This window comes from Phyllostomus discolor, chromosome 4, assembly GCF_004126475.2.
Source record: "Phyllostomus discolor isolate MPI-MPIP mPhyDis1 chromosome 4, mPhyDis1.pri.v3, whole genome shotgun sequence".
Taxonomy (NCBI): Eukaryota; Metazoa; Chordata; class Mammalia; order Chiroptera; family Phyllostomidae; genus Phyllostomus; species Phyllostomus discolor.
The window spans coordinates 83,124,755-83,268,933 of NC_040906.2; positions in this window are offsets into that span (position 1 = coordinate 83,124,755).

Genomic DNA, 144,179 nt, shown 5'->3' on the forward strand with positions numbered 1-144,179 from the left:
ACCTCCCACAAGCTCATTGATTTCTAGATCCAATTCACAATCCATCCACCCAACTAACAAGAGTCTTATCTTCTTTCCATACTTTGTAAAAAGTGGCTAGTTGGGTGAAATATCACAGTTAACATTATACATATCCAAAGGACCTCATATTTCCTCTCTATGGGATGGTGCATTAAATATCATAGAATAGGCTCCTGCTGTCTTAAACCATTTTGCTTTTCCCCTCCAAATGATCATAGAAAAGAGTAGGTGGAAGCTGTGAGCACCAGAATACCTGCTGGAAGAGGAAACACAACAACAAAGGAATCACCAATAGATAACAACAGAAGAAGGTGAAAGGGAGAGTGGAAGCCACACTAACTTAACCCAGGACCAATCTGGAAATACAACTAAATAGTGGATAAATTACTCAGAACAAGCAACTGCACAAGAGCAAGAGAAAATCCTCAAAACTTTATATACATAAAAGAATAATCTTCAACACAACCTGGCCACACCTGCACAACAGAATACAAGATGTGGTAGATGGAGTGACACTCACTTAACCAGTGGAGGGAAGGACTCACCAAAGAAAGGCCCAACAACAATCAAAGCCCACCTGGCTGGCATAGCTCAGTGGATTGAGCGCGGGCTGGGAACCAAAGTGTCCCAGGTTCGATTCCCAGCCAGGGTACATTCCTGGGTTGCAGGCCATAACCCTCAGCAACCGCACATTGATGTTTCTCTCTCTCTTTCTATCTCCCTCCCTTTCCTCTCTAAAAAATAAATAAATAAAAATAAAATCTTAAAAGAAAAAAAAAAACAAAAACAATCAAAGCCCAAATACATCCAGTGATCCAACATAAATGACAACTCAAGAAGAGTGATCTCAGCAGGTCAAGGAGACTTCCCCACTGAATCTCACAGGTCTTCTACCATAGAAGTTCACACCATAAACCCAGGGAGTAAGAAAAGATCAATTTAAAAAGAAGAAGCTATCAAGAAGAGTCTCACAAACAATGGGAAGACAAAGAAACAATCTCCAAATGAAAAGAAAGGAGGAAACCTCAGAAAGGATGCTAAATGAAATAGAGGCAAGTCAACTATCAGATATTGAGTTCAAAGCAATGGTTTTCAGGAAGCTCAATGAGCTCACACAGAATTACTAGAAACTACATTGAAACTACAATGAACTCACTGCAAACTATACCAACATGAAAAAGGAAATATAAACTATCAACAAGGGCCAAAAGTAAATGAATAATACAATTTATGAACTGAAGAACACAGTAGAAGGAATCAAAATCAGTCTTGATGAAGCAGAGGATCAGATCAGTGAGCTGGAGGACAAGGTAGAAAAAAAAACCCAGAATGAGCAAGAAATGGAAAAGAGGATCAGAAAGAATGAAGAGGAGTTGAGGGAAATGCAGGACAACATGAAATGTAATAACATCTGTACAACAGACATACCAGAGGCAGAAGAGAAGCAAAGAATAAAAAAAACTTTTTTTGAAAAAGTAATGAAAGAAAACTTCCCTAATTTGATGAGAGAAATAGTCATACAAATTCAGGAAACATACAGAGTCCCAATCAAGAAGAACCCAAAGAGGTCCACTTCAAAACACATCATAATTAAAATGGCAAAATTCCAATATAAAGAGAGAATCTTAAATGTAGCAAGGGAAAAACAAGAAGTAATATACAAGAAAGCTACGATAAGACTAGCAGCTGACTTCTCAATGGAAATGCTCCAAGCCAGAAGGGAATGGCAAGAAATATTCCAAGTAATGAGAACCAGAGGCCTCCAACTAAGACTACTCTATCCAGCGAGGCTCTCAATAAAATTGAAGGTCAATTAATGAGGTTCCTGGACAAAAGAAGCCTCAAAGATTATACTGCCTCCAAACCAGCTCAGTAAGAAAAGCTAAAGGGTTTGCTTTAAGAACAGGAATAAAAACAATGAGAGAGAGAAACACAGGTTCATAAAAATGGCAATCAATAAGTACCTATCAGTAATAACCTGAAATGTAAATGGATTAAATGCCCAGATCAAAAGACAAAAAAAATAGCACAATGGATAAGAAAACATGACCCACACGTATGCTTCCTACAGGAGACACACCTTAGAACAAGATACCTACACAGACTGAAAGTGAAGGGCTGGAAACAAATATTCCAATCAACTGGACAGGTAAAAAAGCAGGAATAGCAGTACTCATATTAGACAAAATAGATTTCAAAAAAAGAGCCATAAAAAAAAAAGACCCAGAAGGACACTTCATAATACTCAAGGGAAGAACCCATCAAGAAGACATAACCATTGTAAATATATATGCACCCAACATAGGAGTACCCAAATGCATACAGAAAATCTTGGAGAACTTCAAGAAAGATATTGACAGCCACACAATTATAGTAGGGGATTTTAATACCCCACTGTCAAAAATGGACACATCTTCCAAACAAAATATCAACAAAGATATTGTGGCATTAAACAGCACCTTAGATTAAGTGGACTTAACTGATATATATAGAGCCCTTCATCCCAAAGAAGCAAATTACACATTCTTTTCAAATGCACATGGAACATTTTCAAAGATAGACAACATGATAGGACACAAAACAAGCCTCCACAAAGTCAAGAAAATTGAAATCATATCAAGCATTTTATCTGACCATAAGGGACTAAAACTAGGCACCAACCTCAAGGGAAATCCCAAAACAATCAAACTCATGGAGATTAAATAGCATGCTATTTAGCAATGAATAGGTCAAGAATGGGATAAGGGAAGAAATCAAAAAGTTCCTGGAAACAAACGAAAATGAACCCACAACAACCCCAAACTTATGGGACACAGCTAAGTCAGTACTGAGATGGAAGTTCATAGCAATGCAGGCCTATCTAAAAAAGATAGAATCATTTCAAATAAACAACCTAACCCTATGCCTACAAGAATTCCAGGAACAACAACAAAGACAGCCCAGAGCAAGCAAAAGGAAGGAAATAACCAAGATCAGAGCAGAATTAAATGACAAAGAGACTAAAAATACAGTTCTAAGGATCAATGTATCCAGGAGTTGGTTCTTTGAAAAGATAAACAAAATTAACAAGCTTTTAAGCAGGTTTACCAAGACAAATGGAGAGAACCCAAATAAACAGAATCAGAAATGAAAGACAAGAGATTACAACTGATACCACATAAATACAAAGGATTGTAAGAAATTATTATGAGGAACTGTATGCCAAGAAATTTGAAAACCTAGATGAAATGGAAAAATTTCTAGAAAAATATAATCTTCCAAAACTCAATGAAGAACTAGCAAAAAGCATGAACAGACCAAGAACAGCTGATGAAATTGAAACAGTAATCAAAAAGCATCCAACACACAAAATCCCTGGACCAGATGGTTTCACAGGAAATTTACAAAGCATTTAAGGGAGAGCTAACCCTCATCCTCCAAAGATTATTCCAAAAAATTAAAGAAGATGGAAGATTTCCAAATTCTTTTTATGATGCCAGCATCAGCCTAATCCCAAAACCAGATAAAGATATAACAAACAAATAAATCTTCAGGCCATTATCACTGGTGAACATAGATGCTAAACTCCTCAACAAAATATTGGCAAACCATTCCAGCAATACGTTAAAAAGATCATAAACCTTGATTAAGTAGAATTTATCGTAGGGTTACAAGGATGGTACAATGTTCACAAATCAATAAACATAACACATGACATAAACAAAATGAAAAATGAACTTACATTATAATACCAATAGATGAGGAAAAGCATTTCGTAATGTACAGCACCCATTTGTTGTAAAAACAGTCAGCAAAATGGGAATAGAGGGAGCATTCCTCAACATAATAAAGGCCATATATGAGAGACCTATAGCAAATATACTCAAAGAACAACAACTTAGAGCTTTTCCACTCAGATCAGAATGAGTGCTTTCACCACTTCTATTTAACATAGTATTGGAAGTCCTAGCCACATCAGTCATACATGAACAAGAAATAAAAGGCATCTAAATTGGAAGGGAAGAAAGAAAGTGTCACTGTTTACAGATGACATGATAGTCTACATAGAAAATCCTATAGACTCCGCCAAAAAACTTCTCTACCTAATAAATGAATTTGGCAAGACAACCAGTTACAAAGTCAATATCTAAAAATCAAAGGCATTTTTGTACACCAGCAATGAATCAACAGAAACAGAAATCAGGGGAAAAAATCCCATTGTATATAGCATTTAGAAAATTAAAGCCCTGGCTGGTGTGGCTCAGTGGATTGAGCGCGGGCTGGGAACCAAAGTGTCCCAGGTTCGATTCCCAGCCAGGGCACATTCCTGGATTGCAGGCCATAACCCCCAGCAACCGCACATTGATGTTCCTCTCTCTCTCTCCCTCTCTCTCTCTCTCTCTCTCTCTCTCTCTCTCTCTCTCTCCCTTCCCTCCCTAAAAATAAATAAATAAAATCTTAAAAAAAAAGAAAATTTACTAGGAATAACCCTAACCAAAGAAGTAAAAGACTGGTACTCAGAAAACTATACAACACTGAAGAGAGAAATTAAGGAAGATGCAAACAAGAGGAAGCATATACCATGCTCATGGATTGAAAGAATGAACGTCATAAAAATGGCCATACTACCCAAAGTGATTTATAGATTTAGGGCAATTCTTATTAAAGTACCAATGACATATTTCACAGATATAGAACAAACATTTCAGAAATTTATATGGAACAATAAATGACCCCAAATAGCTGAAGCAATTTTGAGAAAGAACAAAGAAGGAGGGATCACAATACCTGATATCAAATTGTATTACAAGGCCACTGTAATCAAAACAGGCTAATACTGGCATAAAAACAAGTACATTGACTAATGGAACAAAAGAGAGCCCAGAAATAAACCCAAGTCTCTGTGGTCAATTAATATTTAACAAAGGGTGAAAAAGCATAAAATGGAGTAAAAACAGCCTCTTCAATAAATGGTGTTGGGAGAGCTGGACAGCTATATGTGAAAAAGTAAGATTCAATCACCAACTTACACCATACAGAAAAATAAATTCAAGGTGGTTAAAAGACTTAAATATTAGTCATGACACCATAGAAGTCCTAGAGGAAAACATTGGCAGAAAAATCCCACATATTCCATGCAGCATCTTCACTGATATGTCCCCTAAAACAAGGGGCATAAAGAAAAGAATAAATAAATGGAACCTCATCAAATTAAGAAGCTTCTTCATGGATAAAGAAAACAGCATTAAAATGAAAAGAGAACCAACTATATGGGAAAACATATTTGTCAATGAAACCTTGAACAAGGGTTTGATCTCCAAAATGTATAAAGAACTCTCAGTACTCCACTCCAGGAAGACAAAAAAAAAACAATTAAAAAATGGGTAAAAGGCTTGAACAAACACTGCTCCAAGTATGACATACAGAAGGCCCAGAGACACATGAAAAGATTCTCAGCATCACTAGCCATCAGACATATGCAAATTAAAACCACAATGAGATACTGCCTCACAGCAGTCAGGATGGCCATCATAAAAAAATCAACAAACAACAAGTGTTGGAAAGGATGTGGAGGAAAGGGAATCTTAGTACACTGTTGGTGGGAATGCAGACTGGTGTAACCAGTGTGGAAAACAGTATGGAATTTCCTCAGAAAACTAAACATGGAACTGCCTTTTGACCCAGCAATTTCACTGCTAGGATTATATCCTAAGAACCCTGAAACACCAATCCAAAAGCACCTATGCACTCCAATGTTCATAGCAGCACAATTTACAATAGCCAAATGCTGGAAGAAACCAAAGTGCCTATCAGCAAATGAGTGGATGAAAAATCTATGATACATTTACACAATGGAATACTATGCAGCAGAGAGAAAGAAGGAGCTTCTACCCTTTGTGACAGCATGGATGGAACAGGAGAGCATTATGCTAAGTGAAATAAGTCAGGTGATGAGGGACAAATACCATATGATGTCACCTTTAACTGGAACATAATCAACAAAAGAAAAAAAGCAAACAAATATAACCAGAGACGTTGAAATTAAGAACAATCTAACAATAGCCAGAGGGGAGGGGGGAAAGAACAGTGGGAAGGAGGGTTTTCAGGAGCTACTATAATAGATACATGGATAAAACCAAGGGGGAGGAGGGTGGAAGCAAGGGAGGAAGGTGGGTTTGGCTGGGGTGGGGGGGGTTGGTGGGGAGAAAATGCAGACAACCATAGCTGAACAACAATACAGTAATTTAAAAAAAAATCAAAACAAGCAAAGAATGGAAAACAAATCTATTCAGTGCAAAACAGCTGAATTGTAATACAGCATACATGTGAAAATAACATGACTGTGTCTTGGCTGTGAGACCAGACCTTTCTCCAGCTAGACAACTTTGCTCTTCTCCATCCTGACCTGCCTTGTGCTGTGCTGAGCTTCCCTGCTTTATTGTTTGGTTTCCACTTAGACATCTTCAGTGTTTCAGCTCAGCCAGGGAGATGCAGTTTTCAGTTTTCTGTGGATAGTGAAAGTGTGTTCTAGAGACAGAGGGAAGCTGACTTATATAGACAGAAGTCTTGATGACTGGCCTCTGGCCCCTGATCAATCCATTCTCATGCAGGTGTGAACTCAAAATCCTCGCAGCTTTATTGGTCTAAAAGGCATTGTTACGATTGGTCAGAATAGAGTAACTCTGGTTGGTGGGAGTTGCATAGCTCTAATTGGATGATGGAAGCCTCAGTTCTATTGGTTGAAATAGGATCCGAAGAATTCCTTTTTTAAAATGATATTATTTATATTTATTTATTTTTTATTGTTGTTCAATTATAGTTGTCTACATTTTCCCTCCAGCTCTTGCTCCCATCCCACACACCCCCACCTCCTACCCTCAATCCTACCCCTCTTTGGTTTTGTCATAGGTCCTTTACACATGGCAGGAACTCCTTTATAGGAGCTGGCTCAGATGGAAGAAACAAAGGGCAGACATGCAGTTCAGTGCAGAGGCAGGAGGTCAGTGTAGGCTTTTCCTTGATATGCAGTTTTCATGATAGACCCCTGTATAGAAATACCTAAGTTTTTTTTTTTTTAATTGAATCCCAGGTAGCCACCAGGAGCCCCTCTTAATAACTGTTTTGCTTCTGAGGGTTTGCATGATGACACCAGTATTTTTTATAACCAATAATGAAAGAATAATTATATAAAGAACAATATTTTGACTTACTAAGTTAAAAAGCAGAATATCGTGGTGGTAACAATACCTACACAGTCTTTAGACTTAAATAACCTTAATTTGAGGGTTCCTCCATTACTGTCAAATGAATTTAAGCATATAACTTATAATATCAGTATTTCATCTGAAGACTCAATATGCTGAATGATGGAAATGTAAAAGGACTTTTCTGAAAATTAATTAGGTAATATAGTTACTACATTTAATACTTACTATATGGCATGTAAATTATATACTGGCCATATAGTTATGTTCATGAAGTATAAAATAAAATATTCAAATTTTAGCAGTAATTAAAACTATTAACACTCAAGCTTATAGTACAATACTGTCTTTTTAAAAGAAGTTTATAACATATTTGAGAAGATGGGACATACATATTAAAATTAACACCTTTTATTTTAAAATTCACATAAGCAATATGTTAATTCATCACATTTTTGTGGCTATTGGTCTCATTGTGGTAGAGCACAGTATTTTGAGGAGGAAATAATAGGTAATAGGTTTCCATACATCACTAATAAATTTACTATCAAATGACCTATTGTGTTTGTAGTTTATGAAACTCTGGATGGAGAATTGACTTACCTGTGTGGAATAAATTAGAATCCAAGATTCTGTTTCCTAATAGGAAATATGACCTTGACTTAGGTTTTATTAGACTATAACTGAGTCTGAAAAAGAGAGAATTTACAAGTTGAAATAGGTTCTCCTGGCATATGGTCTTACAGAAATGTGGTGGCCAGAAGAGGTTGACTGGTTGGGAACCAAGGCACCCTGACCCCATTGTGAAATCTACCACCTTCAGGCCCAGAGTCCAATGGGTTCTGGAACTCAGATTTGTCAGCACTTCTTTTTGATAGGATTTGGAGATATGAGTTCATGCTAATACACCTCATGTGAAGAATGCTTAAGAACTGTGGTACATTTACACAATGGAATATTATGCAGCAGAAAGAAAGAACGAACACTTACTTTTTGATACAGCATGGATGGAACTGGAGAGTATCATGCTAAGTGAAATAAGCCAGGCAGGGAAAGACAAATACCATATAATCTCATCTATAAGAGGAACCTAATGAACAAAACGGATGAGCAAAATAGAACCAGAAGCATGGAAATAAGGAACAGACTGATAGCAACCAGAAGGAAGTGGGGAGAGGAAAAAGGAGGTACAGAAGGGGAAGGGTATAATCAAGAAACAGGTATAAATTACTCATGGAAATTGACAACAGGGCAGGGATTAACTGTGGGATTTGGGGTGCATGGTTCAGGGAAGAGCAAGGTGGGAGGAAATTTGGACAACTGTAATAGATTAACAATTTTTTAAAAAGCCTAAAGTTCTAACTGAATTTTTCATGGTAAAAGAAAACAACTACAAATTATGGTGAGCCCTTGCATGGGAGAGACCAAAACGTTCTCTTCCTAGTGGCAGATAATATTGATGGTAAAACTAATGACATTTGATATTTCAATATAAATTTCCCCTACTTCCCTATATACTCAGTTCCATCTGGGCATACAACCATTCAACTAAAGACTATACAGCTAGGGTTGGCCATGAATTCAATATCTTACCAATACTCATATGGCTGGACTTTATGAGTACCTCCTAAAGTAGGAGTTGTTCCATGCAATGTTAGCTGGCCTGAACATGTTGTGTGAAGATCCAGAAAGCCCTCTTTACTTCAAAAGATGCCATATACCTAGGTTGACAGAGCAACACATTTGGAGAATTCTGAAATTCTAACACATGGGGTCTCCATGTTAACCCTTTACTCTTTATGTTTGGACTACTTTGACAAAGAAACAGACATGCCTAACCTTTAAGTTCTTGATAGTTTACACTTTGTTACAAATAACCACATAAGTTCTCTAATTAATAACGACAATGATACAACTCCATGTTGTTGAGGTAAAAATGTCTTGTCAAACCCATGTAGTATCTACACTAATTTAAGTGCAATGAAAGTCAGAAGTTTGCAGCCAATGAGTTTTAGAAATATCAGAGGGTTATACATATCGGGATTTGGCAAAATACGGCCATGCTGAGCAGAGGCCAAAGAAGAAATGAATGTGGCATATAGAAAGAACAGTGTGATGCTTATTATATCTCAAATAATAAGGTTAATTTTGAAAATAAATCAAATAAATGAGGAAGAAACACTAATTATTGCATAGATGACTTGATTAACTTAAGTATTGTTTTTTTTATTTACATTTTTATAATTGTGAGACATTTCCAGGGAGAATACACAATAAAGAAATTGAGAAATCCATTACATATTCTGCATATTCTTATGACATATTTTGCCTCTTTTTTAAAAAAGATTTTTATTTATTTATTTTTCGAGAGGGAAGGGAGGGAGATAGAGAGAGAGAGAGAGAAACATCAATGTGCAGTTGCTGGGGGGTCATGGCCTGCAACCCAGGCATGTACCCTGACTGGGAATCAAACCTGCAACACTTTGGTTCACAGCCCGCACTCAATCCACTGAGCTATGCCAGCCGGGGCTATATTTTGCCTCTTTGCTATTCATTTTAACTACTTTGATATTTCTAAGAAATAGACCCAGAGAGAGCATCCAGAATCACAAGGGACAATGACAGAGGTATAGAATATAGCTGTTCAGTCCTTTTAAGCTCCTAAGAGGAGAACTGTTATGTAAATCCAACAACAACAACAACAAAACACCCCAAGAACAAAAACAAAATAAAAAATAATGGAAATATGAGTGATGTGCTCCAAATTTGGGAATGATTCAGAATTTCAGATAGTTTCAGCAAACTCATTGTATAAAATAAAATCATGTTTTCCCAGGAATGATTATTTGTATGAAAAAATAGGAGAGCTTAAAGTAATGGATAATAATAGTAGGAGAAAATGAAAAATGACCAGTACAGTGAAGTCATCATTGTTCACACAAAAATTCAAGAAGCCACTGCTACAACAGCATTAGAAATATGAGGGGGGAAACGGAAATCCTTGTTAATAGCTTGCAGAATAAAATATTAAAAAAATAAAATGTTAAAAACAATAAGAAAAAATAATTGATATTAAAAAGCAAATATATCAATTCAACATTTTCCCTAAAATGGAAGAATAAAAAAAAAACAGAACTATTTTATGTATAGTAAAATAAAACTTTTTGAAAAAAATACATGTATCTATAGATAGAAAGTATGTATCATATCTAGAAAAAATGATAAAAGACAAGTAGATATATAGCCCTTTCTTTTTCTAGTTAGTCTCTATATTCCCTTCACCCAGCAATCGCCACATTGTTGTTCATGCCCATGAGTCCTTTTACCTTTTTGCTTGATCCCTCCACCACATAACTCCCCCAACTACTATCATCTGCTCTTTATGAGTCTCTCTCTGCTTTGCTTGTTAGTTCAATTAGTTCATTAGGTTACAGATATGAGTGAAACCATATGGCATTTATCTTCTTTGACTGACTTATTTCACTTAGCATAATATTTTCCAGGTCATATTTTTTTTCTTTTTTTACTGCTGAGTAGGACTCCATCATGTAAATGTCCTAAAGTTATATTATCCACACATTTATTGATGGACATTTGGGCTGCTTCCATATCTTGGAGGTTGTAAGTAAAATCGCAATGGATGTAGGGGTGCTTATGTTCTCTTGAATTAGTGTTTTGAGTTCTTCAGATATAGCCCTTTGAAGTTAAAAAAATATGATAAAAAGTAGACATTACTTCTCAATCCAGGCTAAAAATACATACATCAAATAACTTAGAAGATGGAACAACTCAGGTTAGCTAAAGACTCTCCAGCAACAATAGAAAACATGGTAGAAAACAGTAAAAGAAAGTCCACAAAATAGTCACGTGATGCAAGTGTGAGCCAAAAATTTGATACTTACAACTTTTGTTGTTCAAATGTAAAATCAAAAAGAGCATTGTCTATATGTTCAAGAATTGTTTAAAATGCAAAAATGGAAGATACACAGCATGCATGATTTTTTAAAATGCCTGTTCATGAAATCTAGGTAATTATGTTTTATCTAAAACAGTGTGTTGAAACTTTTATAAATTTACATATATAATTAAAGTACAATAAAAAGCTGTGGGAAATATGCTGGGAAAAAACATTTTTTTGTAAATGTTAGTCAAACTAAGAAGTAGAAAAAAGACAAAAGATGGGTTTCGTATAAGTTTGTGTATTTCCTCATTTTTTATCCCAATGTCAGTAAATTCTACTTACAAATAAGTCAAGAAAGATATGCTTAAGTGTTTAATACTTTAAATAAAATAATCAACTAAAAATAAAAGAAATAGATTGTAAATATTCCAAGTATAAAAATATAGCAAAGTGCTAAATGAAAAATTAGATAAATTATAAACAAAAATATTTAAAATATAAGAGAAAATAAGATAATTATGAAAATAACATACAAATATGTCTTTTGACTCAAGTGCAGTGTTGGGCAATTGTTATACATGCCATATGTTCCAAAAAACCTAAAATATTTACTGTCTGGAAGTTTACAGAACATGTTAACCAATGCTTTAATCCAGCAAATTGTATCAATTAAATATATAAATTCCAGGAATTTTATTCTCCATATATCATTGCATGAAAATATGTAAATTCAAAACACCAATAAATCAAAGGAAAAATAACCAAAAAAGTAGCTCTGCAATGCGTAATTAGCCTGCTTATCAAACTTCGTTTTGTATCAAGTAGCAAAGCATAAGTAAACATAAGTAACATAACTAACAACATAAATTAAACTGGCCAAACTAGAAGATATGAATACAGATGCATCATATATTGTCAGCTAATGTAAGTATAGACTCAGTGGAAAGCATTCTATTTCTTTTATGTTCTGCAAAAACTTGTGTACAAGAATATCTTTTGAAGCATTATTCATAACAAGAAATAAACAAACAAAAATTCAAGAAACAAAACTAGAAACAAACAAAAGTAGAACTAACCTTTTCTGAGCTGGGTAGCTCAGTTGGTCAGAGTGTCATGTGATACACCAAGAGGGCACATACAAGAATCAACCAATGAATGCATAAATAATTGGAACAATGAATATCTCTCTCTCTCTCTCTCTCTCTCTCTCTCTGTCTCTCTCTTTCTCTCCCTCTTCTTGCCCTCTCTTCCCCTCTCTCCCTAAAATACAAATATTTTAATTAAAAAAACTAGAAATAGTTAACCAAGAGAAGGGTAGCTAATACGTAAACTTGATGATAGATAACATGCAGCCATTCAAAACAATGAGAATTTATTTTCTTCCAAGAAATACTAAGTGAAAATATAAGCAAGTATAATAATAAAATTATCAGCAAACATATATATAAAATATATGTATATATACATATATATGTACTTGTGTAGAAAATTGAAGAAATTAAATTAAAATATTAAATGAGTTTATCTTTGAGGATTAAATTTATGGATGAGGGTAGAGGGGGAATGGTTTTATTTTTTCATTATACATTGGCAATAGTTTTATAATAATAAAATATTTATTTCACATTGTAAACAGCATATGGCCCAATTAAGTGATTGCAGAATTGCAATGGATTTTCATTTTAAGATAAATGTAGAATTTATTAGAATCAAGAAAATGGCTGAGGTTTTTTCTAGGCTTTGACACACTTAAACTTGGATATCATCTTCTCTCCTCAGTTTCTCTACGTCCTGGAATGCATGAACATTACTGTCAATGAAATTAATCATCTGCTTCTCCTAGAGAAGTTATTTGAATATAGCACAGTGCTTTGATTTCTTGCTTTGCTCCTGGGATATAATGGAAAAGAATCAGAATGACTTTCTTCTATAATTTTGTGATATCCAAGCAATTCACATCCAGAGAAAGTGCGCTGCAGGCCTTCATTTTCCTTCATTTCCCTTTAGTGAGATATCCAATTTGGATGTTTCATTTCACACTTGTTTTGCCTCACTGCAAGTGATGTAGTTGGTGATTATCACATACTTTGTTCCCTAAATGTAAACACATTGATACCTACTGGTTATTCTTATAAAATATTATCTGAGTACTGTTTTTTAATAAGAAGGTTTTTTTAATGTCTTTTACAATTTCTCTTCTTTTTCCTTGGGTTATCCCAAGTTTGGTGGTTCAGTTTTCTACTTTTTGATTGTTTTTTTATCTTAAGAAAACCTATCCTTAGGAGAATGAAACCTGTACTTTAAAACTTAAAAAAGAAATGTTTTAGTTCACATTAAAAAGCAAAATGACATTTGAATGTTACATTTTGACATATATTGAAAGTCAATATTTAGAAATTATAATTTTGGTATGTTTCTTGTATACCAAACTTCCAGTACTAAAATTCCAGTAGTTGACAGGTAAAATGTCTTCTGTCATATATGAGGCCTGTCTGGAAAGAGTCCAGTCATTGTTAATATAATAAATGTTTGTGTGACATCAGTGTAGCCTGGCAGCCAAGCGGAATAGACTGGAATGTAGGCCCTGGCTGGCGTAGCTCAGTGGATTGAGCGTGGGCTGTGAACCAAAGCATTGCAGGTTTGATTCCCAGTCAGGGCACATGCCTGGTTTGCAGGCCACGGCCCCCAGCAACCGCACATTAATGTTTCTCTCTCTCTCTTTTTCTCCCTCCCTTCCCTCTCTAAAAATAAATAAATAAAATATTTTTAAAAATTAAAAAAAAGAATAGACTGGAATGTGCACATGTGAACAATGATGACTTCACTGAACTAGTCAGTGGGAGCAGTAGATGTCACAGAGTGAGCATGTGTACTGTGTGGCTATTGCATTAAAAATGACTGAGTGGAGAAACAATTCTTCATCAAATTTTGTGCTAAGCTTGAACATTCCTCTGCAGAAACTATTTGGATGATCCAGAAGGCTTTCAAGGACAGTGCAATGAGAGCAGCACAAATGTGTCACAAATGCATGAAAGATGGTCTAGAATCTGTTGAAAGTGATTCATGCTCTAGAAGACTTGCAACAAACAGAACATCTGAGGACACTAAAAGTGTATGGGCTGAAATCAACAACGATTGGTAACTGACAGTGTAAGAACTTCACAGAAGCTGATCTGGAGAGTCCTAAAACTTTTGTGTCCAAGATTTTGATGGAGGATCTTGGCATGAAATGTGTCATGGCAAAATGTATTCCATGGCTTCTGTTACCAGAGCAGAAGGAATAGCGTGCTGCAGTTGCTAATGACTTGATTCAAACTGCTACCAGTGAACTAGAATTCCTCAAGAAGGTCATGATCAGAGATGAATCATGGGTCTATGGCTATGATCCAGAAACAAAGGCCCAGTCATCCCCATGGAGGTTGCCTGGTTCTCCATGTACAAAGAAGACATGGCAAAGTTCCAGTGAGATCAAGACCATGTTAACTGTGTTCTTTGATTAGTAAGGTGTTGTCCATCATGAGTATGTGCCTCAAGGCCAAATAATTAATAGGAGTACTATCTCAATGTTCCTCATCAGTTGAGAGATGCAATATGATGAAAATGGACACAGCTATAAGCAACTGGTGATTGGCAGCTTTATCACAACAACATGCCTGCTTATGCACCATGTCTTCTGCAAAGTATTTTGTGAAACACCAGAACACCCAGGTAACTCAGCCCCTTTACAGCCCATATTTGGTGCCCTGTGACTGCTGTTTTTTCTTTTTTGTTTTTTGAAAGCTAAAATTCTTTTTGCAAGGAAAAATATTTCAGACCATTGATGAAATTCAGGAAAATGCAAAGGGGCAGGTGATATAGATTCCAACAAAGGATTTTGCAGAGTGTTTTGAAGAAAGAAACAATTTAGAACTGTATGAGGTCCCAAGGTGCCTACTTTGAAATGGACTGAGGCATCATTGTCTCATATACAATGTTTCTTGTATCTTGTATTTTCTTCAATAAACGTCTCTTTTTCATACCACTGGCTGGATAGTTTCTGGACAGACCTTCCATGGGAGATATGTCCTTGTTGAAGAGTCCTTGCTGTACAACTTCCCACCCATTTGGCAGAAGGTGAGCTGGTATGGTCCAATTTCCTTTCACATATTTTGGGTTTTATTTGCCACCTAGGTTCAAGTTTCTCTAACAAAGTATGAGCTTCCAGAAGAATGACATTTCATGACTCAACAACTCCCAAAATCAGAATGGGCTTCTGAGTTAATTACACCTAATGATATTTTATATTTGGAACACTTGAAATTGGTATATTGAGGTTTTGGGTCAGTAAGTTGTTGGTTTGAATCAGTAAGATACTAAATCTCTGGAACTGTGAAGCCCATTTTCTAACATGTGCATGAAAGAGCCCATATGCTAGTCTACAGAGAGAAATGAAGGAAGTGGGTATGCAGAAAGAAAGACAGATAGTGTATCCTAGGAGAAGCAGAGAAGGATTCTTCATGATTTCCTATTCTAATCCTGATTGCCTCTAAATTATTTATAAATGCAAAAAAATAACTAGAACTTTTTTTGGCCAAAACAGAAATTCTTATTTATGGTATTAAAATGTCACTGAAAATTTCAATTAAGGTTTGATCTAGAACCCAAATATTTTTAACATCTAATTTTTTTTTCATTTCTTGACTTTACATCTTGTTTCTTCTGAGACAATCTTTTCCCATATAGTGTCAAAATGGTTGCAAGTGTTTCTTGTTGTCAAATACATGTTACAAAACAGAGAGAAAGGGAGAAAATATATTATTTTCCAGAAGACCATTGAAATTCTTATGTTCTCCCAGCTCAAACTGAGTCCTTGAACACAAAGTCTGCATCAAAATTGTTAATGGACTTCTGTTTCCCCAAATTAGTATGTTGAAGCCCTAACCCCAAATGTGACTGTATTTGGATGCATGGCCTTTAGGGAGTTAAAGTTTATATGTACTCTTGTTCTGTGTCTTTCTCTTCCACTTCCTCCCACCCCCACACAGAAGAAAGGGCACATGAGGACACGGCCATATACAAGCTATGAGATATGAAACCAACCCTGGTGGCACTTTAATTTTGTACTTCTAGCCTTCAGAATTACGAAGAGGAAATGGATTTTTGTTGTTTAAGACACCAGACTGTGATTTTTATGGCTGCCCAAGCAGACTAAGACAAGGGTTTTATGATGTTCTTTCTTATTGAAATAAAAAAGTAGGGGATTTATCTGCCTGCTTCCACAAAAGCCAAACCCATAAAGCAGTTACTAATTAAAGAGGAAATAGGTTTTATTTAGATGCTGCACAATCTGGGAGAATGGCGAATTCCCCGTCTCAAAGCCCATCTTTTACACAAGGCCAAGACAAAGTTCAACCATCCTCAGCAAAACCAAAACAAAAGTCAGTGCCCAGAGTTTCTGCTCCATTTTAAAGTACTGTGGTTTGGAGCTTGCAGGTGGCTGTTGAGCGGTCATCCCTGTAGTTTAGCTTGCTCCTGGCTGCTGTCTGTTTCAGGTTCCTTCTCAGAGGCCATGGGCTATGAGGCTGCTAGAGACACAAAGCCATGTGCTCACAGTAAAGAGTGTGAATGCATCAGCAAATGCATCACTATGTGGGTGAGTGAGCAAGAGATGCTCCCTCCTGGAGGCCATGGGCCATGTGGCTGTTAAGGCACATGGCCCACAGAGAGAACAGGTAAGTCTACCGTCTAAGTGTAGGTTATGATCCAGCGATCCACAATCAAGGCAGCATGCCTTTCTTTCCCTGTGTTTATATTAGCCTGATGTGGGATGGACCAGATACTCTCTCAAAATTAGCCATTAATTACCAGAAATTTTGTACTCTTTGTGTGGGTCCACCTCCCAAGCAATCCCTTCTTCCCTCAGGCTAAATTGGCAGGTCTCATTGATCTAGCACCTTCCCTGCTGCTATTTTGACTTCTATGCTGCACGTGCCTGCCTGCCTCTAGTCCCACCCCAATCTGGCACTGGTGGGGAATGGGGGAAGGTCTTTTCATGTGCTCAGTGTAAAAACCTCCCTCTGCTGCCATCTTGAGCAGGGGGAGATTCCCTAGGCTTTAACCAACTGTCCACCTATAATAACACTCTGAGAGAACTATGTTGGGTTTGTGTGTTTCACTGTCCACCTATGGTAACAATCTGAAAGAACTATGTCTGGTTTGTGTGTTTCAAAAAGTATCATTGGATAAGTTTCAGCATTTCATGAACTCATCAGGTCATTTCATGACCTGAGTATTATATGTAAATTGTTTATTTCCTAAAGTATCTGACCATGTCTATAATTAAGGAGCATGGCTTTGATAAAAGAGTCAAAATATCTGTGACCCCAAAACAAAATTTGTATCAGTTCTCACATTTCAGTGTGTATTAGAATCACCTGTAGGCTGATTAAAGCACAGTTGCTGAGCTTCACTCAGAATCTCTGATGCAGTTTTTCTAGGCTGGGGACAGTAACCCAAGGGCTACTGCTGCTGTTTCAAGCTCCAAGCTCCACGTCATGAGAGCCACTGGTTTATATATAATTGTATGTATAATTACTCTCCCTGAATAAATAGATATATTCTAATGATCTCTGACTTACCAAACACTCAAGATTCTCAAATATAGCTCACCCATCAGCTCCTTATTCTTAGAAGCAAATCAGGCTTCTAAATAATTCTACATAGATACCCTAAAGGAAACACAAGTATTTTATATCCACAATTGAAATAATCATTTCTCAAAAAAATTTCCTTTTTCATTCATATACGCTCCTCCTTTATGTCGTCCTTTCCATGCATCTCTCAAAACTGCAATCAGGAAAACATCCTTGAGATTTATCTGAGGTTAAATCATCTTATCTCATTAATATGTTTTGATTCAATTGAATTTTTTATCTTTTCTGATACTCTTTAAGTTCAGACATTTACCTATTTCACATGTAAGACTGTAACACTGTGAAAACTACTCTCAAGAACACCATTAGGATGTCAGACATCTGACTTTGTCATTTTTCTACTGAATACTTATCTATGATTTTATGTTGCTAAATTTGGTAAAATGCAGATTCCTAAAAGTGCTATCTTATTTCTTCATGATAGAGCCTCTAATGGCCTTGTGTGTTCTACTTACTTCATGTCCTATGCTCTACAAAACTGAGTGTGTCCTTCAATTCAGGCCCATTCTTCAGAATTGATTTCAAGTGTAACCTTTTTTCTGGAGGCTTCCTCAACTGTACTTCCCCACAAATTTAGCAACATAAAATCATAGACTGTATTTGGAAACTTAGGCCTCTGCAATCTGTGCAAGTCTGAGTGATGTTACATATCTTACTGCATCAACGTTGTCTTTGCCTTATTTCTCTCTCCTACTGAATCCACAGTACCAGAGGCCACAGATCATTTAGTTGCTGCTGCTTTTGGGAGTATTTTACCTTTTTTGGTATCAATCCTTAGTATCCAGTATAGTAAGTGAACAAGAGGGAGGCTCAGTAAGAAGAGCTTCTTCCTTGTGTCCTCAGCCTGTGATAGGGAGTGAGAGCCATGTCTGGGAGAGATTTGCTGTTATTGACTGATGCCCTACAGCCTCACATTCAGGAGAACACATGTCCTAGTATAGAGGTATGCATTCCCCATTGGTTAATCTCTCTATAGTTTAGTTTCAGAAATGTCAAAGTAACAACATGTGACACATTAAATGTCTTCATGAAGTTCAGACACAAATTTTGAAGAGAATTGACCTGAATGCTCTTCTGAAGAACTTGTAATGTAAAGATATAGAATGTTTTGCAACATGTGCAAACTGATAACTTCCAAAGGTGAAGCAATAAACTGAATTTATGCATACATAGTTCAATTACAGCAGCTTATTACTGAGACCACTTTAGGAGGAAAGATAATCATCTGTAGAAAAATGCAATTTTGCAAAAAATAATCTTTAGATTAAAGAATTAAGACTGACAATAATTATACATATAATTATTGTATTTATCTCCTTGGTTAGAGAGAAAAAGATGTGTGTAATGATGGTTAAATTAACCAGTATATATTTAGGTTGTTTTAGAGATCTCTTTTCTCACATCCTTGAGGAATACCAGCTGGTTTGAAATATTAGAGATTGATAAATGCTCTCTAATAAAAAGTTCATGGGATTTATTATTTTTTTCTTTTCTAAGAGCATAAATGACTAAAGTAATCTCTGTAATGCCATTATGTCACATTTCTGCAGAGGGATAGTTTTCTTTCAATGCTCTCTGTTTCTCTTTCTTCTCTGAGAATATATATTCCAACCAAAGGAGACATCTGGTGTTAACTGTCTGAATTGTTTTTTTGCCTGTCGATTTTTGTTTGATGTCTCTGACACTTTGTAATATATCGACTTGTTGGTATATCTTAATCATTCTAAAATCACATAATTATGTGGGTAAAAGTTAAATCTCTCTCTCTGAAACTGTTTATGTTGATGTGACAGAGTAGAAAGGGACTGAATTAATACAGAGAAAGGCTTGCTTTGCTTTTGTGATGCCATTGGTAACTCCCAAAGTTCCTAGTAGCTAAGCTTCCTCATTAGCCAAAAAAGCATAAAAATATCTTCCATTGCTTTCCATGGCAAATTATAAACTTTGGAAATATAAGACATTACATGGAGCATTTTATTTTTTTTCTTTCTGAGAACTTGCAACAATTACAACTTTTATATTTATTTTGTGAGTATTTTCTGTAAATCTGTTCCTCTTTTTGGCTCTGAATTCTATGACAGTACACGTACATCTTCTTTATGCTATAGCTTCACCACATTGCAGAATGCCTGGTACATGATGGTAGTTCAGCAAATATGTGTTTGTTGAATAGTTAAGGGAAAATTACAGTTTTAATTAGTAGCCATAGACTGATATTTTTGCTTCATCAGTGGATGGAAAAATTATCCTTAATATTTGCTGAGTATAAAAATAGAAGAAACTAAGGTTTAGGATGTGTTCCGCCTTCAATTGGTGTGATACAAAAACATATCAGAATATCCACAGTGGAAACTAGTCATCATTTATCTTTGAAGCTCATTGAAATAATATTTACATTCAGGAAACTCCTTGAGTTAAAACTACTAGGAAATGTTGGAACCAGTACTTACTTACATTTAGATTGTCCTACATTATTTTCTCTGCAATACTGGAATGTCAGACTGTTTTTTAATAAATTGAACTTGAGAAGTTATGTAAATTGTTTCCTTTCAGAGATATTGGGTACCTGAAGTCTAAATACATAGAGAAACTTGCCTGTCACAGTATGTCTTTGGTTAGTGGCCACACAATATAATATACAGATCATGTATTGTATCTCTATTTTTGAATTAGTATTTCAGCTTTCTTCAGATAAATTTCCATAAGCAGAATTTCTGGGTTTAAGGGAGTTTTATTTTTAATTTTTTAAAGTAATTCCATACTGCTTTCCACAGTGGCTACACCAATCTGCATTCCTAAGAACAGTACAGAAGGGTTTCCCTTTCTCCACATCCTCACCAGCACTTGCTATTTTTTGATTTATTGATAATAGCTGTCCTGACAGGTGTGAGGTGGTATTTCACTGTGGTTTTAATTTTCACTTCTCTGATGATTAGTAATGTTGACCATCTTTTCATATGGCTATTGGCCATCTGTATGCCCTCTTTAGATAAGGGTCAATTCAGGTCTTTTACCCATTTTTTAAATCAGATATTTTGCTTTTTTGATGTTGAGTTTCATAAGTTCTTTATAAATTTTGGATATTAATCCCTTATCAGATGTATCATTGGCTGGGATGTTTTCCCTTTCTGTGAGTTGTCTTTTCACTTTGTTGATGAGTCTTTTGTTGTGCAAAAACATTTTAGTTTGACATAGTCCCATTTGTTTATTTTTTTCCTTTGTTTCTCTTTCCTGAGGAGATACATCAGAAAAAAAATATTGCTATGAGAAATGTCTGAGGTTTTACTGCCTATGATGTCTTCTATAACTGTTCATACTATCTCAAAGAGTAAGATCTCTTCCTTTTTACAACTGAGTAGTATTCCACTGTGTAAATGTACCATAGCTTTTTTTAATTCACCCATGTACTGATGAACACTTGGGCTGCTTCCAAAACTTGGTTGCTATCAATAATGCTAATGAATACAAGGGTATGTATATTCTTTCAAATTAGTGGGTAGACCTAAAGAGCATTATGCTAAGTGAAATAAGCCAGTCAGAGACCCAAAACTACCATTTGATTTCACTCATATGTGGAATCTAATGAATAAACTGAACTAACAAGCAAAATAGAGACAGACCCATAGATAGAGAGCAAGCTGACAGATGTCAGGGGCAGAGAGTTGGTTGACTGGGCCAGGGGATGGAGAAATCAACCACTCATGAACAGTGTGGTTAATCCTGTGAGGAAGAGGATATCTGGGAAGGTGGGGGAGGGTATGAGGTAATAAATGGTGATGGATGGAGGCTTGGAGTGATGAACACGCACTGTCATGTACAGTTCGTGTGTTACAGAATTGTGCGCTTAAAACCCATTCAATGTTGTTAACCAGTGTCACCTCAATATATTAAATAAAAGGTAATAATCTATACTTGAAACCTATATAATATTATTAACCTATGTCACCCTAATAAATGTAATATAAAAATATCTCTGGCTGGTGTGGCTCAATTCATTGAGTGCTGACCTGTGAACCAAAGGGTCACTTGTTCGATACCCAGTCAAGGTACATGCCTGGGTTTTGGCCAGGTCTCCAGTAGGAGGATCCATGAGAGGCAACGACAAATTGAAGTTTCTCTCCCTCTCTTTCTCCCTCCTTCTCCCTCTCTTTAAAAACAAATAAATGAAATATTCAAATAAATAAATAAAAATCCATCCCTGGCTGGTGGCTCAGTGGATTTTGTGAACCATTAGTTTGTCGATTAGATTCCCTATTGGGGCACATGCCTGGGTTGTGATCCAAGTCCCTTTCTTTCTCCCTCCCTTCTCCTTTCTCTGAAAATAAATAAAGTATTTTTGAAAATAAAAGATAAAACAAAAATCCTTAGTTAAAAAATGAAGATGTCACTGAAGCTGGTGTTGGTCATTTTAAGAGCTACATGTCTCTAACAATTGCTCTTCCTGAAAGCATCAGGCAGTTTAAAGTAATGTTTAAAGTAAATGAAATACTGGGTCTGCAGAACTGATGTCTGCTTGAGTGTGGTTGGTAGGGTAATAATATGGGTGTAATAATTTATAGTTTTAATTTGAACATTTCACCAAAAATGTCATATGGTGTTCCTGAGTGTGATAATGTTATGTTACAGAATTACATGCTTATGGTTTTGTAATAAAAGATTTTGTGATAAAAATACAGGTATTATTTGTGCCATACCCTATATATTAGAATGAGTTGTACAAACTAGTAAAATAATTTACATAGATAACATTTGAAAGGTGAAAGAAAGGTGTTAACTTCTTTCATAATATGGCTTTAAATGTGACACCTTAACTTGAAATACTGAGCAATTTTCCCCCTCCTCCACTTAAAATAAAAATTAAGAGAGTCTAGTCAGCTCCACAGCCATTTATGCAAACCTCTAATCCATGACCTAGCATGTAATTTTGATATTTGTGTTTGGATGTTTATTCATCCCAACATCTTTTATTAAAAGGCTCCATAACCCCTTTGACACCTTTCTCAAAGCCAAGTGATTGTATTTGCTCATGACTTTCTTCAATTTTTTGTTTATTTTCATTAATGTGTATTTCTGTCTCTTCACAAATAAACCTTACATTGATTGTTGTAGTCTTTTAGGAAGCTTTAAATGATGTGCTATAACTGTGCCAGTTCTTTTTCAAAATTGGTTTAGCTATTTTTTGCCTTTCTGCATAAAGTGTAGAAACAGCTTGTCTATATCTATAACAATTTTTCTGAGATTTTGGTTAGAATTGGGTTAAGTCTACAGAAAATTTGGGCAAAATTAACATCTTTTAAATATTGAGTCTTTCAGTATATGAAAATGATATGTCTTCTAAATATTTAGGTTTTGTTTGAAGTTTTCCTTAGCCCGTTGTTTTTATCATAAGAATCTGAATATTTTCTTAGATCTATATAGCTAGATATAGATTTTAGGGGATATTAAAAATAATTTTCTTCTATTAAAATAGCATCATTTCTTATTTATTTCAAATTGATTATTTTCTAATAAATATAAATACAGTAGATTTTTGTCTATTGACTTTGACTATTGTCAAGAATTTTTCTTGGAAGTTGCATGAGGTATCTTTTATTTACAACTTGTTACTTATTAGTAGAAGCAGTTATTTTAATTATTGTTGCAATCTATGCATAACTTATTTTATTGCTTTATTGCACTGCTGAGGACCTATAATATGATGTTGAATAGGATTAATAAGAGTGAACAAATTAGCCTTGTTTTGTATCATGATGTAGACGGAAGACACTAGGTCTTTACATTCTCTGTCCACATGTGTGTCAGATCCAAAATCTTTTTATATTATTTTCTACCATGACAAACTTGACTGAGTGCCTTGAAATTTTCAATGACTTTCTCTGCCTTCCCCACCTTCCTGGGGCCAAGCCTATGTCCACGCAACTCTGCTAACTCAATCCCTCTTCCTTTGGATTTGTTACAATAGCTTCTCTGAGTCATTCTTTGTTGAAGGAATGAAATAGGCTGGTTGTGCATTAATGCAACAACAAGGAAAGACAGAGATCTATTTCAAAGATCTTTTTTCCTTGATTGTTCTAGAAACTCCTTTGCTAGGTGCTAATGTATGGTAATGGAGGTGGGGAAAGCATCAATCCAGAGTCATTTTGAGATAAAACTGTGTAGAACATGGTAGATGACAGGCAAATGCAATCAACAACCAATAGCCATTGTTTTTATCTCCAGTTTTCTAATTTGAACTGCTTCACCTCCTTCCTTTCTTCAGCTTATTTTAGCTTCCTGCCTCTAATTTCAGAGAATTCATTCCTCTCTTTAACCAGCTCAATATGGTTTCCTATAAATCAGTCTCCTTATGAATAAATCAGTAGATAATTACTGAGTAGCCACTCAACCCTGGCTGCACACAGGACTCTGGAATTACTTGTGATCACTGAACCTCATTGTACAGATTATGATTTAATTTTTATAGAAGTGTCCTAGACATTGGTATATGCTAGGTCTTTTCCAGGTGAATTTAATATATAGGCAAGGTTGAAGAATAGCTCTATATCATGTCATGCACAGTATAGGGCTGAATGAGCATAGGTTGGAAACCTGCCTGCAGCCTCTAATAGCCCACTTCAGGAATGCTAACAATTCTGTGGTTTCATAGACACCACATGGAATGCTTGCTAGACATCTAGTATAGTGTTCAGGCCCTATAAAAATGTCTGGAATTGGTGGAAAATGTTGTTGATACATGAATGAACCATGTTAGTAGCAGGGCTGAATTTATATAACCATATTCTCTTCGAATAAGATTTTCAAATATATATATATATATATATATGAACTATAAATATAGTTCAGAATACATAATCTATAAATAAATACCTGTAATAAATAAATACAATACACATTTATATATTTATCATATTTAATAAGTAAATATACAAATATTATATATATATTTACAATAAGCTCCAGGTGATTCCTCTGATCTGACCAACACTTAACTTGCGAACCACTGATAACTAACAAGGTGATACATTATAAAATATAAACTAATGAGTCCAAGATGTGCAAGAGGGCTGGGGACCTAGGTCATGAGGGAAGATTTGTTGAAACACCTGGGACTAAACTAAGACTGGGAATTCAGGTAGGTATCTGAGAGGCAGGAAAGACTAGGTTTGCATGTACCAGACATATTCCAGAAAAAATGATATAAAACTACTTTTTACCCTCAGGTTCTAGAAAGCTCAGATTGATCTATAAGAAAGGCATTTCTGCTAATCTAACAGCATGCCTGGAAGTTACAAAGAGCAACAAAAAATTCTTCATTTAGAAAGACAACACAAAACAAAAACAAAGACCCATAAATGGGTTTGTGAAAATGATAATCCTTATACAATGATGAGAATGCATGTCCTGTTTACTTTGTAACATGCACTGCTCCAGAATCCCCAACAGAGTATCGCATTTTACCTTAATAGAAATCTAGTGAGCTAGATATTAATGTCTACTTCTTAGAGTATCAACTGGTTTTGAGCTTCTTGGTGAAAAGGAGATGGAAGAGATACTCAGAAGTTTGAAAATATTTGGGTATAAAAAAGTTCGTTGGGGAACAATGAACCAAAAACCAAATATGCCACCATTTCACCCTCCTGCATCTCTCCAACAGAGAACAGAGCACAGCTTTGTCTTCATCCCCATCTCCACCTCCCACCAAGACTTGGAAGCTTTGAGGGGATCTAGCAACTTATTCTTAACACAAACATTGATGGGCTTTCTCTATGAGGGCACTGCCAGCAGCCTAAGGAGCCAAGCAGGAGCCAAGCAAGAGGTGCAGAGCAGGGCAGTCAGCATGGTCAGAGGCTGCTGGTGGGAAGGGTAGGCTGCACTGTGGGCCTCCCTAATCTTGTGGGGCTTGAGGGCTCTGGTCCTCACTCTACTCAGGTAATATTTCTAAAGCCAGTGGATATGTGGGGCCTGGTATCTCTTTCAGGATTATATTATTAATTGGAAAACTGAAGGTGGTCTTCCCAGGTCCTTTTGCATTATAACTTAGTTTCATGTGTACTAGGATTGAAATTGATGGTAGCACTTATCCTGCAGTTACAAGGAACAAAAGCCCCAAAATTATCTCTAGGAGTAGTAAAAAGACTTAAAACCCTGGGCTCTGCAATCAGCTCAGAAAGCTGAGGAATAAACAACTATAAAAACAGTGCTTTCTACCAGGATGTGTACCATCTCCATCAGCAGTCTGGACCCCAGAGGGGCTGACAATGAGTCAGGAATAGAAAGAATGCCAGCATAGAAATCTAGCTACTTAACCAAGATTTTGACAAGATAGCTGATAATTTTCTCTGCCAAAAAGATCATCTGTTTTTGGCTCTCACACACACACACTCAGAGGTAAACATATCTACACCAACAGTAAGATCTACACCAACAGTAAGATCTACACAAAGAATGTACTCCTGAGATCAATTCAAATGTTTTATTTTTAGTAAACTGCCTTGGACTTTGCATGCATTGTCAGTGAAGAGCTTACACTATGAGTTGAATATAAATTGTCAAATTTAATCTCCAACTTGGCCTAGTACATTATTATTATCACTGCTTTTCAGAGGAGGAAACCAAGTCCACAAAGTCAAAATGATTTACCCAGAGTCATTCTTAGATTTGCTTTTGGGTATTTTCAGTGATTTCTTGCATAACTCACATGTTCACAACTGCAAGTCTCCTGCAGAGACATTGAAATTAAGAACAAACTGACAATAACCAGAAGTGAGGTGGGAGGGGATAACAGGGGATAGGTGGGAAGGTTTTTCAGCAACATCTATAAAGGACACATGGCAGATATGTCTCCTGACATTGCTGCTAAAGTAAATGATTAAATGTTGCCATCACATGCCACTTCTGCTTCACAGAAAGCATTTCAGTGGTTTTGAATATTCCAACATATTTATAAGATAGTCCTGTCATTTGAAATTTTAAAAAGGGATCGGAAAGTTGACAGCAAGGTAGGTGAGAGTGGAGCCCAGTTCTACCTACGCCCAGCTTGAACACCTAGATGCTCTTCTGAGAAATAGAGTGAACAGCCAATGGAATCCCACCTTATATGAACCTTGGAGGCAAAAAATTACAGAGGATATTGAAAAACAGATAGTGAGGATATTACACTGGGATGGTAAGGTCCCTGGAATCTCCACAGGGAGCAAGGCTGCTGCATCCTTCAGCCTAGTGCTTGCCACAGGATACGGTGAGGAGAGTTATAGCAACAGCTCCCTCCCCTACCAGGAGGGTAGCCTGGCACAGGAGGGACCTGGGTGCTAGAATTCGCTGGGGGGAAGAGACGAAGTGGGAGACACACAGAGGTGGTACACATCTACTGGGACTGTGAATGCCGGCACCAAAGAAATTGGGGTGCTGGGTAACACCTGGAGAGAGGAGGAGTTGGGCTGTGGCAGACCCTGACTCGGGTAGGGTCTGGACTGGATGGAAAGTTGCACTGTGTGAAAAGCTCTGTGCTTGATGAGAATGGAGGACAGCTGCTATGTAAGGAACTCTTGAGCAGCACTGGCTGTCCCCAAGGGTGATTTCAGCTGTTTGTGTTCAGAGTGAGTGGCTGAGCAGAACTGGGAGCCCCATTTGTCTCACACTACATGCCCAGAGACAGTAGCGGACCAGAACTCTGTGCTCCTCTTGTCTCAGACTTTGTGTTGGAGTCTGATGCATGCTGTGAGCAGCTGCATGGCTAATTAGAGCCTGGCAGCTCATGGAAGACCTGGGCCTGAGGAGAGGAAACCATGAATATTGTGACCCAGACTATGTCCCCATCCTCTCAAAACCATAGGAAGGGAGAAAAGTGAAACCCAGCCCCACTTTTCCTGTGGCATCTAGGAAGATGACCAGAATTTACTGAACAAGTTTAAAGTCACCAGGAGGGTTATTATTATCTTTTTTTTTTCTTTTGGATCCTCTTTTTTTCCCTCTTTTTTTCTTCCCTGAAGTAAGATAATAAGATATGGAGTTACAAGGTGTCCAGGGGCAGAAAGAAAGGGGAAGTGCAAGATTAACCCCCAAAACTGAGAAACTGAGGCAAAGGAAATTTTGCTATCCCATAGAGCTGGCATTTTATTGTGTATGTCTATCAATATTACCTTGCCATTATTTTTACTTTTATTTCCTTATGTTTAGTTTTCCTCCTTGTATTTCCCTGTTTAGTGTCATTGTTTGATTGTTTTTTTATACTCTCTCCTTCATGTATTTTAATTTCCCTTCTTTTACTTCAACTGTATTCCAATAACACACCCATATTGATTGGGTACTTTCTATTCTAATTATCCAAATCATGTATTTAATGTCATATTATTGTTGTTACAGCACTATTGTAAATAATTGTTGTTCCATACAATTGTATATACTACACAACAACCCCCCACGATCTTTTCTCACTTCACTTTAATCCTGAGTATTACTATTGTTGTGGTTAATAGTAATTCTCACACTACTCCTATTTTCTATCCATTAACCTCACTATATCTCATCCTCTAACCCTGCACAAGTGCTTTGTTTTCTGGATTCAGCTCATGATCATCTTCCCCTCTAACAAGAGTCTATTCTCTCTTTCAACTTTTATAAAAAGCAGCTAGTTGGGTGAAATATCACAGTTAATGATATACTTATCCAAAGAATCACCTATAATATACCTAATATTTTTGCTACATGATGGTATTTTAAATTCCATAAAATACTCTCTTGCTGTCTTAATCCATTTTGCCTGCCCTCTGCCACTGATCGCATACAAGAATAGGTGGGAGCTGTGAACATCAGTACACTTGCTAGAGGAGAAAAAAATACAAACAAAGGAACCATCAAAAGGTAAAAACACAAGTACCTTAAGAGAACCCACACAGACAGAAGAACGAGCAAACCTAGAGCATCCAGACAAGGAGATCAAAGAGACCACACCACTGAACCTCATAGAATTCCTACCCTTGAAAGTTCACCCTACAAAGAAAAGTAGCAAAGCAAAACATTAGGAAGCACAGAAACAAACAAAAAGAGTCACCTAAAATGGGGACACAAAAAATAATATGCAATCAAAAGAATGGAAGAGTCCTCAGTGAAAGAGCTAAATGAAATGGAGGTAACCAAATTACCAGATATAGAATTAAAATTAATAGTTATAAAGATGCTCAAGGAACTCACAGACAACTACAAAGAACTGAGAACTATATCATCAACAAAAAGGAAATAGCAACTACAAACAAAAAACTAGGAAGAAATGAACAATAAGAACTTGGAAATAAAAACATACTAGAAGGAATTACAAGTAGGATGGAAAAAGCAGAGGACTGAATCAACAAGTTAGAGGACAAGGTAGAAAAAATACCAAGAAAGAGCAAGAAAAGGAAAAGAGACTGAAAGTACAAAGACTTGGTAAGGGAGCTACAAGGCAACATGAAATGTAACAATATTCATATAAGAGGGATACCAGAAGTGAAAGAAGAAAGGAAAGAGATAGAAAACCTGTTTGCAAAAGTAATGATGGAAAATTTCCCAAACTACATGAGAAAAAAGTCACACAAAGCCAGGAAAAACATAAAGTCCCAATCAAGAGGAACCCAAAGAGAAGCTACTTCAAGAAACATCCTAATTAAAATGGAAAAATTCCAGGGCAAAGACAGAATTTTAAAGGCAACAAGGGAGAAAAAGGAAGTGACATGCAAGGGTGCCCTACTAAGGCTAGCAGCTCACTTCTCAATGGAAACACTCCAAGCAAGAAGAGAATGGTAAGACATATTCCAAATAATGAAAATGAGAGGCCTGCAACCAAGACTACTATACCCTGCAAGGACCTAAATTAAAATGGCAGGCCAAATAAGGAGCTTCCCAGAAAAAAAAGAGGTCTAAAAGAATATGTCTCCACCAAACCAGCTCTTCCAGATATGCTAAAGGGACAGCTTTAAGAAAATAAAGGAAAAGAGTGAGAGAGAGCGGAATACAGGTATGAAAAAATGGAAATGAATAATACCTATCAATAATACCTTAAACATAAATGGATTAAATGTACCAATCAAAAGACATAGAATAGCTAAATGGATGAGAAAGCATGACAAATACATATGCTGCCTACAAGAGACCCACCTCAGAGAAAGACCTACACAGACTGAAAGTGAGGGGCTAGAAACAAATTTTACAAGGAAATGGAAAGGAAAAAGCAGCTGGGGTGGCAATACTCCTATCTGACAAAATAGACTTCAAAAGAGGGTCATAAAAAGAGACCCAGAAGGTCACTTCATAATACTGTAGGGAAGAATCAATCAAGAAGACATAAAGATTGCAAATATATATGCAGCCAACAAAGGGGCACCCAAATACATAAAGAAAATCTTGGAAGACTTCAAGAAAGATATTGACAGTGACACAATTATAGTAGAAGATTTAGTTACCCCACTGTCAAAAATGGATAGATCTTACAAAGCAATATCAACAAAGATATTGAGGAATTGAACAGTGTCTTAGATCAAATGAACTTGACTATATGTATAGAGCCCTTCAACCCAAAGAAGCAAAATACACATTCATTTCAAATGCACATGGAATATTTTCAAAGATAGAGCACATGATAGGACACAAAACAAGCTTCAACAAATTCAAGAATTGAAATCATATCATATCAGAATTAAATGACACAGAGACTAAAAGAACAATTCTAAGATCAATAAATTCAAGAGCTGGTTCTTTGAAAGGACTTACAAACTTGACAAGCCTTTAAGCAAACTCAAGAAGAAAAAAAGAGACAGGACCCAAATAAACACAATCAGAAATGAAAGAGGATAGATTACAACTGATACTACATAAATACAAAGGATTATAAGGAATGACTAGGAAGAACTATATGCCAAGAAATTTGAAAACCTAGGTGAAATGGACAATTTTTTAGAAAAATATAATCTTCCAAAGGTTGTACGCTAATCCCCGCTTTTGGCAGCTGCACTCCTCCCCCTCCTCCTTCTGCCTGTGTAACAAACATATAAGGAAACTCCAGCTTAAGCTCAATGCCCAGAATTTGGATTTTATATCCTCTGGGTCTGCATGCATGAATAAACCCCACTTGGAAAACTCCAAGGCCATCTGAGTTGTCTTTTCCATAACATTATATGCCAAGAAATTTGAAAATCTAGGTGAAATGGACAAGTTTCTAGAAAAATATAATCTTCCAAAACTTAACAAGGAAGCAGAAAGCCTGAACAGACGAATAACAACTAGTGAAATTGAAGCAATAATCAAGAATCTCCCAACACAGCAAAGCACTGGGCCAGATAGTTTCACAGGAGAATTCTACAAAGCATTAAGAAGAACTAACTCCTATACTTCACAGACTATCTAAAAATTCCAAGAAAATGGAAGAGTTCCAAACTCTTTTTATGAAGCCAGCATCATCCTAATCCCCAAAACCACATAAAAACACAACAAAAACAGAAAACTTCGGGTCAATACGGCTGATGAACATAGACGCTTAAATCCTCTACAAAATATTGGCAAACCACATCCAGCAATACATTAAAATAATCATACACCATGACCAAGTGGGATTCATCCCAGAGATGCAAGGATAATATAATATTTGCATATCAATAAATGTAGTATGTCACATAAACAAAAACAAAGACGAAAATCACATGATCATGTCAATTCTTGGGGGAAAAGCATTTGATAAGGTACAGCACCGATTTATGATTAAAACACTCAGCAAAGTGGGAATAGAGGGAGCATTCCTCAACATAATAAAGGCCATATATGAGAGACCTACAGCCAACATCATACAGAACAACACCAACAACATACAGAGACCTCAATGGCCAAAAGCTAAAAGTTTTCCTGCTCAGATCAGGAACAAGACAAGGTCGTCCACTTTGACCACTTCTATTCAACAAAGTATTGGAAGTCCTACCCACAGCAATCAGACAAGAAAAAGAAATGAAAGGAATTCAAATCAGAAAAGAGGGAACAAAACTGTCATTGTTTGAAGATGACATGATAGTGTACATAGAAAGTCCTATAGAGCCCACCAAAAAAACCCATCGACCTAATAAATGAATTTGGCAAAACAGTGGGATAAAAAATCAACATCCAGAAATCAAAGGAATTTTGTATATCAACAATGAAACATCAGAAATGGAAATCAGGGAAAAAATCCACTTGATATAGCAACAAGAACAATAAAATACCTAGGTATAAACCTAACCAAGGAGGTAAAAGACCTGTACTCAGAAAATTACACAACATTGAAGAAAGAAATTAAGACACAAATAAATCGAAACATATACTGTGTTCATGGGTCAGAAGAATTAACATCATCAAAATGTCCATACTACACAAAACAATTTACAGATTCAACATAATTTACAGATTCATGGGTATTAAAGTACCAATGGCATTTGTCAGATATAGAACAAACTCTTCAAAAATTTATATGGAGCCAAAATTACCCCAAATAGCTCCTACAATTTTGAGAAAAAAGAGCAAAGTAGGAGGAATCACAATATCTGATATTAAACTCTATTACAAGGCCATTATAATCAAAACACCCTGGTACCAGCATAAGAAGAGAGACCTGGACAAATGGAATAGTATAGAGAGCCCTGAAGTAAACCCAAGTCTCAACAGTCAATTGATATTCAACAAACTGGACAGCGACATAAGATGGAGTAAAAACAGTCTCTTCAACAAATGATGTTGGGAGAGCTGAACAGCCACATGCAAAAAAACTAAACTCAACCACCAACTTACACCCTATAGAAAAATAAATTCAAAGTGGATAAAAGACTTAAATATAAATCATGGTGCCATTAAAGTTCTAGAGGAGAACATAAGCAGGAAAATCTCAGATATTCCACACAGCAATATTTTTACTGATATGTCCTGTAGAGCAAGGGACATAAAGGAAAGAATAAACAAATGGGATCTCAGCAAAATAAAAATCTTCTGCATGGCTAAAGAAAGCAGCATTAAAATTAAAAGAGAACCAATTTATGGGAAAACAGATTTGCCAAAGATACCTTAGACAGGGTTTAATTTCCTGTCTAAGGAAATTTCCAAAATATATAAAGAATGCACACCACTTCACTCTGAGAAGATAAGCAACTCAATTAAAAAATGAGCAAAAGACTTCTACAGACACTTCTCCAAGGAGGACATAGAAAGGGTCCAGAGACATAGGAAAAGATGCTCAATATTGTTAGCCATCAAAGAGATGCAAATTAAAACAACTATGAGATACCACTTTGCACTGGTGAAAATTGCCATCATAAACAAAGCAACAAACAACTAGTGTTGGATAGGTTGTGGAGAAAAAGGAACGCTAGTGCACTGTTGGTGGGATTGCAGACTGGTGTAATTGATTTGGAAATCAGTGTGGAATTTCCTCAGAAAACTAAAAATGGAACTGCTTTTTGACCTGGCAAATACGTTGCTAGGATTATATTGTAAGAACCCTGAAACACCAATTCCAAAGACCCTATGCACCACAATGTTCATAGCAGCACAGTTTACAATAGCCAGTTGCTGGAAGCAACCCAAGTGCCCATCAGTAAATGAATAGATCAAAAACTATTACACAGTGGAATTCTATGCAGCAGAAAGAAAGAAGGGGCTCCTACTCTTTGCAACAGCATGGATGGAACTGGAGAGCATTATGCTAAGTGAAATAAGCCATGTGGTGAAAGACTAATACCACATGATCTCACCATTAACAGGAACCTAATTAACAAAATGTATACAAGCAACAAAGTATAGCCAATGACATTGAAATTGAGAACAGGATGATAGTGAACAGAGGGAGAGGGGAGGGGCTAATGGGGGACAAGTGTGAAGGGTTTGCAAGAACAATTATAAAAACACATGGACCATGTTAAGGGGGAGTGGAAACAGGGGAGGTAGGTAGGGAGGGCTGGAGTGGTGGGGGGAGGTAAGGGAGAAATTCAGAAAACTGTACTTGAACAATAAAAATATTAAAATAAAAAATAAGTTCTTCCCTTTGAGCAAGTCACAGATCTAAATTAGGATGAGCGATTTTGCCTTTAAGACTATATTGCCATTGTGTTTTTAACCATAGCATTAATTCTGATGCTTCAAAGAATGTAAGCATATGTTGGCATACTCACCAAAAGTTGAACTTTGTATGTCTAGAGATTCCCCACCCCCTCCAAGTGGGTCTCCTGCAGTTATGGGAGGTGCTTTCATTTTGTCTTGAGCCTCATCTTTTTTTTTTTTGTCCCAGTGAACTTTCTGAACTCTCTGTTTCATCAAAAAAAACCCCAATTATCAGAATGATTATTTAAATAAATATGATAACATTATTTAGGCCTATGACTTTAGGAAAATCTCTTTGCAGAGCAGCCTTGGACAGGGTGTTGTCACTGATGGCATTGGTGGCAGGCTGACAATTTTAGAACAGGGCTTCTCCATCATTTTAAATTCAAAGTGAAGCAACTTTTTCATTATTATGCATTAATCTCTTAAGTTAACTTTAATGTCCTCAATATGTAAATCCTTTACAACTTAGAGATGAACTGATATAAATTATTCATTAGTTCTGAAAAGAAATGGACAATTGCAGCTCTGTCCTACACGTTTTTGCAAAGGGAGGGTAGTTTAGACACTAGTCTGAGTTGATGGCTTAAATTTATATCATGCATATTTAGAAATTGTATTTTCATCCCTGTTTCTGTGGGAACATTTATTATTGGTTACAATAGCTTGCAGTTAACAAATCAATCCTAAATTGTACTTTACTAGGCTCTTTGAATCAGTTAAAATGTTAATCTGGATGAGGTCTTTCAGTTTGCAAGAGGTTTCATATTAAAAGCCCTTTATTTGAATTGAACTGAATACACTGAGTCACTGTTCTTTTTTTTTTGTCACAGCATGGACCAGGAATAATAATTTTTCCAATATAAATATATATACACACACACATATATGTATGTGTGTGTGTGTGTGTGTGTATAATTATTTAAGATATGCAATTTACCTTATTTAGGGCAAGAAATCTCTGAAGTAGTGAAATCCTTAAATCATCTTACTCCACTTAAAGTATTATTTTGCATATATTATCATAATTATCCCCAAATGCTTCTATAAATTATTGCTGTGATTATGTTACAAAGATGAATGTAATGCTCTGGCTCTTATGTGCTTAATGTAGAAACACACAGCTATAGCTTCATTAAATATCTCATTTCCCCAAACTGATCTTTTTCCACTGCATTTCATAAAAGAGAACCTGCCTTTCAGGTGAGTATGTGCCAGTAACACAACTCATAAAGCAAGTGTGGTGAATTCACTTACTCTTCTCTCCTGAATAAAGCTATTCAGTTGCTAAAGACATGTCATTTTTAAGCAGACATCTCCGAGAGACACTTGGAGCAAACATTTTTTGTTTTGTTTGCTTGTTTTTACCACTGACTCCTGTCTATAGCACAACTCTTTAAGACACAGCCTTATGCTCCATGGAGGTATGAAAAACTTCTAATGAGCTTAAAAACAAGAAAACATGATTTTCAAAAATTTGGGGTGTTTTTCAAGATTTACATTTTATTTTTTAAAGAACATACTCTTGGGGAATTTTGAGTGAAGACATTGTCTCAATATTTAGAAAGAAAATAACTGCCCAAATTAGTTTTAAGGTTCTGTGAGTATTACACAATCATTGTCAACATTCCCCCAATATTATGATGAAATATTGAAAATTAGTTGATCTAAACACTATTTCATTTTTTTAGATTTTTATCTATTTGTTTTTAGAGGGAGAGGAAAGGAAGGAGAAAGAGAGGAAGAGAAACATCAATGTGTGGTTGCTTCTCATGAACCCCCCACTGGGGATCTGGCCCACAACCTAGGCATTTGCCCTGACTGGGAATCAAACCAGTGACTTTTTGATTTGCAGGCCTGTGCTCAGTCCACTGAGCTATACCTGCCAGGGCTAAACATTTTAAGAAATGAGCTAAACTCATTATATATTGTTTTTTTCCATATAATAACAAATAATTCACTTGATTAATTGATTATTTACAACTTGTTTGTCTTCTCTTTTGTCATTAAGTCTAATAACTCAACCAACCTTAAACTAAGGCTTTGCTTTTTTATATCTCACAAAATCTGTCTTGCTGAAAGTGACAGAACTTAAGCTATTATTCTTAGGAAATACCCAAAGCCTGTTTCAATGGTCAGTATGTTTTAAAATAAAGAAAGTAAAAAAAAAAGATGATGACCAAAATAATATGAGGATAGACTTCAAAGAACACAAAAATAAGATCTAACGATCTTTTGGAACCGATTTCCTAATCTTAAAATGAATATTTTCTCAATTACTTCCAGGATATTGCCCTCTAAATCATGATCGCCCTTTGGCACTAGAACTCTTCAGCTGTCATGTGGTGTTCTCATTATTATAACTTGCCTCAAGCTGTTATGGTAAGAACCAGATACATGCAGAAATTGAATGGAATATGAATGTTAATGGGTAGTTTCTCCACAGCTATTGCTAGGTCATAATAAACATGTTAATTCTTTCAATTTTACTTCATAAACTCAATCCTCCTAACTTCCACTCAATCTTTTTTGATATGATTGATCATCATAGCCATTAAATCCAAAGGCACTTACTAGATGTATGCATGTGAAAGCAATTTGTTATTCAGAACAAATTATCCAGCCCAGAGTCATCCACCTTGAATTCTAAAGTTAGGAGAGGCTACGTGCTGGAAAGTGCATCTTCCAGCCATCCTTACCTGTGAAAGGAAGAACTGTGAAGTAGTGCTACAAGTTAAGATGATGGATGTGTGTCTCATCTTCTGGCCTTTAGATTTGTAGCTGAGGGAATACAAAGTTGTACAAGCAATTTTTTAAATTTTATACAGGGGCTGAAATAGTTAATTAAATTATTTAGATATTTATTCATTTAGTTTATAATTTAGAACTGTAGCTATATTGCAAATAGCCAAAAGATACATCTAGTGCTTTTAAATTATGTTCCCTCTTTGTTGTCTCTATGCTGATGATAATTCAAGATGGTAAATTAAAAAGTCCTTAAAGGAGTAGAACAGAATACACAAATTATATTGAAAGTCAAAAAGGCAGAAATCACCAAAGGATAGTAGAGACAAGCAGAAGAGATGGAACTGGAGAAGTACTGAAGAATTAGGGCTTAGAATGAGCCATTTGGAGAGAAGAGGATTCCAGGTTAATCACACAGCCCACACAAGTACACTTAATAAGAATGAAGATCACCTTTAACAGGAATCTAAACAACAAAACAAAAAAACTAGCAAAATATAACCAAAGACACTGAAATAGGGGATAGTCTGACAGTGACCAGAGGGGAGAGAAGAGGGAATTTCAGGGGGGAATGGGTAGGGTTTACAGGAACAAATTTGGAGGACACATAGACAAAAACTAGGGGTGGGGGGTAATGGGGGGGAGGGGGGAGGGTTGGGTGGGTGGGCTGGAATGGGAGTAGAGGGAGAAAACTGTACTTGAACAATGATTAAAATAAAAAAAAATGAAAAAAAAAGAATGAAGAAGCCCTTATAAAAAGGGTGTGTGTTCTTAATCTATTCTGTTTCAAGAAAAATGTTAGTGATGAAGAAATACAATTTTTTGCCAATTAAAGATAAACCCTTGAACATTTATCCTTTTTATAACTTGAGACTGTATGCTGTTTCTTTCTTTCTTGCTGAACAGAAAAAAAAAAAGGTGCTGGGATTTCATGTCTCTTAAATTGGTTTATTTATTTATTTTTAAAATTATTTTTATTGATTATGCTATTACAGTTTTCCCAATTTCCTCACTTTATCCCTCCTCCACCCTGCACTCCCAACCCTCCAGCATCCTCCCCACCCTTTAGTTCAGGTCCATGGGTTGTACATGTAAGTTCTTTGAGTTCTCTGTCTCCTATACCATTTTTATCTCTCCCTGTCTATTTTATGCCTACTAATTATGCTTCTTCTTCCCTGTACCTTTCTCCCTTATTCCTCCCCTCCCCGTTCCCAGTGAAATCCCTCCATGTGATGTCTATTGCCCTGATTCTGTTTATGTTCTAGTTATTTGCTTAGTTTCTATTTTCATTGTTTTTCTTTTCTTTTAGATTAATTTGTTGATAGTTGTGAGTTTGTTGTCATTTTATTGTTCATATTTTTTATCTTCTTTTTCTTTGATAACTCCCGTTAACATTTCATTTAATAATGGCTTGATGATGATGAACTCCTTTAACTTGACCTTACCTGGGAAGCACTTTCTCTGTCCTTCCATTCTAAATGATAGCTTTTCTGGATAGAGTAATCTTGGATGTAGGTCCTTGCCTTTCATGACTTGGAATACTTCTTTCCAGCCCCTTCTTGCCTGCAAGGTGTCTTTTGAGGAATCAGCTGATAGCCTTATGGGAACTGCTTTGTAGGTAACTGTCTCCTTTTCTGTTGCTGCTTTTAAGTTTCTCTCCTTATATTCAATCTTGGGTAATTTAATGATGGTGTGCTCTGGTGTATTCCTCTTTGGGTCCAACTTCTTTGGGACTCTCTGAGCTTCCTGAATTTCCTGGAAGTCTATTTTCTTCACCAGATAGGGGAAGTTTTCCTTCATTATCTGTTCAAATAAGTTTTCATTTTCTTGCTGTTGTTCTTCTTATGGCACCCCTATAATTTGGATGTTGGAATGTTTCAGGTTGTCCCAGAGGTTCATAAGTAGCTCTTCACTTTTTCGAACTCTTGTTTCTTCATTCTATTCCAGTTGGATGTTTATTTTTCCTTTTTGTTCCAAATTGTTGCTTTGAGTCCCGGTTTTCTTCCTGTCTCTGCTGGTTTCCTGAATATTTTGCTTTATTTCATTTTGTATATCTTTCATTTTTTTTTTTTTCATTTTTGACCAAGCTCAATCAGTTCTGTGAGCATTTTGATTACCAGAGCTTTAAATTCTCCATCAGATAGGTTGGCTATCTCCTCATCACTTAGCTCTCTTTCCGAAGTTTTGCTGTTCTTTCATTTGGGCTATACTTTTTTGTCTTTGGCACACCTGAGAAGTTGTAAAAGGGTGGGGCTTTAGCTACTCACCAAGGCAGGGAAACCCTTTTTGCTGTGCTGTAATGCTGCCTGTGTGGGAGGGGACAAAGAGGGAACATTGCAGCTTGTCTTCTCATCTCTAGTGCACTTTCCAACAAACTCTCCTGTGAGACGGGGAGTTTCTCCCATGGTGGCAACCACCATAGTCTACAGTCAACTCTGAGTATCAGTTTCACCTTCAGCCAGCCCCACCTATGTGGTCTGCCATTTCTTGGCAAGTTCTTATTGGTCTGGTTGTTCTGGTTGACTTTTTCTTTAATTCCTTGGTTATTGGAGTTCCATGAAGTTTGATTTTCTGGTGCTTCTAGTTATTTATTGATTTTAGATTGGTTATTATCCTCCTTTACACTTTATTACACTCCTGAGTGTGAGTAGAAGTAGAGTTGGAAGCCTAAATGTTACTTTAAAGATCAGGTGAAGAAAATAAAAGTGATGCTCTGAGCAGATTTCAGACAATGAAAAAGATGAAGAAAATCTTGTCCTTATTTAGCCTTGAAAGGCTAAATCCTGTCCTACAACATCAGTTTCTACCTTTCATTACAAAGAGCTAAAATCTTGTCCTTATTTAGCCTTGAAAGGCTAAATCCTGTCCTACAACATCAGTTTCTACCTTTCATTACAAAGAGCTAAAATCTTGTCCTTATTTCATCCTTGAAAGGCTAAACCTGTCCTACTGCCCAGTTTCTGCCTTTCATTACAAAGAGACTGTCAGTATGTGAGTTCTTTTTAACAGTTTGTTAGTACATCTTTTTTTTTTAACTAACTGTGTTGAGGTTCTAATTAAGACATTAATCTTTTTTTAAAGTGTTTTTTTTAAGATTTTATTTATTCATTTTAGAGAGGGATGGGAGGGAGATAGAGATGAGAGAGAGGGAGAGAGGGAGAGAAACATCAATGTGCGGTTGCTGGGGGTTATGGCCTGCAACCCAGGAATGTACCCTGGCTGGGAATCGAACCTGGGACACTTTGGTTCCCAGCCCATGCTCAATCCACTGAGCTACGCCAGCCAGGGCTTGTTAGTACATCTTATTCTAATTCTATTTCATGGTAAGTCAAAGCAGTACAAAGTATTTATTCACTGTTACAATATAATTTAACTAACCTTTGCCTCTCTTTAGCTAGTAAATTACCAGTAGTCCCAAAGACTGATGGCTCATGGTAGCATGATAACAACAGAAACAGGTTCTGTTCTCTGACGTCAGTGCTCAATACAGTGCCACTCAGTGGCCTCTCATAACATGGAGACTTGAATCCATGGATTGATGGGTTATCAGTCCTTCTTACTCATCTGCTCCTTTCTGTCTTCTTTACTTGACTGATTTTCAGGTAGCAAAATGTAATTTAGGATTGCTGGATAAGGAGTGTGCACCCCACACTCTGCCCCAGACCAGCTAAGTATTACTCTTCTTTTCTTTTACTCACAAGTCCTCTGGGCCCTCAGGTTCCTCCTGTGCAAAATTTTTTAAGGTCAATTCAGTTGTGTGATCTTGTGAAATAAAACTTTAGGTCTTGACCAACTGGATGGAATTCAAATGTCTAGAGATAAAATATTTATTCATTTAGTATCTTTCATATTAAAATTGTTATATTAAGCTCAGATATTTCTTGATTCCCAACTAATCATTTTCTCTGTCAAAATGTCAAATAACAGAAACATTTGACAAATCTGAATAATATCTTATTTTTTTTTTACTTTCCCTGGTCTAAAGATTTTGAAAAACTTCTAGGATACCAAATAGCCAGTTTGAAAAGAAAGAGATCAAGAGATAGGGAAACAGCTACCCATATGTGATCCCCTCCTATGTTCCAGGTGTTTGAACATGTTGTCAACATATTCTGCAAGATAGCTAGGATTATCCCTAATTTTTTAATAACGTGTTATAAGGTGGAAATCTTATCTTATTGAATTTGGAGAGCTAGCGCTCTAATTCTGGCATATGTTGGTGCTCATTTGTTTTAAAAAAAGGGAAACAATAGAGTACACAGTCAGACAGGCATGAGCATAGCAGGAACAATAGGTGGAAAGTTCCAGGTGCCAAGCATTGTCCAAAGCTAGGAAAACAAGCTGGATGTTGACCCTACATCAACATTTTTTCCACTGGTATGTCACTAATCATGCTATTTAGACCCCCTTAGAGGAGGAAGAAGGCATCAGAGAAAAGCCTCATATGATTCTCTTTCAAAGACAGGAGATGATGGAACAGGCCCTGACAGGTCAGGCTAAAGAAGAAAGTAGTTAGTCACTCCCAGCTAAAATGGGTCCTGTACAACACCCCAGGTCAGCTCTTTGAGCTACCTAACCACTCCCTCAGTTCTTTCTTTCTGGTATACTTTTGCTGAACTCAAGAACTGAGGCCTAACTCCACATTCCCTGTTAACAGAAGGAAGGAGAAGAATGAGATATTACCTTTCTCAGAGTCCTAGGCTAATAAGGAAGCATAGTAAGGATAGATCATCGAAAGCACTCACCTTTTAATCATAGCTTTCCCTTTTTTAATAGGTTATTTTTATGGTATTTTTCCATTACCATTTACCCCATTTATACCCCCTTCCACCTTAACCCACCTCCTCCTCCATGCAATTATCACACTGTTGTCCATGTCCATGAGTCATTTTCTCTTTTCTGAACTCTTCCACTCATCTACCCACAAGAGCTGTTAGCCTGCTCTCTATCCATGAATCTGTCTCTATTTTGCTTGTTAGTTGATTTTGTTCATTAGATTCCACATAGGAATGAAATCATATGGTATTTTCTTACTCTGACTGGCTTATTTCACTTAGCATGATGTTCTCCATGTCCATCCATGCTGTCACAAAGGGTACATTTACACAACGGAATACTACTGGGCTGTAAGAAAAACAAACTTTTACTTGTTGTAACAACCGTAGCCTTCTAAACATAGGTTTTGTTGCCATATCTTTAGTCTAAGCTAGTCAAGTAAAACTAAACATCATTCCTAAGCAAAGAAAACAAACTTCAGTGTTTTAAACGTTGAATGTACACCATATACAAACATTCTATTTACTAAAATATAGCTATTTTTGCCAACAGTAGATCAAGTGAGATCTGAAGTACTTACAACCAATTCCTATTGTTTCTGCTCTATGTAGTGACAGTAATTTCTTTTTTTTCCATGAATTCCACTGAAATTAGAACTCAATTGTGTAAAACAGACTGTATTTAAACAATGGCTTATTCTAGACATTATTTGGGGACACAAATGACCTCCTGGGTCATGGCAATGGTCTGAGTAGCATAATCTCATTAACACCAGCTGACCATCCTTTAAAAATATTTTCAATAAGATGGTTATCATTAACATGAACTACTTTTTAAAAATATAAGCACACCAATGACTCACGTATTTTCTGGCATATATTTTGGGAACTCAGAGCAGGCACCATGTGATGGGCCCACTGTAAAGTTTGGCACTTAACATTGTGCATATGACTGAGAATCCTGCAGACCCTGCAGCAGTTGCCCAACAGGAGCAAACATTTTGCTTCTCTCCACATTTCCTTACAACCAAGGACAGAATCAAAGTGTTTTCCTTATAGCACACTCATTTATGTACTCAGTCTCTCACTCACTAATTTATTCATTCTTTTGCTTTCATGTTTCCCCTCAAAAATGAACATTTTTCAAGACTGCTACCTATTTTAAAAAAACTTAGAGATTCAAAAATGAGAAAGGCGTAATTATTTTTTCTGAAGGCTAAATATGTACAAAAAAGTGATTAAAGAAAAAAAAACATGGTCATTGTGGTAAATTCACTGACAGAGATTACAAATAAGATCATAAAGACTCATAGAATAAGAACAGCACAATGAACTCAGCTGGGTTTCTGTGTGTGAGCATATGTGTGTGTGTGCATGTGTGGCTGGGCAGCAGTGGAAAGAATGGTTGAATGCCAAGGTTATCTGTTGGGGAAGCCTTATGGGAGGTATTGGTATCTGAAGGAACGTTAAAATTGGTACTGAAGTGAAGTGGGCAAAGATAAAATGAAGGGCAGGACTGGCAGTCTAAATAAATCAAATGAAGTGACTAAAGCTATGGTATGTCCTTGGAAATATAAGGAGTATCTCATGTAAAGGAGTTCCTTGTTTCTAGAAAATAACATTAAGACAAGAATTGGTCAAATATAATTCTGCCTCAGTAATATAGAATCACATCACAGGTAATCTTTTGCACCATTTTAGGAGTTTTGATATTTATTATCTAGTATATGGGCAGCAACGTAAGTAGTGGAAGCAGGAGATTGGCATGGTCACATTAGGTTTATAGAAACACAGATCTACAATAGCTTCCCTATTTGCGATACAAAATCAAAATACTATTTTTAAAAATAAAAATAAAAAACTTTTTGCAAACTTATTTTATGATAAAACATCACCCAAAATAATGCAAGCTACTTATAGTTCTTATTTATCCCACATAGAGTATACATTTGTTTTACTGAAGAAATATTAACAAGTTCTAATATAAGATGTACCCAGATCTTATTGGCTTGTCAAAAAATAGCTAAAATATAGCTATTTTTGCCGACAGTAGATCAAGTGAGATCTGACATCTGAAGTACTTACAATTTTTAGTAGGTTATGCAATGCTAACCTACTAAAAATACTGATTTCTGAAATTACCTGACCCACAAATATTGGATATAGGAAGTGTATATCTGGGTTACCCTAGAAGCTGTGTAGTTGGAGGGAGACAAAGTAATCAGCATTTAGCACTATCTAAGAAGATTTTTCTGTCAAAACAGATTCAGAAAATTATGCACCAAATATTACGGAATATTAAATAAGTACCAAAAGAGGAATTGGTCCTGAGAAGTCTGTGGAGTATTTTTGGAGTGGGGCATTTTTATTTAAAATGATACAGCCCTCATTATGTAGTGGGGACATCCAGGAAGGGGTGGTCCATGGAGACCATCTTGTAATTCTTCCTGTCCAAATTCCAGGCCTTACTGACTTGACAATCTTATTAAATAAATGTCCATACTTATAAAGGCCCTAATGTCTCTCAGGTTCACATTTTTAAACTGCCTAATTATTAAAGTTTGCTCAAGCTGACCAGACAAAGGGCTTCACTTTCTTACATTTATTGTACCTTTCTGAAAACTGAGTATGAGTATGTGGCAAATACCTGGAAAACAAAGGCCTTCAAACATGGTCCGCACTGTTTTATCCATTTTTCTTGTCAGCATCCAAATTGAAGATGGTTCCAGATTATTTATACTGTCCCATACTAGACTTTCTGCCTTCATTATTATCTCTCTCAAAATATTGTTTTAATTATTGCCAGGTTTTATAATGCAATGTTGTGTGTATTATACCTTGACTTATTGTGTAATTTATGTTTTGGTTATTTTTGTGGTATTTTTTTTAATTTCTCTTTTTTTTCAGTGTCTTTACATGGATGGATGCTGATACACATCTGTTTATTATACCTCTTTGGAGCCTTTTGTGCCTTATTCATTTGATAACAGTTAGTAGATGAGGGAGACTAAAGGAATGACCTGAGCCAGGACTGTGGATTTTCTTCCATTCTCCCTGAATTCTTGTCATTGAGCCTAAATCCTGAGAGCTTCCCTCTTCTCTGGACCAGCAGGGTATTAGTTGGGCTGAAATGATGCTTTATATGTCACAAGTCCTTTATGAAACCATTTTAAATTTATTTCTCATTAGCAAAATGAGATACTTAAGACATGATTTTTATCCTTCATCCTGCAACTTTTTCTTGGAAAAAATAGTACTTACCTGTTTGTTTGTTTGTTTTTAATCCAGATGCACCTTTTCTGCTACTCTGCAGTATTGAGAAAGAGAGAGAGAGATAGAGAGAGAGGTGGGGGGAGGGAGAGAGCTGTGAGAGCTGTGGAATGCTCTGGAATTTTTTCCATTCACCAATATTCTGTTGATCTTAATAATAGACCCCTAATAAGCAAATAATCTTTGGAGTTCTTTGTTGTCATTGCTTCTGTGGCTGAAATTGGTTGTCAGTTTCCTTACTTGACCAATTTTCACTAAAGTTAGCAAAACTTTATAGATTACAGTTTAAAATTGGATAGGTTTTCAGAGTTCATACAAATCACATTTTCTTTTTTTAATATTTTATTTTTATGCAATTACATTTGTCCCACCCTATTCCCTTTCACCTCTGTCCACCCAGCCCATCTCCCACTTCCATAGTCAGTCCCCTCACTGCTCTCCATGTCCATGTGTCCTTCATATATGTTCTTTGACTAATCCCATCACCTTCTTGATAGATAACATTTTCTGTTTCTCATTCTTTATGTTTGCATCTGAATTCATAGAGAAAAGGACTAATTTAGCTAACTCTTACTTAAAGATTAGATTGACCCTTCTAAAACAAAATCTTGATTATTTTGTTTACAAGCATTTGGTGACCTTGCTCTCTCAGAGTATGTCTAAAACCCTTCAGTTGACTTTCAATGTCTTTCCTAATCTAATGCCTGCCAACTTTTCAGTTTCACTGGTTACGATTCTCTTTTCATATTCTAGGCTCAACACATCCTATATCATAATTATTCACTATTATTTGCACAGGTCTATATCCTCTTCATTTTAGGCCATTGTCATCTGTCTGGAATACCCTTTAGGTGGGACAAAAAGATTTTAAGCTGCTCATTCCTAGAACACCTAGATAATTATTTTATTTTTTAGACATTTTTATTGTTGTTCAAGTACAGTTTTCTGCCTTTCCCCTTCACCCTTCCTCACCACCTTAGCCCTTCCCCCCTCCCTCCCCTGTTTCCACCCCCCTTGTTATTGTTCATGTGTCCTTTATAATTGCTCCTACAAAACTTTCACCCTTTTCCCCTACAATCCCCTTCCATTTCCCTTCTGGTCACTGTCAGACTGTGCTCAATTTCAGTGTCTTTGGTTATATTTTGCTTTCTTGTTCATTTTGTTGATTAGGTTCCTGTTAAAGGTGAGATCATATGGTATTTGACTTTAACCTCTTGGTTTGTTTCACTTAGCATAATACTCTCCAGTTCCATCTCTGCTGTTGAAAAGAATAGGAGCCCTTTCTTTCTCGTGTAGTATGGACATTTTGATGATGTTAATTCTTCTCATCCATGGACAAAGCATATGTATCCATTTGTTTGTGTCTTCCTTAATTTATTTCTTCAGTGGTGTGTAGTTTTCTGAGTGGGTCTTTTATCTCCTTTCTTAGATTTATTCCCAGGTATTGTATTGTTCTTGTTGATATATCAAATGGGATTTTTTCCTGATTTCTGTTTCTTATGTTTCATTTTTGGTATATTACTTTTGATTTCTGGATACTGACTTTGTATCCTACTATTTTGCCAAATCTATTTATTAGGTTGAGCAGTTTTTGGGAGTCTATAGGATTTTCTATGTACACTAGCATGTTATCTCCAAACAATGACAGTTTTTTTTTTTTTTTACCTCTGCTCCAATTTGGATGCCTTTTACTTCCTTTTCTTGTCTGATTGCTGTGGCTAGGACTTCCAATACTATGTTGACTGGTAGTGAAAGTGGACAACCTTGTCTTGTTCCTGATCTGAGTAGGAAAGCTTTTAGTTTTCGCCCATTGAGTAGGATGTTGTCTGTAGGTCTCTCATATATAGCCTTTATTATGTTGAGGAATGCTCCCTCTATTCCCACATTGCTCAGTGTTTTTTATCATAAAAGGGTGTTGTACCTTATCAAATTTTTTTCTGAACCTGTTGATATGATCATGTGATTTTTGTCTTTGCTTTTTTATGTGATGTATAATGTTTACTGATTTGCAAATATTGTACCATCCTTGCATCCCTGGGATGAATCCCACTTGTTCATGGTATATGATCTTTTTAATGTATTGTTGGATGCAGTTTGCCAATATTTCATTGAGGATTTTAGTGTATATGTTCATCAGCAATATTGGCCTGAGATTTTCTTTCTTTGTTGTGTCTTTATCTGGGTTTAGGATAAGGATGATGCTGGCATCATAAAAAAATTTGGGGAGTCTTACATCTTCCTGTTGTTTTTTGAATAGTCTGTGAAGGGCAGGGGTTAGTTCTCCCTTAAATGCTTTGTAGAATTCTCCTGTGAAACCATTCAGTCCAGGGATTTTGTGTGTCTGGACTTTTTGGATTAGTGCTTCAATTTTGTCAGCTGTTTTTTTCATCTGTTCAGGCTTTCTCCTTCTTCTTTGTTAAATTTTGGAAGATTATATTTTTCTAGAAATTTGTCCATTTCACCTAGTTTTTCAAATTTCTTGGCATACAGTTCTTCATAGTAATTTCTTATAATCTTTTGTATTTCTGTTAATCTCTCCTCTTTCATTTCTAGTTGTGTTGATTTGGTTCCTTTCTCTTTTTTTCTTGATGAGTTTGTTTAAAGGCTTGTCAATTTTGTTAATCTTTTCAAAGAAGCAGTTTCTGGATTTATTGATTCTTAGAATTGTGTCTTTAGTCCCTAGGTCACTTAATTCTGATCTGATCTTGATTATTTCCTTCCTTCTACTTGTTGTGGGAGGTCTTTGTTTCTCTCTCTCTCTCTCTCTTTGTTGTTGTTCTTCAAGTTCTTACAGGTGTAGGGTTAGATCGTTTATTTGAAATGTTTCTATCATTTTTAGGTAGGACTGTATTGCTATGAAGTTCTCTCTAAGGACTGCCTTCACTGTGTCCCATAAGTTTGGGTTGTTGTGAGTTCATTTTTGTTTGTTTCCAGAAACTTTTTGATTTCCAGGATCTCATTCTTGACCCATTCTTTGTTTAATAGCATGCTATTTAATATCCATGAGTTTGAGTGTTTTGAGTTTTTTCCTTGAGTTAGATTTTTACTTTCAGTCCATCGTGGTCCGAGAAAATGCTTGATATGATTTCAAATTTCATGAATTTGTGGAGGCTTGTTTTGTGTTCTATCATGTTGTTTCTCTTTGAAAATGTTCCTTGTGCATTTGAGAAGAATGTGTATTTTGCTTCTTTGGGATGAAAAGCTCTCTCTCTCTCTCTCTCTCTCTCTCTGTGTCTCTGTCTCTCTCTGGCTCTGTCTCTCTCTCTCTATATATATATGTGTGTGTGTGTGTGTGTGTGTAGATATATATATATATATATATATATATATATATATATACATCTATATATGCATCTGTGTGTGTGTGTGTGTATATATATATATATAATCAGTTAAGTTCAGTTGATCTAGAACATTGTTCAATGCAACAATATCTTTGTTGATATTTTGTTTGGAATATCTACCCATTTTTGGCAGTGGGGTTTTGAAATCCCCTACTATAATTGTGTTGCTGTCAATATCCTTCTTGAAGTCCTCTAAGATTTTCTTTATATATTTGGAAGCTCTTATGTTGGGTGCATATACATCTATAATGTTTATGTCTTCTTGATAGATTCTTCCCTTGAGTATTATGAAGTGACCTTCTGGGTCTCTTTTTATGGCCATTTTTTGAAGTCTATTTTGTCTGATATGAGTATTGCCACCCCAACTTCTTTCCTGTCCATTTGCTTGTAAAATTTGTTTCCAGCCCTTCACTTTCAGTCTGTATAGGTTTTTTGTTCTGAGGTGGGTCTGTTGTAGTCAGCATATGGGTCATGTTTTCTTATTCATTCACCTATTCTATGTCTTTTTATTTGGACATTCAATTCATTTATACTTAAGGTTATTATTGATATGCACTTACTCATTGCCATTTTTTCCCACCTATGTTCCCCTCTCACTTTGTTTTTCCTTTCTTAAAGCAGCCCCTTTAGCATCTCTTGCACAGCTGGTTTGGTGGAGATGTATTCTGTTAGACTTCTTTTTCTCTGGGAAGCTCCTTATTAGGCCTTCCCTTTTAATTGAGAGCCTTGCTGGGTAGAGTAGTCTCAGTTGCAGGCCTCTAGTTCTCATTACCTGGAATATTTCTTGCCATTTTTCTCTGGCTTGGTGAATTTCCATTTAGAAGTCAGCTGCTAGCCTTAGCAGGGCTCCCTTGTATGTTATTTCCTGTTTGTCCCTTGCTTCCTGTAAGATTATCTCTGTCTTGGAATTTTGCCAATTATTATGTGTCTTGAAGTGGCTTCTCCTGGGGTTCCTCTTGATTGGGACTCTGTGTTTCTTGGACTTGTGTGACTTTTTCTCTCATCAAATTAAGGAAGTTTCCCACCATTATTTTTTTCAAACAAGTTTTCTATCCCTTGCTCTTCCTTTTCTTCTTCTGGTATCCCTATTATGTGTATATTATTATGTTTCACATGGTCCTGCATTTCTCTTAACCTCTCTTCATTCTTTCTGAGCCTCTTTTCTGTCTCTTGCTCTTTCTATGTGTTTTTTTCTACTTTGTCCTCCAGCTCACTGATCTGATCCTCTGCATCATCTTGCCTGCTTTTGATTCCTTCTACTATGTTCTTCAGTTCAGAAAGTGTGTTCTTCGTTTACTTTTGGCCCTTGTTGATAGCTTCTATTTGCTTTTTCATGTTGATATAGTTTGCAGTGAGTTCATTGTAGTTTTCCTGTACTTTTTGATAATTCTCTGTGAGCTCATTGAGTTTCCTGATAATCACTGTTTTGAACTCAATATCTGATAGTTGACTTACTTCTATTTCATTTAGTGTTCTTTCTGAGGCTTCCTCCTTTCCTTTCATTTGGGGATTGTTTCTTTGTCTTCCCATTGTTTGTGAGACTCTTCTTGTTAAATTGATCTGTTTTGACTCCCTAGGTTTATGGTGTGTACTTCTATAGTAGAAAACCTGTGAGATTCAGTGGTACAGTCTTTTGATCTCCTGAGCTCTCTCTTCTTGGGCTGTCATTTATGTTGGCTCTCTGTATGTCTTTGGGTTTTGATTGCTGTTGGGTCTTTCTTTGGTTAGGTCCAACTGGTTAACTGAGGGTCACTCCATCTACCATGTCTTTTGTTCTGTTGTGCAGGTGTGGAAAGGTTATGTTGAAGCTGATTCTTCTGTTTGTACAATATTTTGGGGCTTCTTTCTTCCTCTTGGTTCAGTTGGTTATTCTTGGTAATTTCTTCACCATTTAGTTATATTTCCAGATGGGACCTGGATCGAGGTTAGTGTTGCTTCCACTCCCTCCTTCACCTTCTTCTGTTGTTATCTGTTGGTGGTTCCTTTGTTGGTGGGTTTCCTCTTACAACAGGTATACTAGTGTTCACAACTCCCACCTACTCCTTTTTGTGATCATTTGTAGGGGGAAGACAAAATGGTTTAAGGCAGGGGGAGTATATGATATTCTATGATATTTAAAGTACCAACCCATTGAGAAAAGATAGGAGACCCTTTCGATATATATAGTGTTAACTGTAAAATCTCACCCAACTATCTACTTTTTTGAAAGTGGAAAAAAGGGTGGAATAAAGATAAGACTCTTGTTGGGGGCAAGGAAGGACTATGAGTTGTATCTAGAAAGCAGTGAGCTTGTGGGAGGTCAGATTATGAGGTAAAGTGAGAGTAAAGGATAAAAAATAGGTGTAGTGTGGGAGAGAATTTAGTTAGCCACCATGATAATAAAATTCAGGAAACAATGAAGTGAGCTAAGATTCAGGAGAGGTGCTGTGTAGTATTTATAATTGTGTATAACAGCAATTATTTACAATAGTAATGCAGAAACAATCATATGACAGAATCTATGTGTTCTGCATAACAGGAATAGGAAATATAAGAACTAGAGTAGGGTGCTATTGGAATACAAGTGAAGTGAAAGATGGAAAAATAAAAATACACTATGAAAGAGAGAATAAGGAAAACCAAACAATGCAATTTAACAAACCAAGTGAAGAAGAGTAAACAGAAAGAAAAGAAGTGGAAAAATACTATATATATATATATATATATATATATATATATATGAATAATAAAAGAAATAATGAAAGAAAAGTAGAAAATTAATATATATATGAATAATGAAAAAATAATAATGATACATATATACAATAACTTGCAAGTTCTCTGGAACAGCAGAGTAAAATTTGTTTCACTGTCTTAGTTGTTGGAATGACCCCTCTTTGGGTCTAACTCTGGTCTTTTCATAGCTCCAGGTTTTGTTGCCTCACTTGTGGGAATGAAAAAAAAAAGGAAGGAAAGAAGGATTAAAAAAAGAAAGAAGGAAAGAAAGGAAGAAGGAATTACAAAATTTTTAGAAAATAAATAATAAAATCCTTCCGTTGGCTTTAAAACAACCAAGGCAGTTCTGCTTATCTTTCTGGCTGCAACAGGATGAGGAGGGACTGGCTTTGCTCTTCTCCTTTTCTGAGCTGCACTCTTCACAGTTGCTCAGCTTCCAGCCCAGGTCCTCAGTTCACTGTGGGGCCACTAGTGCTCTTCTGTGCCCAGCCGACACCTTCAGTCCACCAGTTGTGCTGTGCTTGAGGTGCACCAGTTAGGGGCAACTCACATACCACCTTCTTGCTCTTTGCTGTCCTAGATGCTAGGGACTCTCAGCACCTCTTCAGGGTAGTTCAGCCTCCCTGCTGAGTTAAGTCTTTCTGGTGATTGCTGACTCCCTGAGTCTTGCAGTTCTCCTCTGCAGGGATGTCTCTGACTTCCTCTTAGAGAGTCAGTAGTCTCTACAGGGCCCTGGACTCAGGGGCTGGGTGGGAGGTTCCTCTGGGCAGTGGGATCAGGCGTACTCCTTCCTGAGGTTCTGGTCTGGGCCTGAGCACTGAGGCAGGACTGGCAGCCACCAGGCCATGTGGTCAGGTGCTCACTATCCCCAGGTCTTTGGGTATGAGATCTCCGCCCAGCAGGAGGTGGGGCTGGCTGCTGCAGACAATTTGCCAAACAGCCTCTGGGTGCCTCTTTTTCTCTCTTTTTCTTTTTGGAAAATCCCTCCTATTCAATCCTGCCACTCCAAACAAGCACCTGGCCTCTCACACATCTCAACTCTCCAACCAGACCAGGGACTGACTAGGTTGGGGTCCATCACTGCCCAACTCTCCCTAGCCGGTGTCCACAGTCTCAGGGAGTGCACACTACCCATGTGTGTTTGCCACTTCATCCTTACTCTCCCTCTGCAACTTCGAGCATCCAGATCCTTCCTGGTGGTGCTCAAACCTTGTTTGGCAAGTGAGGGAGCCATCGACCTGGCTCTATCCCAAGAATCCTGTGGCAGACCTGGCTGGCACCCGGTCTGGGGCTGTAGTCACCCTGGTCCCCATGCTGGTCCCAGGGACCTTATTGTACTGAAACACTCTCCTTATTTTCTGATTTTTCAATGTCCTCTACAAGTTTTGGTCTCCAATCATCATATATGCTGGGATACTGCTGGCTGTTCACTCTGTTCCTCAGAAGACTGGCTAAGTATTTCACCTGTGTGCAAGAGGAAGCAGACTCTGTTCCCACCTATCTCACTGCCATCTCCCTAGATAATTATTTTAAATAGTAATTTCTATTTATAATGGAATGTATAGCAAAATAAAAGTTATATTTTTATTCTCCAAGGAATTAGTTTAAAATATTGTGAAAATAAATTAGTTCTATCTACTTGTTGATTCTTCCAGCAATGTGTTAATAATAGTATGGACAGTGATATGTAGAAATATTTGGTGTAGAAATTTGATCCTCACTTAACTTTGTATTAATTAGAGGAGTTACTCTAATTAATTGAGTAGTTACTTAACAATGAAACCACTGATTTTTATAAGTTTATTTCTTCCTTATGTAATAGTCCATTGCTGTTGTTTCTAGTTGGAGTGGCTTATCACCACATAGTTATTGAGAGAACCAGATTGCCTCCATTTTATGGCTTTCAAATCTTTAAGTGCTTCAGAGTTTCCATATCCATGTGGAAGATTAATACAAAAATTAGTAGAGACAACACAGTTCTTCTGTCAAAATCCAAGACTATAGCAGCATATCTAAAGTATGTTACATTCCACTGGTAAGATTTAATTGCATAACCAAACCTACATGCAAAATATTATGACTGAAAACCTTCTTTTCATGGGCACCAGAGGAAGAAGTGTGATTGTTCACCATTCCTGACATACGTGTCCACTCAGTCATGTTTCTATGATCTAAATCAATAGATTTCTCTATGAAAGTTTATGTCACAAATTAATACTTTGTATTATTCATCAACAGTAGAAAAGAAAAAAATATGGACTTGTAGGAAAAATACATAATTTTAAATCTAGCAAATATATTTGCCAATGTCTCTTCTTTCAAGTAGATGTTGGGGAAGAAGATCCTTCTCCAGTCAGCAGTTTTATCCCGGATTGACCCAAACTACCAGCAATTCCATCTTCTAGGCAGTTGCAATTCAACAAGAATGGCCATTTGCCCAATTTTAGATCAATAGAGCCAGCATAGATTTTTTTTTTTGGGGGGGGTGATTTTTAAAATGAGAAGCTATATGGAGTCTAATTGATATTCTTTTTTTTTTGCCAGAAAGGGAGATTCAAAAATAAAGATGACACAAGAAGGTGAAGCTGAGAGAGAGAATGAAAGATAATGATAGAAATGTGTAAGGATTAGAAAGAGAGAGAGAAAATTGATTCTTTGTCATGTTTCGGACATATGAATCAATCTCTCCTGATGTCTACCATTAGAATTTTTTTTCAGATAAAATATAAATTTCATTTTGCCTGTTCTGTAATGATAATTTTTCTCATCAGTTGAAATAAAATACCAAATAGTTTCAATAATCTGATGAATATTCTGGAATCTAACTAGGAAAAACAAGTTACCTACAAAAGCACTAACAAAATATAATATTAGGATTCTAGATAAAATCACTGATGGATTTTTATTCATTGATGAAGATTCTCCCATCTAAGTAAGACACTGATTATGTTCCAAGATTTGATGAAAAAAAAAAAGGATGGAAAGCAAATAATGAATCAAGAAGCCATTTCTATTTGAAAGGAGTGAAGAGAGGGTTTAATTAGTATTTTTTTTAATTTTATTGATTCTCGGGAGAAAGGAAGGAAGGGGGAAGGGAGGGAAAAAGTGAGGGAGAGAATCACTAGTGTGAGAGAGAAACATCAATTAGTTCCCCCTTACACATGTCCTGACTTGACCAGGGACTGACCCCACAACCCAGGCCTTGACAGGAAACTGAAGCAGTAAATTTTCAGGTTTCAGTAAAATGCCCAACAAACTGAGCCACACCAGTCAGGATGTTAGTGTTTGGTTATTGTCTTCTAGTTGTAGAAAATTATAGTTAAATAATACCAACAAATTTCTTACCTCATCCAAGTTTAGTCTAAAGAGAGACTTGAAGAATTGGCACAAAACAAAACAAGGAATTGTACTGTTATGCAAAATATCAAAATGTAAATCATATGCATATATGTATTTTATATATTATATTTACAAATATTATAAATGTTATATACATATAGGTCAAATCTTTCTCTATCAATGATGTACCCACTAATATGCCACTATCTTGTTTATTCACATCTGGCATAGCTAAAAGAAAGTGACAGATAATATAAAATATTTTTTATAAAATGCAAAGCATTAAATATGTGACAAGTATTTACCATGGTTATGATCACGCAAGATAAAAAAGTAATTTTCATCAAAATTCAAGTTTGAGGATAATAACATTTTAAGTAAATAGAGAAAAAGAGGCATTTATAAAATAGAATTGAAAGCTATTATCTAAATTATTTCCAAAGAAAATTATTTTCAATATATGTAAATACCAAGCTTTTAAATGCAGTTAAGTCTATAAATAAAACTCACAATGAGTATTAACTTTTAGATACTGAGAATTATCAATGTAAATATGTAATTACATTATTAACATTATAATGTCTTTATTTTTTAAATTCCCAGCATTTATGGAAAACACTAAAATATTACATAAAATCATGCAGAAGATATGGCACTGCCTAACCATTGTAGAGATCAAAAACAATCAAAAACTGAAAAAGAAAACTTATTAGAGGTGTATAAATATATTTAAACATACTGTAAAAGAGAAGAAAAGAGTGTTAAAAAATCTCAGATTGCCTTGATGTGATTTATACACTGTGTGAGACTTTTCAATCATCAGAGTTTCTTTTATTTCAAATCTTTATGGTGTGAGTAAACAATTTAGCGAACAATTGTAGAAATAGTTGCAACATATCCTGTTACATTGTCCTGTTTTTCCCCACAAAACACTTAAATAGCACAAATACTTTTTCAGATCAATAGTAAAAGACTCTAAATGGATGACTAAAGACCATTAATCAAACCTAAATCAAAGTAAAGGGCTTAACTTTACTTCAGTTGCAGATTAAATGTAAGCATTTAAATAAACCCACCATAAAATATATAGTTTACAATATTTTCCATGTATTCACTTTCCATATGACAGTAATATTGTCAAATTTGAGGCTTTATTTCATTTAAGAGCTGTCTTACAAATTACATTGCAAAGTATTTTATATGATTTAATAAAATATGATCAATGTTAAAAATAATCCTAGAAGAGATAAGAATTGAAATGTAGAAAACTGAGGGGAATAAGCCACAATCAAACTAAGGTGTGTGTTTCTGGATTTAGGATTTCTCAGTTTATAGACCTCCCATCTCCCCAGAAACTGTATACTTTTCTTTTTCTTCTCCCATGTTCTTAGAACAGCCTCATCTTACTTAGTATCAGGTCCTCTTCAAATAGAAGACCAAGAAGGAACTGTCTGACTCAGAAATCCACCAGGTGTTTTTGTTGACTAAGGCCCTGTTTTCTTCTCTCTCCTGTCCAATTTTGGAGTGTTTGACTTGTGTCCTCTCCTTCCCCTCACCACCCACAGTGTTTAAAAGCCTTTTGGTTTCTCATCCTTTTCTAGCTATGTTCTGATTTTTTTACTGAAGAAGGATAATTGCCCCTCAGTTGGCTAGACTTTTCCTCTAGCTCTCAATTTCTTGGTCATATTTTCTTCCATATGAAACCATCTACACTGGGCTGATACCCAGCCTGATCTGACTGAGCTTGTTGTAAGATTTCTGGACTCACATTCCTTTTACTTAAAATCTACAGCCAAGAATGAGCTCCCCAAGGCAAACCAGCACCTAGAGCATATAGAAATCTTCACCTACTAAAGATTAACAAACACCTTACATTTTTCTTTAAATTAAAAACAAAGCCAAACAACAAAAAGACCTCATATAAAAATAAAATAATATTAATTACCAAAGTATTAAAATGCATACCTCTTGTTACAAGAAATATGTCATAGGCTTTCCCAGTAATATTTCTATTCATGAAATAAAAAGTGAACTGTCTGAAACTAAGGCCTTACTTTTGAATTGAAATATATGGTACATTGATAGATTATAAAGGAGAAAAATAGTGCATAAGACCTATAAGCAGTTTCTATCCATTAAGCAATAAAACTAAAGTTATCCTTTGATAAGGTTTCATTTATCTAAGGTTTGAGCAAGCTTAAAATGGATCTTTTAGTAACAAAAAATCAAACAATATTTACTTAGTGTTACTGAGTGAAAATATGAAACAGCCCTTGTCCCTCCATGGAATCATTAAATAATCAATCAGATACTAACTAAAACAATGGTATACAAAATTTGAAAATCAATTAAAAAACTGCAGGAACCAAGAGAATGCACAGCTATAAAATGCAAATGGTAAGAAATTTTGGTGTATTTTTATTCACCTTGTTCCACCTCCTTCATGGCAGGGCTTAGCAATGTGAGAAGAGCAGTAGACTAATCACTGATTCTCATTCATAAACCACAGAGAGAAGAACAGATGAAATTTGCAACTGTGTGCAGGTGGACTGAGTGATTAGTTTGTGTCACATAAATTGGAGCACAAGTGGCCAAAAGATGTGGGATGTAGTGGGACTGGGTTGTGAAAACAAAAAGGTAAATATGGACCTGCAGAAACATAAAGCAAAATGGTTACACTTCACCCAATACCACCAAAGCACATATTTTTCTCTGGTGAACATGTATTATTATCTAGTGTAGACCATATTTTAGGTCAAAAACAAAATCTTAATAAATTTATAAAAATTGAAATCATACAAAATATCTATTCCTGCCATAATATGATGTAATTAGAAATCAAAAACAGTAAGATTCTTATAGTATACTCTCAGCAATGGAATTGCCAGGTCAAAAGGCAGTTCTGTTTTCAGTTTTTTGAGGAAATTCCATAATTGGTGAATCCTGAAACACTAATTCAAAAGAACCTATGCACCCCAATGTTCATAGCAGCACAATTTACAATAACCAAGTGCTGGAAACAGTTTAAGTGTCCATCAATAAATGAGTGGATCAAAGAACTAAGGTACATTTACACAAAGGAATACTACATAACAGAAAGAGAGAAGGGACTCCTAGCCTTCCTGACAGCATGGATGGAACTGGAGAACATTATGCTAAATGAAATAAGCCAGGCAGTAAAAGATAAATACCACATAATCTCACATATAAATTGATCTGATGTTTCCCTAAAATTTTATGCACTCTTTGGCCCCACTGGGTCCCTGCAACAACTTTCCTCCCATCCAGGGCCCTCTCCCAGGAGTGGCCAAGCAGCAGAGGGGTATCCCAAATCCCATCTGGCACTCAAGCTCTGCTCCTGATCCCCTGAGCCCAATCCTCAGCATCAGGACCACTCACTTGGCACTCATTACAGCACATGTGGAATGCTTATCTCCTCAGCCAAGGTGTACCAGGGATGTCTCATTGGTGGCTTTTTTCTGATAAAGCTGGAACATGGAGTCCATTTCTAACCTTTTCAGTTCTATTATCTGACTTGAATAGAACCTAATCAACAAAACAAACAATGAACAAAATGGAACGTGAGACTTGTGAATGAAGAACAAACTGACAGTGACCAAAAGGGTGGGGAGAGGGTGATAGCAGGGGAAAGAAGGGAAAGCGCAAGCAAAGGATCATGAATATAGGACCCATGGGCATGGACAATGGGTGGCAATTGACTGTGATAGTGGAGGTGGCAGGAAAGGGGTGAGCAATGGGGTAAATGGAGGGACAACTGTAACTGAACAACAATAAAGAAAGAAAAAGGAAAATATCATGTGTAATATCAAGGGTCTACATGTAGGCAAGAAGAAAAGAGTAATGTTGGAGTCTAAAAGTTCCTTATTTCACAACTTACCTCAAAGATAAAGTAATAAAAAAGTAGTACTGTCATAAAGGTAGAGATACAAACCATTGGCATACAATAGAATGCCTAGAAATATACATATTTTTGGACTATAAGATGCACTTTCCCCCTCAAATGTGGGAGGAAAATAGGGGTGCATCTTATAGCCTGAATGTAGTTTTACATTTACATTAGTGAAATATTATGTTATTTATGTTATTAAATACTTTACCAAATTTTTGCTTCAATTTTTTTTCCTATTTTCCTCCTCTAAAACCTAGGTGCATCTTAAGGTCCAAAAAATACAGTGCCTGTTCATATATGGTCAAACAATTTTCAACAATGATGTTAAAAGAATTCAAATACAAGGATGGTCTTTTCAACAAATAATGTTGAAAAACTGGATATCTATGAAAACACACACAAACACAATAGGAAGTAGGACCCTTATATTATACCATATGTGAAAATTAACTCAAAATTCATCAAAACCCAAAATAAACCTGGAAAAGTTATAAAACTCTTAGAAGAAAACATAGGACAAAAGATTCACAACATTTAATTAGTCAACATATTTTGGATCTGACACCAGACTGAGAATAACAAAAATAAAATATGGGCAAAGGATATGAATAGACAATTCTCCAGGTGGCCCGCAGACAGATGAAAAGATGTTCAACATCACTAGCCATCAGAGAGATGCAAATTAAAACTACACTGAGATATCACCTCACACCAGCCAGAATGGCCATCATAAATAAATCAAAAAAACAACAAGTGCTGACAAAGATGTGTAGAAAAGGGAACCCTGTGCACTCTTGGTGGGAATGCAGACTGGTGCAATCACTGTGGAAAACATTGTGAAATTTCCTCAAAAAAAATGAAAATGGAACTGCATTTTGATCCACCCAATCTGCTGATGGGAATATACTATAAGAATTCTGAGTCACCAATTCAAAAGAATTTATGCACCTCAATGTTTATAGTGGTGCTTTTTGTAATAGCCAAGCACTGGCAGCAGCCTAAGTGCCCATCAGTAAACTATGGTACATTTAAATAATAGAATACTACACAGCAGAAAGACTGAAAGAACTCCTACTTTTTGCAACAGCATGGATGGAACTGGAGAATATTATGCTAAGTGAAATAAGCCAGTCAGTGAAAGACAAATATCATATGATTCACCAATAAGAAAAATATAATGAACAATAAACTAAAGAAAAAATATAACCACAGGCACAGAAACATGGAACGAACTGACAGTGACCAGAGGAGTGGGGAGTGAGATAATTGTGGAAAGACGGGGGAGGGACTAGACAAAGAACATGTATGAATGACCCATGTATAGGGACTATAGTGTGGGAACTGACTTTGGGAGTGGGTGTGGGATGGGTGGAGGAGTGCAAAGGGGGAAAAACTGGGACAACAGTAATAGAATAACAATAAAATATGATTTAAAAAGATAAAGTAGATAAATTGGATTACATCAAAAATAAACATTTTTGCACAAGAAATAACTGTAACCAAATTGAAAATTAAGCCATATAATGAGAAAAATAATTATAAATCATGTATATGATGAGGTGTTAATATCAAAATATATAAAGGATTCTGAAAAATCAGTAACAAAAAACAATTAAAAATAGATTTTTCTCCAAAGAAGTTATACAAATAGCCAGTAAATACATTTAAACAATTCAACATTACAAATCACTAGGAAAATTGCAGATGTTGTATCTGTATCCATTAGGATGGTTATTACCAAAGAACAAAATAGAACACACACACACACACACACAAAACAAACAAACAGGAAAAAGCAAATATTGGTAAGAGTGTAAAAAATCAAATCTTTTCGCACATTTTTGGGAATGTAAAATTGTACAACTGCTATGTAAAACACTATAAAATTGATGATAGAATCATCATATGATCCAGCAGTTGTAATTTTGAATATGTACCAAACAACTGAAAGCAAAGACATAAACAGGTTTTTGTACACCCATATTCATCACAGCATTATTGAGAGTGGCTAAATGGTGGAAGCAACCATAAGTGACCATCAGTGGGTGAATAAACAGAATTTGGTAAATACATACAATGAAACATTTTCAGTCTTAAAAAGAAGAAAATTATGATATATAACATGAAATAATCTGGAAGACATATTACTGAAATAAGTCAGTCACAAAGTGACATATACTGTTTTATTTCACTTACATGGCACACAAAGAGTAGCCAAATTCATAAAGGCAGAAACTAGAATGGTAGGTGCAAGAGGCTGATAGAAGAAGGAAATGGGGAGTTGTTTAACAGGAACTGAGATTCAGTTTGAGAAGATAAAAATATTCTGGAGACAGATGGTAATGATGATTGCACAACTTGTGGACATACATAATGCTATGGAATTACATACTTGAAAATGTTTAAAATCATCAATTTTATTTAATGTATATTTTACCACAATTTTAAACAAAGATCAGCAACAACCCACCTCAAAGTCCTTGAAGCACACTTGTCCAAATGTATCTACACATTTTTTTAGCTTTCAGTCTTTTCTCAAATGTTCTTTTTTTAAAGATTTTATTTATTTATTTTTAGTGAGGGAAGGGAGGGAGAAAGAGAGAGAGAGGGAGAAACATCAATGTGCAGTTGCTAGGGGCCATGGCCTACAACCTAGGCATGTGCCCTGACTGAGAATCAAACCTGCAATGCCTGGTTCCCAGCCCGTGCTCAATCCACTGAGCTACGCCACCCAGGGCTCAAATGTTCTTTTTTCATGAGTCCAACCCTGAGCATCCCATCTAAAATAAAAGCACCCTGCACAGAAACTCCCAAACTATCTAAACCAAATATTTTAAGCAACTTTTATTATATTATAACTAATCAATTATTTATGTCTACATTTTTGTGTGTTTCCTCACTAGAAAATATCCAAATAGTCAATGAATATATAAACATGTGTTACCCACATAAGAGAAGAGATTTTCATCTGTTTGTTCACGCATATACCCCCCAAGCAGTAAAGCAATGGTTATTATTTTTTATTTTTTAAAGCATAAAATTTAATTCTAGAATATCATTTTACTTTCATAGTAGTAAAAATTAAAGAAAAGGTATAATACTAAACAAAACTTCATTGATAAACCAGTTTATATACTTTACTGTAAAATGCAAATGTAACAAGAAAGTAAAGGAAAGAAGAAACATGAAAATATGTAAACATAGAAAAAGGGTATTTGAAAGCAGGTAGTATAATTTATAAGTTATATCTTTCAGAATATATAAAATTTAATAAACAATTTTGAATATAGTTAAGTAATTTTTCTAAAGCATTTATCTATGAGATTGCAATAGAATGTGATATTATCAAATATCTATTTCAGTTGCAGAACATAATGTGTGAGGGTACAACTTGATGATTTACATATTAATTTTCTCATCTCATTGTGTTGAACAGGACCATATTTTAATGTAAATGTATTTATATTTGCCATTTTATATTTCTCAAAATATTTCCCCAAATTTATTATTGGTATCATCAAATCGTTCTTACCAATTTCAGAAGCTTTTGGGAAAGAAAAATGTAACAAGTTTCAGAGGAAGTAAAAATTCTTTCAGCATAATTAATGTCAACATATTTTTGTTCTTGTTATATGATGAATTATTTTTAGAAGCTACAAGATAATATGATAAAATTTTATTGATACTCTTAGCCAACATTGTAACACCTTGTGAGGTAAAACAAATTGCAATAAAAACACTTACAATGCATTATACTAATTAGAAAAAAGATACTAGTTTCACAGAGACTTCTCAGTGGGCTTAAAAAAGTATGAAATTGACTTCCCATCAAGATGGAGGAGTATGTAGATACACCTTTGCCTCCTCCCACAAGAAGTTTAAAAACAAAAAAACAGCCAGCACTGACAGAAAATCAAACTGTATGGAAGTCTGACAACCAAGGAGTTAAAGAAGAAATATTTACCCAGAACAGTAGGAGGGGCCGAGATGGGCAGCCAGGTGGAGAGAACCCCTGGCAGGGTGTGGGTAGTGGACCAGGGTAGGCAAGGCAGTGGTTGGTAGAGTGGGTGGTTCCACATTTGTTTGTGTAAGGTTTTCTCAGACCCCGCTGAGGAAATAAACAGCCAATTAGCCATGGAAACAGGCAGATGGGCTTTATTTTGGAAGTTTGTGCCCCCGGAAGACTCTTCCCTACCTGGAGAAGGGGCTAAGAAAAGACCACACCAGAGAAAGGAAAGGCTGGGAGTTTTATATGGCTTGACTTTACGCAGGAGCCAAGGATTGGTTCTTGGTGAACAAAGAAGCAACTTAGCATTGGTGGCTCCTGGTCTGATGTCAGTCACCTCTTCTGGGTCAGAGTTCAGTTGCCATATTACTTGTAGTCCAAACGGTGGCCATATTTGTAGTCCAAAATGCTAATTGTAACTAGATCCCCCACTTGTCCTACCCTGCCCTGCCAGACAGTTTGCAGATAAACTGGGAGGAATAATTGGGGAGGGAGACAGACCACACAACCCAGGGTTCCAGTGCAGGCAAATAAAACCTCAAAACCTCAGACTGAAAAACTTGTGAGGGTTGAGAAACTCCTAGCCTCACAGGAGAGTTCCTTGGAGAGATCCACAAGGTCATAGAATGTACGTAAAACAATCCAGCTGGGAACCAGGACCAAAAGAGCCCAATTTGCTCGTAGGTGGCAGAAGTGACTGAAAGCTGGCAGAGCTGAACAAGCTGCATTGTTCCCTCTCAGATCCTCTACCACAAACATTGCCACAAGGCAACGCCTTGGATTGCCCCACTCTGATGAATACCTAAGGCTCCACCTTTTACTATTTAATAGGCATGCCAAGACAAAAAAAAAAAAAAAGCCAAATGTTCTTAAAGAACAGATCAAAGCTCCAGAAAATATACAACTAACTGACAAAGAGCTAGCCAACCTATCAGATGCACAGTTCAAGAAAGTGGTAATCAAGATATTCACAGAATTGGTTGAGTATGGTTGCAAAATAGAGAAAAAAGTGAAGGCTATGCAAAGTGAAATAAAAAGATATAGGGAACCAACAGTAAAGGGAAGGAAACTGGGATTCAAATCAATGGTTTGGATCAGAAAGAAGAAATAAACAGGCAACCAGAACAGAATGAAGAAAAAATAATTCAAAAAAATGAAGAGAGACTTAGGAACCTCCAGGACAACTTTAAATGTTCTAACATCTGAATCATAGGGGTGCAGGAGGAGATGAAGAAGAGAAAGAAATTGAAAACATATTTGAAAACATAATGAAGGAGAACTTCCCCAATTGACAAAAGAAATAGACTTCCTGGAAGTCCATTTCCTAGAAGTGGAAGCTAAGAGAGTCTCAAAGAATTTGGGCACAAGGAAGCACACACCAAGGCACATCATAATTGAATGACCCAAGATTAAAGATAAGGAGAGAATCTTAAAAGTAGCAAGAGAAAAAGAGACAGTTACCTACAAAGGAGTTCCCATAAGACTGTCAGCTGATTTCTCAAAAGAAAGCTTAAGAAGGTAAGAAGGGGCTGGAAAGAAGAATACAGTCATGAAAGGCAAGGACCTACATCTGAGATTACTCAATCCACGAAAGCTATTATGTAGAATGGAAGGGGAGATAAAGTGCTTCCCAGATAATATCAAGTTAAAGGAGTTCATCATCACTAAGACCTTATTATATAAAATGTTAAATGGACTTATCTAAGAAAAAGAAGATAAAAATATGAACAGTAAAATGTCCACAAACTCACAACTATCAACAATTGAACCTAAAAAATACAAAAACAAAAACAAACTAAGCAAATAACTAGAATAGGAACAGAATCAGAGAAATGGAGATCACATGGAAGGTTATCAGTGGGGGAGGGGGAGAAGGTGAAGACAGTAAAGGTATAGGGAATAAGTAGCATAAATGGTAGGTGGAACATGGAGAGAAGGAGATTATGAATAATATAGGAAATGTAGAAGCCAAAGAACTTATATGTATGACCCATGGACATGAACTAAGGTGGGGAAATGCAGGTGGGGAGGTGGGAAGGGCAGAGGGGAATAAAGGGGGGGGATGGGACAGCTGTAATAGCATAATCAATAATATATATTAAAATGTATAAAATTAAGGATAAGTGAAAAAGCATTACAATCTATGGCTGTAGGGCACCTCAAAATTTTGATTGATTTGCTCCATTTCAGGACACGTGTTTAAGCTACTTATTTCACCTGTGTTACTCAAAATAATTATTTTATGTGAAGATTTCTAGTGATTGCCTAAATGGCATATGTAAATGTGCCTCTTCTGGCTAAAGATTCACCCTAGGCTTATGTATAGGAACTGTAGACAAATATTACCATGATCTTAATTCAAGTGCCTGTTTGCAGTTCTGCTCCTATAAACTAGATTTTGCTTTCCTAATCTGAGATCCTGGGCCTTCCTATGCCTGTATGTGTGTGCACATATGTGTATGTGTATGAAGAAAATACCTATTACAGTCAACCAAACCTGATTTGAATAGTAAATGGACCCCTGTTTTATTTATTTAAAATCCACAATTATGTACATTCATTACAAAACATATTAGTAAATTAATATTACCCAAATACTTTAGGCCCTTTGCTTGGCCCTGAAAATATAAGCAGCATGTCTGATGTCAAGTTGTAGTAATCAGGGGTCAGGGAAATTTGCATATAGGAGGCAATCTTGCATATTGAAAGTACATTAGGAGTTAACTAATTGAGCAAAGGGTGCGGGTAGAGAGCAGTGAACGTGATTCCCAGCAAAGTCGTACAATAGAGAAATTGCACAATACACATAGGGATCTAATAAAATGATTTTAAGTTGCTTACTAATAAAATGTAAGGTATTAGGAAAATAAGACAGGACAGGTAGAAAGGTACCAGAGAATCAGTGCTGTGGAGGGAGCTTGAATTACATCTCTGGGTGATGCAAAGTCATTGAAAGGTTTTAACCAGGGAAGTTAAATCATTAGACAAAGTAATTAGTCTTGTTAGGTGGTGCAAAAAAGAATAGAAATTTCATAAAGTAACCATTAGGAAATATTAGGGACATGCTTTATTTTGTAATTTTAGAATTCTTAGGATTTTTCTCTATTGTGTAGTTGTTTCTCTGATCTCAGTTATGCCTTACAATCTTCATAGAATACATAAGCTTAAAGGAAGACTAAAATGCAGTTTAACTGACTATACATTTCTTAAACCATTCATTGAAACTCCCACCCACCTATCTATGCATCCAATGTGTCTATCATTTACCTATTGCTGAATTTAATTAAAATACAAAGCTCTTTTCAGGTCCATGTCCTGCATGTGATTTTCCTTCTCATTATGTTCACTAACATTTTCATTGTTGGATATAACAAGTAATTCCAGACTCGTATAGTAATGTACATTTCTTGTTTCATACTAGGTAAGTTGAGTTATTAGAAAACACCAATTCCACCATTGGTGTTTCCCCAATACCAACACACAATTTTCAAACACAACCATGACACTATCTACCTGAAAATAGTATCAGATTCTACAGGTTAAGAGGTCAGTCTTACTTCAGTCCAACAAGACTGTGCCCCTTTTGTTCCTCAAACACACCTTAGACATCAGTCACAAGCTGAGCTTACCTGTACTTCTGACTTACTGGCCACAAATTAGAGGTTCCAATGACACTGATCAACTCAGAATACTAATACAAGTCAAGATTGTCACCTGTACTACTAACTGGCTATAAATTGGAGGTTTCCAAAGCTCCTTCCTTGGGTTCAACTAATGTGTTAGAATGACTCCCAAAACTCAATGAAACATGTTACCTACTAGATCACTGGTTTATTGTAAAATGATGTAATTCAGGAACAGTCAGATGGAAGTGTAAAGAGTGGAGTTTCTACCATCTTTCCGAATGATACCATTTTCCTCAAATCTGCATGTTCACCAAAAGGAAGGCACTAAACCTCCTCCTTGGGATTTTATAGATACTTCATTACATAGGCATAATTGATTAAATAACTTTCCTTTGGAGATTAATTCAATCTCCAGTCCCTCTCCCCACTCTGAAAATCAGAGGATGGGAATAAAAATTTCAACCCTGTAATCATATAGTTGGGTATTTTGGGAGCAAGTTCCCTCTATAGGTTGTTCTCAAAAATAACCTGTGATCCAGGAATTGTGCAGGAAGACTATAGGAAAACATTATCCATGATGTGGGACCAGCTCTCACTCAGAGATGCACAGGACCCATGCCCACAGATAGGTTCTCCCATGGGGAATCAGGCCTGCAATGTACCCAGACTGCTATGACACTTGCTTTTGCTAAAACTCCCTCACCCTGAATTGAGACAGCAAGTGCTTATTGTAACTTCCTAAAATCCATGCTAAAACTCCCCAGTATGGAGTGTAACCAGTTCAACCACTGTTCCCTTTGCATTTGCAAATATCCTTCTTCTGGGATGTGATTAGCAGCATAGTCTTCTTTGTTTTCTATAAAAATTAACTACCTAAGGTGAACCTGTGATAGTAAATGTGGACCATCATGTAATGTGCCCAGAAAAGAAATAAAGGCTTGTCATGGCAAGGGCTGAGCCTTTTTCTCCTCTTCAGAGAAAAGCCATGCTCTCCCTTTTTCTCCCTAGGACTCAGTAGTTGATGTGAATTTGTCTCATATCTCATCCACAATGTGGCAAACCCCATGAGCTGGTCCACATCAGCTGGCACCCAGGGCTATGAGTCATCATTGTGGACAACACACCAATTTGGTTGGAGTATGAATGCATCAGCCCAGGTAAGGGCCAACTACACTGAGCACTTTTTGGTAAGGTCATAGGGTGTGTTGGATTTCAGAGGAAAAGGATTTTCTTCCTAGGTCTCCCCCTCTTACGACTGTTTTGCAACTGTACCTTCTCTAGTAAGCAGGGGCCTTGCCTTCTCTCCCAAGCTTTTGCTGCAGCCTTGCAAGTACAGGTCGAGCAGTTAAGAGCTGCAAGGGTACTCACCACAACACTGTAAAACTACGCACAAGCCCATCCCCTCAGCGCAACCACCAACTAGATGTAGGCTTGGGAGAAAGAGCAAATATTTTCCCTTTAATCAGCTTTAAAAACATCAGCTAGTTACAAGACAATTTATAAGCATCATAGCAAATTTTTTCTTGTAAGCCACATCTTGTAAGCCTTCAGTTTTGCCTTTTCCCTGGGATTTAAAGGTGCAGGTGGAAAAAAGGCAAAACTGAGACTGGTTTTGTAATCACTGTTCTTGTGGTGGAAGGAATTTCAGAAAAAAGTTTGTTTTATTTGTTAAAAAATTTCTTTAAAGGCTTCTTTGAATTCTCAACAATGGGGAAGTGCCCTCTAAGGATCAAGAGCAATGTTTTAAGCTATCTCAGCAGCAGTTGGGGACTGTTCAATATCTCCCTAATAAGGGATCTTTAGACTTATTTAGGAAAAAGTTGGGCAGAAGTGAAATAACATGAGGTGATATGAGATAAGACTCTAGGTCAGTGTCTCACTCCCCCCTTTAGAGGATTTAATTTGAAAATATTGGTTTGCTTGAATTTTGTTTTTGTTTTGAAAGGAATGGCTCAGTCTCAAGTATTTTGCTAAACTTCTGGTAAATAGAGTAAGATCTCTAATGTTGTTACATCACAAGGATTCTACTCAAAAAGAATTTAAGTTGATTGTTTAAATAAGGGAAAAGATCTCATTTCTCTCAAAAAGTAAAAAGCACAAGAAGAAAAATAATGAGAAAATGTGTCTTTTAACCACTCTGAATCTTCTTTATGGAGGCCCAAGGACTGCTTTAGTCCTAGGAGCAAGCTATGCAGACCTTACTATCCACCCTCCCTCTTCTCCAGCCTCCCTAAAGTTGTCAAGGGCACTAGACAATGAGGCAGCTCATTTTTGAGCACACTCAAGGAATATAGTAATCAATAAGAATTAACACAAAAAATGTTATTTGCCTCTGCACAGTAGAAAGCCATCTGATACTCATGAGATGAGATTCAGAGAAACTGGCCTTATGATTTAATTATTTAATGTCTGTAAAATTTGATACACCCTTTGAAAATACTTGATAGGGTCTTTGAAATCAGTGTCATCTCAGAGCATAAAATATAGGGTTACAGAATTGGAAGGCTGGAAGAACACTAGGAATGATTAATTTAATTAAAAATCTGTACAAAAGGATCAGGGAATCGATTTTTGGTTGTCTGTTATTAAGGACTTAATATTTTCTAAAAGTATACATATATTACATATATTGAACATTTAAAAAACAAAGGAGATGTTGCTGCTAATCACATCCCAGAAGAAGGATATTTGCAAATGCAAAGGGAACAGTGGTTGAACCAATTACACTCCATACTGGGCAGTTTTAGCATGGATTTTAGGAAGTTACAGTAAGCACTTGCTATCTCAATTTAGGGTGAGGGAATTTTAGCAAAAGCAAGTGTCATAGCAGTCTAGGTACATTGCAGGCCTGATTCCCCACGGGAGAACCTATCTGTGGATGTGAGTCCTGTGCATCACCAAGTGGGAGCTGGGCCCATGCCACACAGAATGGCCTCCTACAGAAGACCTAAATATACAAATCATATATTTTAGACTTCTGAATAACCAAATAAATTTGATATAAAACAGAATATTATTTGTGAAATTGGCACTTATCTAAGAATTCTTGGATCCTGTAGGGAGAATATTTTATTATCTGCATGCAAGGGACACCAACTGTTACTAACTTAGACATTATTTTTAGGTCATGTCAATGGAGTATATATGTATATATAATTTTCATAACATTTATAATTATATTATATATATAATTTTATTGTTGCTCAATTATAGTCATCTGCATTTTACACCCACCACTCCCCCCAACCCCAGCCAAACCCACCTCCCTGCCTTGCTTCCACCCTCCATCTTGGTTTTGTCCATGTGTCCTTTATAGCAGTTTTTGAATACCTTTTCCCCATTCCCCCCCTTTCTTCTGGCTATTGCTGGATTGTTCTTAATTCCAATATCTCTGGTTATATTTTATTTGCTTTTTTCTTTTGTTGATTATGTTCCAGTTAAAGGTGAGATCATATGGTATTTGTCCCTCACTGCCTGGCTTATTTCATTTAAATACATCATGACTTATATGTAAGTCTGTTTTCCATCTTGAGTTTATTTTTATGTATGGTGTAAGTTGGTGGTCTAGTTTCATTGGTTTGCATGTAGTTGTCCAGATATCCCAATACTATTTGTTGAAGAGGTTATTTTGACTCCATTTTATGCTTCTGCCACCTTTGTTGAATATTAGCTGACCCTAGAGACATGGGTTTATTTCTGGTCTCCCAATTCTGTTCCACTGATCTATGTGCCTCTTCTTATACCAGTACCAAACTGTTTTGATTACTGTAGCTTTGTAATATAGTTTGATGGCAGGTATGGTGATCTCTCCAACTTTGTTCTTCTTTCTCAAAGTTGCTCTGGCTCTTCAGGGTCATTTATGGATCCATATAAATTTTTTAAAGGTTTGTTCTATGTCTATGAATTGTGTCATTTTTATTCTAATAGAAATTGTGTTGAATCTATAAATTGCTTTGGATAGTATGGACATTTTGATGATGTTCACTCTTCCAGTCAATAAACATGATATATGCTTCCATTTGTTTGTGTCTTCTTCAATTTTTTTTCTTCAGTGTTGTGTAGTTTTGTGAGTACAGGTCTTATATCTCTTCAATAAGGTTTATTCCTAGGGACTTTATTTTTCTTGTCGCTGTAACAAATGGGATTTTTTCCTAACTTCTGTATCTGATATTTCATTGTTAGTGTACAAAATGTCTTCAATTTCTTAATATTGACTTTATATCATACTGTGTTGCCAAATTCTCTAATTAGAACAGGTTTTTAGTGGAGTCCATATGGTTTTCAATGTACACTATCATAGCATCTGCAAACAATGAGAGTTTTGCTTCCTCCTTTCCAATTTGGATGACATTTATTTCCTTTTCTTGTCTAAATGTTGAAGCTAGGAACCCTGATACTATGTTGAAGAGAAGTTGTGAAAGCAGATATCCTCGTCTTGTTCCTGATCTTAGTGGGAAAGCTTTTGTTTTTTATCTGTTGAGTATAATGTTGGATGTAGGTCTCTCATATATGGCCTTTATTATGGTGAGGAATGCTCCCTCTATTCCCACTTGCCAAGTGTTTTTATCATAAATGGGTGTTGTGCCTTATCAAATGCTTTTCCACATCTATTGATATGATCATGTGATTATTGTCTTCCCTTTGGTTTATGTATTACATTTATTGATTTGTGAATATTGTACTATCCTTGAATCCTGGGATGAGTCCTTCTTGATCATGTTGTATGATCTTTGTAATATATTGCTGGATACAGCTTAGCAATATTTTGTTAAAGATATTATATCTATTTTCTTCAGTGATATTGGTCTGTAGTTTGCTTTCTTTATTGTATCTTTTTAAAATTATTTTATTGTTATTCAAGTACAGTTGTCTGCATTTACCTCCCACCAGTCCCCACCAGCCATCCCCACCTTTCTCCCCTGCTTCCACCCCCTTTGGTTTTGTCCATGTGTCCTTTTTAGTTGCTCCTAAAACCCTACCTCCTTCCCCCATTATCCCTTACCACCTTCCCTCTGGTTGCTGTCAGATTATTCTTATTTTCAATGTTTCTGGTTATATTTTTCTTGCTTATTTGTTTTGTTGATTAGGTTCCAATTAAAGGTGAGACCATAGGTATTTGTCCCTCACTGCCTGGCTTATTTCACTTAGCATAATGCTCTTCAGTTTGATCCATGCTGTGGCAAAGAGTAGGAGCTCATTCTTTCTTTCTGCTGCATAGTATTCCATTGTGTAAATATACTATCATTTTTTCACCCATTTCATTCTCTTATGGGAACTTAGGTTCTTTGCTGTGTCTTTGTCTGTTTTTGGGATTAGAATGATACTTGCCTCATAAATAGAAATTGGAAGTGCTCCCTCTTTTTGGAGTTTTTGGAATAGTCTCAGAAGGATAATGGTTAGCTCTTCCTTAAGAGTTTTATAGAATTCTCCCATGAAACCATCTGATCCAGAGCTTTTGTGTGCTGTAGTTTTTTTTTTAATCATTGCTTCAATTTCACCAGCTGTTATCAGTCTGTTCAGGTTTTCTGCTTCTTGATTCAGTTTAGGAAAATTATATTTTTCTAGAAATATGTCCATTTCACTGAGGTTTTCATAGTCCTAGAGGAGAACACAAGCAGGAAAATCTCAGCTATTCCATGCAGCAATATTTTCACAGATATGTCACACAAGAGACATAAAGGAAAGAATAAATGAATAGAACTACATCAAATTAAAAATCTTCTGCATGGCCAAACATAATGCCAGCAAAATGAAAAGGAACCAACTATTTGGGAAAATATATTTGCCAATGATACCATGGACAAGAGTTTCATTTCCAAAATACACAGTGAACTCACCCAACTCCACTCCAGGAAGAAAAACAACCCAATTCAAAATTGGGCAAAGGACCTGAACAGGCACTTCTCTAAGGAGCACATACAGAAGGCCCAGAGACATATGAAAGGATGCTCAGCACCACTAGCCATCAGAGAGATGCAAATTATAACCACAATGAGATACCACTTCACACTTGTCAGAATGGCCATCATAAACAAATTGACCCACAAGAAGTGCTGCTGAGGATGCAGAGAAAAGAAAACCTGGGTACACTGTTATTGGGAATGCCGACTGGTGTAGCCACTGTGGAAAACAGTGTGGAATTTCCTCAGAAAACTAACAATGGAACTGCCTTTTGACCTGGCAATTTCACTGCTGGGATTATGCCCAAAGCATCCTGAAACACCAATTCAAAAGAACCTCTGGACCCCAATTTTCATAGCAGCACAATTTACAAAAGCCAGGTGATGAGTATGCCCATCAAAAAATGAATGGATCAAAAACTGTGGTACATTTTCACAATGAAATACTACACAACAGAAATAAATTAGGAGCTCCTATCCTTCACAACAGCATAGATGGAAATGAAGAGTATTGTACAAAGTGAAATAAGCCACATGGTGAAAGGCAAATACCATATGACCTCACCTATAAGTGGAGCCTAACCAACAAAAAAGCAAGCAAAATATAACCAGAAACTTTGAAATAAAGAACAAACTTACAGTAAACAGAGGGGTTGACAGAGAGGGATAATGGGGGAAAGGAGGAGAAGAGTTATCAAGGAACATGTGTAAAGGACCCATGGACAAAGCCAAAGGGGTGTAAGATTGAGGGTGAGAGGTGGGTGTGGGTGTGGTGGGGTAAAGTGTTGATGGGAAAATGGAGACAATTGTACTTGAACAATAATTAAAAAATGCAAAAAAGGATAAAAATAAAAAAAGAAAATACACCAGGAGGTCATAGTGATATTTGAAAATGTTAAAATTGTCTCAAATATGTAATATACATGTAGTATGACTGTATTTATTTAAAACTTAATGATATGCAAAACTAAATATGTGTAGGATGCATTATAAGTTGGTAAACTTGTAAAACAAAGCAAAGAAGTGATTTCCATTCTGGGAAGACATTACTCCAAGAAAAAAGAGAGGTTGCTATCTAGAAGAGGTATTCAGAGGTCTCTGGGAGACTGACAATGCTCTTTCTCTGACGAAGGTAGTTCTGTAAACAGTCTGTTAGCTTTAGAGTAGTTGGCTAAGTTGTATATTTGTTGCTACGATTTTCTGAATGTGTTAAATCTCACAGGGTGAAGTTAGTTTTTAAAAAGTTGTCATTGTCCACTCTTCCCAACTTTTCATAGGCATCATTGAATTTAGTCTTACAACTTTCTTTTCCCAATTATGTCAGTGTTACTTTGAATATTGCATGCTTTAGATTTATGCACATCACCTGGAGCTTGTTGGGGAAATACCAAAGTCTTCTAATAAATAAGTGTGCTTTGGTTTGTTAGATTATCTTTATTAGGACTTTGTTTGGTACTACTAGTCCACACGTGAGTAATAACTTCCTTTTCTCCCCTTAACTGAATCATCAACATCTATGATCCTGGAAAGTACATCTTTAATTTGTGTTTGATTAATTTTAAATTAAATTATTTGCTGAGTATGTTATATGTGTCCAGAACTCTGCAAATCCCCTTATAAGCTGCATCCCCTCCCTTATCCTAAGGATGTTTTGATTATTTTCATGAAAATATTTGTGTTAGGAAATTTGATAATTGGGAATATACTTTGCACTCAAAGTCTATAGCCAGCTAAAAGGAAAATGCTATTTTTATTTATTTGGATTTGAAATGTTAAGAAATGAATTTGGCTCTTGACACATGCCTTACTTATAATATGTGCAAGACCCTTAAAGCAAAGATAAATATTACTTTCCATTAAAGAAAGTCAGAAGAGCATATCCCTTTTACATTTTTGTTTTTGTTTGTTTTGTTGTTTTTGTTGTTTAGAAGTAACTGGTAAATGGTGGAGCTGGGTTTTCGTTCTCTTACTTTAAATCTCATTTATTTTACTCCAACTCCCTCTATTAACCATGTCTGCTTCATTAACCCTGTTAATTACCATGAACATAACCCAATCCTATTTGCAAGCTAAACTCTTGATGGTATCTATTTAATCTCACAGATGCTTGTAAAACCAGACACGGGGAAAAGTGAGCATTCATGTAGATGTATGCAATTCAACACACTGACTAAAGCTGCAAATATTACTTATTTTTAAAAATGGGCAACTTTGTTAGGGATTCTGTTGCCATCAAAATGAGATAAAAGCTAAATTTAATAATTATAAAGCAGTATAAATTAGTAGAAAAAAATTGGTTTGAAAGTTGGGAAATATAGACTTGTATCCAGTCTGTGCTACATATATGAGATAGTGATTAGGCAGACACTGAAATCTTTTCATTGTTTTACATGTCCATTCTCTGTGTTCTGGGTCTAGTCTAGCTTTCAATGCTAACTTGTATTTCCTGTCTAACCAATTCGATGTTTTCTTCCCCCTCCAAAGTGTGCACGTACACACACACACACACACACACACACACACACTCATTCTGGATAGACAGTGCCAACATCTGAGCAGTCTCCAGAAACTATCATTGGATTTCTTCCTAAGTCAGCAAGACAGTGTTGTACTGCCTTTGTTAAGATTACACACCCATAAAAAAACTGACTTAAACTATTTAAATCAAATTAAAAAAATCAAATTATGCAAGGGCTGTCTGAGGAATAAAAGACAAGTTGGCCCTTTTGGAACAAAGGCTGAAGATGGAAATATAGAGGCAGTGCCTGACCAGTGAGATGCTGGTGGATAGGAAATCCTAAACTGCAGTTTTCTGGATGCATGAGTGGACACTTTGGTGAGTTAAAAACTCTAAAAGGTAGAGGGAATACTTTTTGTGAGTTTTACCTCCTAGAGCTCCACCAGGTTCTCAGTAGGAAGATGAGAAAAATACTACATGCTTCTGGAAGAATGAAAAGAAAATTGACCATTTGAAATATGCTAGAGAACTCTTTTTCTTTTTCTCAACAAAGGCTGTCCCTAAGGAAAATTATTTTACCTATGCCTATCCTGTTGGGGTTATCATGATCAGAATCTCAGTGACATGGGAAAGAGAAAAATCCAACTTCAGCCCATTCTGGTCTTCCACATAGGGAAAGATAAATACCCGAGTTCCCTCCATCCTATCATGCCCAAATTGCATGGGGGAAAAAAAACAGTCACTTTTGAAGTTCAGAACTGAGAGGCAAAGGGTCACTGAAAGGTGTTATCTAATCATGTAACAATACAACACCTTCCCTCTCCCCATACTTCTCCATCACATCAGTGAAAGCCTGTTTACAAGAGTTTCTTTGACCCACTATGTCATGTAAAGCTTTTAACAAAACAATCTGAAGACTCACTAAAAGAAAATAAACACACAGTTTAAAGAGACAAATCAAGCATAAGAATTAGACTGAGATATGGCAGAGATGTTAGGATTATCAGCCCAGAAATTTTGAAAGAAGTATGCTAATATCTCTAATGTAAAAAAAAGGGGGGACAACATGCCAGAATATATAAAATAAACACATTGGTTGACTGAACAGGACTGGAAAAAATTAAGTTTGAGTATATATCAATAGATAGTTCTAAAATTAAAACATAAATAGAAAAAAACTTTAAAAAATGAAGCATAAAATCCAAGAACTGAGGGACAACTACAAAGGATATAACATGTACATAACTGGACTACCTGAAAAAAAGGGAACAGGAGAAATATTTGAGACAATAATGATGAAGAGTTCCCCCAGTGTAAATTAGAAACCAAACCATGAATTCAGAAAGCCTAATGAACAGCAAGATAAAAAACACAAACAAATAAGGAAACAAATAAAAAAAACTTCTATGAGTATGACTATTCAAAATGCAGAAAAGCAAAGATAAAGTAAATCTGAAAGAAGCCATAGATAAAATACACATTACCTTAGATAAGTAAAAATAATAATTACATCTGACTTCTCAGAAATAATGAAAGTTAGAGGAGAGTGAAGTAAAATGTTGAGAGAAAAACCTACCAACTTGGAGTTCTGTATCCTGCAAAGTTATCCTGAAACCAATGTAATATTAAATGTCAACTTTAATTAAAAATAAAATGTAAATTTTTGAAAGTAAAAAAATAATAAAAGAAAAAACTTTTCAGGGAATTAAACATTAAATGTATTTGTGGTAGGTAGATTTACTTTGCATTAAATGTTAAAAATAAATTTTTAGAAGGAAATTAATATATATCAGAAACTCCAAATTGTGTAGAAAGAAAGAACATTAGAGAACAAATATATTTTTCTTAGTTGATATAACTGATAATTCATGTAAAATAGTAATAGAACTGATATATTTGTTTGTATGCGCTTATATATAGATATGTTTGTCTTTGCTTATATGACATATAAATATATTTACATAACTATAAATGAAAGAAAAAATAATAGGTATTTGTACTACCTGTTAAGTGGTATAGAGTTTTTTGAAAATGGATGAATAGCCAAACACATAAGAATTTTAGAGCAGTGAAATACTTTTTAACACTATAATGTGGGTACATGTCATTATATAATTTTCAAGAGCCATAGAATGTACAACACCAAAAATAACACTCTTGTAAACTACAGAATTTCAGTCAGAATGATTTGTCAAGGTAGATTAATCAAATACAGGAAGCATACCCCCTGGGGGAGGATGTTGATAGTTGGGGAGGCAATGCATATCAGGGGGTAGGAGGTATATGGGATCTTTGTAGTTTCTGCTCAATTTTGCTGTGAATTTAAAATATGCTAAAAATAAAATTCATATAAAAGGAAAAATTAAATAAGGGTAACCACTGGGCATTCTCACTTTGGGCAAGATGTCAGACTAAAATCCAATAAGACCTGAATTGATATAATCAAATGAGCTGTAATCAATGCTGACATTTTATGTCAAAACAGTTTAGTTCTTTGTTTTTGTTTGTTTTTAGTAGTAAAAATAAGAGTAAAATTAGTTTTTTGAATAAAGATAGTATTCTGGACTAGACTAACTTATGCCTTAAAGCTGATGGACAGGTGCATCACAGAAAATGACCATTTATTAATTTATTCAGTAAAATGTATTTGATGTCTATGTATCAGATACTGCTTTGTGGGGACACAGACACATGAGCAATAATTGCCTTCTAAGGCTAAGCTGACTTTAGACAACCCCCATCTCTCTTTTGGTTTACACTGGAGCTATATGATTTAGATAAAAACTTCAGCTTCATCTCTTTCTGTTCTGGCTATATGCAAGATAATTTTGATGTCCTTCACACTCAGTTTTCTAATTTGTAAAATGGATATGATCTAATCCATTTCCTTGTGTTATGTTGAGGATAAGATTAAAAGAGCGGACCATTGCCACATAGAACTCAACCTAGGATGATTGCTACTGATTGGTTGATTGATGGAGCTTAGACTTTCCTGACCCAGAGTGGTGGGCCAGCCTAGGAAGCACTGAAAGGTGTTAATTAAGATGGGACTCACAATTCCTTTTCAAAGGTGGAGGAAGTGTGTGGGTAGAATTTGTAGGGTCATAGTCTGGTGTCCAGGCTTCATTTGGTCTTGAACTGCACACTCTTATAATATTGGTAGCACAGATTTGAATAGATCAGCATGACTACAAACACTTCAGTAACGCACTACACTATGATATGAGAATGGTGACAGTCTCACTAGGCAATAGGGACTTTTCAGCTTCATTATAATTTTATGAGATCACCATCATATAAGCAGTCTGTTTACTGAAATATTGTTATGTGGTATATGACTATGCTGAATTTATAGATAAAGTTGAAAAGAACTGACATCATACCAATATTGAGTCTTCCCACTCATGAATATGAAAAACCTCATTTAACTTATTTTTTTAATTTCTTTTATCAGAGTTCTATAGTTTTTCCCATATACATTCTACATATTTTATTAGATTTATATTGGGCTTTCCAAAAAACTCATTTGTTTTTTTTTTCCCCATAAGATGACTCTAGTAGTGCTTAGTTGTCTTTAACTTCATTCAAAAACAATTCTGTTAGATTGTATTGTGACCACTGTCATATCAACATGTATTTTTAAAAAATATCAAAATTACCTCCAGCAATCACACATTGATGTTTCTCTCTCTATCTCCTTCCCTTCCCTCTCTAAAAATAAATAAATAAGAAATCTTTAAAAATATCAAAATTGGTGAATTTTTGTGTAGCCATTTTAATATTGAAGATGGAGGAATATACTCAACATTTTAGACCTAGTGTGCTTTATTATTTCAATAAAGGTAAGAACACAACTGAAATACAGGAATAAAAGAAAGAAAAAGATCTATGCAATATAAGGAGAAGGTGCTGTGACTGATCAAGTGTGTCAAAAGTGGTTTGCAAAGTTTCATGTTGGAGATTTCTCACTGGATGAGGCACCACAGTCAGGTAGACCAGTTGAAGTTGACAGTGATCAAATAAGATATTGACTGAGAAAAATCAATGTTATACCATGCAAGTGATTGCCAACATACTCGAAATATCCAAATTAATAATGTTATCTGTGAACATGAAAAAAGTGTCTTTTTTATAGGAAAAAACCACATGGACTTTTTGTCCAAACCAATAATTTAATATTTCATTTTGGGGGGATGATAATGTAGATGGCATTGTGTTTTTATTTTCAAATACCACTTGTTCATTGTTGGATATAGGAAAATGATTGATATTTGCATATTTAACCTTGTATCTAAAGATTTGCTCTAATTCCTTATCAATTCTAAAACTTTTTTTGCCAATTACTTTTGATTTTCTAGATAGGAAATCATGTCATCTATGAACAGAGACCATTTTATTTTTTGCTTTGCAAATGGTATACTTTTTTTTTTCTTTTCTTTTTCTCTTCCCTTCCCTTTCCTATCCTTCTCTTTTTTAAAAGATTTTATTTATTTATTTTTAGAGAGGGAAGGGAGGGAGAAAGAGAGAGAGAGAAACATCAATTTGCAGTTGCTGGGGGCCATGGCCTATAACCCAGGCATGTGCCCTGACTGGGAATCAAACCTGCGATGCTCTGGTTTGCAGCCCACACTCAATCCACTGAGCTACGCCAGCCAGGTTCCTTTCCTTTTTTTTTTCCTTTTGTTTTCTTTCCTCTTTTTTCCCCCTTTCATGTAAGGTAATTCTGGTTCTATAGAATGAGTTAGAAAGTATTCCATCTGCTTCTATCTTCCAGAAGATATGGCAGAAAATCAATGTATTTCTTTCTTTAATGTTTGGTCGAATATATTAGTCTATCAAACTAGGTCTGATGTTTCCTGTTTTAGAAGGTTATTAGGTACTGGGCTCTTTTTACTAGATATAGGCCATTTTAGATTATCTATTATCTATGTGAGCTTTGGCAAATTGTATATTTTGAGGAATTGTTTGATTTCATCTGTGTTATCAAGTTTATGTATATAAAGCTCTTTAAACTATTCCTTTCTTATTTTTCAACATAGTTTATTGGTTATGCTATTACAATTGTCTCATCTTTTTCTCCCCTTTATTCCCCTCCTCTCCATAACTCCTTCCCACCATCATTCCCACACCTTAGTTCATGTCCATGGGTCACACATTTAAGTTCTTTGGCTTTTGCATTTCCCATACTATTCTTAACCACCCCCTTCTCTTTTGTACCTACCATTTGTGCTTCTTCTTCCCTGTATTTTCCCCATTCTCTCCCCTTCCCTGCTCCTCCCCACTGATAACCCTCCATGTGACCTGTATTTCTGTGAATCTGTTCCTGTCTTAGTTGTTTGCTTAGTTCAGTTTCTTTTTCTTTCTTTCTTTTTTTTTTTAGGTTTTGGTTGTTGATAGTTGTGAGTTTCTTGTCATTTTGCTGTTCATATTTTTATCTTCTTCTCCTTAGGTAGGTCTTTTTAACATTTCATAGAATGGAAGGACAAATAAAGTGCTTCCCAGATAAGGTGAAGTTAAAGGAGTTAGTTCATCATCACCAAGCCCTTATTATATTTTCATTGTATCCTTATAATGTCTGTGGACACTATAGGGATTCTGTCTCTTTCATTAGTAATATAATTGATGTCTTTCTCTTTCTAGGGTAGTTAGAGGCTTATCAATATATTGATCTTTCCAAAGAACTAATTCTTTGGTTTCATTGATCTCTACTTAATTTTTTGCTTTCAATTTTATTAATTCAGGTTATATGTTTAATTATTAGTATTTTTGTTTATTATAGTCTTCATTTGCTCTACTTTTTCCACCTTCCTTAAATGGAAGTTTATATTATTAACTTTAGAAATCTTAATAATGAATTTAATGTCATGTATTTATTTTTAAGTACTCTTTTTGCTGCATCCTACATATTTTAACAACTTGCATTTTATTTTAGCTAAGTAAAAATATGTATGACTCATGTTTTATTTATAAATGTTATAGTTCATCAAAGTATTTTGACACTTTCCAGTATTCATCTATTATTGATTTCAAAATAGCCACTTCTCCTCTTTCCCAGCCAATAGCAAAGGATAATTGTTTTTTCAGATATTTACTGTGAGAATATCTTTGAGTTCTTGGAAGTTAAACTCATAGAACTCTAAAAGTCCTTATTACTGATTCACTCTACAGTTTCTACTCTTACACTTACTCACACTGAGCTTTCAACCATTCCTCAAATATAGTTCATGTTTTCTTTGACTTTTACTGGTTTTCATGAGGCTTCTGATTATGATTTTTGCTCCAGTAAGATGAGATTCTCAGTATCCTTTGATCTTTATTTGTTTTTGTTACAGTGCTTATCCTGTGACTTCACTTTTCTGATAGATCTTAGAAATATTCTTCATTTTTGTCCATGCTTTACTTGTTAGTTTAGAGTGGCACCTTCCATGCGGCATACATGCTGGATCAGAAAGTGACAATCTTTGCCATCTTGCTGAAGATAACATCCATTTACATTTCAAGTAATTACTGGTAAAGGGTTTATTCCTCAACTTTCATTTCTAAAATATTTTTGTATAAATTATATTCTTCTTTTCTTGCTTACTGCATTATTTCCTTCTTTTGTGTTTATTTGAATTTTTGGTGGAAACACTCTTCCTTTTTTTTATTTAATGTTTTGACATGTTTTAGATATTGTCTTTTTGGTTACATTGGGGACCACTGAACAGCCTAAAATTATAATAATCTATTTAAAATTGATATCAATTAATTTCAGCAGCATACAAAATCTTTGCTCTTACACATCTCATCCTCTCCACACATATTTTTATTGTCACATATTACATCTTTAAATATTGTGTGCCTAAAAATAAGTTTATGGATATTTATATACATTTGTATTTTACATACTATAGGAAGTAATAAGTGCAGTTTCATCTAAAAATACAATACTACAATATTAACATTTATATTTTCCCATATATTTACTTACTTCTACTGAAAACCTATATTTCTTCATTTGGTTTTAAATTACTGTCTAATATAATTTCATTTCAATTTAAGGACTTCTTTTGCACTTAGATAGGGTGAGATTAGTGAAAACTAATTACCTTGTGTTTTGTTCATCTATGAATGTTTTAATTTCTTAATCATTTTTAAATAAATTTTTTTTTAAATTTTATTTATTTATTTTTGACCTGCCTGGTGTAGCTCAGTGGATTGAGCTCGGGCTGCGGACCGAAGTGTCGCAGGTTCGATTCCCAGTCAGGGTACATTCCTGGGTTGCAGGCCATAACCCCCATCAACCACACATTGATGTTTCTCTCTCTCTCTCTATCTCCCTCCCTTCTTTCTCTAAAAATAAATAAATAAAAACTTTAAAAAATAGTTTAAAAAAGATTTTATTTACTTATTTTTAGAGAGGTGAAGGGTGGGAGAAAGAGAGAGAAACATCAATGTGTGGTTGCCTCTCATGTGGCCCCCACTGGAGACCCAGCCTGCAACCCAGGTATGTGCTCTGACTGGGAATCGAACCTGTGAGTGATGCTTTGGTTCACAGCTTGCACACAGTCCACTGAGCTACACCAGCCAGGGCTTGAAGAAGAGTTTTTGAGGTTATAAACTATAAACTATTTTTGGTTGTTTTTTTTCCCCGCCAGCTCTCAATATATTTTTTCATTGATTTTTATTCTCCAAGGTTTTTTTATGATAAGCCAGCTATTTATCTTACTGAGAATCCCTTGTACATAAGGAACATGGGATTATTCTTTTCTTTTGCTACTTTCAACATCCTTTCTTTTACTTTGTCATTCAACAGTTGTTAATGTGTCTAAGGTTGTATCTACTAGATTTAATGCTACTTGTAGTTTGTTTAGCTTTATAACTGTGTAAACTGATGCTTTTCATCAAAAGTGGAGTGCTTTTTGCAATTATTTTTCAGACATTTTTTCCACCTCTTTTACTCTTCTTCTAAGACTCTCATAAGGTGCATATTACTCACATTAATGATACCCCACAAGTCCTTATATTCTGTTTATTACTCATGTATTTTCTTCTTCTCCTCAGACTCAATAATTTCAACTATCTTGTCTTCTAGTTTGCTGATTATTTTTTCTACCTGCCCAAATCTGTTTTTTTTTTTTTTTAACCCAAGAAGTTGTTTGTTTTAGTTATTGTGATTTTTGGCTCTAGAATTTCTGCTGGGTTCCTTTATAGGATTTATATCTTGTTTATGTTTCTATTTTGACCATATATTGTTTTTATTACCTTTGGTTTATTGACCATGTTTTCAATAAAGAGATTGCAGGTAGACATTTACATGCCCAGTCATTTTCTTTTACCTCACATCCTCAGTTAAATAAATTTGCTATGGCACTCATATAGTCTCTAGAAACAGTTTATAGTATTGAAAATGTAGGGAATATGTGTTTATTATTTTTAGAAACCATCCTTCAGTTTTATACATGTACACTTGATGCGGACACTAGTCCCCAGTGTCTGTGGCATTATGGATGAGATGAGATAAATTCACATGGACTACTGAGTCCTGTGGAGGAAAAGGGATGTCATGGCCACTCTCTCAAGGGAAGAGGGTCCTGACCCTTGCCTTGACAAGCTTTTATTGGCTTTCTAATAGTATACATCAAAGAAGGCTTTCATTCATTATACTTAGGTTTGCTTTAGGTAATTACTTTTTATAGATAGCAATGGAAGGGGTGTTACTGATTACTTCTTACAGACTAACAAAGAAAAAATGTTGCAAATGCAAGAGAATGATAAGAATAACAGGTCTGGTTACACTTCAGTCCTTGGGAGAATTAGCACAGGCTTCAGGAATTTACTTTAAAGATATGCAGTAAGCATTTGCTGCCTGAACTCAGGGTGAGGGAATTTTAGCAAGAGCAAATAACAAAGCAGCCTAGTTATAATGCAGGTCTGATTTCCCATGGGAGAGCTAATCCATGGGTTTGGCTCCTGTGTGCCGCAATGCGCCTACTGGGTTTTTCAATAGGGCTGAGCTACCATGGCCATTGCTAGGCAGATCTGTTCCATACCTAGAGTTCAAAGGTTAATGTCCAAAATGGACACTAAGATGTAAGAACCCAGGTAGAATGAGCCAGTCTATTTGGGCTAAAGAGGTGGAGCTGGGGGTCTAGGGAAATTGAGGCAGCTAACATTTGTAAGGCAGATTGCCAGATCGAAAAAAGCTGCACTCAAATAGAATTCTGTAGCTCTCTAGAGGATACTTCTCAAGTATTCAACAGAGTTCTGATAAGAGCATTTGAGCAAAATCTATGTAAGAGAGAATCAAAAGCCACCTAAAACTATCAAAGACAACAGTACCTGGTACTCATGCAAAGATGGAAACTGTCTGTTTCCAACAACAAAAGGGAAAAGCTCCATATATCATGGAACATTCGGTAGAAGATGTAGTACCTCTTAGGTCATTTATTTCTAATACATCTTAAAACCAAAGCTGAAAAAGAATTAAGCTGTTTTCTAGGAATTTAACTCATCCCAGAACAAAGCTCTTAAACATTTGTAGGAACACAAAACATTTGACACACAATTGGCTAAATTTAACAATGTCTGGCTCACAATAAAAATGACCAGATATTACAAAAATATGACTTTTATAACATTACTATAAATGAATTATCTATGTTTAGAACATTAAGGAGAGATATGAAGATATTAAAAACACCCAAAATACATCTACAAATGAACACTTTAATGTGTCATATTAAATATATTGAGTGAAATTAAAGAAAATTTATGCATCGCAGAAAAAATCTCAGTAAATTTGAAGATAGAGTAATACAAAGTAAACAAAATAAAACTCAAAAAAATAATTATAAATGAATAAGTTTCACTGAGCTATAGGAAAACTTCAAGCTACCTAATATACAACCAAATGGAATACTCAAAAAATGTTGGGAGATCAACTTACTCAAGATGGAACTACACTTACATCCAGTGATCCCACTGCTGAAACTATACCCTAAGAATCTTAAATCACCAATTCAAAAGAATTTATGCACCTCAATGATCAAAGCAGCACAATTTATAAAGCCAAGTGCTGGAAACAGCCTGAATACCCATCAGTAAATGAGTGGATCACAGTACTGTGCTACATTTATGCAATGGAATTCTATGCAGCAGAAAGAAAGAAGGATTTCCTACCCTTGACAACACTATGGTTGGAACTAGAGGGCATTATGCTAAGTGAAATAAGCCAGGCAGTGAAAGACAAATACCGTATAATCTCACATATAAGTAGAACCAAATCAACAAAACAAATGCATAAAATAGAACCAGAGATTTGGAAATAAAGAATAAACTGATAGTGACCAGGGGGGAGGAGGGAGGGTGATAACAGGGGAAAGAAAGGGAAGAAGCAAGGGAAAAAACATGAATAGAAGACTGATGGGTACAGACAATGGGGGAGTTGACAGTCAAAGTGGGGGGATGCGGTAGATTTGAGCACTGGGGAAAAGGTGGGACAACTGTAACTGAATAACAATAAAAAAATTAAAAGAAAAAAAGAGTCATCAGCCATAAAAAAGAGGTGGAGAAAATGTATTTGGATATATAGTGGGCAAACTTTTCTGAAATTTAGTGAAAAGAATTAACCCGAATTTCTAGGAGGCTCAATGAATCCCAAGTGCAACATTCCTGAAGAAAACCATGCCAAAGCACATTATAATCAAACTACTCAAAACCTATGAAATAGAGAAAATCTGAAAAGCAGCACAAGGAAAATAAAGTTACTTTCAAAGGAAGAGTGATAACAATGAGATAAAATTTCTCACCCCAGAAGTGCTAGCGATGCAATTATAGAGAAAGGTCTTTAATGTAGTAAAGAAAACCTGTCAACATGAAATTCTATATCTAGCCATCCCATCAGTAAGGATATAGAATATAAGGAACATTTTCAAGTAACTTGACCTAATTTACATTGATAAATACTCTATCTGAGCATAGCAGAATACACATTTATCTCAAGAGTACATGAAATTCTTATTAAGATAGAAAACATTCAAGAACAAAAAAATGTCTATTCTCAATAAATTTAAAAGGATTCAAGTTTTACAACTATACTCTGCCTATGGTGAAATTAAATTGGAAATACATAACAAAAAAATTTTGGAAAATCCCTATATATTGAAAGCTAAATAACACATTCCTAAGTTATCCACAGGATAATAAAAAAATCAAAAGGGAAATTATAAAATCTTTCTATTGTGTCAAAATAAAAATTCACAATAAATGTGTGTCACTGCTAAAGAAACTTATAGAAGAATTACACATTACTAAATGACAATAGTAGGAAAGAAGAAAAGTCTCAAATCAATATCCCTAGTTTCTAACTTAAAAATCTAAAACCATAAAGGATCTCACCTTTAACAGGAACCTAATCAACAAAATGAACAAGCAAGCAAAATAAAATGAAAGACATTGAAATTGAGCCCTGAAGCACCAATCCAAAAGAACCTATGCACCCCAATGTTCATAGTAGCACAATTTACAATAGCCAGGTGCGGGAAATAACCTAAGTGTCCATAAGCAAATGAGTGGATGAAAAAACTATAGTACATTTACACAATGGAATACTATGCAGCAGAAAGAAAGGAGCTCCTATCATTTGCAGCAGCATGGATGGAACTGGAGAGCATTATGCTAAGTGAAATAAGCCAGGTGGTGAGGGACAAATACCATATGATCTCACCTTTAACTGGAACATAATCAACAAAAGAAAAAAGCAAACAAAATATAACCAGAGTCATTGAAATTAAGAACAATCTAATAATAGCCAGAGGGGAGAGGGAAAGGGACAGTGGGGAGAAGTGTTTTCAAGAACTACTATAAAGGACACATGGACAAAACCAAGGGGAGAGGTGGAAGCAAGGGAGGGAGGTGGGTTTGGAGGGGCTAGGGGGAGGGGTGGGGTGAAAATACAGACAACTGTAACTGAACAGCAATAAAATAATGGAAGAAAAAAGAAATTGAGAACAGGCTGACAATGACCAGAATGGAGAGGGGAGGGGATTATAGGGGAAAAGTGTGAAGGGTTTACAAGAACAACTATAAAGAACATATAGACAATAACAAGGGGTGTAGAAACAGGGGAGGGAGATGGGAAGGGCTGAGGTTGTGGGAAGGAATGGGGGAAAAGGCAGAAAACTGTACTTGAACAAAAATAAAAAATGTTAAAAGAATAAAGTTGCTATGAACAAAAAAAAATTAAAAAGCTAAAGCAAGAAATACAAATGAACCAAAGAAAGCAAATAACAAGAACAACAAAAATTAAACAAATATGTATCACAGGAAGTTATTAAAACAAAATATGAAAAATTGTAGAGAAAATTAATAAAACAAAAGTTAAGACTGAGAAGTGAATAACATTGATAAATCTAAAGGAAAATGTATCAGGAAAAAAACTAGATGACAAAAATGATCAATTCAGGAATAAGAAAAAATGATATAACCATAGGTTCTAAAAATATTTAAAAAATAGTTATTAACAACTTAATGCTAATACATATAAAAGTTTGATAAAATAGGCAAATTCCTTTAAAGACAATGTCTTGAGATAACATATAATCTTTTAGTTTATTAAGAATTAAATAATGATTTGTTTTGCTTTGTTTTACTTAATGGGTCTTAAGCATATAGAGTTATTCAATACACAAAACAAGTTATCAATAGAAAATTATACTAGCAGAAAAAATATCCATATTCTGATAGATGATTTCTACAAAACTACTGAAAAATATAATGCAAATTTTTAAAGAACATTTTTTTGTTAATATAAACATTGGGCAGTCCAAGCAGGACCACTAACTAGTTTACATTATCTGCAAATAATCAAAGAATTACAAAGTAGCTTTCATTTTTTAAAGAATTTTTATTGATTATGCTATTACAGTTTTCCTAATTTCCCCCCCTTTATCCTCCCTCTACCATGCCCCCACAACCCTCCAGAATCTCCCCACTTAGTTCATGTCCATGGGTTGTACATATACATTCTTTGAGTCTTGATGTATTATTGATTCCTTATGGATATAGTCTATGCTAATTCATATATGAATGAGTGTCTAATTTCACCTGATGTTTCTTCCCAGAGTGGATGCAGAGCTCTACCATTCCTGTTATCACAATTAAGGAGGCAGAGGAGTGCCAATGGATACTGACAAAGGAGGACTGAGAAAGAGAATATATTTATGAGTCTGACATAATTAGTATGCTGAAGTCAAATTAATATTAATTTTATAAAAGCAAGGTTCTATAAGTAATGTATTTGTTAATCTCACCTATAAGTGTAACCATATCAACAAAACGAGTAGGAAAGCAAAATACAGAGACTTTGAAAAAAAGAAAAAACTGACAGTAACCAGAGAGGATTGGGGAGGGATAATAGAAGATAATGGGGAAAGGCCCACAAAGGAACATGTATAAAGGACACATGGACAAAGCCAAAGGGGGTAGGTTTGAGTGTGGGAGGTGGGGATGGATGGGATGGGGGGACTGGTGGGGTAAAAGCAGAAACAATTCTACTTGAGGAACAATAAAAAAAAATAAAATAAAATAAAGATATCTCTGAGTTCTCTGAAACCAGGACTGTTGGTCTGGTATGGCTGAGGTATGCCAGGAAAAGAGAATAAACTAACTGTGCAGTGAGATTTAATTTTTACGCATGTTTCATACATGAGTAAATTGGAACATGTAGATTAGATCACATCAAGATTTTAAACTTTACTGTTCTTTTCATGCTACTCCAAGATAATAAGTATTTTCTTCTCCTTGGGGTTATACTGAACACAGCACAAAAGTGGTGTTAACCCAAGTCATGTGCAGCTTATTGTATGTCTGTTCTTCAGGCAGTGGTCACTGCGGATATTCCTTTTGCTGGTTTCATCAAATTGTTCTTTTGGTTTTTATTGAGTTTATTTATAAATGTAAGAGTCAGAAAGGTGAAACCAGTTACTGAAAGTTGCCCTGTATCCTGGCATATGAGATCTTACTGTATTACTCAATGAAGTGGTTTATTCACCTCGTCCCTTAATTAGGCCGTGTTGAATGTACTCCTAAATGCTTTTCTCCTTGATAAAACTTTATTTTAATTTATTATCAATAGACTATATCTTCCCATGCACTTTCTCTATGTAAAATGCATACTGAAAGATATGGATTATAGAAACATGTCAATCCCGCTACAGTAACTTTTTAAAAATTGTGTATGGAGAATGATTTCTACAGGCTGAGCAAACAATCATATAGCAGGTATTCATCATTTAATATATCTAAAGTACTTCTATGAAATCTCAGAGATGAAAAAATATTAAGCAAATGCATAATGTGTAAGTACAAGGAACATATTTACTGATTACTAAGAGAATATCAAAACAGTGCAAATCCCCATAAAACAAACATCCCATATGAAATGTTCATCCTTGAAAATACTGTCCATTCAAGAACTACCTTTATCAGTGTGCCTCACTTCTTTCAGCACATGAGAACTTGCCCTTCCTAAATGTCACCTCAAACATCTTTCTCAAAAGGTATACCTCTCATACAGAGGACCATCCCAGAGAAGATGGATTGATTACCAAATAGGGAGGGCCTTAAATATGATGGCCAAAACTTCAACATTTGTCAGTGTTAGGGTGGCAATGACATTTGCAAAAACTCAAAAAGACTGATAAACTGAGCTCCTCAGACAAATGAAGTTCAAGGTGTTTTGACATGTTATCAAAACCCACTAATTACTATGTTACGTTAATAATGTAGGCCATTTTCATTATTTACAAATGCTTGTTAAGAGGCTAATGACCTTACTCTTTGAGTGAGGCAGCTGCTTAAATGTGCTTCTTTGATTTCCATGACAATTACAGTAGTGAACTGACATCTGTATGACATTTTTTCTCTTGGAACATTTAAATAGTTTTTATGTCTCCTACTTATGACTAATAGGACACTTAAAGCCTTCCAGAAAAGTGTTCTATAAATGGAAAGGTCTTATTTTTCTCTTGTTAAGTGCTATTTTTCTATAGTTGTAACTGGTATTTTTTACTCTGAAACCTTCTTAATGTCTATGTGGTTCCATTTTTGAATATCAGATAACAATTCAAATATCTGTCCTCAAATAACAGTAACTGCCATTATACTATTGGAAATGCATGATCACTAAATTTTGGCATTTACCAAATACCTTCCTTTTTTGCCAAACTTAGGCAAATATTGAAATAACAAAGGCATAACCCAAACATGAGGTGATCAAGGAGGGATTAATAAGGATATGTTTGTGGTAATTGGGAGATAGAAATGTATGCAAATGTATACATTTGTTAGGGCCATATTGGTTAGGGACAAGGTACCATAGGTTTACATGAACTGCCAAGAATGAAGGTATATTCATTTCCTGTGGTATTATAATAAGTTACTATAAATTTTGTGACTCAAAACAACAGTAATTTATTGTCTTAACCTTCTTAGAAAAGTATAACATGAGTCTCACTGGGATAAAATCAAGGTATATGCAGGGCTGCATTTCCTCCTGGAGGCTCTAGAGGAAAACATATTTCCTTGCTATTTCCAAATTTCTGAGGCTGCCTGGATTCCTTGGGTCATAATTTGCCCTTCTTCCATCTTGAAAGTGACCTGAACTTTAATTTTTTGCTATCATCACAGTTTTCTCTGACCACATGCAGTAAAGATCCTCTACCTTCATGGTATAGTAATTAATTTGACCCCACATGAATAATCGACAGTCATCTCATCTCAGTGCCTAATGGCAATTACATTTGCCAAGTTTCTTTTGTTATGTAAGGTAACATATTCACAAATTCCTGGGTTTAGGATATAAACATCTTTGGGAAACTATTATTCTACCTACCATAAAGAATATTTATTTTTGTTTTATCAACCAATGATTTGTTATTGACCATTGTGTGAAAAACTTTTGTGAGATACCAATAGCAATAAATTAACAGTTTAAAGGAGTATACAGACAAAGATAGATACTTAGATACAAAGATGTAAAAGTAGATATAGTTGCAGGTACACCTATGCATAGAAATGTGTGTGGGTAATATATACATATGTATGTAATTTTTAATTCTATATGTATAAAATCTTTATATTTTAGTTATTACTTTCATGTTTCCTTCAGTACCTAAAACAGAATTGTGAGCAGAAGAGATGCTTGGCAAATACCTATTTATGAATGAAATAACAGTTCCATCTCTTTTTGCTGTATGTGTTTTTTTAACTCCTGAAACTTTAGAAAGTGGCCACAATGAGTGCTCAAGACTGTAATAAAACACTGAAATGGTCATATTTTATTGATAAAAGTCATAGACAAAGCATAAAACAAATAACATTACATTTATATTCATCAATTTCTTCTGTCTTGAGCACAGATAAAAAAAAAATACAGGCACCAGTCTGCTAACTTTAGTTCCTCATAGACTTGAACCTACCTGAAGCCATCCTCCCCACTGTGTCCTACCCTGCAGTGCTGAGGACTGTGTAACAGTGGCAATCATTATGTGTGCACTTAGGGAATTTATATGAGTCATATTTATATAATGGCATTGACAACTGTGTGACTTTTGCAATGGAGACTATGAGGCTATTATTCTTTGATACTATGTTCATAAAACATTAAAAAATCAAAATAAGTCTGAAAAACAGTGATAAGGTTTAATAAATTTAACAATTCCTCAATAAGTAAAACTTTTAGGCCAGGTATAGTGCCAGAAATTGTTAAGCACACTGTAAATGAAGATTCAGGTATGGACTCTGTTATCAAAGAGCTAGTAGGTTGATATACTGACATGGTAGCACATGTAATGTGTTGATATTTGTATGAGATATGAAAAGAGAAATGAAGCGACACTACAATGAGAACATTGTAGGAGATGTTCTTATACATAATGAGATTTGTAGATTACTTTTATTCTTTATTTCTTAGTAATTTAACACAGTGTTTCTCTATTTTTGTCTCAACACCCTTTATGCTCTTTAAATTTTATTGAGCAGCCTAAAGAATATTTCTGTGAGCTATAGCTTTTGATATATTATAATGATAAATTATATTCTAAAAAATTCAATTATTTGTCATTCAAAACTAATAACAAATATGTATATATCTATTTTCATGAAAGAAGCTATATATTTTTGTATTTTATTTTTTTAGTATTTTATATATATTTTTTTTATTTCCTGAGAGAGGGGAAGGGAGGGAGAAAGAGGAGAGAATCATTGATATGTTGTCACTTGCACATGCCTACAACTGGGGACCCACCTGAAACCCAGGCATGTGCTCTGACTAGGAATCAAATCAGGGACCTCTTCGTTTGTGGAAAGATAACCAACTCACTGAACCACACCAATCAGGACTGCCCATATATTTTAAAAATAATTTACATTTTGTATCTCCTTATCATCTGGTCTAATAAGTGAAAACTATTCTCATATCTACATTCAATCAAGTGAAATATGCTATTTTGGTCCAAGTACATGGGGAAAAATTTAGCCCTCATGGATATGCAGTTGGAAAAGAGAGAATTTATTTGTAAAAGCATTTTAAGTCTTTGTGGATAACCTTCTCTGATACTTCATTAAACTCAACAAATGGTAAATTCTTAATATTAGTTGCAATAAAGTAACTGAAAAAAAAAACTTAAAACAATTTTTGGACTCTGTTAGACTAAATTTAATTGGTTTACCCTGCACTTTAAATAAGTCTTTTGTCCACATCTGATAATGCAACATTGTGATTTGATCATTTAGTACATATCAATTCACCAACATATGCGGGTCTCCCAAACTTTAATACTTTCTATATAATATAAAATTGTAACATCAAAAATTATAATCATTAATATCATCACCAAACTCATCAGAAAAACCTGAATATTGTGACGCTGTCTGTCATATGCATGTTGGCCAATGCACATTTTCCAAAATATAATTTTCATTTGAATTCCTGGAATTTATTCTTGGCAAAGATATTTTAAATTATTTTCCTTGCATTCACAATCTCACTTTGTTTATTTTCCTCAAAATGTCTATCAAACACCCAAGTCTGAATGACTACCATTTGTCTCTCATGTATTTATTCAGGTAAAAATTGGGTTCCATGAAAAAAATAAGTAATTTAGCTTGCATGTCAATCAGACAAGTGCTTTTTCCTGAGGCACCCACTGTATTTCAACACGCAGCAGAAATGCTTTATGTGTCAGTATTTTTTACACAAAATTTTAAAAAGATTTGTACTATTGGCCCTGGCTGGCATAGCTCAGTGGATTGAGCATGGGCTGCAAACCAAAGCATCGCAGGTTCGATTCCCAGTCAGGGCACATGCCTGGGTTTCAGGCCACGGCCCCCAGCAATCGCACATTGATATCTCTCTCTCTCTCTCTTTCTCCCTCCCTTCCCTCTTTAAAAATAAATAAAATCTTTTAAAAAATTGTACTATTGAGTCATAATGAATTTTAACTTCATTAAAATATTGTCAAGTGAAACTAGTATTTTATTTTTCTCTGTGAATGTGATGGTGAAGAATCAACTAGTACCAAGTTTGGTGCTTTTGCTTGATTTATGTTAAACCTCATCAGTTCTGCCCACCATCACATTTGTGCCATCTGTGCAAATGTCAGCACAATGAAAAAGACCAAAAAAATCCAAAGTTTATTAGGAAAATAATTTTATTTTTTTTATAGAAAACACCAGTGGATTTTTATCTTATTCTCTTCCTTTCTTAATATGTAAATAAAAAAAAAACATTATGCATTTGTTTGGGATTAAAAATAAAGAAGTTTCAAACAAATATTCCAGATAAATATTCATTTCAAGGTAACCAATATAGGAAGCTAAAAACACATTCACAAGATGTAAATTTCTCAAAACATGTTTAGAAATGTCTTGAGCAATTTTAGGAAGCACAAAACAATCAATTATATGTTGTTTTATTATAAAAATTGGTGTTGGTTTGACAACTTGTTTCATCAAATTTGGTTGTCAAAGATGTACAATTTTCTTGACATCAAATTCTCTTTAAAAGACTGATATTTGCCACTATTGAAGAGGGGAAATATGAAAATAATTTTCACCTTGCACAACCCTAAATTATTTGGGAACTTCAAGGTGCTATGAAGTACACATTGAGAGCCACTAATTAACAGTATTAGAGTAAATTTAATATAAATAAATAAGTGAATATTCCAGATCCTCCAGTGTTGACACTTTTTTGTGTGTTAGTTTTCCAGATTTTTTTTTCTGGAAGGAACATGTGGTTCATACAGTGATATTAAATCACAGTAGGTAATAAGGAAATATTTGTTGACCAAGTAAATAGGAAACACACATACAACATTTACCCTGGATCTACATTAACCAAATTGATAGAAATTAGCCAAATGTGACTATTTAAAATTAAATTTTTCTTATTTGCTTTATAATATACCACGTTGTCAACATAATTCTAGTCACACAAACATCAGATATATGAAGAAAACAAGATAATTCCATCACTTTAGGTTTCCAATATATTAAATTAAATAATGTTTGAACTAATTTCTAAATTTTATAATATTTAACTTTAACTATTGGAGAATAGTTTCCTTAGAATTATTTACTGTGTTTTCCTCTGAGAATATGTATTCAAAGAATAGATGAAGACATAAATGTCTTAATAGGAAACTATGGTGGTCACATATGGATTCACTATTTAGTTTCTATTAATATCAACCTGGTTAATTCACTGGTTAATGAATACATAATTACATATATACATATTTTTTAATTAATAGCATAAAGTTTTTAATAGCTTCATATAATTCTTTTTATTATCGCCTCACTTTGAATACATAAATCTGAAATTTCTGAATCACAGTTTAATGCATTGTTTAGGATTTTTAACGCATTTTTCTGAATTATATCTCAGAACAGATACTTTTAAACTTAACTAATATCGTGTGACTATACCCATAGTTTATACCAAAGTCTACATTTTATTTTAATTTATCTAATAAATGTGATCAAAATTATTCTATTCTTTAATGTTAATTTGCATATTTTTAAAAATTATTGAATTTATTAGGGTGACTTTGGTTCACAAAACCATACAGGATTCAAGTGTACAACTCAACAAAACATCATCTGAGCAACACAATGTGCACACATCACCTGAAGCAAAGTACCTTTCTATCCCCATTTTCCCCTCTTTTTGTCCACCACCATCTACCACCCACCCTCCTTTTCCTCTGGCTAACACTACACTGTTGTTTCTGTCTATGTGTTACACACACAATTTGGTGTATATAAATACAATTTTTTTTGCTAAATCCCTTCACTTTCTTTCATCCAGTATCCAAATGCTACTCCTCTCTGACATCTGTCAGTCTGTTCCATGTATCCATGAATCTGTTTTTATTTTGTTCATCCATTTATTTTGTTCATTTGATTCCACATGTGAGTCAGATTATTTAGATTTGTCTTTTTATGGCTAGCTTATTTCTCTAATAATAATAATCTCCAGGTCCATCCATATTGTTGCAAAAATAAATTTCCTTTTTCTTATTTAAGAGCTAAATAGTATTCCATTGTGTAAAGGTACCACAGCTTTTTTATGCACTCATATGCACTCATCTACTGATTGGCCCTTGGGTTGTTTCCATATCTTAGCTAATGTAACGCTGTTATGAACATAGGGGTACATGTATTTTTTTTTAATTTGGTGTTTCTCAGTTCTTAGAATATATTTCCATAAGTGGAATTGCTGGATCATAAGGTAGTTCCATTTTTAACTTTTTGAGGAAACTCCATACTGCTTTCCATAATGGCTGCACCAGTCTGCATTCTTGCCAACAGTACACGAGGGTTCCCATTTCTCCACCTCTTTACCAGCACTTGTCTGAGCATTTATTAATGATAGCCATTCTGACAGGTGTAAGGTAATATCTCATTGGGTTTTAATTTGCATTTCACTAATGATTAGTGACATTGAGCATTTTTCAGACATGTCTGTTGGCCATCTGTATGCTCACTTGAGAGAAGAATTTATTCAAGGTATTTAACCATTTTAAAAAATAGATTGTTGGGGTTTTTTGTTGTTCTTTTTTAAAATTACTTTATTGTTGTTCAATTACAATTGTCTGCATTTTCTACCCCTCTGCCCCCACCCTAGCCAAATCTATCTCCCTCCCTTGCTTCCACCCTCCCCCTTGGTTTTGTCCATGTGTCCTTTAAGGTAGTTCCTGAAAATCCTTCTTCCCACTGTCCGTTCTCCCCTCCCCTCTGGCTATTGTTAGATTGTTCTTAATTTCAATGACTCTGGTTATATTTTGTTTGCTTTTTTCTTTTGTTGATTATGTTCCAGTTAAAGGTGAGATCATATGGTATTTGTCCCTCACCACCTGGCTTACTTCACTTAGCATAATGCTTTTCAGTTTCATCCATGCTGCTGCAAAGGACAGGATCTCCTTTCTCTCTGCTGCATAGAATTCCATTGTGTAAATGCATCATAATTTGGTGTTCTTTATATATATTTGGAATTAACCCCTTATCAGATGTGTCATTGGCAAATTTGTTGTCTCATTTAGTGGGTTCCCTTTTCATTTTGACCATGGCTTGTTTTGCTGTGCAAAAGGTTTTTCAATTTGATGTAGCCTGCCTTGTTTATTTTTTCCTTTGCCCAATCAGGTATATTGGCAAACATTGTTAAAAGGAATGTCTGAAATTTTACTGCATAAGTATTCTTCTAGGATTTTTATGGTTTCATAATTTGCATGTATCTGCCTAATTTTCCCAAGATTATTTATTGAGTAGACTGCCTTTACCCTACCATATGTTTTTGCCTCTTTTGTTAAATATTAATTGACCATAAATTCAAGGGTTTACTTCTGTGCATTCTATTCTGTTCCATTGATCTCTATGCTTGTCCTTGTATCAAGTACCATGATGTTTTTATTTCTATGGTCTTGTAGTAAAATTTGATATCAAGCCTAGCTGGTATAGCTCAGTGGATTGAGCATGAGCTGTGAACCAAAAGGTTGATGGTTCAATTCCCAGTCAAGGCAAATGTGTGGGTTGCTGGCCAGGTCCCCGGTATCGGGAACATGAGAGGCAACCACACATTGATATTTCTCTCCCTCTCTTTCTCCTTCCTGTCCCCTCTCTATAAAATTAAATAAAAATAAAAATATTTTTTAAAATTTGTTATCAGATAGAATTATAGCTTTAACTTTATTTTTCTTTTGCAAAATTGCTGAGGCTATTGAGGTCTTTTTTGTTGTTGTTCCATATAAATATCTGTGCAATAACCATTGTATTTTAATAGAAACTGCATTGAATCTGCAGGTTATTTTGGATAGTACAGACATTTCAATAATGTTAATTGTTACTATCCATGAGCATAATATATGCTTCAATTTATTTGTATCCTTTTCAATTTCTTCCTTCAGTATCTTATAATTTTCTGAGAACTGGTTATTTACCTCCTTGGTTAAATCTATTCCTAGGTACCTTATTTTTTGTTGTTGCCATTGCAATAGTAAAATGATTTTTTAAAATCATTTCTCTTTCTGATAACTCATTATTGGTGTGTAAAATGCCACCAATTTCTGAATATTAATACTGTATTCTTCTACTTTTACAAATTCATATTTATTAGATCTAGTAGTTTTTTGTTGTAGTCTTTAGGGTTTTCTATAAACCATATAATGTTATCTGCACACAATATCAATTTTAATTCCTCCTCAATTTGTATGTGTGCTATTTATTCTTCTTGTCTGATTGCTGTGGTTAGCAATTCCAGTACTATGTTGAAAAAGAGTGATGAAAACAGACACCACCTCATGTTTCTGATCTTAAGGAAAAATATTTTAGCTTTTGCCCATTGAGTATGATGTAGACTGGGTGTTTTCTATATAGTCTTTAGTATGTTGAATTATGATCCTTTGATTCCTACTTTGCTGTGATCATAAAGTAGTGCTTAATTCTATCAAATTCCTTTCTTTATCTATTGATGTGATCATGTGATTTTTATCTTTCATTTTGTTTATATGATGTATCACATTTATTGCTTTGTGAATATCATACCAACCTCACATACCTTGAATAAATCCCACTTTTTCATGTTTTATGCTAACATCAGTGTATTGCTGAGTCCAGTTTGCTGATACTTTGTTGAGGATTTTAGCATCTATGTTAATCAGGAATATTGTCCTATAATTTTCTTTCTTTGTAGTGGTTTTATCAGCTTTTGGAATTAAGAATTGGGATAATGCTGGCCTTATTAAAAGAGTTTAGAAGTCTTCCATCCTCTTGAGTTTTGGGGAACAGTTTGAAGATAAGTGTTAGTTCTTCAAGTATTTGGTAAAATTATTCTGTAACGCTATCTGTCCTGCTTTGATTCAATTTCTTGTAATTAAATTTGATTTAAAATTAACTAGTAATTGGTTTATTCATGTTTTCTGATTCTGCCTGGTTCAGTTATGGAAGATTGCATCTTTCTAGAATTTGTTTTCATCTCATCCAGGTTTTTCACTTTGTTGGCTTAAAGTCATTGATAATATTGTCTTACATCCTTTGTATTTCTTTGGTTTCAGTTGATACTTTAACCTTTCATTTCTGGTTTTATTTATTTGTATCTTCTTTCTTTTTTTCTGGGTGAGCCTGGTTAAATGTTTGTCAATCTTGTTTATCTTTTCAGAGAACCTGTTCTTGGTTCATTGATGTTTTGTATTTTTTTTTTCTTAGTCTCTCTGTCATTTATTGGCACTCTAATCTTTATCATTTCCTTTCTGTCACTTACTCTGGGCTTTGTTTGTTGTTACTTTTCTAGTTATTTTACATGTAAGGTTAGATTGTTTATTTTAGATTTTTCTTGCATCTTGAGGTAGGGCTTGAATGCTATGGACTTCCATCTCAGGACTGCTTTCATTCTGTCTTACAGATTTTGGGTTGCCACATGTTCATTTTTATTTGTTTTTAGAAAACTATTTATTTTTTCTTGATCTCTTTGTTAACCCACTCATTCCTTAATAACACTATTTAGCATCCATGTTTTTAAATGTTTTTCAGTTTTTTAATTGGAATTGATTTCTAATTTTATACAATTTTGCCTAGAGAAGATTATTTCAATTGTCTTGAATTTATTAAGACTTATTTTGTCTTAACATGTAGACTATCTTTTAGAATGTCCCAGGTGTTCATGAGAAGAATGTGTTCTGCTGCTTTGGTTGAAATGTTCTATAAATATCAAATCCATCTGATTCAGTGTGCCATTTAAGGTTGCTGTTTCCTTGTTGATTTTTTCTTGGAAAATAAATGCACTGATGTCAGTGGGGTGTTAAAATCTGCCACAATTACTCTATTGCTATTGTGTCTTCCTTAACGGCAACCAAGATTTTTGTTATATATATAGATGCTCTTATGTTGGATGAGTATAAGTTTATAAGGGTTATATCCTCTTTTGGATCAATGGCTTTAGTATTATATAGTGATCTTCTTTGTCTCTTTTTATGGTCTTTGTTTTGAAGTCTATTTTGTCTGATATAAACATTGTTATCCCATATTTTTTGTTTTCCTTTGTTTTCATTTGCATGGAACATTTTTTTATCCCCTCAATTTCAGTTTGAGTGTATTTTTGTTTTGAGCTAGGTCTTTTGTAGACAGCACACGTAGGGGTCAAATTTTCTTATTCATTTCTCTACCCTAAGTCTTTTGATTGGAACATTTAATCCATTTACATGTATGATTATTATTAATAGGTGCTTATTTATTGTTATTTTATTATTTATTATTTATACCTTTGTTCTTCTCCCTCTGTATTTTTTCTTTCCTTTTTCTTCTCTTCCTGTTTTTCTTTCTCCTCCTTCATCTTCCAGGACCTTTAAAATATCTTGCAACACTTATTTGGTGGTATGAAACTCCTCTGGCTTTTTCTTTTCTGGAAACTTTATTTTACCTTCAATTTTAAATGACAGCCTTGCTGGATAGAATAGTCTTCATTGCTGGTACCTGCTTTTCATCACCTTTAGCATGTCAGGACTATCTCTTCTGTTGAAAAATAAGCTGACAAACTGCTAGAAGCTCCCTTGAAGTTACCTGTCAGTCTCTTGCTTTGTGCTTTTAAGCTCTTCATTTGTCTTTAACTTTTGCCATTTTAATCATGGTGTGTCTTGGTGTAAACCTCTTTGGTATCATCTTAACTGGGGATCTCTTGCTTTATGAACTTGTGTTACTTTTCTTTCACCAGTTTAGGGAAATTTTTAGCCATTATTTCTTCAAACAATTTCTCTGTCCCTTGCTCACACTGTTCTTCTGGTACCCCAATTATGCAGATGTTGTTATGCTTGATGTTGTCCCAGAAGTCCCTTACAATTTCATCATTTTATTTTAATTCTCTTTTATTTTAATGCTCTAATTGGATGTTCATACTGTTATATTGTCTGCTAAACTGCTGATTTGATCCTCACTTTTCTCTAACCTGTTGTTAATTCCTTCTAGTATATTCTTCATTTTAAATATTTTATTCTTCTTGACTGTTTATTTTTTAAGGTTTATATGTCCTTTTTAATGCTTACTAGCTCTTTGTTTAAATTCTCACAGAGGCCACCCATTCTTCCCTTGTCTTTAATAATCTTTATGATTGTTTTAAGCTCTGCATCTGGTATGTTGGTTGCTCCCATTTTATTTAATTCTTTGCTAGGGATTTATTTTGTTCTTTTATTAGGAACATATTTATTTGTCTCTCTGTTTTGTCTCTGTATATTTGGTAGATATTCTATGAGCCCCAAATTTGTTATGAAAGTTTTATTGTATAAGTGTCTTCTTGAGCTCAGTTATACAATCTTCCAGATCACCTGAGTTTCATGCTACAGGATGTTTCTTGTGGGTTATGTGCATCTTCTTGTTGTAGTTGAGTATTAATGCTTTTGGCCCTTTTGGGGGGGGGTGGAGTTAACCCTTCAGGTTGGCTTACTATAAAGGTAACCCTGGGTCACTGTATATGAGACACTATGCAGAAACTACCCAACCCCCTTCCCAAGGTGGAGTTTTCCAAGCAGAATTTGGTATCTCTTGAATTCCCTTTTGTTTGTTACACTGGTATAGCTAGTTGAGTCAAGCTCTAGTGTGTTCTAAAGCTCACCACTGGTTGTACTGGTTCTGGGTCTACTTGTACAGGGCTGAGGTAGGGGTCACTTTCAGACATTGTGTGTAACCAGACTTGGAGGAACTGTCTGGAGCTACCATTCTATTCACTGTTTGTGGTTGTCTATTGGACCTGATGTGCATAGGAGGGCCCATTATGTATATAAAGGGTCCTACTACTTTCTGTAGGTTAGAGATGAGGACAGTTCTATGAAAGGTCTGAGGCTCTTTGGGGTCTACCTCCATCTTCCAGGTACTCCACCTCTCCCTGAGTTTGCCTGATCTTCCTCCAGAGCCTTCTGAAGAAAGACAGAAGAGTGGTTCCAGGTAAGCCATGACCCAGATACTTCTACAGGTTGCAAGCTCAATAAGGATGGGGAACTTGGCTCAGGACAATGGGGCTATTGTGTCTCCTACATGGAGTACATGCAGTCTGGTACTCAATGAGAGGAGAGTGGTCCTACTCTAAAACCAAATCACTTAGTCTCTGCCAGAATCTACAGCTCTAGCTCCCCCAGGAGGTGTATGCCACAGATTTAAGTTGGGTGTAGCTGACCCTTCCTTCTGCAGGAACAATCTCAGCAGGTGAAACCACTGGTCTTGTGGGGGAGGTGGGCAGATCAAAAGAGTCTCCTATTGAAGGTGGTGCCAGCTGAGCTCACAGGAATGAGCTGAGTACTTTCTCAGTTGCCAGACAATAGTTTCCTAAAAGAATACACTCCCATTGTCCCAGCTGCAATCACTACTCCACGTGAAGAACTGAGCTTAGCTGGGTGAGGTAAGGTACTTGAGAGAGCAGATCTAGTCTCACCCATCCTTTGTGGGTGATGCCAGAAAGTTTGTAGGAGGCCTTCCTTTTCCCAGGATAGAGTGAGCTAAGTTCTCAGGGAAGGAGTGGTCTCCTACCATGTAACCACACAATCCAGTACCCACTCATCTGACTCTAGACAAAAGCCTCCCCTGGAGATGCTCTCTGAAAGTTTCAGGTTTCTGTAGTTACTCTGATCCCCCTGCAGGACTCAACTAGGCAGGATGAGGTCACAGAATGGCAAACCAAGCCAAATGATTCAACAGGTAGGGTGGGGATGCCGGCTGTGCAGGTATCATTGTTTGATTTTTTGAGTAATACTTTTCTTTCAAGGCAATCCCATGTTGAAGGATTCAGAGAAAAAGGAATGAAAAGGGGACTTTCCAGGCCAAAAAAAAAAAAAAAAAAAAAAAAAAGAGAGAGAGAGAGAGAGAAAGAAGGAGTGAGAGAAAGACACGGGCTACAATGTTTAAACTAAAGAATGTTTCTTTCTAGCAATTAATAGTTGGTTACATGTATTTTAGGTGCAAATTATATGTTGTAGTCATACTGAAAGTTCAGAAGAGACTTTTACCCAATGATCATCCAGACTGTTGATACCACACACATACTAAGAGGCTATTAAAGTTTTATCACTTACATAATTAATGTTTCTCTGTAGAACAGGACGGATCTTTTGAACAGTTTCAAATTGGTGTGAGAGAGCAAGGAAAAGAATGTGGTCACTGTGCTTACTGTTGTTAGGGGTGAGGCCAGTGTGAGCTCATGTGCACTTAGGGGCTTACGTTGTCAGAAATCTTTCACTGGCACCAAAGGGGTGAAAAATACATTCAGGCTTTCTTATCAATTTGTCCAGATGTGGGGCACAACAAGAAAAGGGTCAGATTTAAAAGCTGTCAGCAGTCATCCATCAAAATATGTGACCACAGTCCTCATTGCAATGTGTTTGTGTGTGTTTTGACTATCCTCCACTATTCCCATCTATGCACATATAATGTTCTTTTATATATCTACAAGTAATCCTGACCTTCATGAAATTGCATTGTGTCCTTTGGGCTTTTATTTCTGTAGCTTTCATAGTAAATGTTTTTTTTTTTTTTTTTTTTAATTTTCTTCTTCCCATTGTCTTCGTTCAAGAACATCCATGATGCCTTGGAAAACTTTTTTTTTCCCTATTATTTTTTCATGTAATCTGAAAGTTCTCAAGAATTTTGTACGCTTGAAGTATTTTTAAAACTCATAGTCCCAAAACTCAATAAAAATAAAACTGCTTTGCCTTTAAAATGATAAGTCATTTCAGGTATAAAGAATCCATGGACAAAGCCAAAAGGAGGAAGAAAGCCAAAATGTGGGGGTGGGTGGGGCAGGGGAAAATAGTGGTGAGAAATGGAGAGAACTGTGCTGGAACAACAAAAGATTACAAATTAAATACACAAATTAAAAAATGTAGAAAAAATAAGCCATTTCTGAGTAACTAGCACAGAGACTGTTCTCAACTCCAATTTCTATTCCTGGTCCTATAAACGCCCACCTTATGAAGATGAAAATTACAGTATCTACTTAGGGTAATCCTAGGTATCCCACATGCGGTAAGCAACTATTTCAAGGTAGTGTTGAAGATTTTCTCTGTGGGCAACACACCCTGTGTAATGCCCAGGGTTTATCAATATTATTGGAATGCCATTCCCATGAAGAAATTCTGTGGTATGACACAACTGACATCAAGAAAGGGAGATTATCCTGGTTGGCCTGAGTGACATAATTGAGCCCTCAAAAAGGGAGGGGCTCTTCCTTAAGAAGCAGATTCTCCTTTGCTGGCTTCGGGATGAAAAGGCCATGTTTACTGGGGCTGCAAGTGTCTAAGAAAGTATGCATGTGAAGCTTACTGAGTCCTCATCAATTCCTCTGGCAGCTCATCCTACTCTGATTTTGACTCCAGTGACCCTGAATAATTACTGTTTATTGACAGATTCTACTATGATCCATACACTGGTCATAATATAGCCAAAGTAGAACATTGAGATCTTAGGGATATATTTCCATTATGTTTGAAAACATTCTCAAGTTTCTTAAATAACTTTAGTCAGGTAAATTCATGCCTACATTGTACTTTTTATTTTTGTCAAAACCTCATTTTTGACCCTAAGTGATAATGATTTACCATAACTCTTGAACTTGTCACCCAAAAGCAGGTACTGGAATGAAGAAATTTGTCAGAACAAGAAATCTGCCAGAACAAGAAATCTGCCTGACCCTATGAAAGATAAGATATCCACAATTGCTTTGAGTATCTGGATATTTTAAAGGCTGACCATATTTAATTCAGTGGCTTTCAAATATATGCTTCCTTGGATTAGGGAAAATATTTATGTCATGTCTGAAATCAATAAAAAATGTATGTGATTTATTTAGCCCTCCAAATTGCCTTAAAAAAAAAAAAAGAACGAAGTTCAATTACCAGAAAACAAATTTAAATGTTAACTAACATTTATTGTTTTAAAATATTTTGGCTATATTTTTAATTATGAAAAACAAATTGTATAACTTACTATTTTAGGCTTTATGATTATCCTAATAATTCACATACATGTTAAAATAATGTTTAGGTCCTTCTCCCCTGCCTCAACCCTTCTGTTCAAAATTTTAGTGTTTCTTAGACTACCATGAAAAGAAATCTAAACTAAAGCATACTATTCGTCTATTGTCATCCAAACACTGTGCTTTTGGCATTGCAAGCTACATGTCATTATTCACCAAGACATTTTGAAATAGACATGAATATTGCCATTTTACATGCAAAGAAAGAGAAGATTAAGAGGTCAGTCACTTTTTCTAAATTGATTCCCCCCCTTCTCCCTAATTATCCATTATTGACAGTAATTATTTAGTAGCAATGAGAAGATAATGGATGTTGCTTTGACTTCATTAAGTACAAGTATCTCTGGTTTCCTACAAAAGGGAAAAAATGGTCTGAACCCCAGGATTGTGCATCTGAGTTGAGATCATCCCAGCAAAATCCCACAAGGAAAATGATACCCTTGTGATCATAACAAGTCACTGAGCTCAAATATAAGAAGTACTGAAAGAGTATAAGAAGAAAGTTCTGAATCAATGACAAGCACTATAGAGAAAAATGAAATGAGAAATAAGATGAGGTTGGTGACATTGGTCTTTTATTGAGGCAGTGTAATTGAAGCACATGGAATTACTGATAATACTCAATGTGAAACTTGAATCTGAGTGAAGTGGTTCATGAAGGTAGGCAATGTCAATACTCTTTCCATAAGGTGCCACAAATAGAGCTACACTTGAGCAATATGAACATGATTTAAGGAATTCTTATTTGTAATATATAAGTAAATATTTCAATATAACACATTGAAATAACAGAAAGGAAGTTTTTTTCTCTACCAAACTGTTTGAAAGTTTCCAAGTATCATGTTGGAGTATATTAATTTCATCTAATATTAACAGCTAATTTGAAATGTTTTAATTGCAATTATTAGAAAAATAAAATGTAGCATTTGTAAAAAAGATTCTTCTGACCTTTGGAAAACTTTGTTTTTTAATAACTAATTATATGCAAATGAAAAATCAGTGAGCATACTTAAATGTAAATTTTACGTTATTTTTTCAAATTTAAATAGCTCTAGTACTTTCACTGATTTTGTGACAAGAGCTCAAGAATGTGATTTATTTTGTTTCCATTTCTGCTGTGTACCTAAGGCATGAAAACAATTTGTGCTATCATTAATAATCCATTTTAACAAGTGAACTTAGAAAGCCTTCCTTCCACCCACTCAATTCCCCTCTCCAAATGAACCAGAAGCACATTGGTTAAAAATTCTGTGGAGGCCAAGATTTTCTGTCCAACTCTGAGACATTATTTTACAATCTTTATCATGTCATCACCATCAAATTTGATTTAGAAGGTCTGCATCTACTGACACCCATAAATGGTCCAGCTTAGATTTCAGGTGAGCAGTTCTAAGTCGAGTTTGTAATCAGGCTGATATCTATGTGGCAGACACAGAGAATACAGAGATGAAGGAACAAGGACAGTTTTTATGTTTTGATGAACGTGTGGTATGCCCCACACTGTGCAAAGCATTTTTTATATGCCATGCCACTAAATACTCATAACCCTGCAGGTATCTGTATTAGTCATTCCCAAGTGACCAATATTAGTATCAATTTAGAAAAATAACTCAAAATAAAAAAAAATTAGAAGACAAGATAATTAGAATTTAAATCTCTCAGTTTTTCTGAGTCCAGATTCCTTAAGGTTATATGATTTTTTTTTTTGTGCTTGTTTTGTTATTTCAACTGCCTCCCATGACACTAGTCTCCCAAAAACATACACATACACTTAAACCCAGAGGTTGCACTTGGCCTTGTCTTATGTATAAGTTCAACAAATATTACTAGTGGGCTAGAATAGAATGGCTTTGCCAGGGACTCTTATTCAATAATAATTCCCTGCCCTGGCTGGTGTAGCTCAGTGGATTGAGCTCAGGCTGCGAACTAAAGTGTCGCAGGTTCATTTCCCAGCCAGGCCACATACCTGGGTTGCAGGCCTTGACCCCCAGCAACCGCACATTGATGTCTGTCTCTCTCTCTCTCTCTCTCTCTCTCTCTCTCTCCCCCTCCCTCATCTCCCTCCCTTCCCTCTCTAAAAATAAAAATAAAATAAAATTTTAAAAAATAAAAAATAATAATAATTCCCCAATTGTGTTTCTTTTTTCAGTTTCTGAATTTTCCATGATCTTAACTTTAGAGTGTTAACATTTTAACTCCTCTAACTACCCTGCCCAAATGTTAATTTATTAGAAGCATTTGCCTTATTTCTAAAGTGGCCGTGCCTTGTTCTAATGATAATCTGAAATTAAGTAAACAAAAGATATTACAGGTGAACCACCTGAAGCAAATGAATGCTCTTGGTTCTCAATACCAAGAAATCCCAGGATATTACATGGAATCTCATAATGCAGAGCACATGGGACTCTGTCTCCCTTTTGCTCTCAACAAACACTATAAAGCAACTGTTACAGCCCAGAATTCTCCATCATGTGTTCCTCTTCAGGGTCCTGCCCAACACTGCAGAGACATGAGCCTCTGCTTTATAATCAGACTCAGCTGGCCCAGGCCTTACCATTTTCATGAGAAAATGGAGGTACGGAGTCGTGAAAGAAGAGTTAAATTTTTCCTTCTTTAATTCATGATTTCACAAATCTGCACAAGATGATAATATTTACTTTTGAATATTATGAAAAATACACAGAAAGTATCTCCTTTCTTAGTGCTCAGCATGTATTCACCAAGTTTAAGCATCATCATTAGTAGAATGCAAATTTCATTTTAGTGTTAAACATTGCCTGCCACCATCCCATATGATGAAATAGTCAATATCTATCTAAGCTCAAAGGTAATGAAAGGCTATTAGTAAGCTAATAGATAGATTTATATGTATTAGTTGTTTAACAGTGTTTTGCACAAAGTGACCATTATACATATATTTTAAATAAACTAAACACATATTACTTCCCTATAATCTATCCATTATGCTACTTTTGATCTTTTTACTTACATATTTATCTGTGTATAGAAATAAGGTAGGTGTGAGTGACCCTTTAAGGAGAAAGCATGCAGGGCTTTATGAATACAAATAAAATAAGCTCTATTGGAAATTAAGAACTATATACATGGAAGTTCAAACAAATACTCAAAATATACTTTATAATTAAATTTGTGATGGAGTTGGAACATGTTCTGTGTGTTCAGAAAGGGGAGAATGTGTAGGTTGGGGAGATCAGAGAAACATTTAGGATATGGAGATTAACAAATGGGTAATGGAGATACTTTCTTTGACAGGCACTAGGATGGGTGTAGGTGTTTTGCACTACTTATCTCATTTAATTTCATAATACTTTAAGGTGAACATTATTTGTGATCATCATACAGAAGTGGAAACTAAGATGAAAGTCACAAAGCTAATTTGAAACAAAGCAAGTTCTTGGGTTTGTAATTATTTAATCATCATTAAAGGCTGCCCCCTCAAATAAGAAAAGTCTTAGGTTATTTCAGGCAGAAAGAATGGCAAACCCAATTCTGAGGCACATAGAGGGAGGGAGAGACAAAGTGATTTAATAAAGTAAAAGGAAGTTAGAAGTGTTAAAATTTTTATGTTTACTTCAAAATAAGGGAAGGAAAGCAACAATAAAATTATTTATGGACTATAGCAGAGCTCAGCATTTGAGAAGTGTTTTGTACGTACATAAATTATTCGCCAAAAAAATTGACAGTGTGACTGCACTTGTCTTGGTTAAACTTCCATGACTCACCATTTGGGAAAGAATATTATCTCAACTTTTAAGTGGCATTACAAACTGGCTTTTCCCCTTTATCAATTCCCTATGCTTCACACATGAACTTATGCTGGTGCGCGTGCACACACACACACACACAACTCCTGTCCATTCTATAGCCCTCTGCTACATCACATATTTCAATTCCTCTGTGCACTGGAATTTATTTTTTCTAATTTAATTTATTTATTTACTTGTTTATTTTTTACATTTTTATTATTATTCAAGTACAGTTGTCTCCATTTTCTTCCCACCACTCAACTCCACTTCTCTGACCTCACCTCCCACCCAGGGTCCTACACCCCTTTGGTGTTGTCCATGTGACCTTTATACATGTTCCTGAAAAGCCCTCCCCTTTTCCCGCCTCTATCCCCACCCATATCCCCTCAGGTTAGTAACAGTTTGTTCTTAACTTCACTGTCTCTGCTTTTATGTTGTTGGTTTGTTGGTTTGTTTTATTCATTAGGTTCCATTTATAGGTGAGACCATATAGTATTTATCTTTCACAGCATGGCTTATTTCTTTTTGAATAATGCTCTCCAGATCCATTCATGCTGTTAAAAAGGGTAAGAACTCAGACTTTCTTTCTGCTGCATAGTATTCCATTGTGTAAATGTACCATAGTTTTTTAATCCATTCATTTACAAATGGGCACTTAGGTTTCTTCTAGCACTTGGCTATTGTAAATTGTGCTGCTATGAATATTGGGGTGCATAGATTATTTTGGATTGGTGTTTCTGGGTTCTTAGGATATAATCCCAGCAGTGGAATTGCTGGGTCAAAAGGCAGATCCATTTTTAGTTTTCTGAGGAAATTCCATACTGCTTTCCATAGTGGTTGTACAATTCTGCAATCCCACCAACAGTGCACTGAGTTTCCCTTTTCTCCACAACCTCTACAACACTTGTTGTTTGTTGCCTTGTTTATGATGGCCATTCTCAACAGTGTGAGGTGGTATCTCATTGTGGTTTTAATTTGCATCTCTCTGATAGCTAGCGATAGTGAGTATCTTTTCATGTGTCTCTGGACCCTCTGTATGTCCTCCTTGAAGAAGTGTCTGTTCAAGTCTTTTTCCCATTTTTTAACTGGGTTGATTGTCTTACAGTGGAGTCATGTAAGTTATTTATATATTTTGGAGATTAAATCCTTGTACTCTGTTCTGTTCCATTGGTCTATGTGCCTGTTTTTATGCCAGTACCAGGCTGTTTTCATTACAGTGGTCTTGTAATGCAGTCTGGCGTCAGGTATTGTGATCCCTCCTACTTTGCTCTTCTTTCTCAAAATTGAAGGAGCTATTAGGGGTCATTAATGGCTCCATATAAATTTTTGAAGTGTTTGTTCTATGTCTGTGAAATATGTCATTGGTACTTTATAGACATTGTATTGGACCTGTAAATTGCTTTGTGTAGTACGGACATTTTGATGATGTTAATTCTTCCAGTCCATGAATACAGTATATGTTTTCATTTGTTTGTGTCTTTCTTGATTTCTTTCTTCAGTGTTCTGTAGTTTTCTGAGTATAGGTCTTTTACCTCTTTGGATAGGTTTATTCCTGGTATTTTATTTTTCTTGTTGCTATATCAAATGGGATTTTTCTTCTGAATTCTGCTTCTGATGTTTCATTGTTGGTATACAAAAATGCCTTTGATTTCTGGATATTAACTTTATATTCCTCTGTTTTGCCAAATTCATTTATTAGGTGGAGCAGTTTTTGCCTGAGTCTATAGGATTTTCTATGTACACTATCATGTCATCTTCAAACAATGACAGTTTTGTTTCCTCTTTTCCAATTTGGATGCCTTTTTTCTTCCTTTTCTCATCTGACCACTGTGGCTAGGACTTTCAATACTATGTTGAATAGAAGTGGTAAAAGAGGACAACCTTCCCTTGTTCCTGATCTAAGGGGAAAGTTTTTAGTTTTTGCACATTGGGTATGATGTTGTCTGTAGGTCTCTCATATATGGCCTTTATTATGTTGAGGAATGCTACCTCTATTCCCACTTTGCTGAGTGTTTTTATCATAAATGGGTGCTGTACATTATCAAATGCTTTTTCCACATCTATTGATATGATCATGTGTTTTGTCTTTATGGTGTATTATGTTTTTTGATTTGTTAATATCGTACCATCCTTGTGCCCCTGGGATGAATCCAACTTGGTCATGGTGTATGATCTTTTTAATATACTACTGGATGAGGTTTGCCAATATTTTGTTCAGTATTTCAGAATCTATGCTCATCAGGAATTTTGGTCTGAATTTTTCTTTCTTTGTTGTGTCTTTATGTGATTTTGGGATTAGGATGATGCTAGCTTCATCTAAAGAGTTTGGAGTCTTCCATCATTTTGGATTTTTTGGAATAATCTGTGAAGGATAGGGGTTAGCTGTTCCTTAAATGCTTTGTAAAATTATCCTGTGCAACAATCTGGTCCTGGGAGTTTTTTGATTACTAGTTCAATTTTGTCAGATCTTATTGGTGTATTGAGGCTTTTTGCTTCTTCTTCATTCAGTTGTGGAAGGTTATATTTTTATACACATTTATATTGAAATGTGTCCATATCACCTAGGTTCTTAAATTTCTTGGCACACAGTTCTTCATAGTAATTTCTTACAATTGTTTGTATTTCTGTGGCAGTATAATCTCTCCTCTTGCATTTCTGATTGTGTTTATTTGAGTCTTCTCTTTTTTTGTTGATGAGCCTGCTTAAAGGTTTATTGATTTTGTTTATCTTTTCAAAGAACCACCTCCTGTATTCATTGATCCTTAGAATTGTGCTTTTAATCTCTATGTTGTTTAATTCTGCTCTGATTTTGGTGATTTCCTTCCTTCTACTTTCTGTCAGCTGTCATTGTTGTTACTCGAGTTCTTGTAGGCATAGGGTTGTTTGTTTGAAATGTTTCTATCCCTTTTAGTTAGGCCTGTATCGCTGTGAACTTCCCTCTCACGACTCCCTTCACTGTATCCCATAAGTTTTGGGTTGTTGTCAGTTCAATTTTTTTTGTTTCCACAAACTTTTTTATTTCTTCCCTAGTCTTTTCCTTGACTTATTCATTGTTTAATAGCATGCTATTCAATCTACATGAGTTTGAGTGTTTGAGGGTCCCCCCCCACCTTGGGGTTAATTTCTAGTTTCAGTCCCTTGTGATCTGAGAAAATGCTTGGTATGATTTCAATTTTCTTGAATTTGTTGAGGCTTGTTTTATGTCCTATCACATGGTCTATTTTTGAAAATGTTCCATGTTCATTTGAAAAAAATGCGTATTTAGCTTCTTTGGGGTGAAGGGCTCTCTCTGTATATATCAGTTAAGTCCATTTCATCTAAGGCATTGTTAAATGCCAGACTATCTTTGTTGATATTTTGTTTTGAAGATCTGTCCATTTTTGACAGTGGGGTGTTAAAATACCCTACTATAATTGTGTCACTATCAATACCTTCCCTGAAATCCTCCAAGATTTTCTTTATGTATCTGGGTGCTCCTATGTTGGGTGCATATATTTATTTATAATGATTATGTCTTCTTGATTGTTTCTTCTCTTGAGTATTATGAAGTGACCTTTTGGGTCCTTTATGACCCTTTTTGGAAGTCTATTTTGTCTGATATGAGAATTGCTACCTCAGCTTTTTTTCCCTGTCTGTTTACTTGTAAAATTTGTTTCCATACCTTCACTTTCAGTCTGTATAGGTCTTTTGTCCTGAGGTGGGTCTCTTGTAGGCAGCCTATGTGTGGGTCATGCATTCTTATCCATTCAGCTATCCTATGTATTTTGATTGGGGCATTTAATCTATTTACATTTAAGGTTATTATTGATAGGTACTTACTCATTGCCGTTTTTGTACCTGTGTTCTTCTCTTTCTCTCCCTCTCTCTCTCTCTCTCTCTCTCTCTCTCTCTCTCTCTCTCTCTCTCTCTCTCTCCTCTTCCCTCCCTCCCTCTCTCTTCCTTTCTTTAAAGCAGTCCTTTTAGCATCTCTTGCAGTGCTGTTTTGGTGGTGGTGTATTCTTTTAGACTTCTTTTGTCTGGGTAGCTCCTTATTTGGCCTTGATCTTGATTGAGAGCCTTGATGGGTAAAGTAGCCATGGTTGCAGAATTCTGGTTCTCATTTCTTGGAATATTTCTTGCCATTCTTTTCTGGCTTGGAGCATTTCCATTGAGAAGTCAGCTGCTAGCCTTATCGGGGCTCTCTTGTATGTTATTTCCTTTTTCTCCCTTGCTGCCTTTAAGATTCATTGTCTTGGAATTTTGCCACTTTAATTATCATGTGTCTTGAAGTGGGACTCTTTGGGTTCCTCTTGATTGGGACTTTCTGTGTTTCCTAGATTTGTGTGACTTTTTCTCTCATCATATTAGGGAAGTTTTCCATCATTCATTTTTCAGACAGGTTTTTTATCCCTTGCTCTTCTTCTCCTTATGGTATCCCAATTATATGGATATTATTATGTTTCATATTGTCCTGTATGTACCTTAATCCCTTTTCATTCTATCTGAGCCTCTTTTCCTTTTCTAGCACTTTCTGGGTGTTTTTTTTTTAACATCGTCCTCCAGCTCACTGACCTGATCTTCTGCTTCATTGATCCTACTTTTGATTTCTTCTACTGTGTTCTTCAGTTCAGAAGTCGTATTCTTCATTTCCTATTGTCCCTGGTTGATAGTTTCTATTTCCTTTTTCATGTTGATATAGTTTGCAGTGAGTTCATTGTAGTTTCCCTGTAATTTCTGGTAATTCTCTGTGAGCTCATTGAGCTTCCTGAAAACCATTGCTCTGAACTCAATATCTGATAGCTGACTTGCCTCTATTTCATTTAGCATTTTTTTTCTGAGGCTTCATCCTTTCTTTTTATTTGGAGATAGTTTCTTTGTCTTCCCAATGTTTGTGAGACTCTTTTTGTTAGCCTCTGGTTTTTAAATTGATCTGCTCTGACTCTCTGAGTTAAAGGTGTGAACTTCTATGGTAGAATACATGTGAGATTCATTGGTGCAATCTCCTTAATCTCTTGAGCTTGCTGTTTCAGGACTGTCATTTATGTTGGCTCTCTGCATGTCTTTGGGTTTTGATTGTTGTTGGGTCTTTCTTTGGTGGGTCCTTCCCTCCATCTGGTTAAATGAGGGTCAGTCACTCTGTCTGCCACTTATTGTAGTCTGTTGTGCTTGTATGGACAGGTTGTGTTGAAGCTGATTCTTCTGTGTGTACAGGATTTTGAGGCTTCTCTCTCACTCTTATTCAGTTGTTTGATCTTGGTAATTTCTCCACCATTTATTTGTATTTCCAGAGTGGTCCTGGATTGAGGTTAGTGTGGCTTCCACTCCCTCCTTCACCTTCTTCAGTTGTTATTTGTTGGTTGTTCCTTTTTTGGTGGTTTTCCTCTTCCAGAAGGTATACTGGTGTTCACCACACCCACCTTGCAAATTCTCTGGAATAACAAAGTGAAATTTTTTCACTGTCTCTGTTGTTGTGATGACCCCTGTTTGGGTCTAAGTCTGGTCTTTTCACAGCTCCAGGTTTTATTGTCTCAGCTGTGGGAAAATAAGGAAAAAATGGAAATGAATGAAGGAAGAAGTAATAAAAAAGGAAAGGAAGAAAATAATGAAGAAGGAGTGAAGAAAAAGAGAGAGAAGGAAAGAAAGGAAGAAAGAATTTAAAAGAATAAGAAGGAAGGAAGAAGGAATTAAAAAGGAATGGAAGAAAAGAAGGCAGAAGCAATAAAAAAAGAAAGAAGGAAAGGAAGGAAGAAGGAATTAAAAAGAAAAAAGCCTTCTGACTGCTTTAAACCAGTCAGGCCAGTTCTGCTGGTTTTCCTGGCTGTGTCAGGCTGGGGAAGGATTGGTTTTGCTTTTCTGCCTTCCTTAGCTGCACGATTCCCTGTTGTGCAACCTCCAGCCCAGTTCCTCAGTGCCTTTCTGTGCTTAGCCTAGGCTTCAGTCCACCAGTTGTACTGTCCTTGAGTTGCACCAATTAGAAGAAACTCACATACCACCTTCTTGCTCTTTGCTGTCCTACATGCTAGGGACTCTCAGTGTCCCTTTAGGGTAGTTCAGCCCCCCAGTGAGTCAGGTCTTTCTGGGAACTGCAACTCCCCTCTGTGGGGTGCTTCTGCCTTCCTCTTAGAGAGCCATTCAACCCTGCAGGCCTCTGGGTGCAGGAGCCATGTGGGAGGCGCTCCATACCTGGTGCCCTGGGCATAAGCCCTAACTGGCAGCTGCTGGACTATAGACCAGATGTGCACCATCCTTGGTGCTTCTGGAGTGGGCATGGGCAGGCCACCATCTGGTCACAAATTGGGTGCACACAGATCCTGGGGCTACAGTGGGTAGGGGCACTGGAGGTGGGCAGCTGCTGTGGAGAATTCCCCAAACAGCCTTGGAGTGCCTCTTTTTTCTCTTTTTCTTTTTGAAAAATTCTTCCTATTCAAGCCCACTTGTCCAAACAAGCACCTGGCCTCTTGCACAGCCCAGCCTGGCTCTCTCCCAATAATATTGCAGCAGATCTGGTGGGTACCAGGCCTGGGGTGGCAGCCCTCCAGTCCCCAAGCTGGTCCCAGAGACCTTATTGCCCTTAAGCATTCTCTTTGCTGTCTGATTTTTCAATGTCCTGTACCATTTTTGGTCTTCAATCTTCATATATACTGGAATACCATTGGCTGTTCTCTCTGTTTCTCAGACTATCGGCTATATGTTTCACCTTTGCATAGGGGAAAGTATATTCTGCTCTCACCTATCTCACTGCCATCTTCTCCCTACTTCAGAATTTCACTTTTTCATCCTATAGAATATTAAACTTCATTGTGCCTATTTTTTTCATTTTTCTATTGAAGAAATATGCAAACATATTTGTAGAGTGGATGTGGATTTGCATGTTTATTGTTTTCTTGTCTCCATTCATTATTTGTGGATGCATTGTTTTTGTTGAAGCAGCATAGTCTTTTTGCCAAGGCTGATAACTTAATTTTCTCAGGAGAACTACTCTGGGCAAGGATTGCTGCCTAGCATACTGACTTCAGGATTTGATTACTATTTCTGACATCCTTACGTGATGAGTTAGTGGATTTGGAAATTGCACACCTAACATTTTTTTAAATCCTCACCCCAGAATATATTATTCATTGATTTGAGAGAGGGGAAGAAGGAAGGAGAGAGAGGGAAAGAGAGAGAGACAACAACATCTATATGAGAAAGAAACATCAATAAGTTACCTTCCATACACACCCTGACCAAAGGTCAAACACAATTTATGTATGTGCCCTGACCAGGAATTGAACCCACGACTTTTTGGCTTACAAACTGACATCCAACCAAATGAGCCACTTCAGCCAGGGCCAAACATTTCATTTATTTAGATAATGCTCATAAAATTATATATTACATTTTCATTGAGTCAACTTTTAGTGTTATTTTGATAAACAGAGAAGACATTTTGGAAATCTTAAGTAATTTAAAATTATTTACAATTTCAAAACTGTCTTGAATCAGAGGGGTTTGAAGGAAAACGAACAAAGAAATAGTTTTACCAAGTTAGTGCTGGCTGGACCTACTGCCTTAAATTCATATTTGTTGAGTGCTTTATTTTTAATTCTTATTTAATTTATTGTAATTTAGAACATGCTGTGCAAGTCAAAATAGCAATATTGTACTTCTGAGGTTTTTATCATTGTCTCAAAATAATATATAGAATAATCTATAATATAATTATAGAAAAACAATATATTCAATATAATATATAGAATAATATATAATATATAGATATTAAATCCTACAGCCCTACACTTAAAAAAATTCCCAAAGGAAAGAAACAATAATAATAAGAAAAAAAAAACAGACATAATTTTAGAGAAGTGTGTACACATTTCCACTGAAACATAATGGAATACTGACAATATGCTGGTATGAGATAATTCTGATCTCTTAATTTATAATTATCCACATATTTCTTTACTATTTAAATATATTTGTTGTTTTGATTTCCATATCCTAAACCTTGCAGATCTCTCAAAGTTATATCTAACACCTTCCAGTTTAGATATTGGCAAATGTTGAAAATATCTATTCACTCTGAACTAAATAAAAATCTGTTGAGGACTGACCTGCCTGGTCTCAGGAAGCTGTAACCCCCCGTGACTTAGGCTGAGTGAAAGACCCCTGGACCAGGAGCTACAAAGGAGACAAAACTTATTTCCCTGGCATGAACGCTGCCTGTTCATATGCCTCATTCCTTTTCATGCTTGAACGGCAGTCAATGATGGGTAACAATTCTCTTGGATAGAGAATGAATCTAAGACAGACGCGTTCACAAAGGAATGACAGGGACAAGACTTGTGGGGTTGTGGAAATAACAGGGTGATCGACATCAATCACCAATTTTGCCAATGCCTGAGTCCTTGAGAAATCCAAGTCTCTCAGCTGCCTTTGTCTCCTCTGCCCAACTCAGGCCCATTGGAAGTAACAGGGGTGGTACAGTCTAGACCAGAAACAGTGGACTCCTGGGGTAATCAGGCCTAAAACATAGAATATGAAAGACCCTGTGAAATCCGCTTGCTGGAGGATGCTCTTTAATTATAATATGAAGTCACAGGCAGGAAACAGAACTAAGCTTTAAGTCCTGTAGTCTTTTTAAATGATAAACCCCCCAAATTTCTGGCTTAGGATCCCACTAGGAAATCTGCCAGCACCTCTCAAAAGCTAACTACTTGTAATTTGCAAACTGTATTGGTATTCAAGAATAAAACCCTGCTTGTGCAGGGGGGGCAGCACACTCTCCCGACTTGAGAGAGGGTGGCCATTCTGTCCCAGTTCCCCCATAGGACCTGGTTTTTCTCATGTTTTGATGAACCATCCATGGTATTTTGTGATCACTGCCGACCAGTGATCAAGCGTTAAAAATCTGGTAAAATATGACAAGTAATGTCAGGCCTCTCATCTCTATCTTCACAAGATTGCATAACCTTATCAGAGAAGTTTACAGGTTAATTATTGATATTAACTCCATCTTTAAGAATTGACAGTTACTAAGTTAAAAGGCAGACTCATTTTTAATTTTTTAAGGTGTGTCTGCATTTTGAGCCAGCAATCTCACATCTGAGAATATATCAGAAGGAACCCAAAACACTAACTCAAAAGAACATGAGCACCCCTATGTTTATTGCAGTATTTACAACCACCAAGGTATGGAAACTGCCCAAGTGTCCATTAGATGTGTGGATAAAACAACTAGGGGGCATTTACATAATGGAATTCTACTCAGCTATTAAAAAGGAGACATTTTTACCCTTTGCAACAGTATGGATGGACCTGGAGAACATTATGCAAAGTGAAATAAGCCAGTCAGAGAAAGACAAATACCATACAATTTCACTCATATGAGCAATCTACTGAATGAACTGAACTAACAAGAAAACAGAGACAGACTCATAGAGGGCAAATAGATGACAGCTAGTGGGGGTGGTTAGAAGGCAGAGGGATTGAGCAATAAAGAAAAGGGACTCATGGACATGAACAACAGTGTGATGATTGCTGGGAAGAAGAGGTATAAGGGGACTTGATGGTAATGGGAAAATATAATAAAGATTATATGTTTTGTTTAAAAATTAAGACAAGTAATGGCCATTTACTAAACAACAATAGAAATGTAAGGCTCTGATCCCTAGAATCCTTGCTCTGTTTTTTTTTCGCAACGAATGATCATAAATAATATTCAAGGTATTGGACAAAACCACTTTTCCTGTGCTTCTGCTGAGTTACTTGCGTACTGTATGTTCTTTTTAGAACCTATATTATCTTGGCATGGATTCAGGTTGCTTTCATGTTTTCTGTCACCTGCTGCTAACTACACTTGTCTTCCCATTCCTAAGCTCTCCTGACAGGAAGTGACAACAGGACTGAGTTCAACAATATCCATGAAGAGGTATTTATCTTTGAGCCTCTGAAGAGCTGGATGTTTCACATATTATAACTGGATTTCTCTTTAAGAAATAAATTCAGTGTTGAACAATTGAGTGCCTTGAAGAGACCACCCACTTAGATGTGGACTTAATCACTAACAAAAACTTTATTAAAATATGGGTTCATCCTGAAGATTAAAAACAAAGAATTGACAGTTCCAATAAAATATTTTTTTTATAAAATTAAGAGTATTTTATATGTATAATTCAACTTAAAAATCACATGCATCTACCTAATTCACAAACCACAGTATAGGAATTAGAAAAAGTTTTTCAAATTCCTTTTGACACACACAGAAATGAAGGCTAGGAGAAAGATCCAGGTTCGTATCAAAGTTGTTATCATGCAACCTAATATAAGGTTCCATGTATAAAAGTGAGCTGATTGTACTTCCAGCCAAGATGAAAGCATAGGTAGATACACTTTGCCTCCTCACACAACCAAAAGAAGTTAAACAAGAAATTTAAAAACAAAAATAACCTCAACTGCCAGAAAATCAAAGTGTATGCAACTCTGACAGCTAAGGAGATAAAGAAGAAATATTCATTCAGATGGGTAGGAAAGGCAGAGACAGGCAGCCTGGGCTTGTCTGTCTTCAAAGTCATGAAAGGCAAGGATTTACATCCAAGATTACTCTATCCAGCAAAACTATCATTTAGAATGGAAGGGCAGATACAATGCTTCCCAGATAAAATCAAGTTAAAGGAGTTCGTTATCACCAAGCCCTTATTATATGAAATGTTAAAGAGATTTATCTAAGAAAATAAAAATGATGAAAAATACAAACAGTAAAATGACAAGGAATTCACAACTATCAACAACTGAACATAAAGTAAAAACAAAAACAAACTAAGCAAACAACAAGAACAGGTACAGAATCACAGAAATGGTGATCACATGGAAGGTTATCAGCAGAGAGGAGAAGGAGGTGATTGGGGGGGATTTATAGGGGAAAAATAAAATGAACTTATATATAATCTACTAAAATAGTGCAAAAGAAGAAGGAGCAGAAGGACAACATACAGATAGTATTAAATGCTGTAATAAATAAAGTTATAATAAAAATTTAGAACTCATATACTACTGGTAGGAAAGCAAAATGTTGCAGCTACTCTAGAAAACAGATGGCACTGTCTTATTATATTTGACTTGCAGTTACCCCATGAACCAGCAAGCCTACTTCTGGGTATTTAGCCAAAAGAAATGGCCATTTTGAAAATAACATGGACATGAAGATTATAACAGCTATATTCATAATCATCTTACATTGGACATACTCTAAATGACTTTTAATACATGAATGTATAAACTTTGATGAACGTATACAATGAGATAATAACTACTGAAGAAGGACATAGAACAAACTATTCTTATATACAACTTAGTTGAATTTGAAAGACATTATGCTGAGTAGAAATAATCAATTTTAAAAAGTTACTGTGTTTTCTCTGAACAGACACTTCTCCAAGAAGGACATACAAAGGGCCCAGAGACATGAAAGGATGCTCAGCATCATGAACCATCAAAGAGATGCAAATGAAAACCACAAGAAAATACCATCTCACACCTGTGAGAATGGCCATCATAAATAAATCAACAAAGAAGTGTTGGAGAGGATGTGGAATAAAAAGGAACCCTAGTACACTGATGGTGGGAATTCAGATTGGTGTAGCCACTGTAGAAAACAGTATGGAATTTCCTCAGAAAACTAAAAATGGAACTGCCTTTTGACCTACAAATCCAGTTATGTGATTATACCCTAAGAACCCTGACACACCAATCCAAAAGAACCCATGCATCCCAATGTTCATAACAGCACAATTTACAATAGCCAAGTACTGGAAACAACCTAAGCATCCATCAGCAAATGAGTGTATCATAAAATCACTGTACATTTACACAATGGAATGCTTTGCAACAAAAAATAAAGAAGAGACTCCTACCCTTTACAATAGCATGGATGGATCTGGAAAGAATTATGCTAAGTAAAATAAACCAGGCAATGAAAGACAAATACCATATGATCTATAAGAGGAACCTAATTAACAAAACAAACAAGCAAGCAAAATATAACCAGAGACATCGAAATTAAGAACAAAATGACAGTAACCATAGGGGAGATGGGAGGATATAAGGGTGTTAAAGGGGGAAAGGCCATCAAGGAACATGTGTAAAGGACATGTGGACAATGGCAAAGGCGGGTAGGATCAAAGGTGGTAAATGGGGGTGGCTGGGGTGGCAGAGAATGGCATGGGAAAAATGGAAACAACTATACTTTAAAAACAATTAAAAAGAGAGAAAAATAAAAACAAATTAAATAAATATAGTTTTTATATGCTCAAATAATTGTGATGAAGAATGCCTGCATAATAATATTGGGGCTGAAACAGGGTACATATTTAATGGATTGATTTGCTAATAAATATAGAAAATATCCCCCTCACCAATAATAAAATATTTGTGGTATAACAGCTTTATGAAGACATAATTTATAATCCACAGAATTTACCTGCTTTAAGTATGCAGTGAATTTTACTATACTTACAAACCTGTGTCTGCATTACTATACATTTTAGAACATTTTTTTATCATTTTAGAACATTTTCAATAGTGCAGAAAATAATGCCATGCCTGTTTGAAGCTACTCTTTCCATTCCAAAGAAGTAATGAATTTACTTCCTTTCTCTGTAGTTTTTCCCATTCTGGACATTTCATGGATATGGGATCATACAAAGTATGGTCTTGTATGATTGGCTTCTTTTATTTATATAATGTTTTGAGGTTCATCTACATTTGAAAGATATATGAGCACTTGACTGTTGCTATTGTGTTAATAATGTTCCAAGGGTAGATATACAACATAGTATCAGCTAATAGACATTTGGCTTATTTCCACTCTTTGAGTATTTTGAATAATACTGCAATTAACATGAATGCATATGTTTTATGCAAGTGTATGTGCTCATTTTCTGTGTAGATTCTTACATTTGGAACTGTCAGATACTAATTTACTCCATGTAACATTTTTAAAGAAAATATCAAACTGTGCTCCAATGTACCATTGCAATTGCACCATGTTATATATCCACCATCAATTCTAAAGATAATTGATTGGTCTACTTCTTGCTAAGATTTATGATCACTGATAGCATTATTATCATTATTATTTAAATTCATAGTCCTCTTGTTGAATGTGATATCTCATTGTGGTATCTCACTGTGTGTTCGATATTCAGTTCATTAAAATCTAGTGATGTTGAACATCATTCCATATACTTAATAGCCATTCATAGGTTAAAATTCATTACCATTTTAAATTGGATTATGTCTTTATATATTTTTAAAATTGTAAATATTATTTATGTATCTGGATAAACTTGTAAGTCTCAGATAGATAAACAGTCTACAAATCTTTTCTCCCAGTTTGCAGATTGATTTTCACTTCCTTATCATGTGCTTCGAAGAAAAAATTTAAATTTTGAATATTAAGAAACAATATATATGCATAAAATATATATCATCAGAGTCAATTCTATTATTTATTCTAATCTCACATATATATTTTAAATATATTGTATTGGTTATGCTATTACAGTTGTCCCATTTTTTCTGTCCTTTATTCCCTCTGCCCTCTATGCCCCTTCATTCCCCCAACTTAGTTCATGTCCATGGGTCATATATATACGTTATTTGGCTTCTCCATTTCCTACACTATTCTTAACCTCTCCCTGTATATTTTATGCCTAACAATTTTGCTTCTTATTCCCTGTATCTTTCCCCACCATTCTGCCACTCCTCCTCTACACTAATAATTCTCCATGTGATCAGATTTCTGTGAATCTGTTCCTTTTGTAGTTGTTTGCTTAGTTTGTTTTTGTTTTTTAGGTTCAGTTATTGATAGTTATAAGTTTGTTGTCATTTTATTGTTCATAGTTTTTTATCTTCTCCTATTTCTTAGATAAGTCCCTTTAACATTGCAAATAATAAGGGTTTGGTGATGATGAACTCCTTTAATTTGACCTTATCTGGCAAGCACTTTATCTGCCCTTCTATTCTAAATGATAGTTTTGCTGGATAGAGTAATCTTGGATATAAGTCCCTGCTTTTCATGACTTTGAATAGGTTTTTTCCAGCCCCTTCTTGCCTGCAAGGTTTTGTTGTTGTTGTTGTTGTTGTTGTTTTTCTTTTGATAAATCAGCTGAGAGTCTTATGGAAACTCCTATGTGGGTAACTGTCTTCTTTTCTCTTTCTGCTTTTAAGATTCTCTCTGCTTTAATCTTGCGTAATGTAATTATAATGTGCTTTAGTGTGTGCTTCCCTGGGTCCAACTTCTTTGGAACTCTCTTAACTTCCTTGACTTCTTGGAAGTCTATTTCCTTTGCCATATTGGTAAAGTTCTCCTTCATTATGTTTTCAAATAAGTTTTCAATCTCTTGCTCTTCTTGCTATCCTTCTGGCACCTCTATGATTCAGATGTTGGAATCTTTAAAGTTATCCTGGAGGTTCCTAAGGCTCTTCTCTTTCTCTCTCTCTTAATTTTTTTTTGAATTCTTGTTTCTTCATTCTGCCCTGGTTGAATGTGTATTTTTTCCTTTTACACCAGACCGTGGATTTGAATCCTGGTTTCCTCTCCTTCACTGTTGGTTGCCTGTATCTTTTTCTTTATTTCACTTTGCATAGCTTTCACTTTTTCCTCTCTTTTGCAACCATATTCAACCCTTTCTGTGAGTATCCTGATTACCAGTGTCCGTGAAGTCTGCATCTGAAAAGAAGGCTATCTCTTCATTGCTTCGTTGTATTTTTTTTCTGGAGCTTTGATGTATTCTTTCATTTGATATTTCTTTGTCTTGGTGTGCCTGTTATATAGTAAGGAGCAGAGCCTTAGGTATTGGCCAGAGCGGGGCAAACCATGTTTCTGTGCTGTGGTGTTATATGTCAGGAAGAGGGCAGAGAGGGAACAATGCCACTTGCTTGGATCTGGGTGGGTTTTCAGTCACTTCCTCTATTACCCACAAGCAAATTGGGCCCTTCTGGTGCTGATTCCCAGGTGGGTGGTTTTGTGTACATTCTAGGATCCTGTGGGTCTCTCCAATGAACTCTTTTGTGAGGCTTGGATTTCTCCCACTGCCTCAACTCCAAGACATTTTTTTTAGTCGGAGGTTTTCAGGCTGTATTTCCCTGAGCCGGAACCCTGGGTTGAACAGTCTGTCTCTCTCCCCAGTTGTTCCTCCCAGTTTTTCTGCACACAAATGTGGCACCACCTGTTCCTCCAGCCACTGTCTTGCCACAACTCCTCTTCATCCTGGCTTCCCATCTCTGTCCCTCCTCCCAGTCTGGATGAATGTTTCTTTTTAAATTCTTTGGTTGTTGGATTTCCATACAGTTCAATTTTCTGGCAGTTGTAGTTACCTTTTGTTTTTAAATTTGTTCTTGTCCTTCTTTTGGTTGTGCAAGGAGGCAAAATGTTGTCACCTGCACCTCCATCTTGGTTGAAAGTTGTGATTTGTTCATAATCCCATATTATATTTTATTGAATTACAAAACCAAATACCTCTTTCTTAACATTAATTGGATGTTGATGTAAAAAGTAGTAATTAAGCAGTGATGGGAAGCAGTTTTGGTCCAGCTTTCTGTTAATTGTAATCTATGCCTATATAACAGTGAATCCATCTTGCTGTTACTCCTTATTCAGGCAATGGTGGAGAAGAATATGTGGAAATTTACAGCTTTTCTAATATTTCAGTTCTTTCCTTCCAAGCACATAGTGAGATAACTCTCCCCCATCCTTCTAAAGCTTCATTTGTGTCATGTGAGCACAGCAATAACAGCACCTCAACTATTTGTAGACCGTGACATTTACTTTTCATTTTGACATAGAGACTGCCAATGATCCAGAGAGAAACTGCCTAACAGATTGGGTTCTAGAAGAGGGATGATATGAGCAGAACTACCTACTTACTTTCAGTGGACATGACACAGTAAGAAATAACCTTTTTTTGTTCAAAGAAAGTATAATGTCTTCATTTTGGGGATTTGCAGTATAACACTTTTCCTGGCTTGGCAATTTAAAAACTATGTTAAATTCACACTCCCAGTGATGATAGATCACCTATTTTTAACTAATAAATAAGTAGTTCATTACCATTTTGCAAGCAAGAAAACATATGTTTTATAGGTTATATAACCTTGGGAAATTTAGTAAAATCCCCAAAACCTGAGTGTTGGGATCCAAAGAAATTTCTGTGTAGATCCTTAAGTACTTACAACAGAGGTAGAATTTTCAGAATTGGAAATTCAAGTGTTATTTCTAGATTTTGTTTTGTCTATCTCCATTTTCTAAAATAAAATCTTCTGTTATTTTTTAATTAATTTGATCCAGACTTTTACAAAACTAGGTTTTGCGAGCTAGAACAGAATTCTGACCATTATAGAGAAAACAGCAAATACAATAAAATAAAACAAAACATATGCTTTGATGTCTGTTTAATTTACATATATGGATTCTAGAGTGAAAGAGAGAGAAACATCATTGTGAGAGAAACATTGATCATTTGCTACCCATACACACCTGACCAGAACAGAACCTGCAAGCTAATATGTGCCCTTACCAAACCATGATTTTTCAGTATATGGGAAGATGTTCCAAACAACTGAGCCACAATAGCCAAGGATGCTGTCTCTTTCTTAATTAAAATATTAAAGTTGCAGGATATAAAATCAATGTATAAAATTAATTCTGTTCCCATATACTAATAATAAGTTTTCAGAAAAAGACTTGACTTTGGGTGATGAACACACAATTCAATGTACAGATGATGTTTTATAAAATCGTACACTTGAAATCTATACAATTTTATTAACCAATGTCAACCCAATCAATTTAATAAAACAAAAATATTTATAAAATAATATACATTAAATTCAAATCCATTAAAGAAGACAGTTTTACTTTCATTGTTACTTATACATGTAGTAGTTGATAAGCTCTATATACATTAAGTAAAAATATAATAATCACAAACTTACAATTTCACAAATTTGAATTAAAGAACTATGAAACACTGACTTATTTTGTCAAAGAAAAGTAATGGAGTTAGATAAGGAAAAATGATTAAAACTGTTTTTTTCACAGACACTAACAGAATTTATCAAAGTAAAGTTTGTAAAAGCAACAACAAAACACATGAAGACAGGCAATATACTTGATGAATATTTCATTTTACAGATAATTATACTCTGTCAAACAAATTAAAAAAATATAGAACTTTACATGTCAGTGGGAACCACTAGTAATTAAGAACATTTGGATTTGATATGGATACAAAAAGCAGAGCAGAGAGCAAGGGAAATCAAATATACTTGATTCATAGAGGTCGAATTTTGGCAACTTGGGACAACTGCAGAATCTATGATATTCATAATTAACAATGTAGTTTGTGGAAATAAAATTTATGTTCCCAGTAAATTCTGTTATCTGCATGGTAAGACTTCATTATATCAAGAAATAAATTGTAAGATTTTTGTTACTGTTATTTTTTATATCATTTTACCTAAATTAGAAGAAACTCTTGTTGTACATAAGTATAGATTAAATAACTAAGACATGTGACATTGTGTATTTGTGTTCTTAGACATATATTCACATATACACACAGAGACAACACAAATCTAAAATTAACTTAAGGTATAAATTTAGGGCTAAAACAGATGTGAGAAAGTTAATTGGGATCATTTGACTTAATCCAATTATTTTGAAATTTAGAAGAAGCATAGAAGTGAAATAGACCAGGTGGTGAAAGACAAATAACAAACATATGATCTCACCTATAATTGGAACCTAATCAACAAAACACACAAGTAAGAGAACTAGAAACAGAAACATGGAAATAAAGAACAAAATGAGTTACCAGAGGGGAAGAGAGATGGGGGGAGTCAGGCAAAGAAGGGAAAGGGTCATCAAGGAACATGTATAAGGGACCCATGGACACAGGCAACAGGGGATGGGGAGGGTTGAATGTTGGAAGTGGGGGTGGGTAGGGTAGGGGAAAGTAATGGAGGAAAATGAGGACAACTGTAACTGAACAACAATAATAAAAAGTGAAAAAAAAAGAAATATGGAACAATAGAAGAACATGGATTTAGGAATCAGGCTTGCTCATACTTTTCTTAAAATGTTACTTAATAAAAGAAAAGTAAATAATATTTAAATATATTAAAATTAAAGAACATTTTAATAATAGATATATAATATTATGTTATATGGTATATAACCCCATGATTAGACATTTGTATAACTTGTGATCACCCAGATAAATCTAGTACCCATCTGGCACCATATACACTTATAATATTATTGACTATAATCCCTGTGCTGTATTTTACATTACCATGACTATTTTCTAACTACAAATCTGTAATTCTTAATTGCTTCATCTTTTTCACCCATCCCAAAACCCTTTTGTATTTGATAACCATCAAAAATTCTCTGTATCTAAGAGTCTGTTTCTGTTGTGATTGTTCATTTATTTTTTAATTTCACATATAAGAAAAATCATGTGATGTTTGTTTTTTCATTTATTATTTCACTCAAACAAATATATTCTAAGTCCACCCATGTTGTTGCAGATGACAGGAATCAGTTATTTTTAATGTTGTCTCATTCTATATAATATATGCATCATGTCTTCTTTATTCATTCAATTATCAATGGACACTTAGATTGCTTCCATGTCTTGGCTATTGTAAATAATGCTGCAATAAATATAGATGCAAATATTTTTTTGATTTAGTGTTTTTAATTTCTTTGGATAAAAACCCAGATGTAGAATTGAGAGGCCTTTCTTTGTCTCCTGTATTGTTTCAGGCAAAGTAAACAAAAAATAAATAAACAAATGGATTTTGTCAAACTAAAATGCTTTGTACAGCAAAAGAAAACATAAACAAAATGAAAAGACAACCCACTGAATGGGAGAATATACTCATCAATGATACATATGATAATAGCTTAATATCCAAAATGTATAAGGAATTTACAAAACTCAACATGAAAACAAATCCAGTACGAAATGGGCAAAGATCTGAGTAGATACTTCTTCAAAGAAGATATACAGATGGCCAATAGACATATGAAAACATGCTCAACATCACTAATAGTCAGAGAAATGCATATTAAAACCACAATAAGATATCACTTCACACCCGTCAGAATGGCAATCATTAACAAATAAACAAACAACAAATGTTGGTATGGATGTGGAGAGAAGGGAACTGCTGTGCACCATTTGTGGTACAGCCTTTATGTAAAGCAGTATGGAGTTACCTCCCAAAATTAAAAATTGAATTGCCTTTTGACCCAGTGATTTTATTTCTGGAAATATATCCAAAGAAACCCAAAACACTAATTCTAAAGAATGTATGCATCCCTATGTTCATTGTAGCATTATTTACAAAAGCAAGACTTGCAAGCTACCCAAGTGACCATCAGTAGATGAGTGGATAAAAAAAAGTTAGGCTACATTTATACAGTGGAATACTACTCCACCATAAAAAGAAGATCTTACCTTTTGTGACAATACGGATGGATCTGGAGAGTATAATATTAAGAACAATAAGCCAATAAGAGAAAGACCAGTGCCATATGATTAACTTATATGTGGAATCTAATTAACAAAATAAAATAACAAACATAGTGGAGACAGACTCATGGATGCAAAGGACAGACAAACAGCTGTCAGGTGAAGGGAGTTGGGTCTGGGTGACAAAGGTAAAGTGATTAAACAAAGGAAAGAAAGATCCATGGATACTGACAAGAGTATGTTGATTGCCAAAAAGAAGTGGTAGTGGGGGAGGTAGAAGAAAGTAAATAGGTAAATGGTGATGAAACAGGACTTGACTTGGGGTGGTATACACACAATACAATATACAAATGATGTATTATAGAATTGTATACCTGAAACCTACATAATTTTATTAACGAATGTCATCCCAATAAAGTCAATATTTTTTAAATAGCCTTTATTTTAAAATCTATTTTGTCTGATGTAAGTGATGCTACCCCAGTGTTTTTTTTTTCATTTTCATTAAACGTCTTTTCCTCTTTTTTGCTTTCAGTCTGCATGTGTTTTTTCAATATCAAGTAGGCCTCTTGTAGATAGCATATGTAAAGGTCTTGTTTTGTTATCCATTCAGCCTCCATATATCTTTTAGATTGGAGTATTTAATCTATTTGCATTTTGTTGTTATTGTATTACAGTTGTTTCAGTTTTTCTCCCTTTGAGCTCTTCCATCCATCCCACCCCTTGCTCCAAACAGCCAACTCCCACAATGTTGTCCATGTCCGTCGGTCATTTATGTATATTCTTTGGCTAGTCCCTTCCCCCTTTCTCACCATTATCCTGCTTCCCCCTCCCTTCTTGCTATTTTATTATTATGGTTTTTGATCTTTTAAAGTTATTATTAAAGAAGACTCTTTAACATTTTTTGTAATACTGGTTTGGTGGTGATGAACTTCTTTAGTTTTTCTTCTCTGTGAAGCTCTTAATGTGTCTTTCAATTCTAAATAACAGCTTTGCTGGGTAGAGTAATCTTGGTTGTAGGTCTTTACTATCCCTCACTTTGAATATTTCATGACAATCCCTTCTGGCCTGCAAAGTTATTGTTGAGAAATTAGATGACAGTCTTATGGGAGCTCCCTCATAAATAAGAAACTGCCTTTTTTTCTGATGTTTTAAGGATTCTTTCTCTTTAACTTTGGTCATTTTAATTATGATGTATCTTGGTGTGGGCATCTTTTGGCTCATCTTGAGACTTTCTGAAATTCCTAGAGTTGTATGTATATTTTCTTCACCATGTTAAGAAACTTTTCTACCATTATTTTTTAAAATATGTTTTCCTTTATTCATACTCTCTCCTTCTGGCACTCCCATGATATAAACATTGGTACACTTGAAGTTGTCCCAGAGGTTCTTTACAATATTCACATTTTTTTAGATTCTCTTTTAATTTTGTTGTTTTGATTGGGTGTTTTCTGCCATCTTATCTTTCAACTTGCTGACTTGATCCTCTGCTTCATCTGCTTCACTGTTGATTCTCTATAATGTATTCTTCATTTCAATTAGTGTATTCTTTATTTCTGACTGGTTCTTTTTTATGTTTTCTACCTATATTTTTGTTTCCTATTTCTTTGTTGAAGTTTTCACCAAGTAAAACTAATCTTATCCTATGTTCATTTAGCATACTAATAACAATCATTTTGAACTTTGCATCTGGTAGACTGTTTCCAAGTTGTTTAGTTCTTTTTATGGAGTTTTGTCTTATTCTTTTACTTGAGACATGTTTCTTTGTATCCAAATTGTGGATAATTCTTTGTGTTTGTTTCTATATATTAGATGGAGTTGTTACATCTCCCTTCCTGCTGTCTTGGTATAATAGCCTTATGTATAATAGCCTTATGTAGTATAATAGCCTTGGTATAATAGCCTTATGTAGTAGGTTTCTTGAAGGGCCTGTTGGCACTGCCTCCTGGGTTATACAATCTGGCTGCTCCAGCTGCATCCCTGGTTAGGATGCAGTTGAGACCTGATTCCTGTTCACATGTCAATGGAGGGGATTTACCCTCAAGACAATTGGCTGAGAAGAATTGCTATGACCACAATAGAAGATTTGCTGTACAGAGACTGACCCCTCAAAGCAGAACACACTTCAGCTGGGGCTAAGTACCCACAAAGTCCACCCCTGGAGTATGTTCCTTGCAGAGGTTGTTGGGTGGTGCTCAGGCATGGTCTGAAGCTTTCCCTGAGTGTGCTGTCTCTGGGGACACCTGGGAAGTGCAGGCCAAAGTCATCCATCACCTGTGTCCTGCCAGGTGCCACACAATGTGAGCAACAATGCAATCTTACGATAGCTGCTACTTTTGCTGAGCTTGGAGGTACTCAGGAGAGGCCTACCTGTGAACCAAGGCTGGTTGCCAGTAGTGTAGGGCCAGGGTCCATTTGGCAAGAAGTACTGGGTATGCAGAGGCCAGATGTTGCTATTTTTTTGAGGGTTTAAGAAATTCACAGCATAAATCAAGACAGTCTATTTGTATGGAAGAGCCACTGAGAAGGGCTTTGCTAGGTCCGCAAGTTGGGTGGAGCAGTGCCTCAGGGATCACCCTTATTGGGAGAACTGTATTAGCCAGGTTGATGGAGACTCAGATATGATGCCTAAATGTGGGCTTTGTTGGGGAGGGTTTAACAAAGGAACGATGGCCTCTGCCAGCACTTCTGCCTGAGAGAAAGCTGCTCATCCAGCTCTTGCCCTGATGCCAAACAATCTAGTCTTTCCCCATTTGCCCCAGGCACCTTTGGAGCTGCTGCCCTAGTGCTAGAGCTCAAAGAGAGTGAGCCTCAGTAAGTCCATGAGGGCCCTTTAAGAGAAATGCCTGGAACTCCAAAAGCCTTCCATCTCACTCAAGCATCACATCCACTGGCTTTATTCAGCAAGAAATTATGGGGACTTCTGTTTCTGGCACTGGAACCCAGAGCTAGTTGTTTTGGTGTGGGGCTGGACTCTGGCTCCTCATGGGGTATTTTCACAGATGAAATATCCCTCTCAATTTTTAACTGCTGCAGTGGTTGTAGGACCAGCCTGTTCCTTGTCTCTGACCCTCCTACCAGAATCAATGTGGCTTTTTCTTTATATTCTTAGTTGTAGAACTTCTGTTCAGCTACATTTCTGACTATTTCAATGATGGTTATTCTGTAGTTTAGTTGTATTTTTGATGTGTTATGGAAGATTCCAAGTACCATGTTTACCTATATAGACATTTTTACCAAAAACCTCATGCTTACTTATTTTGAAACCCCTCTTTAAAATTTATCTGGCAAAGTTTTTAATTTTTGCTATTTGCTATGCAGATTAAAAGAGTTAATCTTGAGAGGTATCCAGCATAATACCTGGCACATGAGTGCTCACACAGCAGTCAGAAAGAGTATTATTTTAAGTAAAAGAACAGTCATGCTAAAAGTTTCATTTCCTCCCTAATAAAATAATGATAGGGATATTCTGTTGGTGTAACAAATACATTGACTAATAACTGTGAAATGGCTGGAAACATTAGTTATATTTTCCCTTTAGGAACATGCAAACACATACATACACATCCACAAAGAACATTTTTTGTCATTTGGTTTAATCAGTGGATTTACACCTATCTGTATTTCAGACATATTTAATTAATCATTGGGTGAAGAAAGTAGAAACAGAAAATAAAAAGAACAAAGAAATAAAAATGTTCAAATAATGACAGTTTTGTATATGCCATTTCACATAATCTTCAGAAAATATTTTAAACCATCTTATAACCCCCATTTACATTTTAAATATTAATATTATAAATTATGCGAAATAAATAAAATATTAAAACTCAGTAATCTCTATTTACACATGACCAAACTGAGTCACATAAATATGATTTGCCTAAGGTCATTTACAATATACAGAAACTATAGTTCATTCAAATTATATGATCTTTACAAAATATCCATCTGCTTTTTTCCCACAAAAAAAGTAAATTGTGCATTAGAAGTATTGGAAAATTTGAAAAACATGTTAAATTTAACTATAAGAACAAATGGAGAGTCATTAGACTGACTTATCTTCTTCCTCACCCTCTCACTGATAGCACACAATATGGAAGATCTAAACAACATCACTCAAAAGAAAAATATATACATATTTAATTTTGGAAAATAATCTTTATTAATCTCTTACATGTAAATGTTTTAGCGATGTGTTTGTAGCTTTAACAGCTCTAATAATTTTAAGTTTGGCATAGTCCATTTATTTTCACTATTACTACTTTGCAACTAAATTCCAGATCACCTATTCACCAGAAGTCTCTTGTGAAATTCCCTGTACTAGACACTAAATACATTTTAAGGAGCATTAGTTTCTTGATTAGTATTGCTGTTGGTGTTTCCTGTTTTTCTCCCAGAGGATGGAAGTATTTCTTTCAATATTCCATGCCTTAATGTTGTCTGCAAATAATTTTACTCCTTGTTAAGTGCTAAGAACATTTTCTTCTATAAAAGACTCTCAAATTATTACATATTTAATGTTTGCCTGGTTTAGAGAAATATAGATCTTTTGGAATAAATATACTCATACATACCAGCAGCAAAGAAATATAGAATACTACAATGTTTTTGGTGCCTACTATATTTTGTAATTCTAAACTTACTCATGGCTTTTGACTTCCTAATAGTATCTTTGTTTTATTGTGTGCAAGACAGTCCTGGGGGAACTTATTCTAATCATATTTAGTAATTCAAAATAACTGCAGAATCGAGTCAGTCATCCCCATATAATACTAACATCTTATACACTGATGATTACATTTGCTAAGCTTTCTTTTCTTGAACTAATTCTCAAAGGTTGAATGTTTATTTCTTTATCTCTAAGTGTATTTTTCAATGTAGAATACATTTTAAGATTTTACTAACTTTTTGACAAAGTTTGAATACTTTTTAACTTTTCCCATTATTGGTTGACCTATACAAACTACATAAAAATAAATGAATTTTATCTACACTTTTTTCTCACATATATGTTGTGAGAAAATTTGACATGTCAGTAAAGAAACTGAGTGTGTTGCATTTTCTGTAGCAAAAAGCAGATAAGTTAATAAGGAGACTGTAAATAAAATTTCTCACAATCTTCCACTTTAACCTCATTGCTTATTAGTTTGTACCAAACACGTATATTATAATCATATTTATAGTTTCCAGAGTTGATATTTTGCCTTCATTTTCTTTTTTTTTAAAGATTGTATTCATTTATTTTTAGAGATGGGAAGGAAGGGAGAGAGGGAGAGAAACATCAATGCGTGGTTGCCTCTCACACACCTCTTACTGGGGACTGGGCCGCAACCCAGGCATGTGCCCTGACTGGGAATTGAGGTTAGCAGGCCAACACTCAATCCACTGAGCCACACCAGCCAGGGCTGCTTTCATTTTCTTATATGCAATGTTTTCTCATCTTTCCAGTTCTCCTAAAATTCCCCACTGCTTATTTATAAATAACCAAGAAAACTCTGTGTTTTCTTTTTTCTTCTTTTTAAATTATTTTCTGTTGTTCAATTACAGTTGTCCCCACTTTACCCCCATTACTCTCCCTAGCCTACTTTCCACATTCAATCACACCCCGTGATTTTTTTGTCCATGAGTCCTTCATAAATGTTCCTTGATGGCCCTTCTATTTCCCCCCCACTATCCCTCTCACCCATCTCTTCTGGTTACTGTCAATTTGTTCTTTATTTCAATATATCTATTTATATTTTGTTAGCTTGTTTGTTTTGTTGATTAGGTTCCACTTAAAGGTGAGATTATATGGTATTTGTCTTTCATTGCCTGGCTTATTTTTTTTAGTGTAATGTTCTCCAGTTCCATCCATGCTGTCATGAAGGGGAGTAGCTTCTTTCTTTCTGCTGCATAGTATTCCATTGTGTAAATGTGCCATAATTATCGATCAACTCATTTACTGCTTGTTTCCAGCACTTGGCTATTGTAAATTGTGTTACTATAAACATTGGGGTGCATAGGTTCTTTTAATTGGTATGTCAGGGTTGTTAGGGTATAATCCAAGAAATGATATTGTTGAGGCAAAAGGCAATTCCATTTTTAGTTTTCTGAGGACATTTCATACTATTTTTTATATTGGCTGTACCGGTCTGCATTGCCACCAACAGGGTACTAAGGTTCCTTTTTCTCCACAACCTCACCAGCACTTATTGTTTGTTGAATTTTTATGATGGGCATTCTCACTGGTGTTACTGTGGTATGCCATTGTGGTTTTAATTTGCATCTCTCTAATGGCTAGTGATGCTAAGGCTCCTTTCATGTCTCTGGGCCCTCTGTATGTCCTCCTTGGAGAACTGTCTGTTCAGGTCATTTGGCCCTTTTTAATTAGATTGTTCACCTTCCTGGAAAGGAGTCATGTGAGTTCTTTATATATTTTGGACATCAATCCCCATCTTAAGTATCATTCTACCTATAGTAATAAACATATGCATATATAAATAATTTATAACAAATGTAGAAATGAAGAACACCAACACACACAAACTTTGCAATAACGGAGTTTAGTACCATTGGATATTATTTAAAAACAATATTGATTCTTACTTTACTCAATTTCCTGATATCAACTTGATATGGAGTGTAGATACAAATAAATATAAGGCAATGAAATGTGTGAACCATAAAGAAAAAGACAAGTGGTATAATAATTTATTTATGTATATGTTTTTGTTATTATAAATAAGGTTAAGGTTATGATATTTTTTGTTATATCTTCAATAATGTTTCTTTAAAGGGAAAAGAATGGAAGCTGATATTAAGTCATCACCAAGGAAGGTAATTGTGTGAGAGAATCATCCATGGAAATCTGAGACCATGGACAGGGTGATGCAACCATGACTTACAGTGGCTAAACATAACTAGAATTAGTATTAAATAGAAGTTTTGGGTATATTTCAAAGAAATAAGCCCTCCAATATAAAAAACAGCATCAATAAGGGTGGAGTACAGATTTATTATAATAATGCAATGTAAAATTACAAGAATAGTCAAGGTATTTATCAAGAAGATCTAGGTGGAATGATTTGTCTTATCAGATAAAATAATTTCTAATAAGGCTATAATAATTAAGACAGAATGGTATCTGTGTAAGTTTGAAATAGGACCAATAGATTAAAATGAAGAGATTAAAAGCATATCTATTCATAAGAAGACAAATTCAAGTAAAGATAGCTTTTCAGAGCAATAAACATAAGACAATCTTCTTAGTAAATGATGTTGGGACCAGTGGATATAATATTAAAAAACAATATAAACTTTATATTTACCTCATACAGTTTCCCCAAATTAATTTCAGGTAGACTGTAAGTCTACATATAAGAGGTAAAGCAATAAAAGAAATAAAACAGAGCCCTGGCTGGCATAGCTCAGTGGATTGAGTGTGGGCTGAGAACCAAATTGTCACAGGCTCGATTCCCAGCCAGGGTACATGCCTGGGTTGCAGGCCATGACCCCCAGAAACCACACATTGATGTTTCTCTCTCTCTCTCTCCCTCCCTTCCCTCTCTAAAAAATAAATAATTAAATCTTTTAAAAATTTTAATTAAAAAAGAGAAAGAAAACAGGATAGGAATCTACGAATCAAAGACACTGAAATAGAGAATAGGCAGACAGTGACCAGAGGGGCTTGATTTTTTTTTAATTTAAAAAAATTAAAAAAGAAGGTATGAATCATACAAGAGAAGTCATATTTTTAGTGTCTATATTTTTTTTTATTTTAATTGTTGATCAAGTACAGTTTTATCCCTTTTAGTCCAATCCCAGCCCTCCCCACTTCCCTCCCATTTCCATCCCTGCTGTTTTTTCTCCATGTGTCCTTTATACATGTTTCCATAAACCCTTCTCTTTTTCTTCTGAAGTCTCCTCCTGTCACCCCTCTGGTCACTGTCAGCACATTCTCTATTTCAGTGTCTTTCATTATATTTTGCATGTTTTTTTTGTTTTCTTGTTTAGGTTTCTGTTAAAGGAGGGATCATGTAGTATTTGTATTTCACTTCCTGGCTTATTTCACTTAGCATAATGCTTTCCAGCTCCATCCATGCTGTCACAAAGGGTAGAAGCTCCTTTCTTTCTGCTGCATAGAATTCCATTGTGTAAATGTACCATAGTTTTTTGATCCATTTATTTAATGATGGGCAACTACACTGCTTCCAACACTTGGCTATTGTAAATTGTGCTGCTATGAACATTGGGGTGCATAGAACTTTTGGACTGGTGTTTCTGGGTTCTTAGGATATAATCCCAGCAGTGGAATTGCTGGGTCAAAAGGCAGATCCATTTTTACTTTTCTGAGAAAATTCCATACTGTTTTCCATAGTGGTTGTACAATTCTGCAATCCCACCAACAGTGCACTAGAGTTCTCTTTTTTCCAAAACCTCTGCAACATTTGTTGTTTCTTCCTATGTTTATGATGGCCATTCTCACTACTGTGAAGTCGTATCTCATTGTAGTTTTAATTTGCATCTCTCATAGCTAGCAATACTGAACATTTTTCCTCTGTATGTCCCCCTTGGAGAAGTGTCTGTTCAAGTCCTTTTCCCATTTTTTAATTGGGTTGATTGTCTTCTTAGAGTGGAGTCATGTGAGTTCTTTATATATTTTGGAGAATAAACCCTTGTTTGAGGTATAATTGGTGAATATGTTTTTGCATAGAATTGGTTCTCTTTTCAATAGTGTTTTCTTCAGCTGTGCAGAAACTTTTTATTTTGATGAGATCTCATTTGTTTATTCTTTCCTTTATGTCCCTTGCTCTAGGGGACATCCAGTGAAAATATTGCTGCGTGAAATATCTGAGATATTCATGCCTATGTTCTCCTCTAGGACTTTAATGTGGTCACAGTTTATTTAAGTCTTTTATCCACCTTGAATTTGTTTTTGTGTATGGTGTAAACTGGTGCTCGAGTTTCCTTTTTATGCATGTACCTGTCCAGTTCTCCCAACACCATTTTTTGAAGAGGCTATTTTTACTCCATTTTATGTTGATGCCCCCTTTGTCTAATATTGATTGACTATAGACTTGGGTTTATTTATGGGCTCTCTGTTCTGTTCCATTGGTCCATGTGCCTGTTTTTATGCTAGTTCCAGGCTGTTTTGATTACAGTGGCTTTGTAATGCAGTTTGGTATTAGGTATTATGATCCCTCCTATTTTGTACTTCTTTCTCAAAATTGCAGGAGCTATTAGGGTTCATTTCTGGTTCCATATAAATTTTTAAAGTGTTTGTTATATGTCTGTGAAATATGCCACTGGTACTTTAATAGGCATTGTATTGAATTTTTAAATTGCTTTGGACAGTATGGACATTTTGATGATGTTATTTCTTCTAATCCATGAACACAGTATATGTTTTCATTTATTTGTGTCTTCCTTGATTTCTCTCTTCAGTGTTGTGCAGTTTTCTGATTACAAGGCTTTTATATCCTTGGTTAGGCTTCTTCCTAGGTTCTTTATTTTTGTTGTTGCTATATCAAATGGGATTTTTTACTCATTTCTGTTTCTGCTGTTTCATTGTTGCTATATGAAAATGCTTTTGATTCATGAATATTGACTATGTATACCAATGTTTTGCCAAATCCATTTATTAGGTTGAGCAGTTTTTTGGTGGGGTCTATAGGATTTTCTGTGTCAACTCTCATGTCATCTGCAAACTGTGACAGTTTTGTTTTCTCCTTTCCAATTCATGCCTTTCATTTGTTTTTCTCTTCTGATTTCTGTGGCTATAACTTTCAATACTATGTTGAATAGAAATGGTGAAAATGGGCAGCCTTGTCTTTTTCCTGATCTTAGTGGAAAAGCTTTTAGTTTTTTTCACATTGAGTATCATGTTGATCATAGGTCTCTCATATATGGACTTGATTATGTTGAGGAATACTCCCTCTCTTCTCACTTTTCTGACTGTTTTTAACATAAATAAGTGCTATACCTTATCAAAAGCTTTTTCTGCATCTATTGATATGATCGTGTGATTTCTGTCTTTGATTTTGTTTATGTGATGTATTACATTTATTCATTTGTGAATATTGTATCATCCTTGCATCCCTGGGATGAATCCCACTTGGTCATGTTGTATGATCTGTTTAATGTATTGTTTTGGATGCAGTTTGCCAATATTTTGTTGAGGATTTTAGCATCTCTGTTAATCAGCGATATTGGCCTGAAGTTTTCTTTCTTTGTTGTGCCTTTATCTGGATTTTGGATTGGGATTATGTTGGCTTCATGAAACAAGTTTGGGAGTCTTCCATCGTTTTGGAGTTTTGGAATAGTCTGTGAAGGATAGAGGTTAGCTCTTCCTTAAAGGCTTTGTAGAATTCTGCTGTGAAACCATGTGGTCTAGGAATTTTGTGTGTCAGGAGTTTTTTTGATTACTGCTTCAATTTCATCTGCTGTTGTTGGTCTGCTTAGGCCTTTCTGCTTCTTCTTCATTCAGTTGTGGAAGATTATATTTTTTCTTGAAATTTCTCCAGTTCACCTAGGTTTTCAAATTCTTGGCATACAGTTCTTCATAGTAATTTCTTACAATCCTTTGTATTTCTGTGGTATCGATTGTAATCTCTCCCTTTTCATTTCTCATTGTGTTTATGTGGGCCCTCCCTCTTTTTTCCTCTATGAGCCTGCTTGAAGGCTTGTTGATTTTGTTTATCTTCTCAAAGAGCCAGTTGCGGGATTCATTGATCCTTGGATCCCTTTTAGTCTCTATGTTGTTTATTTCTGCTCTGATCTTGGTTATTTCCTTACATCTACTTGCACTGGGCTGTCTTTGTTGTTGTTCCTTGAGTTCTTGTAGGCATAGGTGTAAGTTGTTTGTTTGAAATGTTGCTATCATTTTTAAGTAGGCCTGTATTGGTATGAACTTCCCTCTCGTGACTGCCTTCACTGTGTCCCATAAGTTTTGGGTTGTTTTGAGTTCATTCTCATTTGTTTCCAGAAACTTTTTGATTTCTTCCCTCATCCCACTGTTGACCCATTCATGATTTAATAGCATGCCATTCAACCTCCATGAGTTTGAGTGTTTTGGTTTTTTTTCCCTTGGGGTTGGTTTCTAGTTTCAGTCCCTTGTGGTTGGAGAAAATGCTTGATATGATTTCAATTTTCTTGAATTTGTTGAGGCTTGTTTTATGTCCTACCATGTGGTCTATCTTTGAAAATGTTCCCTGTGTAGTTGAAAAGAATGTGTATTTAGCTTCTTCGGGATGAAGGGCTCTATATATGTCAGTCAAGTCCATTTCATCTAGGGCATTGTTCAATGCCACAATGTCTTTGTTGACATTTTGTTTGGAAGATCTGTCCATTTTTGACAATGGGGTGAATATATCTTCTACTGTAATTGTGTTGCTGTCAATATCTTTCTTGAAGTCCTCCAAGATTTTCTTTAGGTATTTGGGTTCTCCTATGTTGGGTGCATGTATATTTGCAATGGTTATGTCTTCTTGATGGATTCTTCCCTTGAGTATTATGAAGCGACCTTCTGAGTCTCTCTTTATGGCCCTTTTTTTGAAGTCCATTTTGACCAATATGAGTATTGTGACCTCGGCTCTTTTTTTCCTGTCCATTTGCATGGAAAATTTGTTTTTAGCCTTTTACTTTCAGTCTGTGTATGTCTTTTGTCCTCACCTGCATCTCTTGTAGGCAGCATATGTGTGGGTCATCCTTCTGATCCATTCAGCTACTCTATGTCTTCTTTTGGAGTGTATAACCCATTTATTTGTAAGGCATTTAATTATCGATAGGTACAGATTCATTGCTATCCTCATACCTGTGTTCCTCTCTCTCTCTCTGTCTTTCCCTTCCCCTCCTTAAAGCAGTCCTTTTAGCATGTCTTGCAGGGTTGTTTGGGTGGTGGTGTATTCTTTTAGAATTCTTTTGTCTGGGAAGCTCCTTATTTGGCCTTGATCTTGCTTGAGAGCCTTACTGGGTAGAGTAGCCTCAGTTGCAGGCCTCTGCTTCTCATTACTTGAATGTTTCTTGCCATTCTCTTCTGGCTATAGTGTTTCCACTGAGAAGTCAGCGCAATCCTTATTGAGGCTCCCTTGTATGCTACTTCCTGTTTCTCACTTGCTGCCAAAGATTGTCTCTGTCCCAAAAATGGGATTTTTGCCATTTTAATTATGATGTGTCTGAAGTGGGCCCTCATTGGGTTCCTCTTGCTTGGGACTCTCTGTGTATCCTGGATTTGTGTGACCTTTTCTCTCATCAAATTAGGGAAGTTTCCATCACTACCTTTTCAAACAGGCTTTCTATCCCTTGCTCTTCTTCTTCTCCTTCTGGTATCCCTATTATATGGATATTATTATGTTTCATATTGTCCTGCATGTACCTTAATCCCTTGTCATTCTTTCTGAGCCTCTTTTCCTTTTCCCACTCCTTCTGGGTGTTTTTTTTCTACTTTGTCCTCCAATTCGCTGATCCAATATTCTGCTTCATTGGTCCTGCTTTTGATTCATTCTACTGTCTTCTTCAGTTCAGAAATTGTATTCTTCATTTCCCCTTGGCCCTTGTTGATAGTTTCAATTTACTTTTTATGTTGGTGTAGTTTGCAGTGAGCTTATTGTTGTTTCCCTGTAGTTTCTGGTAATTCACTGTAGCTTACTGAGCTTCCTCATAACCATTGCTTTGAAGTCCATATCTGATAGTTGAGTTGCCTCTATTTCATTTAGCATTCTTTCTGAGGCTTCCTCCTTTCCTTTCATTTGGGGATTGCTTCTTTGTCTTCCCATTGTTTGTGAGACTCTTCTTATTAGCCTCAGCTTCTTAAACTGATGTGTTCTGGCTCCCTGAGTTTATGGTGTGAACTTCTGTGATTTATGGTGTGAACCTGTGAGATTCAGTGGTGCACTCTCCTTGACCTGCCGAGGTCATTGCTCTTTGGCTGTGTTTTAAGTTGGCTCTGTGTTTCTTCTTGGGTTTTGATTGTTGTTGGGTCTTCTTTGGTGGGTTCTCCCCACCAGCTGGTTAACTGAAGGTCACTCTATCCACACCACTTGTATTTTGTTGTGCCCGGTGTGGGCAGGTTGTTTGAAGCTGGATCTTCCATGTGTACAAGTTTTGAAGATTCTCTCTTGTTCTTGTTCAGTTTTTTGTTCTGGGTAATTTCTCTGCTATTTTGTTGTATTTCCAGATAGGTCCTGGATTGAGGTTAGTGTGGCTTGCACTCCCTCCTTCACGTTCTTCTGTTGTTATCTGTTGGTAGTTCCTTTGTTGTTGGATTTCCTCTTCCAGCGGGTATCCTGGTCTTCACTAATTCCACCTACTCTTTTTTGTGATCAGTTTGAGGGGGAAGGCAAAATGTTTTAAGACAGCAAGGGTGTATTCTATGATATTTACAGTAGCAGCCAGTAGAGAAGAGATAGGAGATCCTTTGGCTCTGTATATTGTTAACCATGATATTCCACCCAAATAGCCACTTTTTAGAAAGGATGGAAATAAGGTAAGACTCTTGTTGTGGAGGGAAGGATTTTGAGTTGGATCTAGAAAGCAGTGAGGTGGTGGGAGGTCAGATTCTGAGGTAAGGTGAGAGTAAAGGATAGAAAAAAGGTGTAGTGTGTGAGAGAATAGAGTTAACCACTACAGTAATAGATTTCAGGAAACCATGAAGTGAGCTAAGATCTGGGAGTGGTGTTGTGTAGTATTTACAATTGTATGGCACTGTTATTTACAAGAATATTAGAGCAACAATCATATGACAGGATCTATGTGATCTGGATAACAAGAATAGGGAGTATAGGACCTTGAGTAGTGTGCTAATGGAACACAAGTGAAGTGGAAGATGGTAAATTAGCAATACACTGTGAAAGAAAGAACAGGGGAAACCTGACAAATGATACAATTTAACCAGCCAAGCAAGGAAGACTAAACAGAAAGAAGAGGAATACAAAAATTCTAATAAAATAAAAGATGTAAGAATAATGAAAAAAAGATAATACGAATATGCAATAACTGGCAGGTTCTCTGTAATAGCAAAGTGAAATTTGTCTCACTGTCTCAGCTGTTGGGGTGACCCTGCTTTTGGTCCAATGCTGGTGTTTTCACAGTTTCCGTTTGTTTTTTTTTGTCTCACTTGGTATTATTTTTTAAAAGAAGAAGAACAAGGAAGGAAGAAGAGATAGAATGGAAAGAAAGGAATAAGGAACAAAACAAGAAAGAAGGAAAGAGAGGAAAAAGGAATTGAGAGATAAAAAATAATAAAAATTAAAAAGTAAGGAATTACTAAAACAAACAAACAAACAAACAAACACCTCTTCCTGGTTTCAAATAGGCCAAACCAGTTTTCCTGGTCTTGCTGGCTGCAGCAGGCTGAGGGTCTACCTGTTTCACATTTCTCCCTTCCTGATCAGCACTCAGTCAGCCTCAGGTGCACTCTCCCCAGAGCCAGCCTGGCACCTCTCCCAGGGGCTTTGGATGTGGGATCCAGACCTTTCTCAGAGTGCACCCTCCCTGGGGTTATGGGTGAGGGCTCAAGGCCTTCCACAGAGTGCACTCTGCCCAGATTGTGGGCTTGGGCACTCGGCCAAGCTGCAGCTGGTCTCTCAGTTTCAGGTGCACACCCTTCTTAGGGCTATGGGAGTGCATGCAGGGCTTTCTGTGCCACCTCAGTAGTGCTGCCAGGCCGGGTGGGGAGTTGGCTTGAGCAACTGCTGCAGGAGAATTTTCCAAACAGTGTCTCTCCTGTCACTTTTTCTTTTTGAGAAATCCCTCCCACTCAAGCCTGCCGCTCCGTACAGTGGTCTGGCCTCTTGCACAGCCCAATTCTCCAGCCAGACTGGGGAGTACCGGTCTGTCAGGGCCCATCATGGCCCACTCTCTACTCTTCCCAGCCGGTGTCTACAAACTCCGTGGGTACTCACAGCCCCTGTGTGTTTGCCACTTAGTCCTTAGTCCCCTCTCTGCGACTTCAACCAGGTCTCTCCTGGTGCGGCTCAAACCTTGTTCGGCCAGGGAGGGAGCCGTTGACCCAGCTCTCTCCCAAGAACCCTGTGGCAGACCCGGTGGGTGCCTGGCCTGGGGCTGCAGCTGCCCTGTTCCCTGCGCTGGTCCCTGGGACCTTATTGTCCTGAAGCACCCTCCTTACTGTCTGGTTTTTCAATGTCCACTACAGTTTTTGGTTTCGCATTTTCATATATGCTGGGGTACTGTTGGCTGTTTGCTCTGTTCCTCCGTAGATTGGCTAGGTTTTTCTCCCTTGGGTAGGGGAAAGTGGAATCCGCTCCCTCCTACCTCCTTGCCATCTTCCTCCTCTGTGCATTGGTGGGAGTTTGTCGCCTCCTCCTTTTTCTCACTGGTGCCTAACAGCTGGAAGGGTAATCACACAAGGGCTGGAGAGGCAGTGGCGGGGACAAGGGCAGCAGCTGCTGCAGCTGCCTCTGGCTGAGGCGCAGTGCCTCCTGCTTCGCCCACTAGCCTGGATCTCTGCCTCACTTGAGAAGCCATATTTTTCTATGTCAAACTTAAGAACTTCTGTTTATCCAAGGACAAAGTTTAGTAAAATTCAATGCGTTCATAGAATCACTGGAAAGGCTGAAAAATATTACACTCAGATGTATAAATAATATCTTAATATGATGAGAAATGGACCATCTAATTTGAAAATGGACAGTACACTTAAAAATATATTGTATAAAAGTGGGGGTTAAACTTGCAAAAAATATGTGGGAAATTACCTAGTTAAAAGTGAGAATAATTCATTCATAGAAACAGTAGGAAATAGATTTAAAGGATCCAGAAAATGTGGTTAGGTGTGTGGGAGGAGTTTTATAACAATCTATTGGTGACTTTTATTTTCTCATTAAAATAAGAAATAAGGTTATTGACTTGGCATAAAGATAATGGGAGGAAGTGCTGGTGGACTATGAATAAAGAAAATAAAAACTCACTTACATGAGTGCAAGAAAATTAGAGCAGAAATAAATGACATGGAGGATGGGAAACAATGGAGAATTTAACAGAAAGAGTTGGTACTTTGAAAAGATAAACAAAATTGACAAACCTTTAGTTGCACTAACTAAAAAAAAATGGAGGTCTTAAACAGAATCAAAAATGAAAGAGGAGATATTACAGCAGATACACCCAAATAAAAAAGGATCATAAGAGACTATTATGAGTAATTATGTGCCAACAAATTAAATAAGATAAAAATATGAATAATCCATAAATATACAACCTACCAAAACTGAATCAATACTAAATAGTAACTCAGGACAGAAAAATAACAAATAAGGAGATTGAAACAATAATTAAAACCACCCAAAAATGAAAGCTCAGAACTAGATGGTTCACAGGAATTTGTATTAAATGTTTAAAGAAGAATTACTGCCAACTCTTCTCAAATTCTTTCTAAAAATTGAAGAAGAGGAAATGCTTCCCAATTCCTTTTACAAGGCCAGCATTATTCTAACATCAAAGCCAGATGATAACACATGAAAAAGAAACAGGCCAACATCCCTATGCAAACAGATTAAATAATTCTCAGCAAAATACCAGCAAATTGAATTCAATAGCACATTAAAAAAATAATACACCATGAGCAACTGAACTTTTTCACTGAGATGCAAAGATGAATCAACGTTTGCAAACAAAGTAATGTGATACATTACATTAGTAGAATGAAGGATATAATCATATGATTATGTCAATAGATGCAGAAAAATCATGTGATAAAATTCAATATTTCTTTCTTGATAAACACTCTCAACAAACTTGGTATAGAAGGAATGTACCTCAACATAATAAAGGCTACACATGACAACATTATCATCAGTGATGAAAGTTTGAAAGCTTTCCCTCTGTGATCAGGATCAATACAAGTGTGTAACCACTCTATTCAACACAATAGTGGAAGTTCTAACCAAAATTCTTAGGGAAAAAATTAATAACAGGAATCTAAATAAGACTGAATGATAAAATATTGTCTCTGTTTCAGATTACATAGCTTATATAGAGAGAGCGAACCTTGAAGTTCTGTTCAAAATGGTGGTGTAAGTAGATGCTATGCTCACCTGTTCCCATGACCACATCAAAATAACAACTAAATTATAAAACAAACAACCTGAACACTATCTGAAGTCTAGAGGAACAAAAGTACAACTAATGACTTAAAGAAGAAGTCACTTTAAGACTTGTAGGAGGGGCAGAGATGCAAGACAGGCTAGGCCAACAACTATGTGTGGCAGCTGAGAATTGGGAGGGACATTTCAGCTATGGAGGCTCCCTGTGAGAAGCAAGTTATCCCAGTCCAACACCAGCGTCCCCAGCTTAGAGCGGTAATATCAGGAAAAGGACAACCCACAGCATCTGGCTGTGAAAAATCAGTGGAGATTGTCTCTGTCTGGGTGAGGTGGAAGGCTGCTGGTTTACTTACG